This window comes from Conger conger, chromosome 13, assembly GCF_963514075.1.
Source record: "Conger conger chromosome 13, fConCon1.1, whole genome shotgun sequence".
NCBI lineage: Eukaryota > Metazoa > Chordata > Actinopteri > Anguilliformes > Congridae > Conger > Conger conger.
In genome coordinates, this window is record NC_083772.1 from 28,502,830 (window position 1) to 28,647,008 (window position 144,179).

General features: G+C 41.1%; 9 protein-coding genes across 9 annotated transcripts; all 9 read right to left on the bottom strand.

Moving 5' to 3' along the window:
• Nucleotides 1–3,297: 3,297 nt before the first annotated feature.
• On the bottom strand, nt 3,298–10,851 carry LOC133108061 (extracellular calcium-sensing receptor-like). The gene is made up of 6 exons (XM_061217476.1): nt 10,760–10,851; nt 10,275–10,566; nt 7,622–8,416; nt 4,815–5,042; nt 4,337–4,460; nt 3,298–4,211 (listed from the first exon to the last, which is right to left on the bottom strand). The coding sequence occupies exons 1-6, from the start codon at nt 10,825–10,827 to the stop codon at nt 3,298–3,300; spliced, it is 2,421 nt and encodes an 806-aa protein (XP_061073460.1). The 5' UTR covers nt 10,828–10,851.
• A 3,471-nt stretch (nt 10,852–14,322) lies between these two features.
• On the bottom strand, nt 14,323–23,552 carry LOC133108140 (extracellular calcium-sensing receptor-like). The gene is made up of 6 exons (XM_061217573.1): nt 23,335–23,552; nt 22,420–22,711; nt 21,170–21,964; nt 20,862–21,089; nt 16,490–16,613; nt 14,323–15,236 (listed from the first exon to the last, which is right to left on the bottom strand). The coding sequence occupies exons 1-6, from the start codon at nt 23,550–23,552 to the stop codon at nt 14,323–14,325; spliced, it is 2,571 nt and encodes an 856-aa protein (XP_061073557.1).
• Nucleotides 23,553–43,290: 19,738 nt separating this feature from the next.
• LOC133108141 (extracellular calcium-sensing receptor-like) lies at nt 43,291–52,374 on the bottom strand. The gene is made up of 6 exons (XM_061217574.1): nt 52,157–52,374; nt 51,462–51,753; nt 50,154–50,948; nt 49,828–50,055; nt 46,309–46,432; nt 43,291–44,204 (listed from the first exon to the last, which is right to left on the bottom strand). The coding sequence occupies exons 1-6, from the start codon at nt 52,372–52,374 to the stop codon at nt 43,291–43,293; spliced, it is 2,571 nt and encodes an 856-aa protein (XP_061073558.1).
• A 3,321-nt stretch (nt 52,375–55,695) lies between these two features.
• On the bottom strand, nt 55,696–64,513 carry LOC133108142 (extracellular calcium-sensing receptor-like). The gene is made up of 6 exons (XM_061217575.1): nt 64,296–64,513; nt 63,601–63,892; nt 62,362–63,156; nt 62,036–62,263; nt 58,294–58,417; nt 55,696–56,609 (listed from the first exon to the last, which is right to left on the bottom strand). Exons 1-6 carry the CDS (start codon nt 64,511–64,513, stop codon nt 55,696–55,698), a joined length of 2,571 nt encoding a protein of 856 aa, XP_061073559.1.
• Nucleotides 64,514–65,671: 1,158 nt separating this feature from the next.
• On the bottom strand, nt 65,672–76,416 carry LOC133108144 (extracellular calcium-sensing receptor-like). The gene is made up of 6 exons (XM_061217576.1): nt 76,211–76,416; nt 75,518–75,809; nt 74,253–75,047; nt 73,444–73,671; nt 69,416–69,539; nt 65,672–66,585 (listed from the first exon to the last, which is right to left on the bottom strand). Exons 1-6 carry the CDS (start codon nt 76,414–76,416, stop codon nt 65,672–65,674), a joined length of 2,559 nt encoding a protein of 852 aa, XP_061073560.1.
• Nucleotides 76,417–83,267: 6,851 nt separating this feature from the next.
• On the bottom strand, nt 83,268–91,355 carry LOC133108145 (extracellular calcium-sensing receptor-like). The gene is made up of 6 exons (XM_061217577.1): nt 91,138–91,355; nt 90,449–90,740; nt 89,280–90,074; nt 88,954–89,181; nt 87,316–87,439; nt 83,268–84,181 (listed from the first exon to the last, which is right to left on the bottom strand). Exons 1-6 carry the CDS (start codon nt 91,353–91,355, stop codon nt 83,268–83,270), a joined length of 2,571 nt encoding a protein of 856 aa, XP_061073561.1.
• A 7,710-nt stretch (nt 91,356–99,065) lies between these two features.
• On the bottom strand, nt 99,066–105,167 carry LOC133108146 (extracellular calcium-sensing receptor-like). Its single transcript, XM_061217578.1, has 6 exons — nt 104,962–105,167; nt 104,295–104,586; nt 103,055–103,849; nt 102,729–102,956; nt 101,667–101,790; nt 99,066–99,979 (listed from the first exon to the last, which is right to left on the bottom strand). Exons 1-6 carry the CDS (start codon nt 105,165–105,167, stop codon nt 99,066–99,068), a joined length of 2,559 nt encoding a protein of 852 aa, XP_061073562.1.
• Nucleotides 105,168–116,679: 11,512 nt separating this feature from the next.
• Nucleotides 116,680–124,980, bottom strand: LOC133108147 (extracellular calcium-sensing receptor-like). Its single transcript, XM_061217580.1, has 6 exons — nt 124,763–124,980; nt 124,103–124,394; nt 122,866–123,660; nt 122,541–122,768; nt 118,706–118,829; nt 116,680–117,593 (listed from the first exon to the last, which is right to left on the bottom strand). Exons 1-6 carry the CDS (start codon nt 124,978–124,980, stop codon nt 116,680–116,682), a joined length of 2,571 nt encoding a protein of 856 aa, XP_061073564.1.
• A 1,535-nt stretch (nt 124,981–126,515) lies between these two features.
• LOC133108148 (extracellular calcium-sensing receptor-like) lies at nt 126,516–135,454 on the bottom strand. The gene is made up of 6 exons (XM_061217581.1): nt 135,237–135,454; nt 134,539–134,830; nt 133,289–134,083; nt 132,963–133,190; nt 129,124–129,247; nt 126,516–127,429 (listed from the first exon to the last, which is right to left on the bottom strand). The coding sequence occupies exons 1-6, from the start codon at nt 135,452–135,454 to the stop codon at nt 126,516–126,518; spliced, it is 2,571 nt and encodes an 856-aa protein (XP_061073565.1).
• Nucleotides 135,455–144,179: the final 8,725 nt, after the last annotated feature.

Sequence of the window (144,179 nt, forward strand, 5' to 3'; positions counted from 1 at the left end):
CAGAGAACTAACACCATCAGCATACCCTCGCTAAAAGCCATCTTCAAATGCTCCAAATGCCTGAAGGATGTCTGCCACAACAAGTCCTATGCGGTCAGCTACTGGCTGCCCACAGAAGACGTGATGGGCAAAAGCTCCATTATAAAGACCAGCTAAAACACAGAGATGCAACATCAAGCCCAATGATCTTGAGCGGATGTCCGTGGACAGGCCATTGTGGAGCTCCATCAGCTCTCGTGGCATTACCATACTGGAATCCCAAAGGACAAGCCAACAGAAAGCCCTGTGGCAACGGAGACATCAATTTGATGTACCTCTTCAGACCTCAGATCCTGCTCTTACTTGCACTATCTGCACTAGGAGCTGTGGCTCATTTACTTTTCCACTTCAATAGCCAAGTGAGAAGTTAGTCAATAAACTGATCCTGTGGTAGATGCAGTTTAAACTTGCAGCAGGATAATGCGTTCTCTCTGTTTGCTCTCTCTTTCCCATGTAGGTAGGCCTAGCCTTGGGTCTGTGCCTTGTTGCACGTCTTAACCATAGTCGGAGCTGGTTCAGCAGTAGGGGTACAAAGATGGCGGCAAACAAATGTGCCTTTATAGCCGAAGAATATATGACAGCCTTTACAGGGAGTGTTATAGCAGTCCTTGCAGGAAGTGAGTACCCAGCCATTCCAACTGTGATCATGTGGGGCGGCCTGTAGTGTAGTGGTTAAGGTACATGACTGGGACCCGCAAGGTTGCCGGTTCGATCCCCGGTGTAGCCACAATAAGATCCACACAGCCTTTGGGCCCTTGAGCTAGGCCCTTAACCCTGCATTGCTCCAGGGGAGGATTGTCTAATCAACTGTACGTCACTCTGGATAAGAGTGTCTGCCAAATGCCATTAATGCAAAGTAATGTAATGTGACTGCAAAGTGAGTCTGTCCGGGTCACAGATGCTACAATACACTAATATCTGGTCCATTATTTGAAAGTCCAGCTATACCCTATGTCCCCTTTGAGATTACCTTCATCCCTTTGAGATTTCCTTTATTCCTTTTGAGATTCTCTTTGTTCCTTTTGAGACTCCCTTTGTCCCTTTTTCCACTTTGATACTCCTTTTGACTCTGTTTCAAAGCCTCTTTTAGCCACTATATTTTCAAGCTCTTTCTGAGACTTGCCATTTTGCCTTTTTATAATGTTCCAATACAATGTTTTGCAGTGTCTTTTGTTTTCGGTTTCATATTGAGACTATATGTATTCCATATGTATGGGGAAGCATCCCCCCTGGTCCTTTAACGTGGATCATCTGTGATGCCGGGCTGGGGGTGGCCACTGCTCACATGGTGAACAGACAGCAAAACTCAGTGAATGGGCCCGCTGGGGCAGGCTCTGGCAGCTCCCCTACGCTGGCGGGGCAGCAGATTCTGGCAGCTCTCCTGCTCCTTAAGCCACAATGAACACTGTGCTGTGGGTAGGTTTGTGTATCCCTCTGAAGATCCTTCTATACAGTGCTGTGCATAGTGCTCTAGCCACTCTGTACACAGCGCTCAACTGGGCGCTGTGTGTAGGTCTGCATGTCATTGAGAACATCCTATTTAACACAGGGCTCTGTGTAGGACTGTAAGCCACACAGCACTGGTCTGGTTTCCGCTCAGGGATGGAAGTTGTCTACCTGTTGTTCCACGCCTTGGATGTGTGCTCCTGGGATTACTAGAGGAGTGCAAGGCGGAGGGTTGCTTGGGTAACCTTAGTCGTGGGTCTGAAGCCCCCAGCTTTATTTCTGTTTCTTATTCTCGATCCCTTTTTCAGAGTAGCCTTGTGTCGGCAGTTCGCCGGGGGAACCTTTTCCTCATTTAGTTGCACTTTATTAAATACTGGTTACCTCACAGCCTGTGGGTAACTTTAAGATCCCCTTCACAGTCGCGCCTGGTCCTCCGAACCCACTACCTCACACTAGTCAGATTCTAATAGCAGGTATCGTGAATCATCATCCTAACTTGTGACATTAATTATGACTAGTCGTAATACATTTGTAGATATCTCATGCCTACCTTATATTAGAAGACGATTAGTCTAACACACTACCCCATCTAACAACATCGGGCCTCATGCAAAAAAATGTTTATATTATATTAACTTTCTCTTACTTTTTTGTATGATGTGTTCGTACGAGTTTGCCACATCAGTTTCAACAAACGCTTGTAACTTCAGAAAACTGACCAAACTGATCATGTGAGAACCACCCTTTCGTGAATGAATGTGCGTTCATGAAAATTGTGAATTAGAATAATTGATGGCCCAAAAATGCCATATAAGCCTAGGTGTAGCGCATTTCTAAGCATAAGAAAAATAAGTTCTGCAGAGATTGAAGATTGATAAACGAAAGCATGTATCAACAGTGAAATTAAGGGACCTGTAAAAGCCAAGAAATGGGAAAAAAATTAGCTGTTAATGTTAAAGTGACCTGAGGGTCGTACCACCATAAGATTGCAACCATGATTGCATCAGGAAGGGGACAAAAGAGTCACTGTCATGGATACAGATGACAGAAGCCATGCCATCATAGGAGATGCTAAAGCATAATCTTTCTCACCAACAGGAAGTGGTGAATTTCAATTTAATGAAAATATTTTGCATAGCTACAATTAATAGTTGATAAGTCACTTACCAATAAGCCACCCATCTCAATGAGCAAAAAATTTTGTTTGTAGAAATTATAAATACAAGAATATTGGTGAATGCGGCAAGTTCTCTTAAATCACTCGTAGGAGCGATTTAAGAACAAATATCTCTATAGCAGTGGACTTATGTCACTTAAGTTTTAAAGCAATAAATGCACACATTATAAAATTCTGTGAACTTTGTAATCATGCAAAATCACATAACATAAGACTCCAACAGGATATTTGTAAACTTCACACTGCTCTTCCTAGATCCAGGGAGATGGGGGGGGGGGGCTCAGAAAAAAACTATACTCATTCAAAAATTCTAAATCCTGCAGCTTGGTTATTTTACAAAAGTACACATTTTGGTCAAAAATCCATCCAATTATGCTCCCTAACCTGAGCAGATATTACAGGAAAAGATTCATGGCTGTCATCTTTGCCAGGGGTAGTTGTACAAAGCATTAAACAAAGGGTGCCAATAATAGTGAAACTTGTTTTTTGGGGGAAAATCTTTATTTGAAAAATGTAAGACCGATAACAGCATTGTTTTTTGGTTTACAGTATATTCTGTGTAAATCTATCATGGGCACCAATAATTCTGGACCCAACACAAATTTATTAAATTGAGGATAATATGGTGCATTCAATCACTGAGATTTCGTGTCTGTTTTACCCATTATATGTTTTCTCGTATTCTGCTCAGGTCTGCATAATATTATATAACATTTTGGAAGAAAGATACAGAACAGCAAGCCAAAACTAGATGCTAAAATTGCAAAGATCTCTACAGCTACAGTGAACTTTCCAGGTGAACTGACATAAGCTGGTATAAAGGTGATCCAGACTGCACAGAATATGAGCATGCTGAATGTGATGTACTTGGCTTCATTGAAATTGTCAGGCAGCTTGCGAGCCAGAAAAGCTAAAACAAAACACAGTATAGAGAGGAGCCCAATATAACCCAGTACAGCCCAGAACCCAACTGCTGATCCTACATCACATTCTAGAATAATTTTTTCTTTGAAGTACTTCATGTTTTTATTGGGGAAAGGAGGGGATATTGTTAACCAAAGCACACAAATAAGGACCTGTATGAGAGTGAAAGCAAGCACACTCAGTCTCTGCTGGGGAGGCCCAAACCACTTCATGACATTATTGCCTGGAATAGTAGCCTGGAAGGCCATTAACACCACTATTGTTTTCCCCAGAACACAAGAGATGCAGAGGACAAAAGTGATGCCAAACGCAGTGTGGCGCAGCATACAAGACCACTCAGAGGGCCGGCCGATGAAGGTAATAGAGCAAAGGAAACACAGTTCCAATGAAAAGAGCAGCAGGAAGCTCAGCTCTGAGTTGTTGGCTTTCACAATGGGAGTGTCCTTTTTTATGAAGAACAACGCAGCCACAAATGCAGTAAAACACACTCCAAAAATAGAACAGATTACAAGCACTATTCCCATAATTTCTTGAAAGGACAGAAATTCGACAGCCTTTAAAACACATTGGTCTCTTTTAGCATTAGACCAGTATTCGTCCAGACATTGACTGCAGTCATTAGAATCTGTAAGAAAACAATACCATTATTAGAACCCTCTTACATCTATGCCTGTACAACAGTCAGATGCAAAACAATACAAAATGCACAGCTTAGAAATGTTCTCGTTAGACTGGTTAAAGTTGAATTACCTGTCGTATTGCTAATTTCTCCCTCAGCACAGGGCACACAGTCATAGCAGCAGACTGGCCTTCCTCTCTGCACAGCCTTCCGAGTGCCTGGGGGACAGCTCTCACTGCACACTGACCTTGGTTTCTATGCAACATCTTTCAACTCTTAACTCAAAGCAGCCATGGACAATGTGATGTGTAAATACTTTTAAATAATTATTTGATATTTTCACACGGAAGTATGATAACTGAGAACTTTCCACAGTACAATCTTTTGTCATTGATGTGTGATTTTATTTTTCTCTGTTGTAGTGTCATTTATCTATACTGCTTGCACTTTACAGATAGATAAATGAATTGTGAAAAATGTATTCTGAAGTTTCTTCTGTTTTGTGAGTTGAATTCTCAGTTAAATGCTTTTTCTAAATCGCAAAAAGATTAATATAGGCATCTCTTCTGTTATCAGACCACATGTTTCATGTAGGGCATAAACACTTACCTCTTCCTGCCCACCTGCCCAAACCATACTAACAGGGCTCATCACAAACTGCTGACCAGGTGGTAAAGAAGCATCGTAGTAGCCAACCGCTCTGAACTCTACTGCACCATCAGGAGCCAGCTGCCAGTTCACCACCTCATATCTGGCTATTGGGTCTCCATTACTATCAAAAGAGACTTTCTCTCCAGTTCCCAAAGTGAAATTGACTTTTTTCAGAGCCTTAAGAACCTGTAGAAAAGCAAATTTCAGCCAAGAGACATTCTTGTTTGATTTTGTTCATGATGAAGGTTCTATTTCTATTCCACCATCAAGGATGTTGCATAGCCCTGGATTCTTTCTGTCCCATACATGCGCAGGTTCAGATCCCAAGTGATTTCCTGCAATAGCCACCACTGTTGAGCTTCTCCTACCATGATGAGGAGGTGCTGTCCACAGCAGCAACAGATTGAGGATGAAATTCACATCAAATACAGCATTCCAGGCGATGGCCGCCACATAAGTGATGGCAGGCATTTGGCTGCTATGCAGAATGCAGGTAGCTATGGGCCGGGCAAGTGCCCCCTATTTATCTGAATATTGCCTCCCTCATATATACCCCTGTTGAAGCATTGAGACTGTGCAAAACATTAGAATGAGAACACAATGCTAGTGTTAATGATAGTTCTGTTTCATGTTCTCAGTATTTACCAGCCCCACTAGCCCCACAGCAGGACACATTTGTAACTGTAAGATGTAGACATAGAGGATTCATGATTCCCTCGCATCCCACTCAAACTATGGAATTCATTCGCCCCATTTGTGGATAAACCAATTGAGGAAAGAAGATCAGAGACAGCTGAAAGTCCGAGACGTCAGAGTCTCTAATAAACCAGCGACCATAGTAACTGCATTCCTGGTGCTTGAGCTACCGATATCAAGGCCAATTTGAAAATTTCCCCATATTATCATTCACACCGGTACTAATGACATTCGATTGAGGCAATTGGTGGTCACGAAAAGTCATTATGCTTGTTAATAAAGAAAATGTTGTGGCAAGTAACATGGTTTGGTCCTCACCCAAGACAGTATAGTGATGGAATCTATAGAAGATTATTGTGCCTGAATTGCTGGTTATCTGACTGGTATACACAAAATTATGTGGGTTTTATTGATAACTGGCAAACGTTCTGGCAAAGGCCTGGTCTTTTAAAAAGGGATGGGGATCATCCATCTTGAGAGGGCACAGCTCTTTTATCTAGAAACATGGCCTGCAGTCTAAATTTTTTTCTTCTTCCAAATCATCCACATGAATCTCCTAGACCCTATACCAACAAAGTTATTGAAGGGGCTTCTGCCTGTTCTTTGTAAACCAATTGTTCACTGCCATGAGGTTATGTCCCCATATCTATTAAGACATCATGCCATTACTCAAGAAACCAAATTTGGATTCCACTGTCCGAGCCAATTATAGACCTCGTTCAAACCTCCCTTTTTTATCAAAGGTCCTGGAGGCATGTGTAATTCATCAACATTCTTCTTTACCCCAAGGATTGGTTTTGGGTCCTATGCTCTTTTCTTTTTACATGCTCCCTCTCAGAAATATCATAAGCAGACATGATATGATATATGTTAAATACCATTGTTATGCAGATGATACACAGGTTTATATATATTTTAAGACAGGGGAAGCAGTCCAGCTAGCCCAATTGGAGAGGTTAAAGCTTGGATGACCCAAAGTTTTCTTATTGAATTCAGATTAGACTTATATACTGATAATAGGTCCCAAATCACTTGGAGATAATTTCCTGCAGTTTCCTGCAAAATAGATGGTTTCTCTGTTTCTGCCAAGGCAGAAAAATAATAATAAATAATAATAAAAAACCTTGATGTGACTATTGATAATAATATCATCAGAGTGGCATTCTTCTACCTATGAAATGCATGGCCAGACAGCCTTCTCCATGCATTTCATCCTATTCCCTTGTTCCTGTGATATTGCAGTTTCTGGGGTGTTTACTGGAAGCTAACAGGTCTACCTTAAGAAGTGGGCAACCAGATGGTCTGACCACACACATTGGACTGTCGCTTCATGAGGGGGCCAACGACAGATCCCACATCATACATGCATTGGAACCATGCCTCAGGGGTCACGTTGTGGCCAAACCCATCCTTCTTCCCAAATGTTTCCTTTTCACATGAATCAGAGCATTGAGTTTGAGATGCAACTGTACCTGGTGCGTGCAGTAAAGGCGTAATTCAGGGGAACTGCCAGCCTTAGTAGGTCTGGCAACCTTTTTGTCTATCATGATGGTCACAGCAAGGGCAGAGCCCTGTTAGAGCAGAGGCTAACCAATGGATTATTGAGGTCATTGGACATGCCTATACCTAAGCAATTACAGACCATTCCAGTGTATCTAACTCCTGGGCTGCCTTGAATGGCAAGTCACTGAATGATATATGCACTGACATATACCTTATCTTCACTAGGTTTAACGCAGCCTCTGCAGTTATAAGGTGGATGTTTCTTTGTGACTTGGTATGAGTCATCCAGTGCTATGCAAAATAGATATAGAACAAAAGGTACTCATGTAAAGTTGGTTCTATGAATTCCGGATGACAGAATTCGGGAGGTCCCTGTTCCAGTCTGGCTAGAAGAATCCGTGGAACAAGTATGCGGATGACCCAGGTACTTACGTCATCCGCCTCACAGGTGACTGTTATTATAAGATCTGCTATGCACCGTCCTCTGACAGCCATCTGGAATTCATAGAACCTTTGTTACATGCGTAGCTACATTTATTAGCTATGTTAAGGGCTTATTGAGATACCTGCCATGGTTCTGTTTTCAGACTATTTGTGCAGCCTTGATGGGGTGTACATGCCAACAGGTCATGTAGAGAATGAGCAACAGCATATACTGCTTTGTAAACATTGTTGGAGATTCTCAGCTCTGATACGTCAGTGTAATCATTTTCCAGTTCACTCAAGTTCTCAGATCCAGTGCATGGGGCAATGTGAGGTTTGTCATCTCTATTTCTGAGATAACACTGAAAAGCAGCTTCCCAAAAGTCTGTTACAACAGTATTATTTGGGTACTGGGATGGGTGAAGTTTTAATATAAATTCTTTGAAGCCATTTATTTTGCCTTTGGTGACAGCAAAGCCAATAGATCCTTCCAGTACCCTGAAACTTGTTGGTGAGGCAAGATTGTTTGCTGTTATCCATCCTTCACTGCCAACCATTTGGAGACCAGTAACATTCTGAGAGGTCAGCTGCTCCAAAAACTTGCTCATTTCACCGCGACCAAGGAATGCTACAATTACCTTTGCAGTGCCTCTTCTGATAACATCTACAACCTTCTGTAATTTCTCTGGTTCTGCTAAGTGAAATTTTTCAGAATACTCAATGCAGATGCCTTCTTGTTGAGCAGCTTCTATAAATGTGGCCATCCCGTTGTTGCCATAGTCATTATCACTTCTCACAGCTCCAATCCAGGTCCAGCCAAAGTGCTTCACCATCTGAGCCAGTGCTCTGCACTGGTAATAGTCACTGGGAATGGTTCTGAAGAATGAGGGGAACTCTTTTCTGTTGCTCAGACATGCACATGTTGCAAAGTGACTGATCTGAAAAAATAGGGGTCAAATATATTAGAAAATAAATCACATGAAAATGTATGCATAATTATTATTTTTTCATTATTTGAGAGCACAACTTGTGTGTGTGTGTGTGTCTATACACTCAGTGAGCACTTTATTAGGAATTTATTAGACTTCTTTCTTAGACTTATTGGTCTCCTGCTGATGTAGCCTATCCACTCAATGTTGAGATGCTGTTCTGCATACTTCTGTTGTAATGTGTGGTTATTTGCAATACTGTCACCTTCCTGTCAGCATTGACCAGTCTGCCCCCTCTCCACCCACCTCTCTCATTAGCAAGGCATTTTTGCCAGCAGAACTGCTGTTCACTGGATGTCTTTTGCATGAGTATCCAGGAGTATCTCAGATATTCCAACCACCATGGCCATTGTCCCACTCTTTGGCATTACTGCCCCTTTACAAATGCCAAGCCCTGGGGCTACGGTGGCCTTGCTGCCCCGCCCACACCACCTTCACTGATTTTGCAGTTTTCACCTATCCATTTCCCGTAAAATGTGCTGAACAAAGTGATTCTATTGAGATTCTAATTCATTTGTATTGGTCAATCAACTGAAGTGCTGCATGTGTCACCAAATATCTGTGACAGAGCGTTACGCGACATTAGTAGTGACTGGGAGTGACCGAGTAACACTTTACATTACATTACATTACATTACATTTTTGGCTTTTGGCAAACGCTCTTATCCAGAGTGACGTACAGTTGTTTACACTAAGCAGGAGACAATCCAAAGCCCCTACTTTGACTTGCTGTTCCATTTATATTGTATTTCAAGTACATCTACTGTAGCTAATTCTACTGTATATAGTAGGGGTGAGCCGTTTCCGTATACAAGTAAGCCATTTAAATTATCCATTACTCGTACCCGGAAGTGGGCATGATCTAACCCGGAAGTGGTTACGAACCCTGTTTCATTTTTTTTAACCATGCCAAATATTTTACCTCTCTCACAAATGGATCTCTCTCTGTCTCACACACACACACACAATAGTTAATAATTAATTAGCTGTATGAAATAATGCATTACTAAGAAAAATAGTTATATTGTATATTAAACAGGCAATAATCCTTAATTAATTAATTAATTTTCCTATTTCAGTTCATTGAAAATCATGGGGTTTTTAAAAAATATATTTTTTAGGCCTTTTTCAGCTTTATTGGACAGTATAGTATAGAGAGACAGGAAGAATGGGAGCGAGAGAGAGGGGAAGACATGCGACAAATGTCAGACAGTCGGATTCGAACCGCCGACGTCGTGGCTCGCAATGAGCATGCAGGCAGTGCTCTACAGGCTGCGCCACCGAGACACCCAGAATCATGGGGTTTTTTTAATGCTAGGACGTCCTCAATTATTTGTTTTTTTAATGATCAAATAGAATTTATTTTGTTTTTTTACTTTTAGAATCAAGTATCGGCATGGGCTTGCAAGACAAGATATTCGATGAATTTCTGTATCATTCAATAATGCTAATAATTTATCTGAGATATAGCAAAGAGCCACTCAGCCATACATCAAATAAGATCAGAAATGAATATGGCTCTGTTCTGACCAATGTTGTCAAATTTGAGGAAGTAATACAATAATTGTTTTTATTCAAACCTAAGAAAAGAAAAATAAATATAATGATTTGTCATCATGAGAGAGAGAGAGAGAGAGAGAGAGAGAGAGAGAGAGGACATCATATACCATTACATTTACAAAATAGAAAGCCTCTGCTTAGGAGTGCCAAAATATTTGACATAACTCATTTCACTTGCAAATACAGTCAATTTGTGTGATGTACTCCCTGTTTTGGAGAACATACAAAGGAGTGATGGAACACTTACCACTGGAATCTGAAATAATCCAACAGTTGCTGCAATTGCAATGGCATTTGTCGAAATGGATGCCCCAATAATGGCCTGCACTACTTGTGGTGTGAAGCAAGATGTGTCAGACAGCGTTTCCTCATAACCGTTCATCAGAGCCATGGCTGCTTTTAGAGAGAATATTGGAGAGACACATGAATCATATATCTTGTATCCAAGAGATACACCTGGGAGAAGGTCGGTTTTGTTGTTTATTTCTTCAGTGGCAAAGATCATGGTCTGGGCAAACCGGAATTCTCTGAAATGGCCTCTAGAAATTACAGAATTTATTATTGCTTAACATGCTAACCATTCAGAAGCTTTGCATTTTACACATAAATCAATTGTTATTGTATAATATTAAATATGTTTGCCATCACCCTTCATTTAATTTGAATCCCATTAGAACATTATTTTGGAAGAACAACTAATCCAAAGAGCAGATAAATGATACGTAATCTCACCGTGAACACTTCAGTTGCTTTGGTTTGGTGTCAAATTTGATGCTTATTTTCCTGGGAATTTGGTGCATGGAAAAGAGCCCACCGATGTTGAGGTCTCCAAGTTGATAGAAGCTGGGCTTGGCTGCCCTCCCCAGTCTTCTGCATGGTGGTGTCTGTGCTGCCGCCCAGAGGACTGTCAGTGCCAGCAGAATGGTCTGCAGTGCCATCCCACTGCACATCTCAGATCCAGTACTGCTGTGTACCAGATTTAAATACAGCTGCTGGAATTAATCATTCGATCTGTGATTCTCAAAAGCATGAACAGGCGGAGCAAAGAAAGCAAGAAACTCGCTTCTGCATCATTCCAAGTGGGAATTACTCTTTTCAACAGCATAGGGTCTAAAAATATCTACTGGTCCAAAATAAAAACAAATCACTCTGAAACTCCTATCACATGCATAAACTTCATTGTGTTTCCCTTTGAAGCACACAAAAATTGTGTTTCTTTGGGAAAATGTGCAATGATTATTAAACTAAAACAGCATAAAAACATTACATCTTTCTTTGGAGAAAAATATAGAAATAAAATTTTGTCTTTTCTCATCGGACCAGTGCTGCATTAAATTGTTACATTTGTGTAGTCCCTAACCCAGTGCTTGCTATGAATTTTAATTGGATCGATTAGGATAGTGTTTTAAACCATAATTTCATGAAAATATGAAAGAATACAGAGCTCAGGTTTAGCCTCTAATTAAGCTTTAAACCCTGAACCTGTCATGAGTCCCTCATTATCATGTCATTTCAAAATCATAACTGCCCATTGAGATATAACAATACTCTCAAATTAATGGTGATATAGTGACATTGTGATTCTTTTATTTACAAATTATTTTTAAATAATTATGTTATTTACAAATGTGTGGAGATCTTTGCTACTTTCACAGATGGAAATGGAACATTGCAATATTGTTCTTTTGGCCAATCAGTGACATTGCCTGTTCACAAAATCAAGGACTATCCATTATTTTACCAGGTAAATGGCATTCACACATGATGGTGCCAGTAATTGTTGATTCAACAAGCAGCTATTAAATGCTCCAAAAGAGCTGTAAAAGCAAGTCAAGAAAATAGCCAAAACATAGGCTATAGATCCAGTCAAGGTATGATGTTGTTCATTCTGGCTTAATATACAGAGAGGTTCACTAATATTTATGAAGTTTGCATTGAAAAATAAATCATAACATATTATGCCATATATAAATGTGCATATACACCTGTGATAAACTATTGCATTAGCTGCCATGGCAGAGAGAATGTGTACTGCCTAGCAACAGTAGTAAATAGGGCCGGCGATCATTGTTTTGGTATGTGTGCTACATTTCTTTCTGATATATGTATTCAAACAGTGAGGTTTACATCCCTATCGGGTGATCTTTTTATACATAGCCCACCCTATTTTAGGGGACCAAAAGTAAGAGGACAGTTCGCTTCTCAGCTGTTCAGTCAGGTGTATTCAAGCGCTTCCTTAGTGCAGGTATCAGTATCTAGTCTTTTGATTGCCTTTGGAGTCTGTTATTGGAGGTGGCACGGATGGCGCAGTGGGTAGCACTGCTGCCTCACAGCAAGGAGGTCCTGGGTTCGAATCCCCGTCGGCCCGGGGCCTCTCTGTGCGGAGTTTGCATGTTCTCCCCGTGTCTGCGTGGGTTTCCTCCGGGTACTCCGGTTTCCTCCCACAGTCCAAAGACATGCAGGTTAGGCTGATTGGAGAGTCGAAATTGCCCGTAGGTATGAGTATGAGTGTGTGTGTGAGTGAATGGTGTGTGTGCCCTGCGATGGACTGGCGACCTGTCCAGGGTGTATTCCTGCCTTTCGCCCAATGTATGCTGGGATAGGCTCCAGCCCCCCTGTGACCCTGTTCAGGATAAGCGGGTTCAGATAATGGATGGATGGATGGTCTGTTATTGGTGTTTGAGGACCACAGTTGTCCTGTGCACAGTCAATGAAGCCACAATGAGGCTGAGAAAGAAAAAAAAGTCAGAGACAAACAATAGCTCCTCATGTTGACAAATGAAAATAACACACTCCAATGGGAATCAAAATCCTAGCATGAAGACATTCAGTGATCACTTTATTAGGTAGACCAATACACCAGCTTGTTAATGCAAATATTTAATCAGCAAATCATGTAGCAACTAAACACGTGAAAGTATGCAGACGTGGTCAAGAGGTTCAACTGTTTTTCAGGCCAAATATCAAAATTGGGACGAAATGTGATCTAAGTAACTTTGACCGTGGAATGATTGTTGGTGCCAGACAGGGTGGTTTGAATATCTCAGAAACTGCTGATCTCCTGGGATTTTCAGGCACAACAGTCTCTATGGTTTGCAGAGAATTTAGCGAAAAACAAAAGCATCCAGTTAGCAGCAGTTCTGTGGGCATAAACACGTTGTTAATGAGAGAGATCATAGGGCCAGACTGGTCAGGTGACAGGAAGGTGACCGTAATGAAAATAACCATTCATTACAACAGTGGTATGCAGAAGAGCATCTCTGAACACACAACATGTCAAACCTCTAAGTGGATTGGCTACAGCAGTAGAACATTTAATGTCTACAGAATAAGTCTAAGAAATAACTAATATTGTTCACTGAGTGGATAAAGATTTCTTATACCTGCACAAAGGAAAGGATTGAATACGCTTCACTAATCAGAAACGGCAAAGAAGCCAACTGTGCAATTACTTCTTGTTCCCTAAAATGAAGGGACTGTATATAAAAAGGGATGCAATTCCTACATAGATCACCTGATATGGTTTCAAATAGCTTCAAAGGCAGTCTGCACTTTAACTTCATATTCATTGTTTCATTTCAAAGCCAATGTGCTGGAGTATAGGGCCAAGGGATTAGAAATTGTACCACTGTCCAAATACTTCCATATATTGCAGTTGGAAGAATCAGCATTGTTTTGTATGCTTGATCCAGTAATGTGAAAGCTTTGTTTACCCTGAACTGAACATTTGTGTTTATGTTACCATGTTTTAAACCAGAAAAATGCTAGAGCAACTGTTTCGGAATGCTACATCTGGCTCTCATTCTCATTCATGACACATGAATGCTAAAGTACTGGAATATCCTTGTCTAAGGCTTCATGTGTAGAACCACACAGCCTGTCATGGCCTATACAAAAATAGTTTTTATTGTGAGATAGAAAGTAATTGTTTTATTTTTATTTTCTTTGCATTATCTTGCATATTGCTGAATAAAGCTCATCACTGGAGATGCAGGGCCCTGTTCACATATCACAATTAATATTTGTTAGATTTACATGCATATATGACCTGTTTGAACAGATATTCATCCAGTTTAAGAAATGTAAAATTATTTTAAGTTTAAGTTTATCAATATTCAGGACAATAACTTAATTAGTTGTTTGTCACAATAGAAAGAACCACTTCTGGCCCGAGTGGTAGTTCTTTCATTATATATCTTGTGAACCTTATGCAAGGTAAGACACATAATTATTCCACTTATGGCTCTGTGGTCCAGTCCCCTAAATAATTATCTTGGGACAAAATGGTGGGGAAATCACTGAGATTTCACATCTGTTTTACCCATTAAATGTTTTCTTGTATTTTGCTCAGGTCTGAATAATATTATCGAACATTTTGGAAGAAAGATACAGAATAGCAAGCCAAAACTAGATGCCAAAATTGCAAAGATCTCTACAGCTACAGTGAACTTTCCAGGCGAGCTGACATAAGCTGGTATAAAGGTGATCCAGACTGCACTGAATATGAGCATGCTGAATGTGATGTATTTGGCTTCGTTGAAGTTGTCAGGCAATTTACGAGCTAGGAAAGCTAAAACAAAACACAATATAGAGAGGAGCCCAATATAACCCAGTACAGCCCAGAACCCCACTGCTGATCCTACATCACATTCTAGAATTATCTTTTCTTTGTAGTGCTTCATGTTCTTGTAGGGGAAAGGAGGTGATCTGGTTAACCAAAGCACACAAATAAGGACCTGTATGAAAGTGAAAGCAAGCACACTCAGTCTCTGCTGGAGAGGCCCAAACCACTTCATGACATTACTGCCTGGAATTGTAGCCTGGAAGGCCATTAACACCACTATTGTTTTCCCCAGAACACAAGAGATGCAGAGGACAAAGGTGATCCCAAACACAGTGTGGCGCAGCATACAGGACCACTCAGAAGGCTGGCCAATGAAGGTAAGAGAACAAAGGAAACACAGTTTCAGTGAAAAGAGCAGCAGGAAGCTCAGCTCTGAGTTGTTGGCTTTCACAATGGGAGTGTCTTTCTTTATAAAGAACAGCACAGCTACAAATGCGGTTACACATGCTCCAAATATGGAAAATATAACAAGCACAGTCCCCATAATTTCTTGAAAAGACAGAAATTCAACACTCTTTAAAACACATTGATCCCTTTTAGCGTTTGACCAGTATTCTTCCAGGCACTGAATACAATCATTAGAATCTGAAAGAAAACAATGAAAACCATTAGCACCATCTTACAGCTATGCATATACAGTACACTGAGCAGATGCAAGACAATATACACTCACCGAGCACTTTATTAGGGTTTTTTTTGCCCTTATTTTCTACTGCTGTAGCCTATCAACTTAGAGTTATGATGCGTTGTTGTTCAGAGATGTAGTGTGTGGTTATTGCATTACTTCCTGTCGGCTTTGACCAGTATGGCCATTCTCCTCTGACATCGCTCATTAACAAGGCGTTTCTGTCTGAAGAACTTCTGCTCACTGGATTTTGTTTTGTTTTTTGCACCATTCTTGGTAAAGTGTGTGTGAAAATCCCAGGACATCAGCAGTTTCTGAACTACTCCAACCACCCTGTTTGCCACCAACAATCATTCCTTGGTCAAAGGCACTTAGATCACATTTCGTCCCAATTTTGATATTTGGCCTGAAAAACAGTTGAACCTCTTGACCACGTCTGCATACTTTCACGTGTTTAGTTGCTACATGATTTGCTGATTAAATATTTGCATTAACAAGCTGGTGTATTGGTCTACCTAATAAAGTGATCACTGAGTGTCTTCATGCTAGGATTTTGATTCCCATTGGAGTGTGTTATTTTCATTTGTCAACATGAGGAGCTATTGTTTGTCTCTGACTTTTTTTTCTTTCTCAGCCTCATTGTGGCTTCATTAACTGTGCACAGTCCAGAAATAATTGTATTTAAGATAGCCTACGCAGCCTGCATAGCCAGTCAAAAAGAAAGTGCTTAAATTGAATGAAAAGTCAAAAACAAAATGTCACACTCTAGCTAGCTTGCTCAACATGAGCAAATTCAAACAAAAATACTCCTATATTTTTCTATATATTTTTCCACACAGGCTCATAATATTTTGATCAGAATGACAAATGATGCATCTTATCTAGTTCTCATCCCACCTATGCCGCTATTATACAATAGGATTGTTAGTATTGTGAGTTGGCCTGCTCTACTTTACCCTGGTTGCTTGGACTCTGATCCTTTGCCTGGACTTGACTACGAAACTGCTTTAACCTGTTTGGCGGGCTTTGACCTGTATCTGTGGTACCCTGATTAAAGCCTGCCATTTACTACATCTCTGAGTCTATTTCAACACTGGACTATTAATTGTGTTCATATCTTTTTGCAGAAGTAGTAGTTAGCTCGGTCACCACTGTCTGCTAACCCCGGTAAGCAGTCATCAAGAAATCCAGGAATAGACTAGTGTTGACTTACCTGTAACATTGCTGATTTCTCCCTCAGCACAGGGCACACAGTCATAGCAGCAGACTGGCCTTCCTCTCTGCACAGCCTTCCGGGTGCCTGGAGGACAGCTCTCACTGCACACTGACCTGGGTTTCTGTGCAACATGGTTCAACTCTTTACTCTCAAAGCTCTAATGGACACTAATACTTTATAATTATTCACAATACTTTATGATATCATCAAATCAAATACCAGAAGCAGATTGTCACACAGAAGTATGATAATTCAATACTTCTCTCATACATGTGATTTTTTCCCCCTCTGTTTTATTTTTGTTTTATTAATGCCACTCATAATGTCTGGTAAATTAAGTGTGAAGTGTGAAAAATATATTTGAAGGAATTGGCTCATATTCAGTTTTTTATATATTGATGAGTCAGATTCACTATGTTCAGCTATTACTCTCAGCTTCGGCCTCTGTTATCTGGCCAGCACATGGCATGTTGGAAGCCAGTCCATTTAGGGCATGGTAAGCACAAAGTAAGGCACAAGGTTTAAAATGGCTGGACTTATAGCTTAATTTATAGGTTTGTCTCGGGTGTAATGATAAACTAATCAAAGTGCCCTTTAAAGTCAACTGCATTTTTCCCTCTTAGCGGACTGCTACTATAACAATGGGCTGTGAGCGGGCTAATTCTTTTAAGTTTATTTTTCTTCATTAGAATAAAAAACTAAAAACTAAAAAGTACGAGTTAAAAATAGGCTTGAAAACGGGGCCATTTGAATGAATCACACTTTTTAAATCATTTCCAAATTAAAAAACCATCCCCATGGCCTTCAGCTGTTTGGAAAAACATTTTTGGCAGCTGCGCTTGGTTTGTGCAATCTGAGGACCATGCCTACTGGTTAAGTTGGCGCATACTTGGTCAGGAATCAGTCCAGGAGTTAACCCCGTATGCTGGCTTTCATTGCTGTCATACTCTGTGATAAGATCCAATAATTCAATAATACGAGCAGAGATTCCATCCTACAATTACAGTGGCTATGTCAACAAATCCACACACAGGATTTGAGGATGGTGTGGAGCAAAAAGCTGACTAATCGTCTTTTCTCACGTTTCTATTGGATATTGTTACTGACGGGTGTTAACTTTGGCTATTTATTTGGGATGTGATATGGTTTGAGAGTGGTCACAAAAGTGAACCCATTTTATTTATTTATTTGTATTTTATTTTAACTGGACTCTTAATTACCCTAGGCTACTTCATACACATGCAAGTAATATTTTAGGTGACACTTGAAGTAATGTGTTGTATTGTGGTTCAGTTAGAGTACATATTGTATTTCAATGCTCCTATTGGTTGTTCATTATACATCCATTGGTTGTAGCAGCTGTCACATTGCAAGATTTGACATTGACAGTCTTTAGTCGGAGGCTATGGTTCACTAAATCGGCCGTCTGTGAGTATGTCACACTGAGAGATCCAAAATGGAAGATTTTGACTCACAACGAAAGATTTCTTGTTCCTGTTGATTTGGAAATTTTGTCTGCAACTGCACACTATTGCCAAAAAGTGCACAGTGTATACCCAACTTTAAGTATTGCCCCTTTTCTTGACACATGCTTGAAAATGACATAAAATGGTTGCTATTGTTGCAATGTGAAAAAAAGGAATGAAGGCAAATAACCCTCAGCCTATTTTATTTCAGTCAATTTTTTTATATGACAATCTTCTGAGAGTGAAGGACGAAGCCAGTTTTTTTTTTCATTTGCTCAATATATGGCAGTGAAAAATGATGGAGTTGCACCTCCTACCCTTGCTCTCGGGGGAGGCGCAGTTAGCTGCACGGAATATATCATGGAATAGTGCACTGGCTGATTACGCCACCCTCTGGGCTACCATCTGGGAACGGGAGGGACTTGTCAAAATTGTGACAGTAGCCAGGTCAATATTTTTGCTGGATACTCAGTATGACCAGCCTAATAAGTCCCTGGTTACTTTTTAATAGTTTCAATGGATTTTGACAATAGACATGTCAGACTTCAATCATGTTAACGCTCTCGAGCGTGCGTCTACGTTTAAGTAGCAAATAACCGTGTTGTATCCTTCTAACTTAATTTACATAGCAACTGAACTCTCAGATAACGCAAAATCACCGATAGCGGCCAAGAGAAATGAATGACGATTCAGAAAATGTATAACTTTTAAAGATTTAAAACAATCCTATGGTGGGACTTTTATGGACGGTGCAACAGAAATTTTCGGTGCCATTGAACAAAATCGAATGCTTTTATTTATATAGTTCAAATGACCAAGTGCCATTAAAAAGCAAATTGTATGGCTTTGTGCTATTTGCATATGCTAGCTAAATCATGCTATCCTCGGACAGGGTCCAGTAAAGGCTTAGAACACGCTAGCACTTAGTTATTGTAAGTTTGATCACCTCTACTGTGTAAAAAAGTGGACAAATTACGTTTTCTGTGAGAAATGTATTGGTGAACTCACGTGCACACACAGGGGTCTACATTCTAAAGCTCCACTTTGCCCTCCCTATTGTTTGTGGCAGTTGGTCAGCCCTTTGCCTATGGTCAGCAGCTCCTCCACTTTGCCCTCCCTATTGTTTGTGGAAGTTGGTCAGCCTTTTGCCTATGGTCAGCAGGTCCTCCACTTTGCCCTCCCTATTCTTTGTGGCAGTTGGTCAGCCCTTTGCCTATGGTCAGCAGCTCATCGACTCCTGCTGGCGCTGCAACCAGAATGTCGAACTCCTGAGCAGGTGGCACTGGAGCAGCTCATAATGGGGCTCCCACAAGGGACCTCCGACTGGCTCCGGTGCCACCAACCAACCTTCCTGAGCACGGCCATCCAGCTATTGGAGAGGACAAGGGGAGGAAGAATCATTGCGGACCAGTTACACTCCTCTCCCATTCTCCATTCCCCTCCTTCCTTACCTTTCCATTATATTATATTAATGGCATTTGGCAGCCTGAACAGTTGACTAAGCAGGAGACAATCTTCCCCTGGAGCAATGCAGGGCCTTGCTCAAGGGCCCAATGGCTGTGCTGGTCTTATTGTGGCTGAACCGGGGATCGAACCACCAGCCTTGCGGGTCCCAGTCATGTACCTTAACCACTACGCTACAGGCTGCCCCTACTTTCCACCTTCTCTCCACCTTCCCCATTTTAACCCCGCCCCATCCCCAGGCCCAATTGTCCTGGTGGCATGCCAAAATGGCTGCTGTTTTATCTACAAAAGGACTGACTCATCCCTGCCCCCTCTGTCCAATTACAGATTTCCCTGGTTTTGCAGTGAACCCTTAAGGGAAACTCATAAATGCTACATATGTCCCTGTCCATTTACCTAAAGGCCATCAGCCCTTGCCCTCGATCCCATTCGCGGCAGCAAAGGCTCTCCATCTCAGTAGGCATGGTTTCACAAATCCCTCACTGACACCAGTTTCTGTTCATGCTTCTCTGCTCTCTGTTAGCTTCGGCTCTCTCACCCTCTGCTGTCTGGCTCTCTCGCTCACGCAATTCTTCATCTGTAAATTCCGGTTCAAAAACGTAGGGTTGTATTTCTTCATCAACACAGAAATGCTCGTCCTCTAACTACGTCAGCGCTGTCGACCATATTGCTCAGGCTAGTCAAGTTAGGTTACGTGATATATGCTAATGTTACCGTATTTTTGTGGGAGTGTCATGTGATCGACTGTATGGGTGGCCACCTGTAAACCTCTCTGTGTTCAAGGGTGGAGTTTGAGCACCCATTACCTTCTGGGAAACAGTCTGGAGATTCAAGCCAAGTGACGTAACTGGATCTGTTTGCCCTAAGAAGTTTTGCCACATATTTAGGAAACAGCCACACTTAGGGTGATTTTAAAGTACAGGCTTGAACCACTGTAATTTATAGAGCTGTCAGCAACTTAAAAACATGGCAATTGGTTGGAACAAAAACCAGTATGCAGAGTTGTGCACCCCTGTTCCATATAAATGTCTGCTAATTTCTAGACATTTATGTAAATTCTCAGAGGAGTTTATTGAGCTAGCAGCAGAGTTCTGGCCAGGTTCTGCTGACCAACTGCTGAAAATTAGTCTCAGAAACTACATGAAAAATATTTTATTACTCGGAAAATCGATGAGTGAAGCACCTTTTTACACCTTGCCGCAAATATCGCATTTCACTTTTTTGATTTTGGTGAACAGTTTCGAGTGTGTTTCCCTATCCATGATTACAACATGTAGGCTTGAATGTATGAGTGTATGGGCAGGCGAGACACAAAGATTCAATAAGAGATCTGGAGCTTGTCAAACCCAGATTTGCTATATTGTCAAAACAGGCTATCACACCCCAGCCCTAGGTATCTGTGCTGTGATCATACCATCATTTAGCGCATAAAAACTTACCTCTTTTTGCCCACCTGCCCAAACCATACTAACAGGACTCATCACAAACTGCTGACCAGATGGTAAAGAAGCATCATAATAGCCAACCACTCGAAACTCTACTGCACCATCAGGAGAAAGCTGCCAGTTCACCACCTCATATCTGGCTATTGGGTCCCCATTATTGTCAAAGGAGACATGCTCCCCAGTTCCCAAAGTGAAATTGACCTTTTTCAGAGCCCTAAGTACCTGAAGAGAAAGAAAGATTTCAGCCAAGAGAACACATTTGTTGGCTTTGTTCATAATGAAGGTTTTATTGACTATGTTACCTGCCAGGGTTGTGGTTTCACACTGTTTGTGCAGCCCTCATGGGGTGTACAGGCCAGCAGGTCATGTAGAGAATGAGCAACAGCGTACACTGCTTTATAAACATTGCTGGAGATTCTCAGCTCTGACACATCAGTGTAATCATTTTCCAGTTCACTCAAGTTCTCAGATCCAGTGCATGGGGCAGTATGAGGCTTGTCGTCTCTATTTCTTAGATAGCACTGAAAAGCAGTTTCCCAAAAGTCAGTAACAACAGTATTATTTGGGTACTGGGATGGATGAAGTTTGAATATAAATTCTTTGAAGCCGTTTATTTTGCCTTTGGTGACAGCAAAGCCAAGAGATCCTCCCAGTATTCTGAAACTTGTAGGTGTCACAAAATTGCTTGCTGTTATCCAGCCTTCACTGCCAACCATTTGAAGGCCAGTAATATTCTGAAATGTCAGCTGCTCCAATAATTTCATCATTTCAACCTGACCAAGGAATGCTACAATTACTTTTGCAGTACCTCTTTTGATAACATCTACAACCTTCAGTAGTTTCTCGTCTTCTGTTATGTGAAATTTCTCAGAATACTCAATGCAGATGCCTTCTTGTTGAGCAGCTTCTATAAATGTGGCCATTCCATTGTTGCCGTAGTCATCATCATTTCTCACGGCTCCTATCCAGGTCCAGCCAAAGTGCTTCACCAGCTGAGCCAGTGCTCTGCTCTGGTAATAGTCACTGGGAATGGTTCTAAAGAATGAGGGAAACTCTTTTCTGTTGCTCAGACATGCACATGTTGAAAAGTGACTGATCTGGAAACAACACAATCAAGTAAAATATATAGCAATGAATGCATATACTATGATTCAATGTGTAGCATAGTCATGTTATATTACATGAGGCAAATATATCATGTCTTTGTGTTTGTGTGTGTGAGAGACAGAGAGGGATTTGAAATATAATGGGAAAAATAAACACCTAGCAAAATCATCAGTACATTTTAGGGACATTTCAGTTGTACTAAACCAAAGTGGAAATCTTTCCTAATTCTTTTCGGTTGGCATGATCAATTTATCTGAGCAAAGGGGACAACTATGTTCATTATAGTGTCATTGTAGACTTTTTTCATATTTTCACATTGTTCCTTACCATTACATTTTCACAACAGAATACTACTGCTTAGACTTCATGAACATATTTGACTAACATATTATCATTTCACTTGCCTGTTTGGGAGTATGTACAAATGAATAAAGGGAACTCTTACCACTGGAATCTGAAACAATCCAACAGTTGCTGCAATTGCAATGGCATTAGTTGATGTGGATGACCCAACAATGGCCTGCACTACTGCAGGTGTGGAACATGATGTGTCAGACAGTGTTTCCTCATAACCGTTCATCAGAGCCATGGCTGCTCTGAGAGAGAATATTGGAGAGACACAGGAATCATATATCTTATATCCAAGAGTTACCCCAGGGAGCAGGTCAGTTCTGTTATTTATTTCTTCAGTGGTGAAGATTATGGTCTGGGCCAACCGGAATTCTCTGAAATTGACTCTAGAAATGATAAATTATGTTGATTGTTGACATTACATTACAGGCATTTCGTAACAAAGTACATAACCATAACCAGGGACAAGTGCGATGAAAACTCAAGAGGGAAGTACATTTACATTTACATTTTAGTCATTTGGCAGACGCTTTTAATCCAAAGCAATTTACAAGTGCATAGGTTCTTCCACAAATTAAAGCAACACATCCATAATTATTTTTTGGGGGTAGCCAAAAGGGATAGGGATATCAGAAAGGGGGGGAGATCAGGTGGTAGGACTAAGGTACAGTTTGAAAAGGTGTTTTTTAAGTCTGGGTCAAAATAGGGGGAGGGATTCACCTGTCCTGACAGTGGTAGGCAGTATAGTGCTAGAAGTGGCCACATAGATCAAATCTGAACCCTGTAGATTCATCTGATGAGAAGTAGTTTTAAGGGTCATTTTAATACATGAGATACACAAACCTTGAATTAAAAAAGAACAGTGTAACTTGCTTTTAATAAGGCAGTTATATAAACCATATTTTTGCATACTCTGAACATTGAACATGAACATAAATCATAAACATGCATCTTACCTTCAAATAACAACCATTACAAACAGGTATTTAATGCTCAGTCTTCATCTTACCGTACACATTTCATTGGCTCAGGTGTCCTTGTATATTGGATGCTAAGTTTCCTGGTTTCAATGTGCAGCGCGAAGAGCCCACCGACGTTGATGTCTCCATGTTGATTGAAGATGGGCTTGGCTGCCCTCCCCAGTCTTCTACATGGTGGTGTCTGTGCTGCAGCCCAGAGGACTGTCAGTGCCAGAAGAATGGTCTGCAGTGCCATCCCACTGCACATCTCAGATCCAGCACTGCTGTGTACCAGGTTTAAATACAGTAATTTTAATTCTCAATCGATTTGTCATTCCCAAAGGCATGACGGAGTGGCAATGAGGCAATGGAGTATTCAGAGAGGCCACTATTTGTATTTGTATCTATATTTGTACTCAGAACATAAAAGTGGGCATAGCTTTGCAGGGAAAAACTTGGCAGATAATCCAGATTTTCTTTGTCCTTGCTCCTTTTGTTGCAATATTAAAGCACGGAAGTCATTATTATAAAATCACATATTATAATAAATATAAGAACAGACTGACATGATATGTGACATGCATAAGTAGATGATGAGTAGCTAACTATTTTACAGCACCCTGGCAAATGATATACAATTAAAAATAATTTGACTATTCATGTTGCAAAAGTATAGCCAAGTACTGAAAATTAACACAGTACAAGACGGGTAACAATGAAGCACTAACATCTCTCACTCAATTTGATTGCATTAAAAAGATTTTAAACAAATTGAGGCTGATCTCAAGAAACGGTCCCGGCTCTCTACAGGATCGGGTCTTCATTGTTAAAATGGACATTCTTCAACATATACATATTTTTACCATGATGATTCCCCACCAGATAAATATTGGACTTTAGTTCATACTCTCATGCGAATTTGAATTGGAAAGGTATAAGTCATCAAAAATTAAAATCGAATTTTAAATGATATTTTGTCTTTTATTTTACGCCCCAGTTCCAACTTGGACAGATTCTAATGCCTAGGTCTCCTATTGAAGAAAGTGTTATGGTAATTGTCTTAATTTATTCTAAATTTATTCTTAATTGATTGTGTATTAACATAAAGACAATCCCGTGATTAGTTTTAATCCTTATTACTATTAGACCACATTCTCATTAAGTGCTTACTAGGAGTCTTTCTCTGTCTCTCTCCCAGCAGACACACAGCCTTTGACCTTAATGTCTTTGCTTCTCCTAGAAGGGCGTAGCTAGCACATTCCGGTCTTGCAGCAAGGTCAACAAGGGGTAATCAGAAGACAAAATACTGATGAATGTTCTTTTTGTTTTGGTAAAGCCCCCCCTTTCTGGGAGAAAGTACTGAAAACTGTATATAAGTCTTACTTTGTCTGATCCAGTAAGCTCTCTCACTTTCTGTTATTTCTTTGCAAATAAATATGAAGGTTAAACTAAAGTATAGCTATCATTGTTTTACTGTGGATCTGTTTCATCAGACGATGCTCACCTGTGAAATGTTAAAAAGGGCATTTTTCCCTAACAATAAGCTGGTATTTCCCCACAGACATCAGTGTAATGTTCTGAGTTTGTTCTGTCTGTTTTTAGTGTTATTATTGTTCATTCTTGTTATTTATTCATCATCATGATGTTAGTAAATTCTGAATATACTGAGGAATGGGAAAATGACCTTTATCCCAGTGAAGAAGCAGATCAACCATTCTTAGTAAAAAGCAGGAAAGTTTATTATACAGTCAGGAAAATGTTCCGAAAAGCAATGTTTGGGGAGTTTATAGGGTTACATTTGCATACATTCAAATATGTCTACAAATCAAGTGTGACCTCTGATTGGTGGTAAGGAATTGTGCTTATCCCGAGTACTTCGGATTGGGCCATTCAAATCCCTAATGGTTGTGGGGCCTTGCCCCGCCCCCCCCTGGAGCCCAGTGGAAAATTGGGGGAACCTTGAAACTAATAGCGGCCATTATCATATGTGAAGTGGTCCAATACACAAATTTGTCTGTCTCCCCACAATGCTTATCTGGTTATTGTTCCCATTTCAGTTATTACATTCGTGATCACGTTATGTCTGTGTCTGAATCTTTACGAGCCCGAGTCACTCCCCTGTCTGCGTGCTTCAGTATTTGAATAGTTGTAAAGCACTATTCTTACTAACTACTACTAATCTAGATGTTGTACATTACTAATCCGATTAATACACTTACTGTCTGTCTAACTAACTAACAATGACTTTAATTGGGTAGTTTAGATGAATCATGTAACTAACTCACTAACGCAATCTCTTAGTTTTCTGCATGATTCTATAACTCTGCCTTCTTACGCTATCCCTGATTACTTGGTTAGTTTCAGTTTAGTGTTCATACCTGTCTCTTACTATCACTACGTCTTCAATCTATGCAAATGTCCACTCCCTGATCCGGAGCCATATGTTTTACATGTGTGTTATCATGCATCCAGTCTGTGTTTTCGTCTCCCCCGTTATTGTATTATTACCTATTATGTTTCCCACCTGTTGTCTATTTGTTTAGCCCACATTTCTCCCGAGCCCCGGCTAGATTGTCACCTTCCCTCATATATTTAAATCTCAGTCTCTGCTTTGTTCTTTGTCAGAAAGTTGATCTTTACCAGTGCCGAGTTATTGCCTGTTATTGAGATTCCTACCGACACCCCTTTGATTTGTTTTCGAGTTTGCCTTGCTCTCTGGTTTTGTTTGCCCATCTGTTTTCTTGGTTTTGATTATTTTGCCTTAGCCCTTTTGTACCTTCTATCACCTGGATTCTGACATTTTTACTTTTACTATTCGACCATTCTTTTGCTTTCTGTTTTTGGCATTGTCTTTGGATCTCTTGGCTTTGAAGTTGGACTATTAAACAACATTTTTGGATTATCCTTTGGTCTGCGCCTGGGTCCTCAGTGCCGTACATAATAATCCACTCAAATATTCCCCTATGACCAGCTAAATTGCTTTTCGAGCCAATAACAATTTGGGAAAAGCCAAAAGCCAAGTTTGGCCAGCTCTTGTGGAGTGGCATAATTGGCTCACTGATCCAGAGGGAGGGACTTGGCAGGGTTAGCTGATCACCGGACCAAAAGCACCTCGGGCATGAGATGAGACGGCTTCAAGAAGGCGTGTCGCTCTCCTTTGGGCTGCTGAAGGACTGGGTGTGAGCGGTGTATCTGACACTAACTCTAATTGGATTAGATGGGGTACAATTGGTTACCAAATTGGGAGGAAAATAAATAAATACAGAAACATACAAAGACCATTCGCAAAAGGTGTAATATACTGGACTGGATGACTTATCTTACACTAATAATGACGAGACCATTCTCTACATGACTGGTTGCTTTATTGCAAGGCTCGAGACTGAGGCATACAACACAACGCACTTCCGGGTATATAAACGGTGATCACTTATCCACCAGTAGAGGGTGCTAGTACTATACAATAGAATGATATAGCCATATAACATAAAGATAAACTATATTAGGCTCAATATACTACACTCCTCCCCCTTAAGCTAAACAGTTCACAATACTAAACACCTAATTACCATTTTCCATTTAAACAAAGAACAATTGACTCTATTTTATAGGTCATTTCCAAATTAGGTAAGTAACTAAAGAACTACTGGTATACGTGACCTAACTAACCCCTTTTCATGGAATTTCTACATAACAGTCTCAGGAACTCTTTTTCACTTTTTTTTTAAATTTTTTTTTCCGGGAACTCTTTTCACAGGAACTCTTTTCTCACCAACTACAAGTCCAGTCGTTTTGGAGGTGCACGCTCTCTAAAAGGATATCTGCGCACAGCTACCTCCTCAGCAGTAGTGGATGCTCTGTTAGCAGGTGAGTTTGCCTTGTTACAGTCCACTAGACCCGGTAAGAGTTTTTCAGGTGTTGCTGGTTTTTCCCTAACCCGCGTTCTTGGCAATGGTGTTGCTTCAGGTAGTGACTGGCTAGCACCTACTGCTCCAGGTGTGCCATTCACCCCCAAACCTGCATGATCCACTGCAAGGTAGGTGTCCTCCATCCGGTCATCCTGAACCTCCGGTGTCTCTGACCCAGATGGCCTGGTATACAGCAGATGATCAATGTGGACCGGACGTTGTCTCACTCCATCCAACACCAGGTAAGTGACTGGTCCTAGTCGCTTTACCACCGTTCCTTTTATTCACTTCTCCTGTCCTCCACGGAAGTTCCGGATCAGGACGGAGTCCCCCTCGGACAGATGTCGCAGTTTGGATGCGGCTTGGTCATGGTAGCCCTTTTGCTTTTGCTGTTTGTCTTCCACAACTCTAGCCAGATTTGGTTTCAGGAGGCTGAACCTGGTCCTTAACTGACGTTTGAGGAACAGCTCAGCTGGAGTGCATCCTGTAACACTGTGTGGTGTACTCCTGTACAGTAACAGGAAGTTTGCCAGCCTGTGCTGCAAGGTTACAGTGATGTTTTGGCTCTTCTCATCCAGCACCTGTTTCAACAGGGAAGTCTTCACTGTTTGAACTGCTCTCTCTGCGGCTCCGTTTGAGGCAGGGTGGTAGGCCGGCACCAAGGTCTGCTTTATGCCATTGCTTTTCAGAAACATCTTGTACTCCAGCGAAGTAAACTGTGGACCATTGTCGGAAACAATTTCCTCAGGGAGTCCGTAGGCAGCAAAGATGTTCCGCAGAACCTCAATTGTCTTGGTGGCAGTGGTCGTTGCCATGGGGATTACTTAAAGCCACTTTGAATGACTGTCTACGAACACTAGGAAGTGCTGTTGATATTTCTCTGCAAAGTCAATGTGTAGCCTCTGCCACACCCTAACTGGCCAATGCCAACAATGTAGTGGTGCCACCGATGGTAATTTCCTCACAGCCTGACAAGCATCACATTGCTGTACTGCACTTTCGATATCCCTGTCGAGTTTGGGCCACCACATGTAGCTCCTTGCTACAGACTTCATTTTGCAACTTCCTGGGTGCCCATGGTGCAATTTGTGCAGCAGTCTTTCCCGGTGTGTTGGTGGGATGATTACTCTCAGCCCCCACAGGATGCAGCCCTGTTCCACAGAGAGTTCAGTCCTACGGCTGAAGTAGGGCTTCAGTGCTTCATCATGTATATAACTCGGCCATCCATTCTGGGTTAGTTCTAACACTTTGCATAGGACAGGGTCTTTGAGAGTGCTCTGTGCAATATCTGTTGCATGCACGGGTAATTCATCCACCAGAGAGAAATAAAAGATGCTGTTCTCCTCAACTGTGTTATTCTTCTCCTTCCCCGGTAATCTAGACAACGCATCAGCGTTTGCGTTCTCCGCTGACGTTCTGTATTCAATGCTGTAGTCATAAGCCATCAAAGTTAGCGCCCACCTCTGCATCCGCAAGGCGGCTAATGTGGGAATTTCAGACTTCGGTCCCAGGATGGCTAGGAGGGGTTTGTGGTCAGTGATTAAACTGAACTTGCGGCCATACAGATATTTATGGAACTTTTTGACTCCAAATATTATGGCTAACGCCTCCTTCTCTACCTGACTATACTTGCTCTCTGCCTCTGTTAACGTGCGTGACGCAAAGGCTATGGGCTTCTCCTCCCCATCTCCCATTATGTGTGACATGACCGCCCCTATCCCATAAGGGGATGCGTCACATGCAAGTCTCAGCGGTTTCCGGGTGTCGTAATGTACCACTAGTGAGCTCTTCACTAACCGCTCCTTTGCAGACTGAAATGCAGCAGTGCACTCTTGTGTCCACTCCCAGGGAACTTCTTTCTTCAGAAGGTGGTGCAAAGGCTGCAGCAAGTTCGACAGGTCTTTTAAGAAACGGCCATAGTAATTTAGAAGCCCTAGAAATGACCGTAACTCTGTAACATTCATGGGCCTGGGCGCATTTTCTATGGCTGCTACCTTTGTCTCCGTGGGGTGGAGGCCTTTTCTATCTATTAGATGCCCTAGGTACTCCACTTTCTCCTTCATGAAGTCACATTTGGCTCCTTTGACTCTTACCCCGTAACTCTCCAGTCGACTCAGGACCTCCTCTAGGTTTCTCAGGTGCTCCTCTCTTGTTCTGCCTGTGACTAGGATGTCATCCAGGAAGCAGGTCACATGCTCCAAGCCTTGGAGGATCTGGTCCATCACATTCTGAAACATAGAGGGAGCACTGGATACCCCGTATGAGAGTCTATGATAGACATACAGTCCTCTGTGAGTATTTATTGGCAAATACTTCTCTGACTCCAGTTGTTGGTAGGCATGTGAGAGATCCAGTTTGGTAAAAAGCGTGCCTCCGGCCAGTGTTGCGAATAGATCTTCGGTATTCGGCAGAGGATATGTCTCCTCCTCCACACTCTGGTTAACTGTGACTTTATAGTCCCCACAGATACGGATTGACTTGTCTGCCTTGGGTACTACAACGATCGGGTTGACTGTGGTCTATTTTCGAGATGATGCCCGCATTTTCTAACCTATCTAGCTCTTTCTCCACGGCATCTTTGAGCGCGTATGGCACGGGCCTTGCCTTCCGGAAGACAGGTTTTGCATTCGGCTTCAGTGTGATGCGGGCCTTGAACTCTCGAATAGTGCCCGGTTCCTCAGCAAACACTGCTTTGTGTTGCTCCAACACAGCTTCTACATCTGATGCGATGCTGCCCCCTGCTGGGGTAAACGAGAATATGTTTGCCCAATCAAGTTTGAATGTCGCCAACCAATTTCTACCTAGGAGGGCTGGTCTGTCTCCTTTTACTATCACAAGGGGTAACTCTGCACTCTGTTCCCCATATTTGGCCTTTACAGTTACTTGGCCAACTAAAGGGATGCTTTCCCCCGAAAAGGTCGCCAGCCTCATTTTGCTTTTCTCAAGTGGCAAGTGAGAGAGGTTTTCCCTATACACTATCTCTGACACCAGGGATACAGCAGCTCCCGTGTCAAGATGCATGTCTACGGGTTTCCCAGCTAGGCTAACACTGACAATAATGTCCTTTTTCCCATCGCTGGTTGTGTTTATGGTGTACACACCAAACAGGTCCTCCTCATTTTCATCTACATTTCCACTGGGACTTATCCCTTCAGCCACATATTGAGTATGTCCCTGCCTAATCTTTGTTTTACACGCCCGTGCTATGTGTCCAACCTTTGAGCACTTTTCAGTTTTAAACTTACAGGCCTGAGCTGCATGGTCACCTCCGCATCGGTAACATAGCTGTTGCGTTTTCGTCACTGCTTTCTGTGGTCTCGAGTTGTCTGTGCCTGACCTGCTTTTCCAAGCACTCTTGCCTGACTTGGTTCTGTCTATTTTGTTCACAGTTGCAGCTCCTTTCATTTTGCTTGCAAACTCCAGTGTATTTTTCGATGCCATTTCCATTGACAGAGCCACGTCGCATGCCGTTGTAAAAGTAAGATCTCGTTCAGTCAACAACTTCCTCTGGATAGCCTCCACCCTCAAACCACTAACAAATCGGTCCCTCAGTGCTTCATTTAAATGGGCACCGAATTCACAGTGTGTGGAAAGTTGCTTTAATGCAACCATGTAATCCGACACCGTCTCATTTTCTAACTGGTTTCTTTTCTGGAATCGAAACCTTTCGGCTATAACTAGCGGTTTGGGTTTATAATGGCTGGCTAGTCTTTCACTTAGCACCTTGTACGTGAGGCTGCTAGGCTTCTCTGGCATGGTGAGATTCTTTAGCAGTCGATAGGCGTCTGCACCTATGACGGATAGGAATACGCTGACCTTTTTCTCTGCTGCTATATCGTTGCAAATCATTCATTGCTCCAGTCTCTCTAGGTATGACTCGAAGTCTTCCTGGCCTTCTTTATATTCAGAGATTTGTCCAATGCACGCCATGCTGTGCCGTTCGTTGCTGCTCAGTCCTGCATCAGCTTGGTTCGGTTAGCTTGCTAGCAGCTAGCTTGTAGTGCTCACTCTTCTAAAACACTTTTATTCACTAGCTCCGCAATATCTCTAACAGGGAATCCTTTTTTATCAATAAAAGGATCCCATCCTCGTCGCCACTGTAATATACTGGACTGGATGACTTATCTTACACTAATAATGACGAGACCGTTCTCTACATGACTGGTTGCTTTATTGCAAGGCTCGAGACTGAGGCATACAACACAACGCACTTCCGGGTATATAAACGGTGATCACTTATCCACCAGTAGAGGGTGCTAGTACTATACAATAGAATGATATAGCCATATAACATAAAGATAAAGTATATTAGGCTCAATATACTACAAAAGGTATTTAACCACTCCCCTTGACATGAAACCTATAGAATATTAACAGATTCCCATCCTTTCACATTTCCTCAATGGAGAACACAGGGAATTCATACCTTTATGAGTGAAATGGCCTCCGTACATTCCAGGAATTAAAATCACAATAGAACCTACCTGGTATGTCTGGCTATGAAAACAGAGCTTTCTACACATGCAGTACATGCCATGCTGGATAGGAGAAACAAAATAAGTGGTTTAATCTCAGCCCTTGACACGTAGAGCCTCTTACAAAACCCCCTTGCAATCCAATCTGATTTACTTGACTCCAATCAATTTGGGATAAGGATGTATCTATGAGTAATGATGAAATTCCCTGGGATACAATTTGGAGCAATCTTGCCTGTGCATCTTAAATTCCTGACCTTCAGCTCATACACTACAACTTTTACCAAGTTTTTTATGAAAACGGAAGGAAGGAAAATAAATAGAACGCATATTTTATTTTACAATGACAGGACTCCTAACAACACTAAATCAAATTACAATTAGCTGCTGTACAGTCATTCATGGACAACAAACTGACAATACAATATTGCTAAAATGTGTAATGTAAACTCAGCGTATTCCAAACACCAAGTTAGCTCACTATTTTCCAAGCAGTGAAACTTTCAAAAAATGACTTCCAGATCAGCTTTGGTCTTATTCCATCTGTTTTCATAAAAACTTGGTACATATGTGATCAATAAACCAGGCAGGTTTATATGGCTCAGCCTGTATAACAGATTGAATAGGTGTTCAGACCTCCGTGAGCTTACACGGTCTTCCGAACAAAGGCGTTGTGTACTTTGTTTGTCATTTTCTCTATAAATAACTTCAATTCACATGAATCAGAGTGTTGTAGTGTCTGGGATAGTCATTAAGCAGCCATAATCATCAACCACCTTCCTCAGAAGAAAAACTACCATTGTACAGACGTTAACTTCTGGTGGAAGCAGTCGCTTCCCCGTGTTCTGTTTGGAACAAGTTGTTATATAATTTGTATTTTCTTAGCATTATCTTGTATATTACTGAATAATGCTCATCACTAGAGATGCAGGGCCCTGTTCACATATCACAATATTTGTCAGATTTATATGCATATATGACCTGTTTGACTAGGTTTTAGTCATTCAGTATAAGAAATGTATGATGATTAAACCTATTTTAATTTAAATTGTATTTAGCACAGGAACTTTTCATATTATGCATGCAATATGAATATGTTTTTTGTCACAATAGAACAAACCACTTGCAGGCCCGAGTGGTAGTTAAAAATGAATGCTTGGTCAAGTTCTCAACATATTCCATTAAGTGAACACAGGTTTACAACCATAATTTATAATTTATTCCATTATATATCTTGTGAACCTTATGTAAGGTAAGACATATTATTATTCCACGTCTGGCTATGTGGTCCAGTCCCCTAAATAATTATCTTGGGGGAAAAATGGTGGGGCAATCACTGAGATTTCACATCTGTTTTACCCATTATATGTTTTCTTGTATTTTGCTCAGGTCTGAATAATATTCAGGTCTGAATAATATTTAAATTGAATAAAATTGAATTGAATACATGTGCTGGAACTCAGCCCAGTGAGCCACTCCTGGATGGCAAGCATGTTATTGTGTGGACAGACAGTTACTTTGCTGCCTGACAGGTCAGCCACTAAGAGGGAACCAGGTCAGCAGCAGCTTGTGGTAGCACAGCAGCTGCACACCTTCTTCATCTCTTGTGCTTCAGAGCCAAGCACTTCCTGGTGTGCTCAATCCGGTGGCAGACTTTCTGCCGCGCCAGACGCCTCCTCCGAGGAAATGGAAGGTCCACTCAGATGTGGTGGAACAAATCTGGTGCAGATTTGGTGAGGCCAATGTGGATTTGTTCGCCTCAGAGACAACAACACATTGGGGAGTTCTCCTTAGAGGAGCCATCCAGCCCGCTTGGTCAGGATGTTCTAGTGCATGCATTGCCAGACAGCCTTCTCTATGCATTTCATCCTATTCCCTTGTTCAGACCATCCTGAACTCTTGAGTGCCCTCCACCCGTTCATTGTATACAAATAGGTGTAAACTGTTTGTGGCCTGTTGTGAGGTCCAGAGCCCTGTTAATACCTGTGATATTGCAGTTTCTGGAGGCTTTACTGGAAGCTAACAGGTCTCTTAACAATAAGGTGTATGTGGTTGCTATTTTGGGATGTTGCGGCAAGTGGGCAACCAGATGGTGTGACCACACACACTGGTCTCTCACTTCATGAGGGGGCCAACGGCACAGAACCGTGTACATGCGTTGGAACCGTGCCTCAGGGGTCACGTTGTGGCCAAACCCATCCTTCTTCCCAAATGTCTCCTTTTCACATGAATCAGCACATTGAGTTTGGGATTTTCACCCCCAAAGCTCAGGCGGAGAAGGGGTTGGAATGCAACTTTACCCGGTGCATGCAATAAAGGCATAATTCGGGGCAACTGCCAGCCTTAGTAGGTCTGACAAAAGGTACTCATGTGAAGTTGGTTCCATGAATTCCGGATGACTGAATTCAGGAGTTCCCTGTTCCAGTGTTGCAAGAAGAATCCGTGGAACAAGTATGTGGATGACGCAGGTACTTATCAGGGCTGGCTTACATCATCCGCCTCACAGGTGACTGTTCTCAACCTGCACATCCATGAGACGGAAATAATCCAGTGCTATGCACCGTCCTCTGACAGCCATCTGGAATTCATAGAACCTTTGTTACATGCATAACTAAATTGATTAGCTATGTCAAGGGCTTATTGAAATACCTGTCAGGGTTCTGTTTTACCATTATTTGTGCAGCTTTGATGGGGTGTACATGCCAGCAGGTCATGCAGGAAGCAGGAATGAGCAACAGCATTTACCGCTTTGTAAACATTGTTGGAGATTTTCAGCTCTAATACGTCAGTGTAATCATTTTACAGTTTACTCAAGTTCTCAGATCCAGGGCATGGGGTAATGTGAGGTTTGTCATCTCTACCTCTGAGATAACACTGAAAAGCAGCTTCCCAAAAGTCTGTAACAACAGTATTATTTGGGTACTGGGATGGGTGAAGTTTTAATATAAATTATTTGAAGCCATTTATTTTGCCCTTGGTGACAGCAAAGCCAATAGATCCTTCCAGTACTCTGAAACTTGTAGGTGAGGCAAGATTGTTTGCTGTTAACCAGGATTTCTATCGTGTTTCATGTTTAGTTATTGTCTTAGTTATTTCATTGTCATGTCACGTATTATGTTAGTCTCGCCACATTTTTATGTTTTATTTCTTGTTACATTTCATTTTCATGGCATGTTATGTTTCATGTTTAGTTCTTGTCACAATGTATTTTGTAGCCTTGCCATATCACATTATATAGTTTATTCATGTCACAGTTCGCAAACTTATGTCACAATTTATGTTTGTTTCATGTTATGTTGTTCCGTTCATTGTTTAGCACACACTCTTTTGTGTCTTTCCGCAAACCTTGTGTTCATGCTCTCTCCCTTGCTGTCGCTCACGTTCCCTAATTGTTTCATTTTCCCGTGTCTACTTACTAGTCTACTAACGTTAGATCAGGATTGGGTAATACTAACATTCTAACCATGTGTTCATGTTTACCTTATGTTTCTCGTGCATGTAATTTACTCATTTACTAACGCTTGGTCAGGATAGGTTTATTACTAACGATTAATAATTATCTTGTTAACTTGTCAATCCTCCACACCTGATTTCCATTCGCATGCTGCTCTCAATTAATTGTTTGCACCTGTCTACACCTGCATATAAGCTTAGTTTCCATGTCTCGTTTTTGCGAAATTGTTGCCTCCTGTTTTTCAGTGCACTTTTGAGCGGTTTGTCAAGCAAACTACCCGTTAAGATCCAAGCCTGTTTATCAACCAAAGTAATTGACTTCTGCTTTGTTGACCACTGTCTGCCTGTACCACAAACTCTTGCCTGCTGTCTTTGTGCTTTTGCCCTGGAGAGCGGATTTTGGTCTTGACTCTTGCACCACCTTCAACCCCAAGCCTGCTTACTGTCCATCTGCACTACTGCCCTGCTGACAGCTTTCCTGGTTACTGGACTTATTGCATTCTGTACCCATTACGAGACTGCCCTCCCCCTCAGTACAGTACTTTGGTTTTGGCTGGTTTACACGTGTATGAACCTTGCTTGTTTTCAACTTCTCTCATTGGAAATTCCCTTAGTAAAACCCTGACAGGACTTAATCTCATCTCTGTTGTCTGAGTCGTGCATTTCGGGTCCAATGCCCATGCAGTCATCTCACCTTCACTGCCAACCATTTGGAGACCAGTAATATTCGTCAATTATTTGATCGGCTGCTCCAAATACTCCAAATTTCACCCCGACCAAGGAATGCTACAATTACCTTTGCAGTGCCTCTTCTGATAACATCTACAACCTTCTGTAATTTCTCTGGTTCTACTGAGTGAAATTTCTCAGAAAATTCAATGCCGATCCCTTCTTGTTGAACAGCTTCAATAAATGTGGCCATCCCGTTGTTGCCATAGTCATCATTTCACACTGCTCCAATCCAGGAGTGCAAGTGCTTCATCATCTGAGCCAGTGCTCTGCATAGTCACTGGGAACGGTTATGAAGAATGAGGGAAACCTTTTTCTGTTGCTCAGACATGCACATGTTGAAAAGTTACTTATCTGAAAAAATGCAAAGGGTAAAATATATTAGAATATAAATCACATGAAAATGTATGCATAATTATAATTTTGTTATTTGAGAGCACAACTTGTGTGTGCGTGATGTGGTGCCTCGGGGTGGATCCTGAGGTGCAGAGAGTGGGCACAGCTAGGAACCAACACAGGAGATAGCAGATGTCAGAAAAAAAAAATACTTCTTTTTATTTTTTCTGTGTTTTTTTTTTCCGGGGTATCGGTGATAGCGCCCCCCCTCAGGGCAAGGGTAGGGGAAAACTGGAAAAATCAAAGGGGCCGTTTAGGCAAAAAAATAAACGAAGGTTCTTCCCAGACCGGGGTATTTTCCAGGGCTTCCTCCCTCCTCCCCTCTTCGGCCGCGTCAGGGCTGGCGGGAAACACAAAGACAGGGGGTGAATAGGAAGGGAATTTATCTGGCTCACGTGACCGGCGTCCATTTTCAGGTCTTCGGTGTTGCCGTCCGTGAAGGTGGGGTCTTCCTCAGGTTCAGTATGGCCGGGCGTTGCAGGTCCTTCCTCTCTCTGCCTTCCACACTCTCACACGCTCAGGAATGGCACCAACTGAGACTGGCTGCAGCCTCGACCTCGCCTTAAATCCCATTCCCTGCTCATTAGGAAAAGAGGCTGCAGCTGAGTCAGTGATTTTCCACTCTGCTCACTCACGTGCGCTGGCCGGGGTCCTGGACCGCAGGTAGAGGGATCTCTCTCCAAGGTGCTGTTCTCCCCATCACCTCTCTAGGCAGATATACCCCTTCGCACACCTCTCCCAATGCGTGACGTCTGCGTGGTTGACCTGCACGGGCCCCTCCAGGGTTCTCCACCCACGTGGCACAACATGCAGGAGCAGGGGTGCCACAGTGTCTACACTCAGTGAGCACTTAATTAGGTATTTAGACTTATTGGTCTTCTGCTGCTGTAGCCTATTCACTTAACATTTTTGAGCCACTCCTTTGTTGCCTTGGCCGTATGTTATGGGTCATTGTCATGTTGGAAGACCCATCCACAACCCATTTGCAGTGCTCTCACTGAGGGAAGGAGGTTGTTGCCCAAAATTTCCTGGTACATGGCCCCATTCATCCTTCCCTCGATATGGTGAAGTCGTCCTTTCCCCTTAGCTGAGAAACACCCCCAAAGCATAAGGTTCCCACCACCAAATAGCCGTGGGGATGGTGTTCTTGGGGTTGTACTCAGCATTTCTCTTCCTCCAAACACGGCGAGTCGAGTTGATGCCAAATAGCTCTATTTTGGTCTCATCTGACCACATCACCTTCTCCCAAGCCTCCTCTGGATCATCCAGGTGTTCTTTGGCAAACTTCAGACGAGCCTGTACATGTGCCTTCTTCAGCAGAGGAACCTTGCGCACGCAGCACGATTTTAATCCTTCATGGTGTAGTGTGTTACTGATGGTTCTCTTCGTGACTGTGGTCCCAACTGCCTTCAGGTCATTAACAAGCTCCTCCTGTGTAGTACTGGGCTGATCCCTGACCTTTTTCAAGATCATTGATATCCCACGAGGCGAGATCTTGCGTGGAGACCCAGATCGAGGGAGATTGGCGGTGACTTTGTGTTTCATCCATTTACTAATAATTGCTCCAACAGTTGTTAACTTCTCACCAAGCTGCTTGCTTATTTTCTTGGAGCCCATCCCAGCCTTGTGCAGGTCTACAATTTTGTCCCTGATGACCTTAGACAGCTCCTTTGTCTTGCCCATGGTGGAAACATTGGAATCTGATTGATTGTGTGGACAGGTGTCTTTTACACAGCTACATAACGATGTAACGAGTTGACACAGGTGTTTTGGGTAATGAGTTGAGATTAGGAGTGCTTCTTAATGGAAAAGTAACTGGTCTGTGGGAGCCAGAATTATTGCTGATTGGTAGGGGATCAAATACTTATTTCATGCAAAAATACGAAAATAAATTTATAAAATTCATATGATGTTTTTATTGTGGATTATTTTGTGATATTCTGTCTCTCAATGTTAAAATGTACCTATGATTACAATTCTACACAGTTCCATTCTTTGTAAGTGGGCAAACCTACAAAATCAGCAAGGGATCAAATACTTATTGCTCCCACTGTAATTTAAAAAAAGGAAAAATATTACTGTAAGCCCTTGATCAGGGCTGTCTGAGATCAGAAGCAAGGAGCCAAACAAAGTCTGTGGCAAGTTCTCTCCAATGCTTGGAACAACCTCCCTGCTGATTGTCTTAGCCAATGCGGTCCTGCAGTTCTATATCTCAGAGAAGTGATGCAGTTTTAATGCCGAAGGGTGGTCATAAATAATACTGATTTGATTCAGTTCAGAACTATTCTGTCAAATTACTAAAGTTTAATGTAAAATGTATAATATTTTTATTTTATTTAATTATTTTTTAAATAATCTTATCTGTACAGAATGTTACACAGGTGCCTAACCTTTGCACAGTACTGTATGTATTTATACAGTGAGTTTTACCTCCCTACCGGGTGACCTTTTAATACATAGTCCCCCCTATTTTAGGGGACCAAATAATAGGACAGTTAGCTTCCTAAGTGCAGGGATAAGAAGTATCAGTATCTATTCTTTTGATTGCTTTTGGAGTCTGTTATTGGTGTTTGTCAACATTAGGACCACAGTTGTCCTGTGCACAGTCAATGAAGCCACAGTGAGGCTGAGAAGAAAAAAAAATAGTCAGAGGCAAACAATACGCTTAACAACTGTTTACAATATCATGAAGAAGAAAGAGAGCTCTGGTGAACTCAGGGCCTGATATGCTAAGGAAGTCCTCTGTAGTTGATGAGCTAAAGATTCTCACCATAATGAAGCAAAACACCTGTCCGACAGAGCAGAAACACTCTTCAGAATGCAGGTATGGATGTGTCAGTGACTTCTCTTCACAGAAGACTTGACAAGCTAAAGAGGGGTATAGAGGGTACGCTGCAAGATGCAAACGACTAGTTAGCTGCAAAAAGAAGATGATCACATTAAAGTACTTAAAACAGCCTGCAGAGTTCTGGAAAAAGGTCTTGTGTACAGATGAGACCAACATTGACTTGTATCAGAGTGATGGCAAGAGGAAAGTCTGGAGGCTAAAATGAACTACCCAAGAACAAAAGCACCCCATCTGTGTAACATGGTGTTGGGGGTGTAATAGTTTTGCGTGGATGGCCTCCACAGGTGCTAACGCACTTGCCTTTCTTGATTATGCTGCAGCAGCAGAATTACTTCTGTAGTGTACCAATGTATCTCCTCATGTTCAATGAAAAACTCATTGTACTGTGCTTCATCCCACAGCAAGGCAGTGATCCAAAACATACACCAGTGCTCTTTCTTCTTAAAGATGTTCCAAATGTTTGTTTCAGCAAGCCTATTGTTTATCTGTGCCTGTTTTTTCTTATTTCATCAACAAATCATGTGGCAGCGACTAAATGCGTGAAAGTATGCAGATGTGATCAAGAGGTTCAACTGTTTTTCAGACCAAATGTCAGAATGGGGTTGAAATGTGATCTAAGTGACTTTGACCGTGGAATGATTGTTGGTGCCAGACAGGGTGGTTTGAGTATCTCAGAAACTGCTGATCTCCTGGGATTTTCAGGCATAACAGTCTCTAGAGTTTGCAGAGAATTGAGTGAAAAACAAAAACATCCAGTGAGTTGCAGTGCTGTGGGCATAAACATGTTGTTAATGAGAGAGGTCAGAGGGCCAGACTGGTCAGGTGACAGGAAGGTGGCAGTAATGAAAATAACCATGCATTACAACAGTGGTATGCAGAAGGGCATCTCTGAAGACACAACATGTCAAACCTCTAAGTGGATTGGCTACAGCAGCAGAAGACTTAATGTCTACAGAATAAGTCTAAGAAATACCTATTATTGCTCACTGACTGTATAAAGATTTCTTATACCTGCACTAAGGAAGGGATTGAATATACTTCACTAATCTGAAACAGCAAAGAAACCAACTGTGCAATTACTTCTTGTTCCCTAAAATGAAGGGACTGTATAAAAAGGAATGTAATTCCAACACACATCACCTGATATGGTTTCAAATATCTTCAAAGACAGTCTGCACTTTAACTTCATATTAATTGTTTCATTTCAAATCCAATGTACTGGAGTACAGAGCCAAAGGATTAGAAATTGTACCACTGTCCAAATACTTCCATATATCGCAGTTGGAAGAAACAGCATAGCTTCTTGTGTGGAGCAGGTTGATTTGTATGCTTGATCCAGTAATGTGACAGCTTTGTTCCAGAATGCTGAATCTGGCTCTCATTCACATGACCCATGAATGCTAAAGTATTAGAATATTGCTGTATAAGGCTGCATGTGTAGAACCACACAGCCTGTACAATTCAAATAGTTTTTATTGTGATATAACAAGTCATTGTTTTATTTAGATTTTCTTTGCATTATCTTGCATATTGCTGAATAAAGCTCATCACTGGAGATTCAGGGCCCTGTTCACATATCACAATTAATATTTGTTGGATTTACATGCATATATGACCTGTTTGACCAGATATTCATCCAGTTTAAGAAATGTAAAATTAAACCTATTTTAAGTCAATCAATATTCAGTACAAGAACTAAATTAGTTGTTTGTCATATTAGAAAGAGTGCTTGGTCAAGTTCTCGAGATATCCCATCAAGTAAACACAGGTTTACAACCATAATCTCTTTCATTATATATCTTGTGAACCTTATGCAAGGTAAGACACTTTATTATTCCACTTATGGCTCTGTGGTCCTGTAAAACCCCATGCTAACCCAACAACGGAATTTAGCGAGGGCTGAAGGTATCAGCATGCTTGTCCTTCTGGTGTTGCTGAAAGAATATTAGTGGGGTTAAATATTAGTGATGGCTATGCAGAGAGTCTAGATCAGCCAATGAATAAACCATGCTCCAAAGAGAGTAGTACCACTCTGCCTTCGGCTCTTTACTGGTCCGGGCTTACCAAGAATCTCCACAATAGGGCCAATACATCCACCTTCGTTATCTGTCTCCATTTAAGATATCATTTAGAAATTTGGTTTTGAAACATACGCAAACCTCGGGAGTGATTACACTCGACTCTTACCTGGGCCACCATTACTCAATATATGCTCCCGGGATTAGCATTATTGCTGAATCTCAGTTCAGCGGAGAACTCAGAGGCTGAGGGTCTAGCCAAGACAATACATGCACTACATTTGACATGATAGTTGCAAGCCCAGGTCGCCGTGCATTTAGAGAGCTCCTTAGAGCTAACTTGACAGGAACCGGCATAGAAACGTCCATGGGTTCCCTTTGCATCAAATTACAAGAGCCATGCACCACCAATCCTTTTTTTTTTCTTTTTTCAGCTTTATTGGACAGTATAGTATAGAGAGACAGGAAGAATGGGAGCGAGAGAGGGAAAGACATGCGACAAATGTCAGACGGTCGGATTCGAACCGCTGACGTCGCGGCTTGCAATGAGCATGCGGTCAGTGCTCTACAGGCTGCGCCACCGAGACACCCCACCAATCCTTTTTATGGGTCGAACTTGGCTGCTTTTCCCAGCTTGGAAACACCACTAAAGTACCAAGCCACTGATCAGTTGGTCTTTGGTCAATATATTAGAGTCATGGAGATCACGCAAGTTACAAATAAAATAATTTATTCGCAGACAGGTAGGTTATTAGCTTTAGAATACCAATAGTCAATTACAAGATACACAAATTAAGAATAGAGATAAATAATCATACCTAGCCTGCTTTGGCTACACACAAACACAGAGTATACTCAGTGTGGGAAGTTGATCTTCCCCTATACATACTCAGGACATGCAGTGTGGGAAGTCGAATGCGATCTTCCTTATACTTACATTCACAAGACATGCAGTGTGGGAAGTCGATTGCGATCTTCCTACTACATACACACGTAGAATATGCTGTGCGGGAAGTCGAATGTGATCTTCCCAGATTGGTCTGTCTCCCTTGATTTTATGCCAAGTCATACGTTTGAAACCAGGCGGCAGTGCCATAAATTAACCTGGAGGGGTGGTCAAATCTGGAATTTAGACCCCCACCCTTCCTTGACTTTCCCGGATCACACCCATACCAAACAGATCATCCTTATGTTTTATTATGATGTAGTTGTCACGAAAAGTCCACCAGTAACCCAGGGGAGAACTGTAGGTTGTAATGACAGAAGTGTCCAAATGGGGGCACTGTGGGAGTGTCCTGAGCCTTTCCCATAGGAGGTGTCCAGGTGGGTCACGGACACATTCTTTTCCCTTGACCTGGCCCAAGGCTTATTGACCCCTCAACTAGAACACCCCCATAACATCCATACAGCCACAATCCATCTTCCCCTTATCTCAGTCTCTCTAGATGCGGACATTCTTGGGAGCCAATGGTCTGAATCCCCCAAAGGAAGTCTGAATCATAGAGTTTACTGGAGATATCTGGAAAGAGATGTATTTGAGAGTTTTCGTGACAACCGTATTATGCAATAAATGTGTTGTACCTCTCATGGTAATATACCTTTTGGATAAACCTGATTTGGGTGAATTAAAGGAAAGGAGACAAAACCCCAGATTGCTTGGTTTCTTCTCCTTATCTCCAAAATCCAGGCCTTTGTTCTTCACCTGAACAATGGGGCAACCATCTGGAATTTAGAGCCAAACCCCCATCAGGGAGTGAGACCTTGGTCAGGGGGCTAAAGCAAATGGCTTCTATAGAGACAGGTTTTCCACAGTTTCCCCTCGGCTACTGTTACGAAAACTAGACCATTACACCAGTCGCACTGAACCAATCAGAATAACACCAAACATTACTATATTCTGACCTGGGATTATCATGAAACATCTTTATGCCATGTTCAGTATGCCTGTGCTCAAAACCTGTAAGGAATGCGAGAGAAGGGGGGCTCCCCAGGGGGCACAGGAAGACTCCTCCAGGAACCACACTCCCACAGGCATGGGTGCCAAAAGGTGGGGGCAAACGATGTATGCTCCGAGGGGGGGGGGGGGGGGGGAGACCAGCGCATGACACCAAATGTTCATTATTCCTGGCTTACAGTCCAGTCCCCTAAAGAATTATCTTGGAACAAAATGGTGGGGCAATCACTGAGATTTCACATCTGTTTTACCCATTAAATGTTTTCTCGTATTCTGCTCAGGTCTGAATAATATTATTGAACATTTTGGAAGAAAGATACAGAATAGCAAGCCAAAACTAGATGCCAAAATTGCAAAGATCTCCACAGCTACAGTGAACTTTCCAGGCGAGCTGACATAAGCTGGTATAAAGGTGATCCAGACTGCACTGAATATGAGCATGCTGAATGTGATATATTTGGCTTCGTTGAAGTTGTCAGGCAATTTACGAGCCAGAAAAGCTAAAACAAAACACAATATAGAGAGGAGCCCAATATAACCCAGTACAGCCCAGAACCCCACTGCTGATCCTACATCACATTCCAGAATTATCTTTTCTTTGTAGTGCTTCATGTTCTTGTAGGGGAAAGGAGGGGATCGTGTTAACCAAAGCACACAAATAAGGACCTGTATGAAAGTGAAAGCAAGTACACTCAGTCTCTGCTGGAGAGGCCCAAACCACTTCATGACATTACTGCCTGGAATTGTAGCCTGGAAGGCCATTAACACCACTATTGTTTTCCCCAGAACACAAGAGATGCAGAGGACAAAGGTGATCCCAAACGCAGTGTGGCGCAGCATACATGACCACTCAGAGGGCTGGCCAATGAAGGTAAGAGAGCAAAGGAAACACAGTTTCAATGAAAAGAGCAGCAGGAAGCTCAGCTCTGAGTTGTTGGCTTTCACAATGGGAGTGTCTTTCTTTATAAAGAACAGCACGGCCACAAATGCAGTTACACATGCTCCAAATATGGAAAATATAACAAGCACAGTCCCCATAATTTCTTGAAAAGACAGAAATTCAACACTCTTTAAAACACATTGATCCCTTTTAGTATTCGACCAATATTCTTGCAGGCACTGAATACAATCATTAGAATCTGAAAGAAAACAATGAAAACCATGAGCACCCTCTTACAGCTATGCATGTAAAGTACAATGAGCAGATGCATTACATTACATTACACTAATGGCATTTGGCAGACGCTCGTATCCAGAGCGACGTACAACAAAGTGCAAAGTGCACACCCATACCCAAGGATAAGTGCACTGAGAGACCCCAGAGCAGTGTTTTTCAACCTTGGGGTCGCGACCCCACGTGGGGTCCCGCAGAATTCAAATGGCGTCGCCTGAAATGTGTAGTAATTGATTTAATTTTTTTTTTTTTCAAGCCTTGTAGCTTACCTAACTGTACATGCATTTCCTGATCAGGGAAAATAAAATGTCACTTTGTGCACTAATCTGGCTACTCTGTATTTGCAACACAGTATAACAAACATTATCAAAAACTAATTCTAGAAAAAAAAAGTCTCTGGGGTCGCCAGAAATTTGTGATGTCAAAATGGGGTTACGAGCCAAAAAAGGTTGGGAACCACTGCCCTAGAGGGAAGTACAATTAGAACTGCTACCTGCACAAGATAAGGGCCAGGGCCTTACAATGCTTACCTAGCCAAATAAAACATCCTGGTAAGATGCAAGACAATGTACACTCACTGAGTACTTTAATAACTATTTATTAGACTTAATTTTTAGACTTCTACTGCTGTAGCCTATCCACTTAGAGTTGTGATGCGTTGTTGATCAGAGATGCTCTTCCACTGTTGTAGTGTGTGTTTATTGCATTACTTTCTGTCAGCTTTGACCAGTCTGGCCATTCTCCACTGACGTTGCTCATTCACAAGGCATTTCTGTCTAAAGAACTGCGGCTCACTGGATTTTGTTTCGTTTTTTGCAACATTCTTGGCAAACCCTAGAGACTAGTGTGTGTGAAAATCCCAGGAGATCAGCAGTTCCTGAGCTACTCAAATCACCCTGTCTGCCACCAACAATTATTCCATGGTCAAAGTCAATTAAATCACATTCTGATCACATTTTTTCCCCATTCTGAAGGTTGATGTGAACATTAACTGAAGCTTGTGACCCGTATCTACATGCTTGTATGCATTGCACTGCTGCCACACAAAAGAAATAAGTTGGTGTAATAAAGTAAAAATGTTCGTAATAAAGTGCTTGGTGAGTGTTTATAAAGAGAAACTTAGAAATGGTCTCTGTTAATAGAATCATGTGACGTCATAAGACAGCTGGCAGTCAGCACCAGTGGTCGTAGGCCTACTTATAACTGGATATGTAATTTAGCTTAGCTAGCTAGTTGGCTCAGGCTGCCGAGTTATGAAGTGTTCTCAGTTCTCAGCTGTTTATTCTTCCTACGTATGTGTATATGATTCTTAAGCATTGTGCAGTATAAAAACATTTTTTGGTATATATCCCAGATTAATAAAATAGGCCATGAATGAAACCATTAAATACGTAACATTTACTACATTGGACAGCACTCACTTTAGACACCAATGCCTTCTGTTATGAATTGAGGTCTAATGTTAGTTACTAGTATTCGCAGACAAAGATCTACACAGCCATTACCAGCTAACACTTAGGAGCGTTCTGCTAACCGGAAATAATGTTAATATTTAAGGTGGCCTACGCAGCCTGCATAGCCTGTCAAAAAGAAAGTGCTTAAATTGAATGAAAAGTAAAAAATGCTCCTATACTTTTCTATATTATTAGCCTGTGAGCAAAAATATATTTTGATCAGAATGACAAATTATGCATTTTATCTAATTCTCATCCCAATTATGCCGCTATTTCTCATAAATAAAATTATGAACAACATACAATAGGATTATTATTATTGTGAGTTGACCTGCTCTACTTCACCCTGATTACTTGGACTGCTCTAACCTGTTTGCCGTGCTTTGACCTGTATCTGTGGTACTCTGATTAAAGCCTGCCGTTAACTACATCTCTGAGTCTGCAAGTGTTTCAACACTGAACGTTGAATTTGTGTTTATATCTTTGTGCAGAAGTTATAGTTAGCTAGCTCACCACCGTCTGCTAACCGCAATAAGCAGTCATCATTTGGTGATCAAGATGGCGATTTGGTCAAGTGATTGAAATCCAGGAATAGACTAGTTAGTGTTGACTTACCTGTAGCATTGCTGATTTCTCCCTCAGCACAGGGCACACAGTCATAGCAGCAGACTGGCCTTCCTCTCTGCACAGCCTTCCGGGTGCCTGGGGGACAGCTCTCACTGCACACTGATCTGGGTTTCTGTGTGCAAGACGTTTCAGCTCTTAACTCTCAAAGCTTTAATGGACAGTATGATTTGTAAAAAGGGTTGCCACCCGTCCTGGATTCTCTGGGACTGTCCCAGATTTTTGTTGTCTGTCCCGAGTCTCGAGTGCTCCATAGTATTGCTTAATGAAATGTAGACAGCGTATCCAGTGTTTGTTCCTAAATGTAATGTAACAAATGGTGCAGAGACCTTCACAAATTATACTCTTTATTTTTGTAATGAAGAGGAATTGGCACCAAGCGCAAGGTACTTGTGCAACACATTCCTTCAGGCTCACACACCTTCGACAGTGATTTACAGTCCATTTAGAGCATGGTAAGCACAAAGTAAGGCACAAATGGCTGGACTTATAGCTTAATGTATAGGTTTGTCGAGGGTGTAATGATACAATAATCAAAGTGTCATCTTTCATTCCCTTTAACGTCAACTGCATTTTTCCCTCGTAGCGGACTGCTAATATAACAGCGGGCTGTGAGGAAAAAGACCTGCCCCTGCGTCGATGAAAATTGTCTGAATTGCATCATGTGTTTTATTTTTAATAAGTTTATTTTTCTTCATTAGACTTCAGAAGAGTTCGCTTTATAACTGAACAGAAAACTATTCTAAAGTATGGGTTAAAAATATGCTTGAAAATGGTGCCATTTGAATGATTTTTTAAAAATTGTTTCCATATAAAAAAACCGTCATGCACAGTGAATCCCTGTGACCTTCAGCTATTTGGAAAAATATTTTTGGCAGCTGCACTCAGTTTGTGGGAAGGAAACTGCGCAATCTGAGGACCATGCCAAATAGTTAAGTAGGCACACACCTGGACAGCATTAGGAATCAGTCCAGGAGTAGGGTAACCCCTTATGCTGGCTTTCATTGCTGTGCGATAAGATCCAAGTATTCGATAATAAGAGCAGAGATTCCATCCTACGATTACAGTGGCTCCGTCAACTGACATCCACACATAGAATTTGAGGATGGTATGGAGCAAAAAGCTGTAGACTAATCGTGGCGTTTTTTTGCCTGAAAAAAGTCATCCAAAATACGGTTTGTTACTGACGGTGTCTCAACCCTGGCTATTTATTTAGGATGTGATATGGTTATTTATTTATTTGTATTTTAACTGTTCTCTTATTTACCCTAGACTACTTTATACACATGCAAGTAATATTTTAGTATCGAAGGTGACACTCACTTGAAATAACGTGTTGTATTGTGGTTCAGTTGGAGTACCTATTGTATTTCAGTGCTCCTATTAGTTGTTCAATAGACGTCTATTGTCTGTGGTCATAGCAGCTGTCACATTGCACAATTTATTTGACCCTGACAGTCTTTTGTAGGAGGCTAAGATTCACTAAATCGGCCATCTGTGAGTATGTCACACTGAGAGATCCACGGAAGACTTTGGCTCACAACGAAAGATTTCTTGTTCCTGTTGATTTGGAAATTTTGTCTGCAACTGCACATTGGTGCCTGAAATCGCACAATGTATACCCAGCTTTTAGTATTGCCCCTTTTCTTGACACAAGCTTGAAAATGTCATACTCAAAATCAAATAGTTGCTATTGTTGCACCATGAAAAAAAAGGGAATTAATGCAAATAACCCTCACCATCTTTTATTTCAGTAAAAAAAATTATACCACGATCTTGTGAGGGGGAAGGACGCTTTTGTAAAACTCAAATAAGTGGCAGTGAAAAATTAGGGAGGTGCACCTCCTACCCTTGCTCTCAGGGGAGGTGCAGTTAGCACAGAATATATCATTCAATAGTGCAATGTTTGATTAGACCATCCTCTGGGCTACCATCTGGGAACGGGAGGGACTGAAGCCAGAGGGCCAACTGGAACTTTTGTTTGTGGCAGGCCCTTTGCCTATGGTCAGCAGCTCATGAACTCCTGCTGACGCTGGCTGCAACCAGAATATCGAACTCTCGAGCAGGTGGCACTGGAGCAATTCCTAATGGGGCTCCCGCAAGGGACATCCGACTGGCTCTGGAGCCACCAACCAACCTTCCTGAGTGCGGCCATCCAGCTAGAGAAGAATCACTGTCTATCGGAGAGGACAAAGGGAGGAAGAATCATTGCAAACCAGTTACATTCCCCTCTCATTCCTCATCCCCTCCCTCCTTACCTTTCCACCTTCTCCCCATTTCCCCGTTTTAACCCCGCCCCATCCCCAGGCCCAATTGGATTGGTGACATGCCAAAATGACTGCTGTTTTATCGACCAAAGGACTGACTCATCCCTGCTCCAAGAGAAGTCCCGGATACTTCCGTCCAATTGCACATTTCCCTGGGTTTGCAGTGAACCCCGCCCTTCACAGGCTCTTCAGGACAGCTCACAAATGCTACATATGTCCCAGTCCATTTACCTAAAAGCCATCAGCTGTTGCCCTCAATCCCATTCCCGGCAGCAAAAGCTCTCTGTCTCGGTAGGTATGGTTACACAAATCCCACACTGACACCAATTTCTGTTCCCACTTCCCTGCTCTCTATTCGCTTTGGCTCCCTCGCCCTCCGCTGTCTGTCTCTCTCGCTCACACAATTCTTCCTAAATTCTGGTTCAAAATGGTTGTATTTCTTGTTCAAAATGGAAATGCTTGTCCTCTAACTTGGTGAAGTCAGAGCTGTACACCATATTGCTCTGGATGGGTGCCACCCGTAAACCATTCTCTGTGTTCAAGGGTGGAGTTTGAGCTCCCATTACCTTCTGGGAAACAAAGGTCGGAGATTCAAGCCAAGTGACATCACTGGATGTGTTTGCCCTTGAACGGCTGTACTAAGGGTGATTTTAAAAAGGCCTACATACAGAATATAAGCATTTAATCCAAATAATCTCAACTGCAACAAGCGTGACAGTGCTTGTTCCTTTAATGAAAAAGTTTTCAAACATCCGGCTACAGCTGCAGACTGTAATTAATAGAGCTGTCAGCAACTTAAAAACAAGGCAATTGGTTGGAACAAAAACCAGCAGTGCACCCCTGCTGGACTCTCGAGGACTGGAGTTGTGCATCCCTGCTACATATAAATGTCTGCTAATTTCTAGAAATGTATGTAAACCTCTGTAATGTAATAATATATTTTATTACTGTGAAAAGCGATGAGTTAAGCACCTTTTTACACCTTGCCGCAAATATCCCATTTCACTTTTTTGATTTTGGTGAAATGCTCAAACACTTTCGAGTGTGTTTGCCTATCCATGATTACAACATGTACGCTTGCATGTATGAGTGTAGGGGTAGGCGAGACACAAAGATTTGATAAGAGATCCGGAGCTTATCGAACCCAGATTTGCCTTATTGTCAAAACAGGCTATCAAACCCCAGCCCTAGGTATCTGTGCTGTGGTCATACAATCATTTTCATGTAGCGCATAAAAACTTACCTCTTTTTGCCCACCTGCCCAAACCATACTAACAGGACTCATCACAAACTGCTGACCAGATGGTAAAGAAGCATCATAATAGCCAACAACTCTGAACTCTATAGCACCATCAGGAGAAAGCTGCCAGTTCACCACCTCATATCTGGCTATTGGGTCCCCATTATTGTCAAAGGAGACATGCTCCCCACTTCCCAAAGTGAAATTGACCTTTTTCAGACCCATAAGTACCTGAAGAGAAACAAAGATTTCAGACAAGAGAACATATTTGTTGGCTTTGTTCATAATGAAGGTTTTATTGACTATGTAAGAACGGTTTATTGAGTTACCTGCCACGGTTCTGGTTTCACACTGTTTGTGCAGCCCTCATGGGGTGTACAGGCCAGCAGGTCATGTAGAGAATGAGCAACAGCGTACACTGCTTTATAAACATTGCTGGAGATTCTCAGCTGTGATACATCAGTGTATTGATTTTCCTGTTCAATCAAGCTCTCAGATCCAGTGCATGGGGCATTATGAGGCTTGTTGTCTCTATTTCTTAGATAACACTGAAAAGCAGTTTCCCAAAAGTCTGTAACAACAGTATTATTTGGGTACTGGGATGGGTGAAGTTTTAATATAAATTCTTTGAAGCCATTTATTTTGCCTTTAGTGACAGCAAAGCCAAGAGATCCTCCCAGTATTCTGAAACTCGTAGGTGTCACAAAAGTGCTTGCTGTTATCCAGCCTTCACTGCCAACCATTTGAAGGCCAGTAATATTCTGAAAGGTCAGCTGCTCCAAAAATTTGATCATCTCAACCTGACCAAGGAATGCTACAATTACCTTTGCAGTACCTCTTTTGATAACATCTACCACCTTCAGTAGTTTCTCTGTTTCTGTTATGTGAAATTTCTCAGAATACTCAATGCAGATGCCTTCTTGTTGAGCAGCTTCTATAAATGTGGCCATTCCATTGTTGCCATAGTCATCATCATTTCTCACAGCTCCTATCCAGGTCCAGCCAAAGTGCTTCACCAGCTGAGCCAGAGCTCTGCTCTGGTAATAGTCACTGGGAATTGTTCTGAAGAATGAGGGAAACTCTTTTCTGTTGCTCAGACATGCACATGTTGAAAAGTGACTGATCTGGAAACAACACAATCAAGTAAAATATATAGCAATGAATGCAAATACTATGTGTGGCATAGTTATTTTATATAGAGTGAGGCAATTATATCATGTGTTTGTGTGTGTGTGTGTGTGTGTGTGTGTGTGTGAGAAAGAGAGAGAGAGAGAGAGAGAGAGAGAGAGAGAGAGAGAGAGAGAGAGAGAGAGATGGAAGGCAATGGAAATATAATGGAAAAAAAGACCTTGCAAAATCATCAGGAGTATTCGAGACATTTCAGTTGTACTAAACCAAAGTGGAAATCTTTCATAATTATTTTTAGTTGGCATTATCAATTTATCTGAGCAGAGGGGACAACTATGTTCATTATAGTTTCATTGTAGACATTTTTCATATTTTCCATAGTCATTGATCCTTGCCATTACATTTTCAGTACAGACAACCATTGCTTAGTCTTCATGAACATATGTGACTAACATATTATAATTTCACTTGTTTGTGACTATGTACAAATGAATAAAGGGAACTCTTACCACTGGAATCTGAAATAATCCAACAGCTGCTGCAATTGCAATGGCATTAGTCGACGTGGATGTCCCAACAATGGCCTGCACTACTGCAGGTGTGGAGCATGATGTGTCAGACAGTGTTTCCTCATAACCATTCATCAGAGCCATGGCCGCTCTTAGAGAGAATATTGGAGAGAGACAGGAATCATAAATCTTATATCCAAGAGTTACCCCAGGGAGCAGGTCAGTTCTGTTATTTATTTCTTCAGTGGTGAAGATCATGGTCTGGGCCAACCGGAATTCTCTGAAATTGACTCTAGAAATGATAAATTATGTTGAGTGTTTACATTACATTACAGACATTTGACAACAAAGTACATAACCATAACCATGGACAAGTGCGCTGAAAACCCAAGAGGGCAGTACAGTTCCAAGCGCTAGAACTGGCCACATAGATAATATTTGAACCCTGTAGCTTAATCTGATGAGAAGTAATTTTAAGGGTCATTTTAATACATGCGATACACAAACCTTGAATTAAAAAAGAACAGTGTAACTTGCTTTCAAAAAGGCGGCTATATTTTTTCTTATATAGGAGGACATAACCTATATTTTTGCATACTTTGAACATTGGACATGAACATAAATCATAAACATGCATCTTACCTTCAAATAACAATCATTACAAACAGGTAGTAAATGCTTGGCCTCCATCTTACCGTACACATTTCATTGCCTCTGGTGTCCTTGTATATTGGATGCTAAGTTTCCTGGTTTCAATGTGCAGTCCAAAGAGCCCACCAATGTTGATGTCTCCATATTGATAGAAGATGGGCTTGGCTACTCTTCCCCGTATTCTACATGGTGGGGTCTGTGCTGCAGCCCAGAGGACTGTCAGTGCCAGCAGAATAGTCTGCAGTGCCATCCCACTGCACATCTCAGATCCAGCACTGCTGTGTACCAGGTTTAAATAGAGCCATTTTAATTCTCAATCGATTTGTCATTCCCAAAGGCATGACCGAGTCCCAGCAAAAGCAAGGTGGTGGAAATTATCTTGGCAATGAGGCAATGGAGTATTCAGAGAGGCCACTATTTGTATTTGTATCTGTATTTGTACTCAGACCATGAAAGTGGGCATAGCTTTGCAGGGAAAAAGGAAAAACTTGGCAGGCAATCCAGATTTTCTTTGTCATTGCTCCTTTTGTTGCATTATTAAAGCATTAAAGTCATTATAAGAAAATCACCTATTATAATAAATATATAAACAGACTTGCATTATATGTAACATGCATGAGTAGATGAGTAGCTAACTATTTTACAGCACCCTGGCAAATGATATACAGTACTGTGCAAAGGTTTTAGGCTGGTGTGAAAAAATGCATTAAGGTAACAATGCTTTAAAAAATAGAAATGTTACATTTATTTTTATCAATTAACAAAATGCAAAGTGAGTGAACAGAAGAAAAATCTAAATCAAATGAATATTTGATATGACCGCCCTTTGCCTTCAAACCAGCCTCAATTCTTCTAGGTACACCAGCACAAAGTCAGGGATTTTGTAGGCATATAGTCAGGTATGTGATTAACCAATTGGTTATACCAAAAAGGAGCTAATGATCATCAATTTAATGTGTAGGTTGAAACACAATCATGAACTGAAACAGAAACAAACTGGGTGAGGAACAGCCAAAATCTGCTTCCAAGGTGAGGTTGCTGAAGACAATTTAATGTCGGAAGTCATACACCATGGCAAGACTGAGCACAGCAACACGACACAAGGTAGTTATACTGCATCAGCAAGGTCCCTCCCAGGCAGAAATTTCAAGGCAGACAGGGGTTTCCAGATGTGCTGTCCAAGCTCTGTTGAATAAGCACAAAGAAACGGGCCGGGGAAACTTAGTGCAGCAGATGAAAGACACGTCATGCTTACTTCCCTTCACAATCAGAAGATGTCCAGCAGTGCCATCAGCTCAGAATTTGCAGAAACCAGATGTACCCATCTACTATGCAGATAAGCGGCCAAAAAGCCATACCTCTGACGTGGAAACAAGGCCAAGCGACTCAACGCTGCACAAAAACAGGAACTGGGGTGCAGAAAAATGAGCAACATCATCGAGTCTGTCTGGGATTACATGAAGAGACAGAAGAATTTGAGGTTGCCTATATCCACAGAAGAACTGTGGCTAGTTCTCCAAGATGTTTGGATCAACCTACCTGTCAAGTTCCTGCAAAAACTGTGTGCAATTATACCTAGAAGAATTGAAGCTGTTTTGAAGGCGAAGAGTGGTCACACCAAATATTGATTTGATCTAGATTTTTCTTCTGTTCATTCACTTCTTCTGTTCATACATTTTGTTAATTGCTAAAAAAATTTACTATTAAAATTTCTATTTTTTTCACACCTGCATAAAACTTTTGCACAATATTGTGCAATTCAAAATAATGTGACTATTCATGTTGCAAAAGTATAGCCAAGTACTGAAAATGAACATAGTACAAGACAGTTAACAACAAAGCACTAACATCTCTCACTCCATTTGATTGCATCAAAAAGATTTTAAACAAATGGAGGCTGATCTCAAGAAATGGTCCTATCTACCAAGCTCTCTACAGGCCAGGGTCTTCATTGTTAAAAAGGACATTCTTCAACATATACATATTTTCACCATGATGATTATGCTTCCCCCACCAGATCAATATTTTTGAATTGGAAAGGCATAAGTCATCAAAGATTTTACTCAAAACCATACAATGCTAAATGTCATCTGGAGGGCTGTCCCTCCCGAATTTTAAATGATATATTTAGATATATTATTTTACGTCCCACAGCTCCTATTGTCTTGGTCTCCGAGGCATTTCCCATTCTGATGTCTGGTGAATCCACACAGACATCAGGATGTAATCCACTCAAATATTCCTCTGTGACAAGCTAAATTGCTTTTCAAGCCAATAACAATTTGGGAAAAAGTAAAGAAACATACAAAGGCATACAAATGGCATTTAACCACCCGTCCTTTTGCAATTCCTCAATGGAAAATACAGGGAATTCATACCTTTCTTCAGTGAAATGACCTCCGTTACATTCCAGGAATTAAAATCACAATACAACCTACCTGGTATGTCTGGCAATGAAGACACGGCTTTCTACACATGCAATACATGCCATGCTGGATCGGAGAAACAAATACGGAGTTTAATCTCAGCCTTTACAGGATTTTTTCTTAGAGCCTCTTCCAAAAACCCCTTGCAATTTTTTTATGAAAATGGAAGGAAGAACGCGTCTGGATGGGCTTGTATGTACAAATGAAATGACAGGATGATTTCACAGGACTGCTAACAACACTAAATCAAATTACAATTAGCTGCTGTACAGTCATTCATAAACAACAATATTGCTAAAATGCGTAATGTAAACACAGCATATTGCAAACACCAAGTTAGCTCACTATGTTCCGAGCAGTGAAACTGACTTCCAGATTAGCTTTGGTCTCATTCCTTCTGTTTTCATAAAAACTTGGTACACATGTGATCAATAAACCAGGCAGGTTTATACGGCTCAGCCTTCATAAACGAGTGAATAGGTGTTCAGAACACCGTGAGCTTACATGATCTTCCGAACTCAGGTGTTGTGCAGTTTGTTTGTCTTTTTCTCTATAAAATGGTGCAATTCACATCGATCAGAGAGTTTAAGTGTCTGAGATAGTCAATAAGCAACCATAATCATAAACCACATTCCTACCATTGTATGGATGTTTACCTCTGGTGGAAGGGTCGCTTCCCTGTGTCCTGTTTGGAACAAGTCATTGTATAATTTTTATTTTCTTAGCATTATCTTGCATATTGCTCAATAAGCTCATCACTGGAGATGCAGGGCCCTGTTCCCATATCCCAATGAATATTTGTCAGATATATATGTTTGACCAGGTTTTATTCATTCAGTTTAAGAAATCTATGCTGACTAAAGCATTATTAAACAGTATTTAGGACAGGAACTTTTAATATTATGCATGAAATATGAATATATTTTTTGTTACAATAGAACGAACCACTTGCAGGCCCTAGTCTTAGTTAAAAATGAGTGTGAGGTCAAGTTCTCAAGATATTCCATGAAGCGAACACAGGTTTACAACCATAATTTATCATTTATTTCATTATATATCTTGTGAACCTTATGTAAGGTAAGACATATTATTATTCCACATCTGGCTCTGTGGTCCAGTCCCCTAAAGAATTCTCTTGGGAAAAAATGGTGGGGCAATCACTGAGATTTCACATCTGTTTTACCCATTAAATGTTTTCTTGTATTTTGCTCAGGTCTGAATAATATTATCGAACATTTTGGAAGAAAGATACAGAATAGCAAGCCAAAACTAGATGCTAAAATTGCAAAGATCTCCACAGCTACAGTGAACTTTCCAGGTGAGCTGACATAAGCTGGTATAAAGGTGATCCAGACTGCACTGAATATGAGCATGCTGAATGTGATGTATTTGGCTTCATTGAAGTTGTCAGGCAGCTTGCGAGCTAGAAAAGCTAAAACAAAACACAATATAGAGAGGAGTCCTATATAACCCAGGACAGCCCAGAACCCCACTGCTGATCCTACATCACATTCTAGAATGATCTTTTCTTTGTAGTGCTTCATGTTCTTGTAGGGGAAAGGAGGGGATCTTGTTAACCAAAGCACACAAATAAGGACCTGTATGAGAGTGAAAGCAAGCACACTCAGTCTCTGCTGCAGAGGCCCAAACCACTTCATGACACTACTGCCTGGAATTGTAGCCTGGAAGGCCATTAACACCACTATTGTTTTCCCCAAAACACAAGAGATGCAGAGGACAAAGGTGATCCCAAACGCAGTGTGGCGCAGCATACAGGACCACTCAGAGGGCTGGCCAATGAAGGTAAGAGAGCAAAGGAAACACAGTTTCAATGAAAAGAGCAGCAGGAAGCTCAGCTCTGAGTTGTTGGCTTTCACAATGGGAGTGTCTTTCTTTATAAAGAACAGCACGGCCACAAATGCAGTTACACATGCTCCAAATATGGAAAATATAACAAGCACAGTCCCCATAATTTCTTGAAAAGACAGAAATTCAACACTCTTTAAAACACATTGATCCCTTTTAGCATTTGACCAGTATTCTTCCAGGCACTGAATACAATCATTAGAATCTGAAAGAAAATAATGAAAACCATTAGCACCCTCTTACAGCTATGCATGAGCAGATGCAGTACAATGAGCAGATGCAGGACAATAGACACTCACCAAGCACTTTAAAAGCTATTTATTGGACTTATTTTTTAGACTTCTACTGCTGTAGAATATCCACTTAGAGTTATGATGCATTGTTGTTCAGAGATGCTCTTCTGCATACTACTGTAGTAGTGTGTGGTTATTGCATTACTTTCTGTCAGCTAGGATTGTATTTTTGCTAGTTTTTTACATTACATTACATTAATGGCATTTGGCAGACGCTCTTTGTTTGGCTATGTAAGCTGTTTGTTCCTCCAACATATGTGTATATCATTCTTTAGCACTGCACAGTATAAAACATGTTTTGGTATATATATATATATATATATATATCCCAGAATAATAAAATAGGCCATGAATTAAACCATTAAATACGTAACACTTACTACATTGAACAGCACTCACTTCAGACACCAATGCCTTCTGTTATGAATTGAGGTCTAATGTTAGCTACTACTATTAGCTGACAAAGATCTACAAAGCCATTGCCAACTAAGTCTTAGTAGAGTTCTGCTGACCGGCAATAATATTAATTGCTAGCATACGCAGCCTGCATACCCAGTCAGAAAGAAAGTGCTTTAATTGAATGAAAAGTCAAAAACAAAATGTAATGTTCAAGCTAGCTTGCTCAGCATAAGCAAATTCAAACAAAAATGCTCCTTCATTTTTCTATGTTATTAGCCTGTGTGAAAAAATATATTTTGATCAGAATTACAAATTATGCATCTTATCTCATTCTCATCCCACTTATGCCGCTATTTGATTATGAAAGACATACAATAGGATTGTTATTATCATGAGTTGGCCTGCTCTACTTTACCCTGGTTACTTGGACTCTGATCCTTTGCCTGGACTCGACTACGAAACTGCTTTAACCTGTTTGCCGTCCTTTGAACTCTATCTGTGGTATCCTGATTAAAGCATGCCGTTTACTACATTTCTGAGTCTGCAAGTGTTTCAACTCTGAAGGTTGAATTTGTGTTTATATTTTTGTGCAGAAGTAATAATTAGCTTGCTCACCACCATCTACTAACCCCAGTAAGCAGTCATCATTTTGTGAACAATATGGCAATTTGGTCAAGTGATTGAAATCCAAATCAAAAACAACATGTAAGGCTCAAGCTAGCTTGTTCAGCATAAGCAAATTCAAACAAAAATGCTCCTTCATTTTTCTATATTATTAGCCTGTGTGGAAAAATATATTTTGATCAGAATTAAAAATTATGCATCTTATCTCATTCTCATCCTACTTATGCCGCTATTTCTCAAAAATGAAATCATGAACGACATACAATAGGATGGTTATTATCGTGAGTTGGCCTGCTCTACTTTACCCTGGTTACTTGGACTGGACTCGACTACGAAACTGCTTTAACCTGTTTGGCGTCCTTTGACCTCTATCTGTGGTATCCCGATTAAAGCCTGCCGTTTACTACATTTCTGAGTCTGTCTGAATTTGTGTTTATATCTTTATGCAGAAGTAATAGTTAGCTTGCTCACCACCATCTACTAACCCCGGTAAGCAGTCATCATTTTGTGATCAATATGGCAATTTGGTCAAGTGATTGAAATCCAGGAATAGACTAGTTAGTGTTGACTTACCTGTAGCATTGCTGATTTCACCCTCAGCACAGGGCACGCAGTCATAGCAGCAGACAGGCCTTCCTCTCTGCACAGCCTTCCGGGTGCCTGGGGGACAGCTCTCACTGCACACTGACCTGGGTTTCTGTGTGCAAGATGTTTCAGCTCTTAACTCTCAAAGCTCTAATGGACAGTATGATATGTAAATAGGGTTGCCACCCATCCTGGATTCTCTGGGACTGTCCCGGATTTTTGTTGTCTGTCCTGGAAAAAATAATTAAACAAAATGTCCTGCAATCAAAGTATTTTCAAGTGCTGCATACATAGTATTGCTTAATGAAATGTAGACAGCGTATCCAGTGTTCCTTCCTAAATGTAATGTAACAAATGGTGCAGAGACCTTCACAATTTACACTTTATTTTTGTAATGAAGAGGAATTGGCACCAAGCGCAAGGTACTTGTGCAACACATTCCTTCAGGCTCACACACCCTCGAGAGTGATTTACAGTCCGGCTTACTCAGTTTGCCAGCTTCGTATGTGTCCATGATTCTTACAGGACTGAGGTGGCAACCCTATTTGTAAATACTTTATAATTATTCACAATAATTGATGATATCATCAAATCAAATACCAGAAGCAGATTGTCACACAGAAGTATGATAATTCAATTTCTCTCATACATGTAATTTTCTTTTCTGTTTCATTAATCTCTAGTACTGTGCAAAAAGCCAGTCCATTTAGAACATGGTAAGCACAAAGTAAGGCACAAATGGCTGGACTTATAGCTCAATGTATAGGTTTGTCTAGGGTGTAATTATAAAATAATCAAAGTGTCATCTTCCATTCCCTTTAATGTCAACTGCATTTTTCCCTCTTAGCAGACTGCTAATATAACAGCGGGCTGTGAGGAAAAAGACCTGCCCCTGCGTCGATGAAAATTGTCTGAATTGCATAATGTGTTTTAGCATTTTTTATTTTATTTATTTTTTTCTTCATTAGACTTCAGAAGAGTTCGCTTTATAACTGAACAAAAAACAATTCTAAAGTATGGGTTAAAAAATATGCTTGAAAATGGTGCCATTTGAATGAATTTTTAAAATTGTTTTCATATTAAAAAACCATCGTGCACAGTGAATCCTCTTGACCTTCAGCTATTTGGAAAAATATTTTTGGCAGCTGCACTCAGTTTGTGGGAAGGAAACTGCGCAATCTGAGGACCATGCCGAATAGTTAAGCAGACACACACCTGGACAGCATTAGGAATCAGTCCAGGAGTAGGGTAACCCCTTATGCTGGCTTTTATTGCTGTGCGATAAGATCCAAGTATTTGAAAATAAGAGCAGAGATTCCATCCTACGATTACAGTGGCTACGTCAACTGACATCCACACATAGAATTTGAGGATGGTATGGAGCAAAAAGCTGTAGACTAATCGTGGCGTTTTTTTGCCTGAAAAAAGTCATCCAAAATACGGTTTGTTACTGACGGTGTCTCAACCCTGGCTATTTATTTGGGATGCGATATGGTTTTTTATTTATTTATTTGTATTTTAACCGTTCTTTTATTTACCCTAGACTACTTTATACACATGCAAGTAATATTTTAGTATCGAAGGTGACACTCACTTGAAATAACGTGTTGTATTGTGGTTCAGTTAGCGTACTTATTGTATTTCAGTGCTCCTATTAGTTGTTCAGTAGACGTCCATTGTCTGTGGTCGTAGCAGCTGTCACATTGCACAATTTATTTGACCCTGACAGTCTTTTGTAGGAGGCTAAGATTCACTAAATCGGCCATCTGTGAGTGTCACACTGAGAGATCCACGGAAGACTTTGGCTCACAACGAAAGATTTCTTGTTCCTGTTGATTTGGAAATTTTGTCTGCAACTGCACATTGGTGCCAGAAATCGCACAATGTATACCCAGCTTTTAGTATTGCCCCTTTTCTTGACACAAGCTTGAAAATGTCATACTCAAAATCAAATAGTTGCTATTGTTGCACGATGAAAAAAAAGGAATTAATGCAAATAACCCTCACCATCTTTTATTTCAGTAAATTTGTTTCTATCACAATCTTTTGAGGGGGAAGGACGAAGCCTCTGTAAAACTCAAATAAATGGCAGTGAAAAATTAGGGAGGTGCACCTCCTACTCTTGCTCTCAGGGGAGGCGCAGTTAGCACAGAATATATCATTAAATAGTGCAATGGTTGATAACACCATCCTCTGGGCTACCATCTGGGAAATGGAGGGACTGAAGCCAGAGGGCCACCGGAACTTTTGTTTGTGGCAGGCCCTTTGCCTATGGTAAGCAGCTCATGAACTCCTGCTGACGCTGGCTGCAACCAGAATATCGAACTCTCGATTGGGACCTCCAACTGGCTCCGGAGCCACCAACCAACCTCCCTGAGTGTGGCCATCCAGCGAAGAGAAGAATCATTGCAGACCAGTTACATTCCCCTCTCATTCCTCATCCCCTCCCTCCTTACCTTTCCACCTTCTCCCCATTTCCCTGTTTTAACCCTGCCCCATCCCCAGGCCCAATTGGATTGGTGACATGCCAAAATGACTGCTGTTTTATCGACCAAAGGACTGACTCATCCCTGCCCCAAGAGGAATCCCAGATACCTCCGTCCAATTGCACATTTCCCTGGGTTTGCAGTGAACCCCGCCCTTCACAGCCTCTTCAGGACAGCTCACAAATGCTACATATGTCCCAGTCCATTTACCTAAAGGCTATCAGCTGTTGCCCTCAATCCCATTCCCGGCAGCAAAAGCTCTCTGTCTCGGTAGGCATGGTTTCACAAATCCCACACTGACACCAATTTTTGTTCCCACTTCCCTGCTCTCTGTTTGCTTCGGCTTCGGCTCCCTCGTCCTCCGCGGTCTGTCTCTCTCTCTCACACAATTCTTCCTCTGTAAATTCCGGTTCAAAACTCTAAGGTTGTATTTCTACTTCAAAATCGAAATGCTCGTCCTCTAACTTGGTGAAGTCAGAGCTATACACCATATTTCTCAGGCTAGTCAAGTTAGGTTACGTGATATTTGTATGCTAACGTTACCGTATTTTTGTGGGAGTGTCATGTGATGGACTGGATGGGTGGCCACCCGTAAACCAGTCTCTGTGTTCAAGGGTGGAGTTTGAGCACCCATTACCTTCTGGGAAACAAAGGTTAGAGATTCAAGCCAAGTGACATCACTGTATATGTTTGCCCTTAGAGGTTTTGCCCCATATTAAGGAAACGGCTACACTAAGGGTGATTTTTAAAAGGCCTACATATAGAATACTGAAACAAGCGTGACAGTGCTTGTTCCTTTTATGAGTTTTCAAACACCGGGCTACAGCTGCAGACTGTAATTAATAGCGCTGTCAGCAACTTAAAAACAAGGCAGTTGTGCACCCCTGCTACATATGAATGTCTGCTAATTTCTAGAAATGTATGTAAACATCTGTAATGTAATAATAAATTTTATTACTGTGAAAAGCGATGAGTGAAGCACCTTTTTACACCTTGCCGCAAATATCCCATTTCACTTTTTTGATTTTGGTGAAATGCTCAAACACTTTTGAATGTGTTTGCCTATCTATGATTACAACATGTAGGCTGCATGTGTGAGTGTAGGGGTAGGCGAGACACAAAGATTCAATAAGTGATCCGGAGCTTATCGAATCCAGATTTGCCAAAACAGGCTATCAAACCTCAGCCCTAGGTATCTGTGTTGTGGTCATACAATCATTTTCATGTAGCGCATAAAAACTTACCTCTTTTTGCCCACCTGCCCAAACCATACTAACAGGACTCATCACAAACTGCTGACCAGATGGTAAAGAAGCATCATAATAGCCAACCACTCTGAACTCTACAGCACCATCAGGAGAAAGCTGCCAGTTCACCACCTCATATCTGGCTATTGGGTCCCCATTATTGTCAAAGGAGACATGCTCCCCAGTTCCCAAAGTGAAATTGACCTTTTTCAGACCCATAAGTACCTGAAGAGAAACAAAGATTTCAGACAAGAGAACATATTTGTTGGCTTTGTTCATAATGAAGGTTTTATTGACTATGTAAGAACGGTTTATTGAGTTACCTGCCAGGGTTGTGGTTTCACACTGTTTGTGCAGCCCTCATGGGGTGTACAGGCTAGCAGGTCATGTAGAGAATGAGCAACAGCGTACACTGCTTTATAAACATTGCTGGAGATTCTCAGTTGTGATACATCAGTGTATTGATTTTCCAGTTCATTCAAGCTCTCAGATCCAGTGCATGGGGCATTATGAGGCTTGTTGTCTCTATTTCTTAGATAACACTGAAAAGCAGTTTCCCAAAAGTCTGTAACAACAGTATTATTTGGGTACTGGGATGGGTGAAGCTTTAATATAAATTCTTTGAAGCCATTTATTTTGCCTTTGGTGACAGCAAAGCCAAGAGATCCTCCCAGTATTCTGAAACTCGTAGGTGTCACCAAAGTGCTTGCTGTTATCCAGCCTTCACTGCCAACCATTTGAAGGCCAGTAATATTCTGAAAGGTCAGCTGCTCCAAAAATTTGATCATCTCAACCTGACTAAGGAATGCTACAATTACTTTTGCAGTACCTCTTTTGATAACATCTACCACCTTCAGTAGTTTCTCTGTTTCTGTTCTGTGAAATTTCTCAGAATACTCAATGCAGATGCCTTCTTGTTGAGCAGCTTCTATAAATGTGGCCATTCCATTGTTGCCATAGTCATCATCAATTCTTACGGCTCCTATCCAGGTCCAGCCAAAGTGCTTCACCAGCTGAGCCAGTGCTCTGCTCTGGTAATAGTCACTGGGAATGGTTCTGAAGAATGAGGGAAATTCTTTTCTGTTGCTCAGACATGCACATGTTGAAAAGTGACTGATCTGGAAACAACATAATCAAGTAAAATATATAGCAATGAATGCAAATACTATGTGTGGCATAGTTCTTTTATTTAGAGTGAGGCAAATATATCATGTCTTTGTGTTTTTTGTGTGAGATAGAGAGACAGAGACAGAGAGGGAATGGAAATATAATGGGGAAAAAAGACCTAGCAAAATCATCAGGAGTAGATTTTAGGGACATTTCAGTTGGACTAAACCAAGTGAAAATCTTTCATAATTCTTGGCATGATCAATTTATTTGAGCAAAGAGGAACTATATTATAGTGTCATTGTTGACTTTTTCATATTTTCACATTGTTCCTTACCATGAAATCTTCACAACAGAAAACCATTGCTCAGACTTCATGAACATATTTGACTAACATATTATCATTTCACTTATCTGTTTGGGAGTATGTACAAATTAATAAAGGGAACTCTTACCACTGGAATCTGAAATAATCCAACAGCTGCTGCAATTGCAATGGCATTAGTCGACATGGATGTCCCAACAATGGCCTGCACTACTGCTGGTGTGGAACATGATGTGTCAGACAATGTTTCCTCATAACCATTCATCAGAGCCATGGCCGCTCTTAGAGAGAATATTGGAGAGAAACAGGAATCATAAATCTTATATCCAAGAGTTACCCCAGGGAGCAGGTCAGTTCTGTTATTTATTTCTTCAGTGGTGAAGATCATGGTCTGGGCCAACCGGAATTCTCTGAAATTGATTCTAGAAATGATAAATTATGTTGATTGTTTACATTACATGACAGGCATTTGACAATAAAGTACATAACCATAACCAGGGACAAGTGCCCTGAAAACCCAAGAGGGAAGTACAGTTCCAAGTGCTAGAAGTGGCCACGTAGATAAAATTTTAACCCTGTATATTAATCTGATGAGAAGTAATTTTAACCGTCATTTTAATACATGCGATACACAAACCTTGAATTAAAAAAGAACAGTTTAACTTGCTTTAAAAAAGGTGACTATATATTTTTTTATATCGGAGGACATAACCCATATTTTTGCATACTCTGAACATTGACCATGAACATAAATCATAGACATGCATCTTACCTTCAAATAACAACCATTACAAACAGGTAATAAATGGTTGGCCTTCATCTTACCGTACACATTTTATTGCCTCTGGTGTCCTTGTATATTGGATGCTAAGTTTCCTGGTTTCAATGTGCAGTCCAAAGAGCCCACCAATGTTGATGTCTCCATATTGATAGAAGATGGGCTTGGCTACTCTTCCCCGTATTCTACATGGTGGGGTCTGTGCTGCAGCCCAGAGGACTGTCAGTGCCAGCAGAATAGTCTGCAGTGCCATCCCACTGCACATCTCAGATCCAGCACTGCTGTGTACCAGGTTTAAATAGAGCCATTTTAATTCTCAATCGATTTGTCATTCCCAAAGGCATGACCAAATCCCAGCATAAGCAAGGTGGTGGAAATTATCTTGGCAATGAGGCAATGGAGTATTCAGAGAGGCCACTATTTGTATTTGTATCTGTATTTGTACTCAGACCATGAAAGTGGGCATAGCTTTGCAGGGAAAAAGGAAAAACCTGGCAGGCAATCCAGATTTTCTTTGTCATTGCTCCTTTTGTTGCATTATTAAAGCAAAATTACAATTTGCTGCTGTATAGTCATTCATAAACAATAAACTGACAATGCAATATTGATAAAATGCGTAATGTAAACACAGCATTTTCCAAACACCAAGTTAGCTCACTATTTTCCGAGCAGTGAAACTGACTTCCTGATTAGCTTTGGTCTCATTCCTTCCGTTTTCATAAAAACTTGTGCACATGTGATCAATAAACCGGGCAGGTTTATACGGCTCAGCCTTCATAAACGAGTAAATCGGTGTTCAGACCACCGTGAGCTTACATGATCTTCCGAACTCAGGTGTTGTGTAGTTTGTTTGTCTTTTTCTCTATAAATAACGGTGCAATTCACATCGATCAGAGAGTTTAAGTGTCTGAGATAGTCAATAAGCAACCATAATCATAAACCACATTCCTGCCATTGTTCGGATGTTTACCTCTGGTGGAAGGGTCGCTTCCCTGTGTCCTGTTTGGAACAAGTCGTTGTATAATTTTTATTTTCTTAGCATGATCTTGCATATTGCTGAATAAGCTCATCACTGGAGATGCAGGGCCCTGTTCCCATATCCAAATTAATATTTGTCAGATTTATATGTTTGACCAGGTTTAATTCATTCAGTTTAAGAAATGTATGCTGATTAAACGGTATTTAGTACAGGAACTTTTAATATTATGCATGCAATTTGAATATATTTTTTCTCACAACAGAACAAACCACTTGCAGGCCATAGTCTTAGTTAAAAATGTATAATATCAATATATTCCATGAAGCAAACACAGGTTTACAACCATCATTTATCATTTATTCTTGTGAACCTTATGTAAGGTAAGACATATTATTATTCCACATCTGGCTCTGTGGTCCAGTCCCCTAAAAAATGGTGGGGCAATCACTGAGATTTCACATCTGTTTTACCCATTAAATGTTTTCTTGTATTTTGCTCAGGTCTGAATAATATTATCGAACATTTTGGAAGAAAGATACAGAATAGCAAGCCAAAACTAGATGCTAAAATTGCAAAGATCTCCACAGCTACAGTGAACTTTCCAGGTGAGCTGACATAAGCTGGTATAAAGGTGATCCAGACTGCACTGAATATGAGCATGCTGAATGTGATGTATTTGGCTTCATTGAAGTTGTCAGGCAGCTTGCGAGCTAGAAAAGCTAAAACAAAACACAATATAGAGAGGAGTCCTATATAACCCAGTACAGCCCAGAACCCCACTGCTGATCCTACATCACATTCTAGAATGATCTTTTCTTTGTAGTGCTTCATGTTCTTGTAGGGGAAAGGAGGGGATCTTGTTAACCAAAGCACACAAATAAGGACCTGTATGAGAGTGAAGGCAAGCACACTCAGTCTCTGCTGGAGAGGCCCAAACCACTTCATGACACTACTGCCTGGAATTGTAGCCTGGAAGGCCATTAACACCACTACTGTTTTCCCCAGAACACAAGAGATGCAGAGGACAAAGGTGATCCCAAACGCAGTGTGGCGCAGCATACAGGACCACTCCGAGGGCCGGCCGATGAAGGTAAGAGAGCAAAGGAAACACAGTTTCAATGAAAAGAGCAGCAGGAAGCTCAGCTCTGAGTTGTTGGCTTTCACAATGGGAGTGTCTTTCTTTATAAAGAACAGCACGGCCACAAATGCAGTTACACATGCTCCAAATATGGAAAATATAACAAGCACAGTCCCCATAATTTCTTGAAAAGACAGAAATTCAACACTCTTTAAAACACATTGATCCCTTTTAGCATTTGACCAATATTCTTCCAGGCACTGAATACAATCATTAGAATCTGAAAAAAACAATGAAAACCATGAGCACCCTCTTACAGCAATGCATGTACAGTACAATGAGCAGATGCAAGACAATGTACACTCACCGAGCACTTTAATAGCTATTTATTGGACTTATTTTTTAGACTTCTACTGCTGTAGCTATCCACTTAGAGTTATGATGTGTTGTTGTTCAGAGATGCTCTTCTGCATACCACTGTTGTAGTGTGTGGTTATTACTTACTTTCTGTCAGCTTTGACCAGTCTGGCCATTCTCCTCTGACGTCGCTCATGTCTGAAGAACTGCTGCTCACTGGATTTTGTTTTGCCAACATTCTTGGCAAACCCTAGAGACTAGTGTGTGTGAAAATCCCAGGAGATCAGCAGTTCCTGAGCTACTCAAACCACCCTGTCTGCCACCAACAATCATTCCCTGGTCAAAGTCACTTACCGTAAATCGTGGATTTTGTTTAGTTTTTTGTCACATTCTTGGCAAACCTTAGAGACTAGCAGTTACTGAGCTACTCATAGTCATAGTCACTTAGATCACATTCTGATCACATTTTTTCCCCATTCCAGGTTTATGTGAACATTAACTGAAGCTTGTGAACCGTATGCATTGCACTGCTGCCACATAAATTAATAAGTTGGTGTAATAAAGTAAAAATGTTCCTCATAAAGTGCTCGGTGAGTGTTTATAAAGAGAAGCTTTAAATGGTCTCTGTTAATAGATTTCATGTGACGTCATAAGGCAGCTGGCAGCCAGCACCAGTGGTCGTAGGCCTACTTATAACTTGATATGTAATTTAGCTTAGCTGGCTAGTTGGCTCAGGCTGCCAAGTTATGAAGTGTTCTCAGTTCTCAATCGTGTGCCATTACTTTTGGAATAACTTGTTCGCTAGGATGGTATTTTTGCTAGTTTTGTTTGGCAATGTAAGCTGTTTGTTCCTCCTACATATGTGTATATCATTCTTTAGCACTGCGAGTACAAAAACATTTTTTGGTATATATATATATATATATATATATATACAGTCATGCACAAAAGTATTGGCACCCCTGCTATTCTGTCAGATAATGCTCAGTTTCTCCTAGAAAATTGTTGCAATTACAAATGTTTTGGTTTTAATATCTTTATTTGTTTGGCTTGCAATGAAAAAACACAAAAAAGTGGCCTCATTTTGTTTTCTGTAAACATTGCGTTGATATCCTTTACCAAAAAGCTCTACTTTAGTCTCATCTCTCCACAATGGAGTTTGCCAAAACTTACCTGAGGAAGCCAAAAACCTTTTTGGAGAACGTCTTGTGGACAGATGAGACTAAAGTAGAGCTTTTTGGTAAAGGATATCAACGCAATGTTTACAGAAAACAAAATGAGGTTTTTAAAAAAAGAACACAGTCCCTACAGTCAAATATGGTGGAGGTTCCAGGATGTTTTGGGGTTGCTTTGCTGCCTCTGGCACTGGACTCCTTGACTGTGTGCATGGCATCATGAAATCTGAAGACTACCAAAGAATTTTGTAGCGCAATGTAGGGCCCAGTGTCAGAAAGCTGGGTCTCCGTCACAGGTCATGGGTCTTCCAGCAGGACAATGACCCAAAGCACACTTCAAAAAGCACTCAGAAATGGTTTGAGGAAAAGCGCTGGAGAGTTCTGAAGTGGCCAGCAATGAGTCCAGATCTGAATCCCCTAAAACATCTGTGGAGAGATCTCAAAAAAGCAGTTTGGAGAAGGCACCCTTCAAATCTGAGTGACCTGGAGCAAAAGAAGAGTGGTCCAAAATTCCAGTAGAGAGGTGTAGGAAGCTCATTGATGGTTACAGGAAGCGATTGTTTTCAGTTATTTTTTCTAAAGGTTGTGCTACCAAATATTAAGTTGAGGGTGCCAATACTTTTCTCCGGCCCTTTTTTGATTTAGGTGTAAAATTATATCTGATTTGGATTATTTTTTGTGTTTTTTCATTGCAAGCCAAACAAATAAAGATATTAAAACCAAAACATTTGTAATTGCAACAATTTTCTGGGAGAAACTGAGCATTATCTGACAGAATATATATCCCAGAATAATAAAATAGGCCATGAATTAAACCATTAAATACGTAACACTTACTACATTGAACAGCACTCACTTCAGACACCAGTGCGTTCTGTTATGAATTGAGGTCTAATGTTAGCTACTAGTATTAGCTGACAAAGATCTACAGAACCATTGCCAACTAAGTCTTAGTAGCATTCTGCTAACCGGAAATAATATTAATATTTAAGCTAGCATACGCAGCCTGCATATCCAGTCAGAAAGAAAGTGCTTTAATTGAATGAAAAGTCAAAAACAAAATGTAATGTTCAAGCTAGCTTGCTCAGCATAAGCAAATTCAAACAAAAATGCTCCTTCATTTTTCTATATTATTAGCCTGTGTGAAAAAATATATTTTGATCAGAATTACAAATTATGCATGTTATCTCATTCTCATCCCACTTATGCCGCTATTTGATTATGAACGACATACAATAGGATTGTTATTATCATGAGTTGGCCTGCTCTACTTTACCCTGGTTACTTGGACTCTGATCCTTTGCCTGGACTCGACTACGAAACTGCTTTAACTTGTTTGCCGTCCTTTGAACTCTATCTGTGGTATCCTGATTAAAGCATGCCGTTTACTACATTTCTGAGTCTGCAAGTGTTTCAACTCTGAAGGTTGAATTTGTGTTTATATTTTTGTGCAGAAGTAATAGTTAGCTTGCTCACCACCATCTACTAACCCCAGTAAGCAGTCATCATTTTGTGATCAATATGGCAATTTGGTCAAGTGATTGAAATCCAGGAATAGACTAGTTAGTGTTGACTTACCTGTAGCATTGCTGATTTCTCCCTCAGCACAAGGCACACAGTCATAGCAGCAGACTGGCCTTCCTCTCCGAACAGCCTTCCGGGTGCCTGGGGGACAGCTCTCACTGCACACTGACCTGGGTTTCTGTGTGCAAGATGTTTCAGCTCTTAACTCTCAAAGCTCTAATGGACAATATGATTTGTAAATACTTTATAATTATTCACAATACTTTATGATATCATCAAATCAAATACCAGAAGCAGATTATTCCATACTTCCCTCATACATCAGATTTTTTTCCTCTGTTTTATTAATCTATGTCACTCATACTGTCTGGTAAATGAAGAAGTGTGAAAAATATATTTGAAAGGATCGGTTCACATTCAGTTTCTTATATAATTATGAGTGAAATTCACTATGTTCAGCTATTACTCTCAGCTTTGACCTCTGTTTTCTGGCCAGCACATGGCATGTTGGAAGCCAGTCCATTTAGGGCATGGTAAGCGCAAAGTAAGGCACAAGGTTTAAAATGGCTGGACTTATAGCTTAATTTATAGGTTTGTCTAGGGTGTAATGATAAAATAACCAAAAGTGTCATCTTCCATTCCCTTTAAAGTCAACTGCATTTTTCCCTCTAAGCAGACTGCTAATATAACAGCGGGCTGTGAGGAAAAAGACCTGCCCCTGCGTGAGTCCATTAAAATTGTCTGAATTGCATAATGTTTTTTAGTATTGTTATTTTTTTAAGTTTATTTTTCTTCATTAGATTTTATTTGAGTTCTCTTTATAACTGAACAAAAAACAATTCTAAAGTATGGGTTAAAAATATGCTTGAAAATGGTGCCATTTGAATTAATTTTTAAAATTGTTTCCGTATTAAAAAACCGTCATGCACAGTGAATCCCCGTGACCTTCAGCTAATTGGAAAAATATTTTTGGCAGCTGCACTCGGTTTGTGGGAAGGAAACCGCGCAATCTGAGGACCATGCCGAATAGTTAAGTAGGCACACACCTGGACAGCATTAGGAATCAGTCTAGGAGTAGGGTAACCCCTTATGCTGGCTTTCATTGCTGTGCGATAAGATCCAAGTATTCAATAATAAGAGCAGAGATTCCATCCTACGATTACAGTGGCTACATCAACTGACATCCACACACAGAATTTGAGGATGGTGTGGAGCAAAAACCTGGAGACTAATTGTGATAAAAAGTAATCCAAAATACGTTTTCCTTTCTCGCTTTCCTATTGGATATTGTGACTGACGGGTGTCTCAATTTTGCCTATTTATTTGGGATGTGATATGGTTTGAGAGTGGTCGCAAAAGCGATTCAATTTTATTTATTTATTTGTATTTTATTTTAATTGTTGTCTTAATTAGACACTTGAAATAACGTGTTGTATTGTGGTTCAGTTAGAGTACGTATTGTATTTCAATGCTCCTATTGGTTGTTCATGAAACATACCATTGTCTGTGGTAGTAGCAGCTGTCACATTGCACGATTTCGTAGGAGGCTAAGATTCACTAAATCGCCCTTCTGTGAGTATGTCACACTGAGAGATCCAAGACGGAAGATTTTGGCTCACAACAAAAGATTTCTTTTTCCTGTTGATTTGGAAATTCTGCACACTGGTGCCAAAAATCGCACAGTGTATACCCAGCTTCATGTATTGCCCCTTTTCTTGACGCAAGCTTGAAAATGTCATACCCAAAATAAAATGGTTGCTATTGTTGCACCGTGAAAAAAAGGAATTAATGCAAATAACCCTCACCGTTGTTTATTTCAGTAAAAAAGATTATTGCACGATCTTGTGAGGGTGAAGGACGAAGCCTTTGTAAAACTCAAATAAATGGCAGTGAAAAATGATGGAGTTGCACCTCCTACCCTTGCTCTCGGGGGAGGCGCAGTTAGCTGCACGGAATATATCATGGAATAGTGCACTGGCTGATTACGCCACCCTCTGGGCAACCATCTGGGAACGGGAGGAACTGAAGTCAGAGGGCCACTAGAACTTTTGTTTGTGGCAGGCGGTCGACCCTATGCCTATGGTCAGCAACTCATCAACCCCTGTGGGTGCTGGCTGCGACCAGAATGTCGAACTCGAGCAGTTCCTAATTGGGCTCCCACAAGGGACCTCCGACTGGCCATCCAGCTAGTGGAGAATCACTGTCTATCGGAGAGGACAAAGGGAGGAAAAATCTTTGCTGGTCTCCTCCCCCCTTACCTTTCCACCTTCTCCCTACTTCCCCGTTTTATCCCCGCCCCATCCCCAGGCCAAATTTGGTTGGTGACATGCCAAAAAATAAAATAAAATAAAATAAAAAGGCTGCTGTTTTATCTACCAAAGGACTGACTCGTCCCTGCTCCAAGAGGAATCCCAGATACCTCCGTCCAATTGCAGATTTCCCTGGGTTTGCAGTGAACCCGGCCCTTCGCAGCCTCTTCAGGACAGCTCACAAATGCTACATATGTCCCTGCCCATTTACCTAAAGGCCATCAGCCCTTGCCCTCGATCCTATTCACGGCAGCAAAAGCTCTGTCTCGGTAGGCATGGTTTCACAATTCCCGCACTGACACCAATTTCCGTTCCCACGTCTCTGCTCTCTGTTCGCTTTGGCTCCCTCACCCTCCGCTGTCTGGCGCTCTCGCTCACACAATTCTTCCTCTGTAAATTCCGGTTCAAAACTCTTCGTCAAAATCGAAATGCGCGTCCTCTACCTCGGCGAAGTCAGAGCTGTCCACCATATTGCTCAGGCTAGTCAAGTTAGGTTACTTCATATTTCTATGTTAAGGGAACCGTATTTTTGTGGGAGTGTCATGCGATCGATTGGATGGGTGGCCACCCGTAAACCAGTCTCTGTGTTCAAGGGTGGAGTTTGAGTGCCCATTACCTTCTGGGAAACACAGGCCGGAGATTCAAGCCAAGTGACGTCACTCAATGTGTTTGTCCTTAGAGGTTTTGCCCCATACTTAGGAAACAGCTACACCAAGGGTGATTTTAAAAAGGCCTACATACAGAATGTAAGCATTTAATCCAAACACTCTCAACTGAAACGAGTGTCACACTGCTTGTTCCTTTAATGAAAAAAATTTTCAAACACCCATGTGAAAAAGGAATTGCCCTCTTAAAGTTAATAACTGGTTGCACCACATTTAATTCATGAATGTTTTATTTTAACAAATAATTTGATATCAGTCTTTCCATTCTTTTCAGTCATTCAGATTTGATTTTGAATCATTGGGCCTCATGCAAGAATCACTTGTGTGATTAGATTAGCTGAAATATATTCAAACGACTGATTTAAGAGAACCATTCACCAATTTTCTCTTTCTTTAGAGTTTTTCCTTCGGTAAGAACAACATTTACGAGTGGTCCCTTCCTGTCGCATGAGTCATGTAAACAAGAGCCTTGCAGTGAATTTCACCACAGCTACCTGGCACACTGAATGAAAAAATTTTCAACTGTATCTTAAGAATACAGAACAACCCCCGAGGACTGGAGTTGTGCACCCCTGCTATATATAAATGTCTGCTAATTTCTAGAAATTTATGGAAACTTCTCAGAGGAGTTTATTTAGTTAAGTTCTAGCCAGGTTCTGCTGACCAACTGCTGAAAATTAGTCTCACAAACTACAAGATCAAATAATATATTTTATTACTGTTAAAAGCGATATCGCATTTCACTTTTTTGATTTTGGTGAAATGCTCAAACACTTTTGAGTGTGTTTGCCTATCCATGATTACAACATGTAGGCTGCATGTATTGAGTGTAGACGTAAAGGCGTAGGGTGGCCCGTAGAGTTGTGGTTAAGGTGCATGACTGGGACACGCAAGGTCTGTGGTTTGATCCCCGGTGTTGCCACAATAACATCCGCACAGCCGTTGGGCCCTTGAGCAAGGCCCTTAACCCTGAATTGCTCCAGGGGAGGATTTTCTCCTGCTTAGTCTAATCAACTGTACATCGCTCTGGATAAGAGCGTCTGCAAAATGCCAATAATGATAATGATTAATGATGAATTATGATTAAATGTAGTTCATAAAAACTTACCTCTTTTTGCCCACCTGCCCAAATCATACTCACAGGACTCATCACAAACTGCTGACCAGATGGTAAAGAGGCATCATAATAGCCAACCACTCTGAACTCTACAGCACCTTCAGGAGAAAGCTGCCAGTTCACCACCTCATATCTGGCTATTGGGTCCCCATTATTGTCAAAGGAGACATGCTCCCCAGTTCCCAAAGTGAAATTGACCCTTTTCAGAGCCCTAAGTACCTGAAGAGAAACAAAGATTTCAGCCAAGAGAACATATTTGTTGGCTTTGTGAGACGGGTGCGTGGGGGTTGGACCCAAAATGCACGACTCAGAAACAATAGTTATATATAGACCCCTCAGGGCTTTATTCGGGACGAATCCCAGGAGCGTAGTCAAAACAAGCAAAGTCCATACACGTAGATCCAGCCAAACAAATAGTAAACAATTAGGGAGTGAATGACAGAAAGAGAGAGAGAGAAAAGGCGGAACGCAAGGTTTGCGGAAAGACATGTAAAAGTGTATGCATAAACAACGACCAGTTAACGTAACAATAAACATAAATCAAAACATAACGCAAAGCGAAACTAAGACGATAACCACTCAACATAACAAGGTAATATAATCGTACGAAACATAACTAGACATGACAAGAAAATAAATCGTAACGAAACATAACTAAACAACATGACGAACCTAGACTAACATAATACATGATAAGACACTACGTGACTAAGACAACATGAATAAACATAAAACATGGCAAGACAGACCTGAAACGTGACACGTGGTTTTATTGACTATGTAACGGTATATTGAGTTACCTGCCAGGGTTGTGGTTTCACACTGTTTGTGCAGCCCTCATGGGGTGTACAGGCCAGCAGGTCATGTAAAGAATGAGCAACGGCGTACACTGCTTTATAAACATTGCTGGAGATTCTCAGCGCTGACAGATCAGTGTATTGATTTTCCAGTTCATTCAAGCTCTCAGATCCAGTGCATGGGGCATTATGAGGCTTGTTGTCTCTATTTCTGAGATAACACTGAAAAGCAGCTTCCCAAAAATCTGTAACAACAGTATTATTTGGGTACTGGGATGGGTGAAGTTTTAATATAAATTCTTTGAAGCCATTTATTTTGCCTTTGGTGACAGCAAAGCCAAGAGATCCTCCCAGTATTCTGAAACTTGTAGATGTCAGAAAAGTGCTTGCTGTTATCCAGCCTTCACTGCCAACCATTTGAAGGCCAATAATATTCTGAATGGTCAGCTGCTCCAATAATTGGATCATCCCAACCTGACCAACGAACACTACAATTACTTTTGCAGTACCTCTTTTGATAACATCTACCACCTTCAGTAGTTTCTCGTGTTCTGTTATGTGAAATTTCTCTGAATACTCAATGCAGATGCCTTCTTGTTGAGCAGCTTCTGTAAATGTGGCCATTCCATTGTTGCCATAGTCATTATCAAGTCTCACAGCTCCTATCCAGGTCCAGCCAAAGTGCTTCACCAGCTGAGCCAGTGCTCTGCTCTGGTAATAGTCACTGGGAATGGTTCTGAAGAATGAGGGAAACTCATTTCTGTTGCTCAGACATGCACATGTTGAAAAGTGACTGATCTGGAAACAACACAATCAAGTAAAATATATAGCAGTGAATGCAAATACTATGTGTGGCATCGTTATTTTATATAGAGTGAGGCAAATATATCATGTGTTTGTGTGTGTGTGTGAGAGAGAGAGAGAGAGAGAGAGAGAGAGATGGAAGGCAATGGAATTATAATGGGGAAAAAAAACCTTGCAAAATCATCAGGAGTCTTCGGGACATTTCTGTTGTACTAAACCAAAGTGGAAATCTTTCATAATTATTTTTAGTTGGCATTATCAATTTATCTGAGCAGAGGGGACAACTATGTTCATTATAGTTTCATTGTAGACATTGTTCATATTTTCCATAGTCATTGATCCTTACCATTACATTTTCAGTACAGACAACCATTGCTTAGACTTCATGAACATATGTGACTAACATATTATAATTTCACTTACCTGTTTGTGAGTATGTACAAATTAATAAAGGGAACTCTTACCACTGGAATCTGAAATAATCCAACAGCTGCTGCAATTGCAATGGCATTAGTCGACGTGGATGTCCCAACAATGGCCTGCACTACTGCAGGTGTGGAGCATGATGTGTCAGACAGTGTTTCCTCATAACCATTCATCAGAGCCATGGCCGCTCTTAGAGAGAATATTGGAGAGAGACAGGAATCATATATCTTATATCCAAGAGTTACCCCAGGGAGCAGGTCAGTTCTGTTATTTATTTCTTCAGTGGTGAAGATCATGGTCTGGGCCAACCGGAATTCTCTGAAATTGACTCTAGAAATGATAAATTATGTTGAATGTTTACATTACATTACAGGCATTTGACAACAAAGTACATAACCATAACCAGGGACAAGTGCGCTGAAAACCCGAGAGGGAAGTACAGTTCCAAGCGCTAGAAGTGGCCACATAGATAATATGAACCCTGTAGATTAATCTGATGAGAAGTAATTTTAAGGGTCATTTTAATACATGCGATACACAAACCTTGAATTAAAAAAGAACAGTGTAACTTGCTTTCAAAAAGGCAGCTATATTTTTTCTTATATAGGAGGACATAACCTATATTTTTGCATACTTTGAGCATTGGACATGAACATAAATCATAAACATGCATCTTACCTTCAAATAACAATCATTACAAACAGGTAGTAAATGCTTGGCCTTCATCTTACCGTACACATTTCATTGCCTCTGGTGTCCTTGTATATTGGATGCTAAGTTTCCTGGTTTCAATGTGCAGTCCAAAGAGCCCACCGATGTTGATGTCTCCATATTGATAGAAGATGGGGTTGGCTGCCCTTCCCAGTATTCTGCATGGTGGTGTCTGTGCTGCAGCCCAGAGGACTGTCAGTGCCAGCAGAATGGTCTGCAGTGCCATCCCACTGCACGTCTCAGATCCAGCACTGCTGTGTACCAGGTTTAAATAGAGCCATTTTAATTCTCAATCGATTTGTCATTCCCAAAGGCATGACCGAGTCCCAGCATAAGCAAGGTGATGAAAATGATATTGGCAATGAGGCAATGGAGTATTCAGATAGGCCACTATTTAGGGCCCAAGCACCGTAGGGTGCGAAGGACACTATTGTTATTGGAAGGATTATTATTATTAGGGCCCAAGCACCGTAGGGTGCGAAGGACCCTATTGTTATTGGAAGGATTATTATTATTCTCCCTCTTCTATCAAATGGGCATACCATGCTTACCATGTGTAAAAAGTCTTGAAATTGTGCACACACATCAGATGTGGTGGCTCAGATCAGATGCTCAGACCTGGGCATGGCTGAGGGACTCCACAGCGCCCCCTATCTTATCCCCTATTCTTGTTTTGTGGGCATGGACTTCAACGTAAATGCACCTAATTTGGTAGGCATGTGGGTCTCCTCAAGACAAACACATTTCACATTTGCATCGATGAACATATGCAAACAGGAAGTCAGCCATTTTGGATTTTGTGTGTTTTTTCACATACACTTACCAAACTTTAAAATACTCCTCCTAGGGGGTTCATCGCATTCACACCAAATGCAGTGAGAATGGTCTCAGGATAGTCTCAGGATACTAAATTGCCAGGATGTTTTTGATATCTCAAACGGCATGGCCATGGCGAGGTGTACAATTTCATGTCTCGCCATGCCAACAGGAAGTGGCCGTAATTTCATTCTAGATCGTCTGATCTGGCTGATATTTTAGAACTACGTTCATTGTTGGGGTGTAATCACACCCATATACCAAGAACAGCTCAATGTTATAGCGCCACCATCTGGCAACAGGAAGTGGCCTTAATTTCACTCAACATCTTCCGATGTGGCTGAAAATTTTGAAATATGTTTATTATTGGAGTGTAATCAAGTCCATATACCAAAAACGTCTCAATGTCATAGCGCCACCTGCTGGCAACAGGAAGTGAGGCGTATATCATAGTTTTATGCATTCCAATAGCGGCACCAACATCTTCATTGATCAAAGTGGAATTCCTGTGCACATGTTGTACCCTTAAGTAGACAGGACTTTGTCTCTTCCATTTGGCAACTTTTATTTTTCTCAGTTCTTAGTTAAAGTTATTTTACACAGAGAAGACTGGAGCGAACATCAGTACACAACAACTTATGCTCAACGTGACTCCATTTTTCTCTAGCTCTACTGCGCTGATTGATGACATCACTGTCAATACTGAACTCTGACCTCTACTTAGTAACATTAATCAGAATCATATTTAGAATATTAGCAATGTAAAAACACAATGAAAACAGAATACACTCCATGCCCAAACAGATTAAATTTATCTCAGCCCATTTCAGCCCAAATGATCAATATGCAGATTCGCCAAATAATTCTAGGTCGCAACACCCTCCCCCACTAAAAGAAAATGTTACCCAACATTTTTTTTTTTACCATTCTCTAGCAATACTGAACAACATCCCAACAATAGAACATTTGGTGGAAGGTAAGTAAACAGGTAAGTATCACACACATCACACTTTACAGGGTGGTTAGGCCGTACTATCTTAAAAGTCCATTCTTTGTTTTTTCTCTTTGCAAAAAGTCTCTCATGGCCACAATACAAGACTAAGTGTCCATCATCCATTAGTATTGAAGGGTGAATAGTCCATCAAAGTATTGGTGGGCCCCCCAGATCTTCACACACGGGACAAGGAAAATACCATATACACCCACTACTGTGTGTTTCCACATTTTAAAGCCATGTATTCAGTAAGTCTATTCTGTAAGTGTACACTACTCATTTCTTTCTTTAGTGCATATGTACCACACCACTGACTTAACTCCAAAATACTAGCATAGTACCCCCATTTCTGTACTTATTATTTAAATAAATGTTCAGATAACCTGTTTCTATACTCTGAAATATGTGTCAGTTACCACATCATGAACTCTTAGAAAATTACAAATATTAAATTGTCTCTTTGTGTATTTCATATCTATTCATGATGAAAAGGATACATGAATGATGATCTTTTGGACAGGTCATAGCTGGTCATACGTGTAGACACGTCTGGGCTGTCGGACTCTCTTAGGTCTGTCCCTCCATGTTTCAGCATCACTCTGCTCATTTTCGGATTCAACAGCTGGAGCTTCAGGCTCTTCCTCCGCGCTATGTGTCTCCTCAGTATGTTCCTGTTCGGGGTTATCCTCAGGTACGATCGCCATCTCAGGCCTGTCTCTGGGTGTCTCATTCCTTGGACAGAACTCCTCTGCTTCCTCATTGAGGGGCGGATCAGCCTGTCTCACTGCTGTCCACAAGTGATACCCCTCTTCACTGGAACTGTCAGTATCTGACGGGTAGGTATTGTGCTTGTCCTTAGGTTGTTGTCTTGTTCTTGGTTTTGTTTTGTTTCCGTTGCTTTTCTGTTTCAGGTTAGGTTCATGGACCTCTGGCTCTTCAACCAGGTAGGGGCATGGAAGGAGCAGATTACGGTGTAGCACACGTCTTCTTCCTGTTCCTTGCAATGGCTCAACCATGTACACTGGACTATCAGGGCCTTTTCTTCTTGGATCATGTCTTCCTGGATCACTTCTCTGCATAGCCAGTATGTGACTGGTTCCTCTCTCCTCCTTTCCTGGGGAACATCAGGTCAACTGGTAAAGTCGGTTCACGGCCAAAGAGAAGAAAACATGGAGAAAATCCTGTCGCTTCATGCACAGTTGAATTGTATGCATGGATTACTTTGTTTAGGTGCTCTTTCCACCTTGACTTCTGAGACTCAAGCGTGCGCAACATACCCAGCAGCATTCTATTGAAGCACTCAGCAGGATTAGCTTGGGGATGATACGGGGATGTACAAGAATTACGAATACCACAGTAGTCTTGGAGCTTGCGGAAGAAACAACTACAAGCATGTATTCCTCACCTCCTTTACACTTGTCCAGAAGTACGTAGTCAATGGAAATCATCTCAAATGGTGCAGAAGTCTCAATGCTCTGTATAGCTGTTCTGGTTATTCTGTTAGGTTTCTTTCTCTTGATGCAACGACACACCTGGGTGACATAGTGTTCCATCTCCTGTCTCATCTTCGGCCAAAAGAAGCGTTCTCTTGCAAGAGCCACCATTCTGTCCGCACCTAAGTGTCCCATTTCCTTGTGTAGGTGTTTATATGCAACTGGCTTCAGTGACTCAGGAACAACAAGCTGTGTTCTCGTCGCAGTCTCTCTTCTGAGGATGCCATCACCATCTCTCCGCAGACGAGGCCACTCTCTGAGAAACTGTCGGACAGGTTAATTCTCTGTCAACTTGTCTTTATGTTTCAGGTGGGTATGTGTCTTTTTCAAGGCCAGAACTCTGCTTATGACCAGGTCGGCATTTTGGGCAGCTCTGAATTGAGGCTGAATTGGCTCTGAGATGTTGCACCCTTCTGGCAGCGAGTCTTCATTACAGCAGAGATCCAATTCACTTCTCCTGCTTCATCCCTCTTCCAGGCTTTCCCAATGCATTCAATGGCTTCCTGTTGGCATTCCTCTGTGCATTCTCGCATGACCTCTTCAATGGGCTTTGGTCTGCGTGACAAGAAGTCTGCATCTGTATTTGCTCTTCCAGGCCTGTATTTCACTGTGAACCTATAATCCGCCAACTCTGCCACCCAGCGGAGTCCAGCTGTGTTGAGTTTCGCTGACTCTGTGACATATGTCAGGGGATTATTGTCACTGTATACAGTAGGTGCATGAAACAGATAGTCTCGAAACCGCTCTGTTATGGCCCATTTCAGCGCCAGGAATTCTAATTTGCCCGAATGCAACCTGTAATTCCTTTCTGCTGCTGTCAAGGTCCTTAATCCATATGCTATCACTCTGAGAACACAGTCTTGACGCTGGTACAAAACTGCACCTAGGCCCTCTTCTGAGGCATCCACATGAAGCACAAAGGGTTTCTCCAGGTCGGGAAATGCCATCACTGGTGGGTTTGTCAGCTGATCTACAATTCTGTTCACTATCTCCTTGTGGACTGCAGTCCACTGAACTGGATGAGAAGGAGACAACTGAGCAGATTTACGGCTAACTCTTTTCTTTTGGCTTTGCTTCACCTCAGACTTGGGCTTTGCTAACAGTTCATAGAGGGGCTTGGCTGTCCTAGAGAAGTCTGGTATGTAGGATCTGTAACAACTGAGGAATCCCATCAGTTTCCTCATCTCTCGCATGGTGGTTTGTGTCTCATGCTTCAGTGCTTGAACTGCTTCTACTTCTTTGGGATTCATCTTGTATCCCTCTGCAGAGATTACCCGACCGACATAGCAGACCTCACTTTTGAAAAAGTCACATTTCTTTGGCCTCAGCTTTATGCCACACTCTCGCTGTCGCCTGAGCACCTGTCTCACATTTTCAATGTGATTGAAGCTGGAGCTAAATACAAGGACATCATCTAAATGTGGGACACATACTTCATCTCTGAGGTCTCCCAGATATCCCTCCATGTAGCGCTGGAAGCAGGCAGGTGCATTCGTAAGCCCAAATGGGATTCTCACCCATTCATACAGTCCCCATGGCGTAATATGAATGCGGTGCAGGGCCTGCTTTTCTCGCTCATGAATCCCTGGTGATAAGCCTTCCCTTGGTCTAGCACCATGAACCAGGAGTTGCCTCCCAGGTTTTCCAGAATCTCCTGTATCCTTGGAATTGGATGACGGTCAGGTATTGTTTTCCCTTTCAGTAGCCTGTAGTCTATACACAGCCGCAGACTGCCGTCTTTCTTGAACAGGTCAGGGATTTTGTAGGCATATAGTCAGGTGTGTGATTAACCAATTTTACCAAACAGGAGCTCATGATCATCATTTTAATGTGTAGGTTGAAACACATTAATTAACTGAAACAGAAACAGCTGTGTAGGAGGGTTAAAACTGGGCGAGTAACAGCCAAAATCTGCTTTCAAGGTGAGGTTGCTGAAGAGAGTTTAATGTCAGAAGTCATACACCATGGCAAGACTGAGCACAGCGACATGACAGAAGGTAGTTATACTGCATCAGCAAGGTCTCTCCCAGGCAGAAATTTCAAGGCAGACAGGGGTTTCCAGATATGCTGTCCAAGCTCTGTTGAATAAGCACAAAGAAACAAGGAAACTTGTAAAAGACACATCATGCTTACTTCCCTTTGCAATCGGAAGATGTCCAGCAGTGCCATCAGCTCAGAATTGGCAGAAACCAGTGGGGCCCAGGTATCCCCATCAACTGTGCAGAGAAGTCTGGTCAGAAGTGGTCTTCATGGAAGAATTGTGGCCAAAAAGCCATACCTCCGACGTGGAAACAAGGCCAAGCGACTCAACTATGCACAAAAACAGGAACTGGGGTGCAGAAAAATGGCAGCAACATCATCGAGTCTGTCTAGGATTACATGAAGAGACAGAAGCATTCGAGGCTGCCTAAATCCACAGAAGAACTGTGGCTAGTTCTCCAAGATGTTTGGAACAACCAACCTGCCGAGTTCCTTCAAAAACTGAGTGCAACTATACCTAGAAGAATTGATTCTGTTTTAAAGAGTGGTCACACCAAATATTGATTTGATATAGATTTTGCATCAAAAAGATTTTAAACAAATAGAAGCCGATCTCAAGAAATGGTCCCGTCTGCCAAGCTCTCTACAGGCCAGGACATTCTTCAACTTATACATATTTTCACCACGATGATTATGCTTCCCCCACCAGATTAAGTATTGGACCGAAGTTCATTCTCAAGGTCGAATTTGAATTGGAAAGGCATAACTAGAAACCATACAATGCTAAATGTTGTCTGGAGGGCTGTCCCTACCGAATTTTAAATGATATATTTGGTCTTTTATTTTACATCCCAGTTCCAACTTGGACAGATCCTAATGCCTAGGTCTCCTAATGAAGAAAGGCTGGCAAATCCTTGGGAAGGAAGAATGCATCTTATATTTTAAAATGACAGGATGATGTCCCAGGACTGCTAACAACACTAAATCAAATTACAATTAGCTGCACTACTGTCATTCATAAACAACAAACTGACAATGCAATATTGTGAAAATGTGTAATGTAAACTCAGCGTATTCCAAACACCAAGTTAGCTCTCTAAGTTCAGAGCAGTGAAACTTTCAAAAAATGACTACCAGATCAGCTTTAGGCTTATTCCTTCCATTTTCATAAAAACCATATGTGATCAATAAACCAGGCAGGAGTGTTTTAGTGTCTGAGATAGTCAATAAGCAACCATAATCATGAACTACATGCTACCATTGTACGGATGTTTACTTCTGGTGGAAGGGTCGCTTCCCTGTGTCCTGTTTGGAACAAGACGTTGTACAATTTTTATTTTCTTAGCATGATCTTGCATATTGCTGAATAAGCTCATCTCTGGAGATGCAGGGCCCTGTTCCCATATCCCAATTAATATTTGTCAGATTTATATGTATATATGACCTGTTTGACCAGGTTTTATTCATTCAGTTTCAGAAATACATGCTGATTAAACCTATTTCAATTATAACAGTATTTAGTACAGGAAGTTTTCATGTTATGCATGCAATAGGAATATGTTTTTGTCACAATAGAACAAACCACTTGCAGTCTCTAGTGGTAGTTAAAAATGAGTTTGAGGTGAAGTTCTCAAGATATTCCATTAAGCGAACACAGGTTTACAACCATAATTTATCATTTATTTCATTTTATATCTTGTGAACCTTATGTAAGGTAAGACATATTATTATTCCACATCTGGCTCTGTGGTCCAGTCCCCTAAAGAATTCTCTTGGGAAAAAATGGTTGGGCAATCACTGAGATTTCACATCTGTTTTACCCATTAAATGTTTTCTTGTGTTTTGCTCAGGTCTGAATAATATTATCGAACATTTTGGAAGAAAGATACAGAATAGCAAGCCAAAACTAGATGCTAAAATTGCAAAGATCTCCACAGCTACAGTGAACTTTCCAGGCGAGCTGACATAAGCTGGTATAAAGGTGATCCAGACTGCACTGAATATGAGCATGCTGAATGTGATATACTTGGCTTCGTTGAAGTTGTCCGGCAATTTACGAGCTAGAAAAGCTAAAACAAAACACAATATAGAGAGGAGTCCTATATAACCAAGCACAGCCCAGAACCCCAGTGCTGATCCTACATCACATTCTAGAATGATCTTTTCTTTGTAGTGCTTCATGTTCTTGTAGGGGAAAGGAGGGGATCTTGTTAACCAAAGCACACAAATAAGGACCTGTATGAGAGTGAAAGCAAGCACACTCAGTCTCTGCTGGAGAGGCCCAAACCACTTCATGATACTACTGCCTGGAATTGTAGCCTGGAAGGCCATTAATACCACTACTGTTTTCCCCAGAACACAAGAGATGCAGAGGACAAAGGTGATCCCAAACGCAGTGTGGCGCAGCATACAGGACCACTCAGAGGGCTGGCCAATGAAGGTAAGAGAGCAAAGGAAACACAGTTTCAATGAAAAGAGCAGCAGGAAGCTCAGCTCTGAGTTGTTGGCTTTCACAATGGGAGTGTCTTTCTTTATAAAGAACAGCACGGCCACAAATGCAGTTACACACGCTCCAAATATGGAAAATATGACAAGCACAGTCCCCATAATTTCTTGAAAAGACAGAAATTCAACACTCTTTAAAACACATTGATCCCTTTTAGCATTTGACCAATATTCTTCCAGGCACTGAATACAATCATTAGAATCTGAAAGAAAACAATGAAAACCATTAGCACCCTCTTACAGTTATACATGTACAGTACAATGAGCAGATGCAAGACAATGTACACTCACCGAGCACTTTAATAGCTATTTATTGGACTTATTTTTTGGACTTCTACTGCTGTAGCCTATCCACTTAGAGTTATGATGCGTTGTTATTCAGAGATGCTCTTCTGCATACCACTGTTGTAGTGTGTGGTTATTACTTACTTTCTGTCAGCTTTGACCAGTCTGGCCATTCTCCTCTGACGTCGCTCATGTCTGAAGAACTGCTGCTCACTGGATTTTGTTTTGCCAACATTCTTGGCAAACCCTAGAGACTAGTGTGTGTGAAAATCCCAGGAGATCAGCAGTTCCTGAGCTACTCAAACCACCCTGTCTGCCACCAACAATCATTCCATGGTCAAAGTCACTTACCGTAAATCCTCAAATTGTGTCCGGGGTCTTTTATTTACTTTATTTGGGGCAGGCTTGTATTCGAGGCAGGCTTGTATTCGAGGCAGGCCTTTATTTCTTATTAGGCTTCTGAGGTAGAATTTTATTCTTAGAAATAAAGTAAAAAGCTACACTTCAAGTGGGCCAACACTGTTCAACACTTCCTGTAACCTTTCAGAAATCAATTAGTGTAGGCTAATCAGGAACCACCGTTTGGTAAGTCATAGTGTCAGTCGTAACAGACTTAGTTTATTGCAAATATTCTCGAACACAATAAATCACATGCAAGTCCAGAATCCATAAAATAACAACTTGCCAGACACGCCTTCATGAACAATAACAAATGAGCGTAGATAACAGCAAGTTAAGGATCTTTTTTTCCTAAAGTGCGTTTTATTGTGAGACATGCGTTTCGTTTGGAGCAGCATAACGGTAGGCTATCAAAAGATTTTCGCTTTGGTTTGGGATTTTGTTTTTTAATTTTTTCCAGATTTTTCCCTTTTTCTCCCAATTTGGTAGCCAATTGTACCTCGTCTGATTCAATTGGAGGTAGTCGTATTAGATGTACCGCCCGTACCCCGTCCCTCGGCGGCCCGAATGAGAGCGACACGCCTTCTTCAAGCCGTCTCGTCTCGTGCCCGTTGCCGTGATTCCGAGGCGCCCGAGGTGCTTATTGTGCGGCGATCTAATAACCCTGCCAAGTCCCTCCCTCTGGAGCAGCGAGCCAATTATTGCTGCCCCACGTGAGCCGGCCAAACTTGGCTTTTGGCAGGACCGAGAATCGAACCCCGGTCCCCGGTGTGCAACTGCAGCAAACTGCAACCGCAAGTCTGCTGCGTCTTAGTGGTTTGGGATTTAATTTACTTGTTGGGACTGATGGGCACTGAAATCTGGGGGGTATTTTATGGTTCACTGTTAAGTTTTATGTAGTTGAAAGAGTGTCGGGATTTCCACCTGTCTGTTTATTGCGAGCCAAGGCAGCCGCTTTCATTCATTCATTGAATGTGCGCTGTGCTGTAAATACATGGAAACCTTATTGCGTACCCAAGTAGCCTAAATTGAGTTAATTTTTTATTTTGCCTGATTTACTTTTCATGAAATTCGTAGGCTGGAATGCCTCGCGGCAACAATTGTGTTTAAATGTATACTGCTTCAGCCTTTGGCAAGCTACTTAGAAGGGGGCGGCAAGCGATTGGTAGCTTGAGAGCAACGTGTTGGAGACCCATGGTGTAGGACAACAGTATTAAACCAACCAACAATATAAAATATTAAGAAGAGCTCTTTTATTTCATTGAGTTAAATCGAAACAATGTCTTCTAGTGCTCATGGACTGATAGCCCGACTGGTAGGCAATATTACCCCGGCTTGTATTTGGGGGCCAGCCTTTATTTGTCCGAATCGGCCACACCCCCGGCTATTATCCGAGGCCCGGCTTCAAATAGAATCCCGGACACAATTTGAGGATTTATTTCCCCATTCTGAAGGGTTATGTGAACATTACCTGAAGCTTGTGACCCGTATCTACATGCTTGTTTGTATTGCACTACAGCCACACAAATGAATAAGTTGGTATAATAAAGTAAAAATGTTCTTAATAAAGTGCTTGGTGAGTGTTTATAAAGAGAAACTTAGAAATGGCCTCTGTTAATAGATTTCATGTGACCTCATAAGGCAGCTGGCAGTCAGCACCAGTGGTTGTAGGCCTACTTTTAACTTGATATGTAATTTAGCTTAGCTAGCTAGTTGGCTCAGGCTGCCGAGTTATGAAGTGTTCTCCATCCATGCCATTACTTATGAAATAACTTGTTCGCTAGGATGGTATTTTTTCTAGTTTTGTTTGGCTATGTAAGCTGTTTGTTCTTCCTACGGACATGTATATCATTCTTTAGCATCGTGCAGTATAAAAACATTTTTTGGTATATATATATATATGTATATATATCACAGACTAAAAAAATAGGCCATGAATTAAACCATTAAATTCATTAGACAGCACTCACTTCAGACACCAATGCCTTCTGTTATTAGATTGAATCTAATGTTAGCTTCTACTATTAGCTGACAAAGATCTACAAAGCCATTGCCATCTAAGTCTTAGTAGCGTTCTGCTAACCGGAAATAATATTAATATTTAAGCTAGCCTACGCAGCCTGCATAGCCAGCCAGAAAGAAAGTGCCTCAAACAAAATTCTAACAAAAACGCTCCTGAATTTTTCTTTTTTATTAGGCTGTGTGGAAAAATATATTTTGATCAGAATGACAAATTATGCATCTTATCTCATTCTCATCCCACTTATGCCACTATTTGTCATGAATAAAATTATGAACAACATAAAATAGGATTGTTATTATTGTGAGTTGGCCTGCTCTACTTTACCCTGATTACTTGGACTCTGATCCTTTGCCTGGACTCGACTACGAAACTGCTTTAACCTGTTTGCGGTTCTTTGACCTCTATCTGTGGTATCCTGATTAAAGCCTACCATACTACATTTCTGAGTCTGCAAGTGTTTCAACACTGAAGGTTGAATTTGTTTTTATATCTTCGGGCAGAAGTAATAGTTAGCTTGCTCACCACCATCTGCTAACCCCGGTAAGCAGTCATCATTTGATCAAGATGATCAAGATGGCGATTTGGTCAAGTGATTGAAATCCAGGAATAGACTAGTTAGTGTTGACTTACCTGTAGCATTGCTGATTTCACCCTCAGCACAGGGCACACAGTCATAGCAGCAGACTGGCCTTCCTCTCTGCACAGCCTTCCGGGTGCCTGGGGGACAGCTCTCACTGCACACTGACCTGGGTTTCTGTGTGCAAGATGTTTCAACTCTTAACTCTCAAAGCTCTAATGGACAATATGATTTGTAAATACTTTATTCACAATACTTTATGATATCATCAAATCAAATACCAGAAGCAGATTGTCACACAGAAGTATGATTATTCAATACTTCCCTCATACATCTGATTTTTTTCTCTGTTTTATTCATCGATGTCACTCATACTGTCTGGTAAATGAAGAAGTGTGAAAAATATATTTGAAAGGATCGGCTCATATTCAGTTTCTTATATAATTATGAGTGAAATTCACTCTGTGCAGCTATTACTCTCAGCTTCGGCCTCTGTTATCTGGCCAGCACATGGCATGTTGGAAGCCAGTCCATTTAGGGCATGGTAAGCGCAAATTAAGGCACAAGGTTTAAAATTCCTGGACTTCTAGCTTAATTTATAGGATTGTCTAGGGTGTAATGATAAAATAATCAAAGTGTCATCTTCCATTCCCTTTAAAGTCAACTGCATTTTTCCCTCTAAACAGACTGCTAATATAACAGCGGGTTGTGAGGAAAAAGACCTGTCTGCTTCTGAGTCCATTAAAATTGTCTGAATTGCATAATGTGGTTTTGTATTTTTTTTTTTTAGTTTATTTTTCTTAATTAGACTTTATTAGAGTTCTCTTTATAACTGAACAAAAAACAATTCTAAAGTATTTGTTAAAAAGATGCCTGAAAATGGTGCCATTTGAATTAACTTTTTGAATCGTTTCCATATTAAAAAACCATCATGCACAGCGAATCCCCGTGACAGGTGTCTTTTTGCCCAGAAAAAGTAATCCAAAATACGTTTTCTTTTCTCGCTTTCCTATTGGATATTTTTACTGACGGGCGTCTCAAAAATCGCACAGTGTATACCCAGCTTTAAGTATTGCCTCTTTTCTTGACGCAAGCTTGAAAATGAAACTTCTCAGAGGAGTTTATTTAGCTAGCAGCTGAGTTCTAGCCAGGTTCCGCTGACCAACTGCTGAAAATTAGTCTCACAAACTAGATGATGTAATAATATATTTTATTACTGTGAAAAGCGATATCGCATTTCACTTTTTTGATTTTGGTGAAATACTCAAACACTTTTGAGTGTGTTTGCCTATCCATGATTACAACATGTAGGCTGCATGTGTGAGTGTAGGGCAAGATGTAAAGGCGTAGGGTGGCCTGTAGAATTGTGGTAAAGGTACATGACTGGGACACGCAAGGTCAGTGGTTTGATTCCCGGTGTTGCCACAATAAGATCCCGTCGGGCTTTTCAGCAAGGCCCTTAACCCTGCATTGCTCACGGGGAGGATTGTCTCCTGCTTTGTCTAATCAACTGTACGTCCTCTGGATAAGAGCGTCTGCCAAATGCCAATAATGATAATGATTAATGATTAATAATGATTAAGTAAAGATTCAATGAGAGATCCGGAGCTTAAGAGGCTATCAAAGCCCAGCCCTAGGTATCTGTGCTGTTATCAGACAATCATTTTTAAATGTAGTGTATAAGAACTTACCTCTTTTTGCCCACCTGACCAAACCATACTAACAGGACTCATCACAAACTGCTGACCAGATGGTAAAGAAGCATCATAATAGCCAACCACTCTGAACTCTACTGCACCATCAGGAGAAAGCTGCCAGTTCACCACCTCATATCTGGCTATTGGGTCCCCATTATTGTCAAAGGAGACATGCTCCCCAGTTCCCAAAGTGAAATTGACATTTTTCAGAGCCCTAAGTACCTGAAGAGAAACAAAGATTTCAGCCAAGAGAACATATTTGTTGGCTTTGTTCATAATGAAGGTTTTATTGACGATGTAAAGACGGTTTATTGAGTTACCTGCCAGGGTTCTGGTTTCACACTGTTTCTGCAGCCCTCATGGGGTGTACAGGCCAGCAGGTCATGTAGAGAATGAGCAACAGCGTACACTGCTTTATAAACATTGCTGGAGATTCTCAGCTCTGATACATCAGTGTATTGATTTTCCAGTTCATTCAAGCTCTCAGATCCATTACATGGGGCATTCTGAGGTTTGTTGTCTCTATTTCTTAGATAACACTGAAAAGCAGTTTCCCAAAAGTCTGTAACAACAGTATTATTTGGGTACTGGGATGGGTGAAGTTTCAATAGAAATTCTTTGAAGCCATTTATTTTGCCTTTGGTGACAGCAAAGCCAAGAGATCCTCCCAGTATTCTGAAACTCGGAGATGTCAGAAAAGTGCTCGCTGTTATCCAGCCTTCACTGCCAACCATTTGAAGGCCAGTGATATTCTGAAAGGTGAGCTGCTCCAATAATTTGATCATCCCAATCTGACCAACAAATGCTACAATTACTTTTGCAGTACCTCTTTTGATAACATCTACAACCTTCAGTAGTTTCTTGTGTTCTGTTACGTAAAACTTCTCAGAATATTCAATGCAGATGCCTTCTTGTTGAGCAGCTTCTATAAATGTGGCCATTCCATTGTTGCCATAGTCATTGTCAATTCTCACGGCTCCTATCCAGGTCCAGCCGAAGTGCTTCACCAGCTGAGCCAGTGCTCTGCTCTGGTAATAGTCACTGGGAATGGTTCTGAAGAATGAGGGAAACTCTTTTCTGTTGCTCAGACATGCACATGTTGAAAAGTGACTGATCTGGAAACAACACAATCAAGTAAAATATATAGCAATGAATGCAAATGCTATGTGTGGCATAGGAATTTTATATAGAGTGAGGCAAATATATCATGTCTTTGTGTTTGTGTGTGAGAGACAGAGACAGAGAGGGAATGGAAAAAAATACCAAGCAAAATCATCAGGACTATTCAGGACATTGCAGTTGTACTAAACCAAAGTGGAAATCTATGTTCATTATAGTCTCATTGTAGACATTTTTCATATTTTCCATAGTCATTGATCCTTACCATGACATTTTCACAACAGAAAACCATTGCTTAGACTTATTGAACATATTATCATTTCACTTACCTGTTTGGGAGTATATACAAATGAATAAAGGGAACTCTTACCAGTGGAATCTGAAATAATCCAACAGCTGCTCCAATTGCAATGGCATTAGTCGACGTGGATGTCCCAACAATGGCCTGCACTACTGCAGGTGTGGAACATGATGTGTCAGACAGTGTTTCCTCATAACCATTCATCAGAGCCATGGCCGCTCTTAGAGAGTATATTGGAGAAACACAGGAATCATAAATCTTATATCCAAGAGATACCCCAGGGAGCAGGTCAGTTCTGTTATTTATTTCTTCAGTGGTGAAGATCATGGTCTGGGCCAACCGGAATTCTCTGAAATTGACTCTAGAAATGATAAATCATGTTGATTGTTTCCATTACATTACAGACATTTGACAACAAAGTACATAACCATAACCAGGGACAAGTGCGCTGAAAACCCTAGAGGGAAGTACAGTTCCAAGTGCTAGAAGTGACCACATAGATAAAATGTGAACCCTGTAGATGAATCCATTGAGAAGTCATTTAAAGTGTCATTTTAATTCATGAGATACACAAACCTTGAATTAAAAAAGAACAGTTTAACTTACAAGGTGGCTATATTTTTTCTTATATAGGAGGACAATACCCATATTTTTTTAATACTCGTAACATTGAACATGACCATAAATCATGAACACGCATCTTACCTTCAAATAACAATCATTACAAACAGGTAATAAATGCTTGGCCTTCATCTTACCGTACACATTTCATTGGCTCTGGTGTCCTTGTATATTGGATGCTAAGTCTCCTGGTTTCAATGTGCAGTCCAAAGAGCCCACCGATGTTGATGTCTCCATATTGATAGAAGATGGGCTTGGCTACCCTTCCCAGTATTCTACATGGTGGGGTCTGTGCTGCAGCCCAGAGGACTGTCAGTGCCAGCAGAATGGTCTGCAGTGCCATCCCACTGCACATCTCAGATCCAGCACTGCTGTGTACCAGGTTTAAATAGAGCCATTTTAATTCTCAATCGATTTGTCATTCCCAAAGGCATGACCGAGTCCCAGCATAAGCCAGGTGGTGGAAATTATATTGGCAATGAGGCAATGGAGTATTCAGAGAGGCCACTATTTGCATTTGTATCTGTATTTGTACTCAGACCATGATCGTGGGCATAGCTTTGCAGGGAAAAAGGAAAAACTTGGCAGGCAATCCAGATTTTCTTTGTCATTGCTCCTTTTGTTGCATTATTAAAGCATTAAAGTCATTATTAGAAAATCACCTATGATAATAAATATATAAACAGACTTACATTATATGTAACATGCATAAGTAGATGATGACTATTCTAACTATTTTATAGCACCATGACAAATGATACACAGTACTGTGTAACAGTTTTAGTCTGGTGTGAAAAAATGCTTTCAAAAATAGAAAAAAGTAAGTAAAAAATAGAAATGTTTATAGTTCATTTTTGTCAGTAACATCATGCAAAGTGAATGAACAGAAGAAAAATCTAAATCAAATGAATATTTGATATGACCACCCTTTGCCTTCAAACCAGCATCAATTATTCTAGGTTCACCTGCACAAAGTCAGGGATTTTGTAGGCATATAGTCAGGTGTGTGATGAACCAATTATACCAAACAGGAGCAAATGATCATGAATTTAATTTATAGGTTGAAACACAATCATTAACTGAAACAGAAACAGGAGAGGAGAAAAACTGGGAGAGGCCAAAATCTGCGGAGGGTTGCTGAAGACAGTTTACTGTCAGAAGTCATACACCATGTCAAGACTTAGCACAGCCACACGACACAAGGTAGTTATACTGCATCAGCAAGGTCTCTCCTAGGCAGAAATTTCAAGGCAGACAGGTGTTTCCAGATGTGCTGTCCAAGCTCCGTTGAATAAGCACAAAGAAACAAGCTAAGGAAACTTCGTGCAGCAGATGAAAGACACATCACGCTTACTTCCCTTTGCAATCAGAAGATGTCCAGCAGTGCCATCAGCTCATAATTGGCAGAAACCAGGTGTACCCATCTACTATGCAGATAAGTCTGGTCAGATGTGGTCTTCGTGGAAGAATTGCGGCCAAAAAGCCATACCTCTGACATGGAAACAAGGCCAAGCGACAGAACTATGCACAAAAACAGGAACTGGGGTGCAGAAAAATGGCAGCAACATCATTTTATTTTTATTTTTATTTGACCTTTATTTATACAGGGAAGTCCCTTGAGAGCAAGCTCTCATTTTCAAGGGTGCCCTGTTTACAAAAAACATATATAAAAGATACAGGTTGCAACAGACAAGATAAGAGCAGACAAAAAACAAGTTATAAAAAAACAGATAATAAGTGATAAGACACTAAAAATCAGGTAAAACACGAGCAGTTCTCAATCATGGTACGCACGAGGAGCACTCTAAAAGAGTCTAGCGAAACAAAATGATCCAATTTTAGAGTGTCCTGGAGCCTATTCCACTTGTCCGGAGCATAGTGAGAAAAAGCAGACTTTCCATATTCCGTCCTCACGCGCGGAATGAGCAATCTGATGTGTGACTGCGAGCGTGTTCGGCAACTCATAGAGTTGTGAATGAGGAGCGAGGATAAATACGATGGGAGTTTACCAATTAGAGCTTTATAGATGAATAGAAGCGAATGTAGCTCTCTTCGTGCAGTTAGGGACGACCAACCCAATTTTTCGTACAAAACACATCGGTGAGTAAGAAAACCATCACCCGTTACAAAGCGCAGGGCACTATGATACACAGCATCAAGCAGCTTCAAAATGGCAGGAGAAGCATGCATATACACAATATCACCATAATCAAAAACAGACATAATTTTGGACTGAACAATGGATTTCCTGGTTTGAAGAGAAAAACAGGATTTATTCCTGTAAAGAAAGCCAATTTTAACCCTCAGCTTCTTTATAAGATGTTCAATATGTGTGCGAAAAGAGAGCTTGGTATCCAGCCAAATACCCAGATATTTAAATGAGTCGACACAATCAATTAGTTCTCCCTGCAGAGAGTGGAGAGAAAGGCTATTGTTAACAATTGACGATCGAGAGAAAAACATCCATTTAGTTTTGTTTGAGTTTAAGACTAATTTGAGATCATGCAGAGATCGTTGGAATGTGTCGAAGGCTGACTGCAGGCTTGCAGCTGCCTGAGCTGGGGTGGGACCAAAGCAATAAATTATTGTATCGTCCGCATAATAATGGACATTAGTGTGTACAGAAGGGAAAAGAATATTATTTATATAAAGAGTGAATAAAATTGGACCAGTAATGGACCCTTGTGGGACACCCTTAACAACAGATAAAGAGCTGGATCTAAGATTGCCAGCAACAACTGACTGCTTTCTCCCAGACAAGTAGTTAGAGAACCAACTAAGAGAAAGGTCATCCAGGCCAATGGAAGCTAACATACTTAACAAAATACCATGATCAACAGTGTCGAAGGCCTTAGACAGGTCGACAAAGAGGGCAGCACAATGTTGGCGTTTATCAAGACCATTCACAATATCATTAATGACGAGGGAAGTGGCAGTAACAGTGCTATGACCGGGTCTGAATCCTGATTGGTGTGAGTGTAGGATATTGTATGCGTCTAAAAAAGCCCGCAGCTGTTCAATTGCCAGGGTTTCTAAAACCTTAGCTAGGCAGCACAGTCTAGAGATGGGACGATAATTGTTTAGGTCACTGGTGTCACCCCCTTTAAGCAGGGGCACGACCTGCGCGGACTTCCAGACCGTTGGGATTTCACCGGAGATAAAAGTTAGATTAAAAATGTGAGCAAGCGGGGAGGCGACCAGGTGAGCACTGAGACGCAAAAGATAAGGGGCTATGTCATCCTCACCCTTAGACTTTTTAATATTCAGATGGGAGAGTGCCATGAAAACTTCATAGTCACTAACCGGTCTAAAAGAGAATCTATTAGGGGGGGACCGAAAGGTTTTCGGCCAATGACGGGTCATGGACGTGTCCCGGCGAGACCGTATTGGCTGATAGCCTATCAAATAGAAGGCCAGAAGCTACAAAATGTTGGTTAAATGCGTTGCACATTATTGATTTGTCTGAAATTACATCATTCTCATAGCTAATTTGAGGTGGGAGAGTAGAGGTGGATCCAGATTTAAGTGATTTTACAGTTTTCCAAAAACTGGCTGAGTTTCCTTGGGCATTTGCAAATGAAGATAAAAAGAAATCAGATTTGGCTTTCCTGACTATACTAGTACTTTTATTCCGCATTTTCCTGAAATGTAACCAGTCTGTCGGATTACCAGTAGATCTGGCAGTAGTCCAGGCGGAGTCTCTGAGTTGAAGGGTTTCGATGACTTCCTCAGAGATCCAGGGACTAGAGCGATTTTTTACTCTGAGATTTTTATAAGAAGCATGCTTATTAGTGATGGAATTAAAAATATGGGAGAAGTGGTCAGAAGCTAACTCGGGATCAGGGATTAAGCATAATTTATCTAAATCAGAGTGGGATAAATCATGTAGGAAGCCTTGTTCTATAAAATCTTTAAAATTATGCTTTGTGATGAGGTGACCATTGGATTTATTAGCTTTGACTAATCTAACACAAGCTATAGGGCAGTGGTCGCTAATGCCTGGTGCAAACACCCCGCACTGAGGATATTTAAATGGCCTATTAGTTAATATAATATCAATTAGGGTGGATCTAGATGGAGATTTGGCATTTGGTCTTGTGGGGTGTAAAATAAGTTGAGATAGATCTAAATCTAAACAGAGCTGTTTAAGACTAGTAGAGCTATCAGAGAGCCAGTCCATGTTTAAATCGCCCAGCACCACCAATTCGGAAGAGGCATACATAGATAACACCTTCCCCAACTCATCTAATGCTGATGTTGGCGCAGAGGGTGGGCGATAAACACCAGCAACCACAATATGGACGTCACCACCCAAACAAACATCTAAAACTAAACACTCAAAACATTTCGGAACGGTGGAGGACACAGGGACCCGTACGGCTAGGTGTTCCCTGACAAATATAGCCACTCCGCCTCCTTTAGCTCTCCTATCAGATCTAAACAAATTAAAACCGGCAATAGAAACATCCGAGTTGGAAATTTTCCCAGACAACCAAGATTCGGTAATAACAAGTATGTCGGGGGCGGCATCGACAATCATACAGTTAATGAAATCCAACTTGGGCAGCAAACTCCTCGAATTTAGATGCAGAAGCTTCAAACCATTTATGGCCCGCAGATCCTGCAGTGACCCCAAATCATTAGATCCCAAAGTAGCAGAAGGAGCAGAGCCGGGCAACGCAATACCAGTAGAAACAACCACCAGGTTTCGCTGCACAGCCCTGCTTGGCCTGGAAGCACGACGAGGAAGACGAACTGGGAGGGGGCTGATAGTGGGGATGACACACAAAGCCGTGGTATCCTTACCGGACCATTCAGGAAGCCAGCTGATGCTCCGCAACTCAGTTGCTGTACTCGAGGCAAACGTTGTTGACAAAAGTCCGCTGCCGCTCCGAAGCCCAACTGGGCCGTAGGGAAGCGCAGGCCGCCCTGCTACGGATCCGGGCTGAAGACGAGCCACCACCACAGCAGGAGCGAAATCCTCCCGGGATGAACCAACGCCAGGATAGGCCGACAGTCCGGCGATCACCTCAACAGTCCCGCCGCAGCATACCGGAAGATACTGCAAATCAGCCAGCAGACCTCCACCGAAGCAGACCAGAGGAGCCAGCAACCCAGACACCAGGCCAATCGCCGCCAGTGCGGGACCGCCACGGCCCGCCGAAGAAAGCAGCGCAGGTGGAGGAAAGTCCAAGCTAGCTGCTGGGCTAGCTGGGCTAGCTGGGCCAGGGTTTAGCTCAACGTCACCGGCCAAGAGGAGTAGCAGCGTCAGCCAGATGAATCCAACAGAAGAGCTCGACGTAGGGACCCCATCCTTACTAGCTGATGATGGGGCTCTGGCACGGCCAATATCCAGGAACCCGGAGAACAGCAGATATTGGCTACCTGCAGTCGGGAAGTAGATTCCCTCCCCATCGTCAGGCAAGAAGTGACAGCGTGACGAGCAAGCGATCAGGCAAAAGATTAAAACAATGACAATCACGCATCTTTGTGGAAAAGTTAAAATAGGAGGCAATCCGCAATTGAAACGCTGAAAAGTAGGGCGATTAAGACGTTTAAAACGTTTAAAAGTTTGACTCGCTTGAGCAGTGGACGCTGCGGTCGCCATCTTGATTACCCACAACATGAGGAGATAATGCTCAGCGGTAAGGAAGTGGGAATCAATGAGGAGGAGGATGCTCAGCAGTACGGCAACAGGAGCCAAGTCTGTCTGGGATTACATGAAGGTTGCCTAAATCCACAGAAGAACTGTGGCTAGTTCTCCAAGATGTTTGGATCAACCTACCTGCCGAGTTCCTTCAAAAACTGTGTGCAAGTATACCTAGAAGAATTGATGCTGTTTTGAAGGCGTAGAGTGGTCACACCAAATATTGATTTGATATAGATTTTTATTCTGTTCATTCACTGCTTCTGTTCATGCATTTTGTTAATTGATAAAAATAAACTTAATATTTATATTTTTGAAAGCATTCTTATTTTACTGCATTTCTTTCATACCTGCCTAAAACTTTTGCACAGTACTGTACAATTCAAAATAATTTGACTATTCATGTTGCAAAAATATAGCCAAGTACTGAAAATTAACACAGTACAAGACAGTCAACAATAAAGCACTAACATCTCTCACTCCATTTGATTGCATCAAAAAGATTTTAAACAAATAGAGGCTGATCTCAACAAATGGTCCCGTCTGCCAAGCTCTCTACAGGATCGGGTCTTCATTGTTAAAAAAGACATTCTTCAACATATACATATTTTCACCATGATGATTCTGCTTCCCCCACTAGACAAATATTGGACCAAAGTTCATACTCTGTTGAATTTGAATTGGAAAGGCATAAGTCATCAAAAATTTAACTAGAAACCATACAATGCTAAATGTCATCTGGAGGGCTGTCCCTCCTGAATTTTAAATGATATATTTTGTCTTTTATTTTACATCCCAGTTCCAACTTGGACAGCTCCTAATGCCTAGGTCCCCTAGGCATTTCCCATCCTGATGTCTGGTAAATCCCCACAGACATCAGGATGTAATCTACTCAAATATTCCTCTGTAACAAGCTAAATTGCTTTTCGAGCCAATAAAAATTTGGGAAAAAGTAAAGAAACATGCAAAGACCATTCGCAAATGGCATAACCACTCCCATTTTTCATAACTATAGAATATTCACAGATTCCCGTCCTTTTGCATTTCCTCAGTGGAGAATTAATATCTTTGTTCAGTGAAATGGCCTCCGTACATTCCAGGAATTAAAATCACAATACAACCTACCTGGTATGTCTGGCAATGAAAACTGGGCTTCCTATACATGCAATACATGCCATGCTGGATCAGGGAAACAAATAATAATTAATCTAAGCCCTTTACTGGATTTCTCCTTAGAGGCTCTTACAAAAACCCCTTGCAATCCTAACATTTTGGGATAAGGATGTATCTGAGTAATGATGAAATTCCCGAGGATACAATTTGGAGCAATCTTGCGTGTGTATCCTGACCTTCAGCTCATACACTACAACTTCTACCAAGTTTTTTATGAAAATGGAATTTTAAAATGAAAGGATGATTTCACAGGGCTGCTAACAACACTAAATCAATTTACAATTAGCTGCTGTATAGTCATTCATGAACAACAAACTGACAATGCAATATTGCTAAAATGCGTAATGTAAACACAGCATATTCCAAACACCAAGTTAGCTCACTATGTTCTGAGCAGTGAAACTTTCAAAAAATGACTTCCATATCGGCTTTGGTCTCATTCCTATATTTTTCATAAAAACTTGGTACATATGCAATCAATAAACCGGGCAGGTTTATACGGCTCAGCCTTCATAACAGAGTGAATAGGTGTTCAGACCACTGGAGCTTACATGGTCTTCCGAACACAGTTTGTCTTCGTTTGTCTTTTTCTCTATAAATAACGGTGCAATTCACATCAATCAGAGTGTTTTAGTGTCTGAGACAGTCAATAAGCAGCCACAATCATAAACCACATTCCTACCATTGTACGGATGTTTACTTCTGGTGGAAAGGTCACATCCCTGTAGGGATGTTTACTTCTGGTGGAAGGGTCGCTTCCCTGTGTCCTGTTCGGAACAAGTTGTTGTATAATTTTTATTTTCTGAGCATTATCTTTCATATTGCTGAATAAGCTCATCACTGTAGATGCAGGGCCCTGTTCCCATATCCCAATTAATATTTGTCAGATTAATATGTTTGACCAGGTTTTATTCATTCAGTTTAAGAAATGTATGCTGATTAAACCTATTTCAATTTTAACAGTATTTAGGACAGGAACGTTTCATATTGTGCATGCAATAAGAATATGTTTTTTGTCACAATAGAACAAACCACTTGCAGGCCCTAGTGGTAGTTAAAAATGAGTGCGAGGTGAAGTTCTCAAGATATTCCATGAAGCGAACACAGGTTTACAACCATAATTTATCATTTATTTCATTTTATATCTTGTGAACCTTATGTAAGGTAAGACATACTATTATTCCACATCTGGCTCTGTGGTCCAGTCCCCTAAAGAATTCTCTTGGGAAAAAAATGGTTGGACAATCACTGAGATTTCACATCTGTTTTACCCATTAAATGTTTTCTTGTATTTTGCTCAGGTCTGAATAATATTATCGAACATTTTGGAAGAAAGATACAGAATAGCAAGCCAAAACTAGATGCTAAAATTGCAAAGATCTCCACAGCTACAGTGAACTTTCCAGGTGAGCTGACATAAGCTGGTATAAAGGTGATCCAGACTGCACTGAATATGAGCATGCTGAATGTGATGTATTTGGCTTCGTTGAAGTTGTCAGGCAATTTACGAGCTAGAAAAGCTAAAACAAAACACAATATAGAGAGGAGTCCTATATAACCCAGTACAGCCCAGAACCCCACTGCTGATCCCACATCACATTCTAGAATGATCTTTTCTTTGTAGTGCTTCATGTTCTTGTTGGGGAAAGGAGGGGATCTTGTTAACCAAAGCACACAAATAAGGACCTGTATGAGAGTGAAAGCAAGCACACTCAGTCTCTGCTGCAGAGGCCCAAACCACTTCATGACACTACTGCCTGGAATTGTAGCCTGGAAGGCCATTAACACCACTATTGTTTTCCCCAGAACACAAGAGATGCAGAGGACAAAGGTGATCCCAAACGCAGTGTGGCGCAGCATACAGGACCACTCAGAGGGCTGGCCAATGAAGGTAAGAGAGCAAAGGAAACACAGTTTCAATGAAAAGAGCAGCAGGAAGCTCAGCTCTGAGTTGTTGGCTTTCACAATGGGAGTGTCTTTCTTTATAAAGAACAGCACGGCCACAAATGCAGTTGCACATGCTCCAAATATGGAAAATATAACAAGCACAGTCCCCATAATTTCTTGAAAAGACAGAAATTCAACACTCTTTAAAACACATTGATCCCTTTTAGCATTTGACCAATATTCTTCCAGGCACTGAATACAATCATTAGAATCTGAAAGAAAACAATGAAAACCATGAGCACCCTCTTATCGCTATGCATGTACAGTACAAGACAATGCAAGACAATGTACACTCACCAAGCAGTTTAATAGCTATTTATTCGACTTATTTTTTAGTCTTCTACTGCTGTAGCCTATCCACTTAGAGTTATGATTCGTTGTTATTCAGAGATGCTCTTCTGCAAACCACTGTTGTAGTGTGTGGTTATTACATTACTTTCTGTCTGCTTTGACCATCTGGCCATTCACCTCTGACGTTGCTCATTAACAAGGCATTTCTGTCTGAAGAACTGCTGCTCACTGGATTTTGTTTTGTTTTTTGCCACTTTCTTGGCAAACCCTAGAGACTAGTGTGCGTGAAATCCCAGGAGATCAGCAGTTCCTGACCTACTCAAACCACCCTGTCTGCCACCAACAATCATTCCATGGTCAAAGTCACTTAGATCACACTCTGATCACATTTTTTCCCCATTCTGAAAGTTGATGTGACCATTAACTGAAGCTTGTGACCTGTATCTACATGCTTGTATGCATTGCACTACTGCCACACAAATGAATAAGTTGGTGTAATAAAGTAAAAATGTTCCTCATAAAGTGCTTGGTGAGTGTTTATAAAGAGAAACATAGAAATGGTCTCTGTTAATAGATTTCATGTGACGTCATAAGGCAGCTCCAGTGGTCGTAGGCTTACTTATAACTTGATATGTAATTGAGCTTAGCTAGCTAGTTGGCTTAGGCTGCCGAGTTATGAAGTGTTCTTAGTTCTCAATCATGTGCCATTACTTTTGTATTAACTTGTTCGCTAGAATGGTATTTTTTCTAGTTTTGGTTGGCTATGTAAGCTGTTTGTTCTTCCTACGTACGAGTATGTCATTCTTTAGCATTGTGCAGTATAAAAACATCTTTTGGTATGTATATATATCTCAGAATAATCAAATACGCCATGAATTAAACCATTAAATACGTAATACTTTCTACATTGGACAGCACTCACTTCAGACACCAATGCCTTCTGTTATGAATTGAGGTCTAATGTTAGCTACTACTATTAGCTGACAAAGATCTACAAAGCCATTGCCAACTAAATCTTAGTAGCGTTCTGCTAACCGGAAATAATATTAATATTTAAGCTAGCCTACGCAGCCTGCATAGCCAGCCAGAAAGAAAGTGCATTAATTGAATGAAAAGTCAAAAACTAAATGAAATGCTCGAGCTAGCTTGCTCAGCATAAGCAAATTCAAAGAAAAATGCTCCTATATTATTAGGCTGTGTGGAAAAATATATTTTGATCAGAATGACAAATTATGCATGTTATCTCATTCTCATCCCACTTATGCCACTATTTGTCATGAATACAATTTTGAACAACATACAATAGGATTGTTATTATTGTGAGTTGGCCTGCTCTACTTTACCCTGGTTACTTGGACTCTGATCCTTTGCCTGGACTCGACTACGAAACTGCTTTAACCTGTTTGCCGTCCTTTGACCTCTATCTGTGGTATCCTGATTAAAGCCTGCCGTTTACTACATTTCTGAGTCTGCAAGTGTTTCAACACTGTACGTTGAACTCGTGTTTATATCTTGCAAACCCCGGTAAGCAGTCATCATTTTGTGATCAATATGGCGATTTGGTCAAGTGATTGAATTCCAGGAATAGACGAGTTAGCGTTGACTTACCTGTAGCATTGCTGATTTCTCCCTCAGCACAGGGCACACAGTCATAGCAGCAGACTGGCCTTCCTCTCTGAACAGCCTTCCGGGTGCCTGGGGGACAGCTCTCACTGCACACTGACCTGGGTTTCTGTGTGCAAGATGTTTCAACTCTTAACTCTCAAAGCTCTAATGGACAATATGATTTGTAAATACTTTATCATTATTCACAATACTTTATGATATCATCAAATCAAATACCAGAAGCAGATTGTCACACAGAAGTATGATTATTCAATACTTCCCTCATACATCTGATTTTTTTTCTCTGTTTTATTAATCTATGTCACTCATACTGTCTGGTAAATGAAGAAGTGTGAAAAATATATTTGAAAGGATCGGCTCATATTCAGTTTCTTATATAATTATGAGTGAAATTCACTCTGTGCAGCTATTACTCTCAGCTTCGGCCTCTGTTATCTGGCCAGCACATGACATGTTGGAAGCCAGTACATTTAGGGCAGCTTACCCAGCCCTAAGTATTGCCTCTTTTCTTGACGCAAGCTTGAAAATTAAACTTCTCAGAGGAGTTTATTTAGCTAGCAGCTGAGTTCTTGCCAGGTTCCGCTGACCAACTGCTGAAAATTAGTCTCACAAACTAGATGATGTAATAATATATTTTATAACTGTGAAAAGCGATATCGCATTCCACTTTTTTGATCTTGGTGAAATGCTCAAACACTTTCGAGTGTTTGCCTATCCATGATCACAACATGCAGGCTGCATGTGTGAGTGTAGGGCAAGACGTAAAGGCATAAGGTGGCCTGTAGAGTTGTGGTTCAGGTACATGACTGGGGCACGCAATGTCGGTGGTTTGATCCCCGGTGTTCCCAGAATAAGATCCGCACAACCGTTGCTCTGGATAAGAGCGTCTGCCAAATGCCAATAATGATAATGATTAATGATTAACAATGATTAAAGTAAAGATTCAATGAGAGATCCGGAGCTTAAGAGGCTATCAAAGCCCAGCCCTAGGTATCTGTGCTGTTATCAAACAATCATTTTTAAATGTAGTGCATAAGAACTTACCTCTTTTTGCCCACCTGACCAAACCATACTAACAGGACTCATCACAAACTGCTGACCAGATGGTAAAGAAGCATCATAATAGCCAACCACTCTGAACTCTACAGCACCATCAGCAGAAAGCTGCCAGTTCACCACCTCATATCTGGCTATTGGGTCCCCATTATTGTCAAAGGAGACACGCTCCCCAGTTCCCAAAGTGAAATTGACATTTTTCAGAGCCCTAAGTACCTGAAGAGAAACAAAGATTTCAGCCAAGAGAACATATTTGTTGGCTTTGTTCATAATGAAGGTTTTATTGACGATGTAAAAACGGTTTATTGAGTTACCTGCCAGGGTTCTGGTTTCACACTGTTTGTGCAGCCCTCATGGGGTGTACAGGCCAGCAGGTCATGTAGAGAATGAGCAACAGCGTACACTGCTTTATAAACATTGCTGGAGATTCTCAGCTCTGATACATCAGTGTATTGGTTTTCCAGTTCATTCAAGCTCTCAGATCCATTACATGGGGCATTCTGAGGTTTGTTGTCTCTATTTCTTAGATAACACTGAAAAGCAGTTTCCCAAAAGTCTGTAACAACAGTATTATTTGGGTACTGGGATGGGTGAAGTTTCAATATAAATTCTTTGAAGCCATTTATTTTGCCTTTGGTGACAGCAAAGCCAAGAGATCCTCCCAGTATTCTGAAACTTGTAGGTGTCAGAAAAGTGCTTGCTGTTATCCAGCCTTCACTGCCAACCATTTGAAGGCCAGTAATATTCTGAAAGGTCAGCTGCTCCAATAATTTGATCATCCCAACCTGACCAACGAATGCTACAATTACTTTTGCAGTACCTCTTTTGATAACATCTACCACCTTCAGTAGTTTCTTGTGTGCTCTTACATAAATCTTCTCAGAATATTCAATGCAGATGCCTTCTTGTTGAGCAGCTTCTATAAATGTGGCCATTCCATAGTCCCCATAGTCATTAGCACTTCTCACTGCTCCTATCCAGGTCCAGCCAAAGTGCTTCACCAGCTGAGCCAGTGCTCTGCTCTGGTAATAGTCACTGGGAATGGTTCTAAAGAATGAGGGAAACTCTTTTATGTTGCTCAGACATGCACATGTTGAAAAGTGACTGATCTGGAAACACAATTAAGTAAAATATATAGCAAAGAATGCAAATACTATGGCATAGTTATTTTATATAGAGTGAGGTAAATATATCATGTCTTTGTGTTTGTGTGTGAGAGAGAGAGACAGAAAGGGAATGGACATATAATGGGAAAAAATACCTCACAAAATCATCAGGAGTGTTCAGAACATTTCAGTTGTACTAAACCAAAGTGAAAATCTTTCATAATTCTTTTCGGTTGGCATTATCAATTTATCTGAGCAAAGGGGACAACTATGTTCATTATAGTCTCATTGTTGACATTTTTCATATTTTTCATAGCCATTGATCCTTACCATTACATTTTCACAACAGAAAACCATTGCTTAGATTTCATGAACATATTTCACAAACATATTATCATTTCACTTACCTGTTTGGGAGTATGTACAAATGAATAAAGGGAACTCTTACCAGTGGAATCTGAAATAATCCAACAGCTGCTGCAATTGCAATGGCATTAGTCGACGTGGATGTCCCAACAATGGCTTGCACTACTGCAGGTGTGGAGCATGATGTGTCAGACAGTGTTTCCTCATAACCATTCATCAGAGCCATGACCGCTCTTACAGAGAATATTGGAGAGAGACAGGAATCATATATCTTATATCCAAGAGTTACCCCAGGGAGCAGGTCAGTTCTGTTATTTATTTCTGCAGTGGTGAAGATCATGGTCTGGGCCAACCGGAATTCTCTGAAATTGACTCTAGAAATGATAAATTGTGTTGATTGTTTACATTACATTACAGGCATTTGACAATAAAGTACATCACTATAACCAGGGACAAGTGTGCTGAAAACCCCAGAGGCCACATAGATACAATCTGAACCCTGTAGATTAATCCGTTAAGAATTTACTTTAAGTGTAATTTTAATACACGAGATACACAAACCTTGAATTAAAAAAGAACAGTTTAACTTGGTTTAAAAAAGGTGGTGATAGTTTTTCTTAAATAGGAGGACATAACCCATATTTTTGCATACTCTGAACATTGAACATGAACATAAATCACAAACATGCATCTTACCTTCAAATAACAATCATTACAAACAGGTAGTAAATGCTTGGCCTTCATCTTACCGTACACATTTCATTGGCTCTGGTGTCCTTGTATATTGGATGCTAAGTTTCCTGGTTTCAATGTGCACTGCGAAGAGCCCACCAATGTTGATTTCTCCATGTTGATAGAAGATGGGTTTGGCTGCCCTTCCCAGTATTTTACATGGTGGGGTCTGTGCTGCAGCCCAGAGGACTGTCAGTGCCAGCAGAATGGTCTGCAGTGCCATCCCACTGCACGTCTCACGTCTCAGCACTGTTGTGTACCAGGTTTAAATAGAGCCATTTTAATTCTCAATCGATTTGTCATTCCCAAAGGCATGACCGAGTCCCAGCATAAGCAAGGTGGTGGAAATTATATTGGCAATGAGGCAATGGAGTATTCAGAGAGGCCACTATTTGTATTTGTATCTGTATTTGTACTCAGACCATGAAAGTGAGCATAGCTTTGCAGGGAAAAAGGAAAAACTTGGCAGACAATCCAGATTTTCTTCTTTCTGTCATTTCTCCTTTTGTTGCATTATTAAAGCATTAAAGTCATTATAAGAAAATCACCTTATAATAAATATATAAACAGACTTACATTATATGTAACATGCATGAGTAGATGATGAGCAGCTATTTTACAGCAGCCTGGCAAATGATATACAGTACTGTGCAAAAGTTTTAGGCTGGCGTGAAAAGATGCTTTCAAGTAAGAATACTTTAGAAATGTTAATAGTTTATTTTTGTCAATTAACATCATGCAAAGTGAATGAACAGAAGCCCGTATCTCTGCTTGCCTGAGGGACATCCAGAGCTGGATGGACAACCACCATCTAAAGCTCAACCCAGGCAAGACTGAAATGATATTCATCCCTACTAATACCTCTCCCCATCTGGATCTCTCCATTTCCCTCGGGGATACCACACTCACGCCGTCACCCAGTGCAAGGAACCTCGGCGTGGTGATGGACAGCAGACTGTCCCTTTCCGAGAACATTGCGGCGGTGACCGGGTCTTGCAGGTTCTTCCTATACAACATACGGAGAATCCGCCCCTTTCTCTCCCCCTACTCAACCCAGCTCCTGGTCCAAGCGATGGTTCTGTCCCGCCTGGACTACTGCAATTCCCTCTTGGCTGGCCTCCCAGCATCCGCCATCAGACCCCTCCAACTTATCCAGAATGCAGCAGCTCGTCTGGTCTTCAACCTTCCCAAATACTCGCACGTCACCCCCCTGCTTACTACCCTCCACTGGCTGCCTGTCATGGCTCGCATCAAATTCAAAACATTGGTGCTAGCCTTCCAAGCAGTTAAGGGGTCTTCCCCAGCTTATCTACAAAAAATCATCAGACCCTACACCCCTGCCAGACCTCTTCGTTCAGCCTCCACAAGCCGCTTGGCACCTCCCCCTCTCCGAACCTCCACCTCACGCTCACGACTGCTGTCTGTTCTGGCTCCACGGTGGTGGAACGAACTCCCCGTTGAGGTCAGAACTGTAGAATCTCTCCCCACCTTCAAACGCAAGCTGAAGACACACCTCTTCAAGCAGCACCTCTCCCCATCCCTCCCTACCTCCCTGTGAACCTTAATTGTTGTCTCTGTGACTTGCTTTGTGTATCGGTATTTTTTAGTTGGCTAGGTAAGCAGTGTTTTGATAGTTAACTTTGGTCACTTTTGCTCTGTTTGTTTGTTTCTTGTTTAAAAAAATAAAATAAAATAAAAATAAAATAAAAAATAATTGGCCCTCGTCCTTATCTTTGTTGTACAGGTAGCAGTTCAAATTGTACTTCCCTCTAGGGTCTTTCAGCGAACTTATCCCTGGTTATGGATATGCACTTTGTTGTACGTCGCTCTGGATAAGAGCGTCTGCCAAATGCCAATAATGTAATGTAATGTAAAAGAAAAATCTAAATCAAATGACTATTTGATATGACCGCCCTCTGCCTTCAAACCAGCATCAATTCTTCTTGGTACACCTGCACAAAGTCAGGGATTTTGTAGGCATATAGTCAGGTGTGTGATTAACCAATTATACCAAACAGGAGCTAATGATCATCAGTTTAATGTGTAGGTTTAAACACAATTAATTCATTCATTATCCTAACCCGCTTATCCTGAACAGGGTCGCAGGGGGGCTGGAGCCTATCCCAGCATACATTGGGCGAAAGACAGGAATACACCCTGGACAGGTCGCCAGTCCATCGCAGGGCACACACACCATTCACTCACACACTCATACCTATGGGCAATTTAGACTCACCAATCAGCCTAACCTGCATGTTTTTGGACTGTGGGAGGAAACCGGAGTACCCGGAGGAAACCCACACAGACACGGGGAGAACATGCAAACTCCGCACAGAGAGGCCCCTGCCGATGGGGATTTGAACCCAGGACCTCCTTGCTGTGAGGCGGCAGTGCTAGCCACTGCACCATCCGTGCCGCCTTGAAACACAATCATTAACTGAAACAGAAACAAACTGGGAGAGGAACAGCCAAAATCTGCTTCCAAGGTGAGGTTGCTGAAGACAGTTTACTGTCAGAAGTCATACACCATGTCAAGACTTAGCATAGCAACACGACACAAGGTAGTTATACTGCATCAGCAAGGTCTCTCCCAGGCAGAAATTTCAAGGCAGACAGGAGTTTCCAGATGTGCTGTCCAAGCTCTGTTGAATACGCACAAAGAAACGGGCCAAAGAAACTTTGTGCAGCAGATGAAAGACACATCATGCTTACTTCCCTCTGCAGTCGGAAGATGTCCAACAGTGCCATCAGCTCAGAAATGGCAGAAACCGGGTGTACCCAACTACTATGCAGATAAGTCTGGTCAGAAGTGGTCTTCATGGAAGAATTATGGCCAAAAAGCCATACCTCTGACGTGGAAACAAGGCCAAGAGACTGAATTTGGGATAAGGATGTATCTGAGTAATGATGAATTCCCTAGGATACAATTTGGAGCAATCATGCGTGTGTACCTTGAATTGTTGACCTTCAGCTCATACACTACAACTTTAAACAAGTTTTTTATGAAAACGGAAGGAAGAACACGTCTTTTATTTTAAAATGACAGGATGCTAACAACACTAAATCAAATTACAATTAGCTGCTGTACAGTCATTCATGAACAACAAACTGACAATGCAATATTGGTAAAATGCGTAATGTAAACACAGCATGTTCCAAACACCAAGTTAGCTCACTATGTTCCGAGCAGTAAAACTTTCAAAATATGACTTCCAGTTCAGCTTTGGTCTCATTCCTTCCGTTTTCATAAAAACATATGCAATCAATAAACCGGGCAGGTTTATATGGCTCAGCCTTCATAACAGAGTGAATAGGTGTTCAGACCAGTGGAGCTTACATGGTCTTCCAAACTCAGGGGTTGTGTTGTTCGTTTGTCTTTTTCTCTATAAATAACGGTGCAATTCACATCAATCAGAGTGTTTTAGTGTCTGAAAAAAAAGCAACCATAATCATAAACCACATTCCTACCATTGTACAGATGTTTACTTCTGGTGGAAGGGTCACTTTCCTGTGTCCTGTTCGGAACAAGTTGTTGTATAATTTTTCTTTTCTTCGCATTATCTTGCATATTGCTGAATAAGCTCATCACTGGAGATGCAGGGCCCTGTTCCCATATCCCAATTAATATTTGTCAGATTTATATGAATATATGTGAGACGGGTGCGTCAGACAACTCAGACAACAGAGATGTAATAAAGTCCCGTGAGGGCTTTATTCAGGGAATGTCCAGTGAGCTTAGTCGAAAAACAAGCAAAGTTCATACACGTGAAATCCAGCCAAAACCAAAGTACAGTACTGAGGGAGAAGGCAGTCTCAAAATCGGTAAACCACGCAAGAAGTCCAGTAACCAGGAAAGCTGTCAGCGGGGCAGTAGTGCAGACAGATGGCAGGCAGGCTCGGGGTCGATGATGGCGCAAGAGTCAAGACCGATGTCCGCTCCGCAGGGCAGAAGCACAAAGACAGTAGGCAAAGTTCATGGTACAGGCAGAAGTCAATAACCATGGTCAATAAACAGGCTTGGATCTTAACGGGTAGACAATAGCTTGACAAACCACTTAAACATGCACTGAAGAACAGGAGGCAACAATTTTGCAAAGACATGACATGAAACTGAGCTTATATGCAGGTGTAGACAGGTGCAGACAATTAGCTTGAGAGCAGCATGAGAATGGAAATCAGGTGTGGAGGATTGGCAAGTTAATGAGATTAAAATAACATGAACACATGGTTATAAAGTTAGTAGATTAGTACGAAGACAAGGGAAATTTAAACAATTAGGGAAGCGTGAGTGACAGAAAGGGAGAGAGAAAAAGCATGAATGCAAGGTTTGCAGAAAGATACAAAAAAGTGTATGCTAATCAATGAACAGAACAACATAACATGACGCAAACATAAATCGTGACAACAAGTTTGCAAAACAGTGACATGAATAAACTGTATAATGTGACATGATAAGACTAGAAAATACATTGTAAGAACTAAACATGAAACATAACATGACATGACAATGGAACGTAACAAGAAATAAAACATAAGAACGTGGTGAGACTAGACTAACATAATACGTGACATGATAATAACGTAACTAAGACAATAACTAAACATAAAACATGTCAGGGTGGTCACGATGGAAATCTGAAATCAATGACTTGTCCAGAATAAGACTGGGAGCGACCCAGGGCCATAACCCTCCCAGTCAACCAGGTATTGCACACCCCGGCCCCTCTTGCGAGTTTCTTCACAGTAAAAGCAGGGTGGTTATCAATGATGCGGGGGGGAGGGGTGGGGGATCGTGGGGACATAGGGCGTGAGAGGATATAGGCTTAATACATGAAACATGGAACGTGGGGTGAATCTTAAGTGAAGCAGGGAGTGAGAGTTTAACAGATGATGGGTTGACAATGCTAAGGATCTTAAAGGGACCAATGAAACGTGGTTGCAGTTTGTGGGAGGTGGCTTGGAGGGGAATGTCCTTAGTGGACAGCCAGACGGAGTCACCTGGGGCCTCATTTATAAACGTTGCGTAGGCACAAAAGAATGCGTACGCCACTTTCTAAGCAAACTTTGGCATTTATAAAAAACGAACTTGACGGGAAAATGTGCGGTTCTCCACGGAAACTCTGACCCATGCGTACGCATGAGAAACTGTGCCTTTAATGCTCGTGACGTAAGCCCAGGAAAATGGGAAGTGAAACAGGATGTAAAAAGGTATAAAGATTTGCCAGGAGTTGTGGCTGGGTATGGCTGCTGTAAGGACATGCGTCGTCCCTGATATACTTATTAAAGTGTTGTATTGTTGAATCTCGCTATACGGGTTCTCTACCTTCCTAAGTGCAACACAACATTTGGCAACGAGAGAAGTCGAAAATGATATACGACAGATACCACTGTGTAAAATAAATCGAAATTGATTGTTGTTGATTGTACTCTTAAAGGGTTCTGATTTTCTGCATGTTTACACTAGGACTCAGAACTATACTGTCCTCTCAGGTCCTCTTTGCACTTGTTCTTGTGTTTAATTTGCACTTTGTTGTACGTCGCTCTGGATAAGAGCGTCTGCTAAATGCCATGCAATGTAATGGAATGTAATGAAATATTACCTCTCACGTATCATATACGAAGAATTAATTTGCAAAAACGGATAAAAGCCTCTCTTACAACGAATAAACAAACAGCTGTTTGATTGATGCTCCCTGGAGTGCCCAAAAAATATGATTTAGGATGATAAATATAAACGGAGATGTTCTTGTAAAATAATCCCTCAAATATGTAGACGAATTGTTAAACAATACTTAATGTTATTAAATGTATTCTCATAAATAATATGGTGAACAGTCGGACAAATTGCGCTGCACTGATGCCGTTTACAATGGGTCAGTCGGGCAGATACGAGCATAGTTTCATATATTGTTATCATATTCATAGATTATGTTTTATAATGTGTTTATTGTTATAAATTTTTGTTCGTTTTATCTCTTCATTTTGTAACTGTGTTTTCAATGGTGCTAGACAAATAACGTGTATTATTATTATTATTATTATTATCATCGTCATCATCACATTCGTTGTGCAGAACTGTTCGTCATTTACAATCAATCAGGATAATTCCCACACCTGTAGCTTTTCAGAGGCAATCAAATGGCTGAAATCCCTTTTCTTGGCCTTCTTTTCAGCGTTTGCCATTGTCGTCTTCGTGAAATGCATATTCATTAGGGGTGTTTCACTGCCTATTTATAGGCAACTGTGGGCGGGACATGAAGCTGGCAAAGTTGCGCCACACTTAGAGTTGATTGTGATTTATAAAGGAAAACTGGCGTGCGACGTGTGTATGCACTGTTTTATAAATCAGAATATTTTTTTGCGTACGCACGTCCTAGGTTTCATGCTTACGCTACCTTTTGACGTGAATCCTAAGCAGTTTTATAAATGAGGCCCCTGGTTTGTAGGCTGGGGCTAGTGTGCGGTGGCAATCAGCGAAGCACCGATTACGGTCTGCCGTGTGTAAAAGCGCGGCCTTGGCGTCCCTCCAACTCTTGGCACATCATTTCATGTGGGTGGCGAGGGAGGGAACAGCAATCTCGGCTTTTTGGTCGGGAAACAATGGAGGTTGGTAGCCTAGAGAGATCTTGCAGGGAGACTTTCCGGTGGCAGCACAGGGCAGGGTGTTGTGCACGTATTCAACCCAGGTGAGCATCTTGCTCCATGAGGCCGGATTCTTGGCAGAAACACAATGTAAAGCGGCTCCCAAATCCTGGTTGACCCCGGTTGAATTTTTTGTTTTCCCATTCAACTGGGGGTAGTAGCCAGATGAGTGGCTAGCCGTGGCACCGAGGGCCAGGCAGAAAGCTTTCCACACTTGTGAAATGAATAGTGGGCCACGGTCGGATACAATGTCTGAGAGGATTCCATGGATGCGGAACACTACCTTGACTAGTACGTCCGCAGTCTCTTGTGCAGTGGGTAATCCAGGTAGAGGGGTGAAGTGGGCCGCCTTACTGAACCGGTCCACCACGGTGAGGATGGTGGTGTTAGGAGGGGGAAGTTCGGTAACAAAGTCCACCCCAATGTGGCTCCAGGGTCGGCTGGGCACAGGCAGAGGTTGGAGCAGACCAGCAGGGGCTTGGTGGGAGACCTTGCTTCTGGTGCAGGTGGTGCACGCATTGATGAAGTGCATGGTGTCGGTGCTCCACCGGAACTTCCGCATAAGCACCACCAATGTGCGGGTAAAGCCGGGATGGCAAATGATGGAATGAGCCCATTGAAGCACCTGTGTCCGAGCAGCTGAGGGGACGTAGAGGAGTGTTTCGGGGTTGGACCTGGGATCGGGCTCCTGTCGCAGAGTCCTCTGGATCACCGGCTCAATCTTCCAAGTTACTGAAGCGACGGGGCAGGAACCCGGGAGGATGTTCTCAGGTGCCTCACGCTTGGGACAGGTGTTAAATTGTTGGGACAGGGCATCTTGCTTAACGTTCTTGGAACCTGGGCGCTAGGTGAGTGCGAAGTTGAATCTTCCAAAGAAATGTCCATCTTGCTTGGCGTGAGTTGAGTCTTTTCGCTGTTTGGAGGTACGCCAAGTTCTTGTGGTCTGTCCAGATGACAAAAGGTTTCTCGGATCCCTCCAGCCGATGCCTCCACTCCTCTAGTGCCAGTTTGACAGCGTTCTTGGTTCCCCACATCATAATTTCTCTCTGCTGGTGATAGTGGAGTTTTTTGGAGAAGAAAGCGCATGGGTGTAACTGGTTGTCGGAGGCAGAGACTTGCGACAGCACGGCTCCCACCCCAGTGTCGGACGCATCCGTCTCCACGACAAACTGGTGGGTGGACCAGGATGGGAACGAAGGAGAATAGTGTTGAGAAATACCCCCTCTGCTTCGGGACCCCAATGGAATGGCATGGCAGTGGATGTAAGCTTGGTGAGGGGGGAGACAACCTGGCTATAGGGCCTGATGAATCTTCTGTAAAAGTTGGCGAATCCCAAAAAGGGATTGGAGGTGTTTTCAATAATGATCATGATTAATGACGAATAATGATGAAAGTAAAGATTCAGTAAGAGATCTGGAGCTTATACAATCCAGATTTGTCTTAATGGCAAAACAGGCTATGAAACCAAGCCCTAGGTATCTGTGCTGTTATCAGACCATAATTTTCAAGTAGTGCATAAAAACTTACCTCTTTTTGCCCACCTGCCCAAACCATACTAACAGGACTCATCACAAACTGCTGACCAGAGGGTAAAGAAGCATCATAATAGCCAACCACTCTGAACTCTACAGCACCACCAGGAGAAAGCTGCCAGTTCACCACCTCATATCTGGCAATTGGGTCCCCAGTATTGTCAAAGGAGACATGTTCCCCAGTTCCCAAAGTGAAGTTGACCTTAAATAAATACCTGAGGAGAAACAAAGATTTCAGACAAGAGAACATATTTGTTGGCTTTGTTCATAATGAAGGTTTTATTGACTATTTTATTGACTACTTACCTGCCATGGTTCTGGTTTCACACTGTTTGTGCAGCCCTCATGGGGTGTACAGGCCAGCAGGTCATGTAGAGAATGAGCAACAGCGTACACTGCTTTATAAACATTGCTGGAGATTCTCAGCTGTGATACATCAGTGTATTGATTTTCCAGTTCATTCAAGCTCTCAGATCCAGTGCATGGGGCATTATGAGGCTTATCGTCTCTATTTCTTAGATAACACTGAAAAGCAGCTTCCCAAAAGTCTGTAACAACAGTACTGTTTGGATACTGGGATGGGTGAAGTTTTAATATAAATTCTTTGAAGCCATTTATTTTGCCTTTGGTGACAGCAAAGCCAAGAGATCCTCCCAGTATTCTGAAAAGCGTAGGTGTCACAAAAGTGCTTGCTGTTATCCAACCTTCACTGCCAACCATTTGAAGGCCAGTAATATTCTGAAAGGTCAGCTGCTCCAATAATTGGATCAACCCAACCTGACCAACGAATGCTACAATTACTTTTGCAGTACCTCTTTTGATAACATCTACCACCTTCAGTAGTTTCTCATGTTCTGTGATGGGAAATTTCTCTGAATACTCAATGCAGATGCCTTCTTGTTGAGCGGCTTCTATAAATGTGGCCATTCCGTAGTTGCCATAGTCTTCATCATTTCTCACAGCTCCTATCCAGGTCCAGCTGAAGTGCTTCACCAGCTGAGCCAGTGCTCTGCTCTGGTAATAGTCACTGGGAATGGTTCTAAAGAATGACAGAAACTCATTTCTGTTGCTCAGACATGCACATGTTGAAAAGTGACTGATCTGGAAACAACACAATCAAGTAAAATATATAGCAAAGAATGCAAATACTATGGGTGGCATAGTTCTTTTATATAGAGTGAGACAAATATATCATGTCTTTGTGTTTGTGACATAACCCATATTTTTGAGTACTCTGAATATTGAACATGAACATAAGTCACGAACATGTCTTCAAATAACAAGCATTACAAACAGATAATAAATTCTCGGCCTTCATCTTACCATACACATTTCATTGGCTCTGGTGTCCTTGTATATTGGATGCTAAGTTTCCTGGTTTCCATGTACAGTGAGAAGAGCCCACCGATGTTGATGTCTCCATGTTGATAGAAGATGGGTTTGGCTGCCCTACCCAGTATTCTGCATGGTGGGGTCTGTGCTGCAGCCCAGAGGACTGTCAGTGCCAGCAGAATGGTCTGCAGTGCCATCCCACTGCACATCTCAGATCCAGCACTGCTGTGTACCAGGTTTAAATAGAGCCATTTTAATCCTCAATCGATTTGTCATTCCAAAAGGCATGACCGAGTCCCAGCATAAGCAAGGTGGTGGAAATGATATTGGCAATGAGGCAATGGAGAGGCCACTATTTGTATTTGTATCTGTATTTGTACTCAGACCATGAAAGTGGGCATAGCTTTGCAGGGAAAAAAAAACTTGGCAGGCAATCCAGATTTTCTTCGTTCTGCCATTGCTCCTTTTGTTGCATTATTAAAGCATTAAAGTTATTATAAGAAAATCACCTATTATAATAAATACATGTAACATGCATGAGTAGATGATGAGTACCTAACTATTTTACAGCACCCTGGCAAATTATATACAGAACTGGCTGGTATGAAAAAATGCTGTAAAATAAAAATGCTTTCAAAAATAGAAATGTTAATAGTTTATTTTTTATCAACTTACAAAACGCAAAGTGAGTGAACAGAAGAAAAATCTAAATCAAATTAATATTTGGTATGACCACCCTTTGCCTTCAAACCAGCATCTTCTAGGTACACTTGAACAAAGTCAGGGATTTTGTAGGCATATAGTCAGGTGTGTGATTTACCAATTATACCAACCAGGAGCTAATGATCATCATTTTAATGTGTAGGTTGAAACACATGCATTAACTGAAACAGAAACAGCTGTGTAGGAACAGCCAAAATCTGCTTTCAAGGTGAGGTTGCTGAAGACAGTTTAATGTCAGAAGTCATACACCATGGCAAGACTGAGCACAGCAACACGACACAAGGTAGTTATATTGCATCCGCAAGGTCTCTCCAAGGCAGAAATTTCAAGGCAGACAAGGGTTTCCAAATGTGCTGTCCAAGCTCTGTTGAATAAGCACAAAGAAACGGACCAAGGAAACTTAGTGCTTTGTGCGACCCAACTGTGCACAAAAACAGGAACTGGGGTGCAGAAAAATGGCAGCAACATCATCAAGTCTGTCTAGGATTACATGAAGAGACAGAAGCTTTTGAGGTTGCCTAAATCCACAGAAGAACTGTGGTTAGTCCTCCAAGATGTTTGGATCAACCTACCTGCCGAGTTCCTTCAAAAACTGTGTGCAACTATACCTTGGAGAATTGATGTTTTGAAGGCAAAGAGTGGTCACACCAAATATTGATTTGATTTAGATTTTTCTTCTGTTCATTCACTTCTTCTGTTCATGAAGTTTGTTAATTGATAAAAAATAAACTATTAACATTTCTACTTTTGAAAGCATTCTTATTTTACAGCTTTTTTTCACACCTGCCTAAAACCTTTGCACAGTACTGTACAATTCTAAATAATTTGACTATTCATCAAAAGTATAGCCAAGAACTGAAAATGAACACAGTACAAGATCTTTAACAATATAGCACTAACATGTCTCACTCCATTTGATTGCACCAAAAAGATTTTAAACAAATAGGCTGATCTCAATAAATGGTCCCGTCTGCCAAGCTCTCTACAGGCCAGGGTCTTCATTGTTAAAAATTCTTCAACATATACATATTTTCACCACGATGATTATGATAGAATTTTTCTTTTGTTAACATTATCTTGTATATTGCTGAATAATCCAGGGCCCTGTTCCCATATCCCAATTAATATTTGTTTGATTCATATGCATATAAGACCTGTTTGACCAGGTTTTATTCATTCAGTTTAAGAAATGAATGCTGATTAAACCTATTTAAATTTTAACAGTATTTAGTACAGGAACTTTTCATATTATGCATGCAATATGAATAGATTTTTTGTCACAATAGAACAAACCACTTGCAGGCCCTAGTGGTAGTTAAAAATGAGTGTGAGGTGAAGTTTTCAAGATATTCCATTCAGCGAACACAAGTTTACAACCATAATTTATCATTTATTTCATTACATATCATGTTAACCTTATGTAAGGTAAGACATATTATTATTCCACATCTGGCTCTGTGGTCCAGTCCCCTAAAGAATTCTCTTGGGAAAATCACTGAGGGGTAATCACTGAGATTTCACATCTGTTTTACCCATTAAATGTTTTCTTGTATTTTGTTCAGGTCTCAATAATATTATCAAACATTTTGGAAGAAAGATACAGAATAGCAAGCCGAAACTAGATGCTAAAATTGCAAAGATCTCCACAGCTACAGTGAACTTTCCTGGCGAGCTGACATAAGCTGGTATAAAGGTGATCCAGACTGCACTGAATATGAGCATGCTGAATGTGATGTATTTGGCTTCATTGAAGTTGTCAGGCAGCGTGCGAGCTAGAAAAGCTAAAAAAAAACACAATATAGAGAGGAGTCCTATATAACCCAGTACAGCCCAGAACCCCACTGCTGATCCTACATCACATTCTAGAATTATCTTTTCTTTGTAGTGCTTCATGTTCTTGTAGGGGAAGGGAGGGGCTATTGTTAACCAAAGCACACAAATAAGGACCTGTATGAGAGTGAAAGCAAGAACACTCAGTCTCTGCTGGAGAGGCCCAAACCACTTCATGACATTACTGCCTGGAATTGTAGCCTGGAAGGCCATCAACACCACTATTGTTTTCCCCAGAACACAAGAGATGCAGAGGACAAAGGTGATCCCAAATGCTGTGTGGCGCAGCATACAGGACCACTCAGAGGGCTGGCCAATGAAGGTAAGAGAGCAAAGGAAACACAGTTTCAACGAAAAGAGCAGCAGGAAGCTCAGCTCTGAGTTGTTGGCTTTCACAATGGGAGTGTCTTTCTTTATAAAGAACAGCATGGCCACAAATGCAGTGACACACGCTCCAAATATGGAAAATATAACAAGCACAATCCCCATAATTTCTTGAAAAGACAGAAATTCAACACTCTTTAAAACACATTGATCCCTTTTAACATTCGACCAGTATTCTTCCAGGCACTGAATACAATCATTAGAATCTGAAAGAAAACAATGAAAACCATTAGCATTCTATTAATGGATTTCATGTGACGCCATAAGACAGCTGGCAGTCAGCACCAGTATATAACCAGTATATACCACTTTTAACTTGATATTTAATTTAGATTAACTAGCTAGTTGGCTCAGTCTGCCTTGTTATGTAGTGTTCTCAGTTCTCAATAGTGTGCCATTACATTTGTACATTTGTAATGTAGTTGTTCGCTGGTATGGTTTTTTTTCTAGAAAGCTGTTTATTCTTCCTACATACGTGTATATCATTATTTAGCTTTGTGCAGTATGAAAACAGTTTTTGATATATCCATTCTCAGATTAATCAAATTGGCCATGAATTAAACCATTAAATACATAACATTTACTACATTGGACAGCACTCACTTCAGACACCAATGCCTTCTGTTATGAACTGAGGTCTAATGTTAGCTACTACTACTAGCTGACTAAGATCGACAAAGTTATTGCCAGTCTTAGTAGCGTTCTGCTAACCGGAAATAATATTAATATGTAAGCTTGTCTTGGCAGCCTGCATCGCCAGTCAAAAATAAAGTGTTTCAATTGAATGAAAAGTCAAAAACAAAATGTCACGCTCTAGCTAGCTTGCTCAACATAAGTAAATTCCTATGTTTACTTATGAACATATTCCTATATGTTACTGTATTTTTCTATATTATTAGCCTGTGTGGAAAAATATATTCTGATCAGAATGACAAATTATGCATTTTATCTAATTCTCATCCCATTTATGCCGCAATTTCTCATGAATGAAATTATGAACGACATCCAATAGGATTGTTATTATTGTGAGTTGGCCTGCTCTTCTTTACCCCGGTTGCTTGGACCCTGTTTTTCCTGCTTTGACCTCTATCTGTGGTGTCCTGATTTTACTACTACTACTGCCGTTCACTACATTTCTGAGTCTGCAAGCGTTTCAACACTTAACATTGAATTTGTGTTTATATCTTTGTGCAGAAGTAATTGTGAGGTAGCTCACCATCTTCTGATAACCCCGGTAAGCAGTCATCATTTTGCGATCAAAATGGTGATTTGGTCAAGTGATTGAAATCCAGGAATAGACAAGTAAGTGTTGACTTACCTGTAGCATTGCTGATTTCTCCCTCAGCACAGGGCACACAGTCATAGCAGCAGACTGGCCTTCCTCTCTGAACAGCCTTCCGGGTGCCTGGAGGACAGCTCTCACTGCACACTGACCTGGGTTTCTGTGCAACATGGTTCAACTCTTACCTCTCAAAGCTCTAATGAACAATATGATTTTTAAATACTTTATAATTATTCACAATAGTTTATGATCTACAAATCAAATACCAGAAGCAGATTGTCACACAGAAGTATGATAATTCAGTACCTCATACATCTGATTTTTTTTCTATTTTATTAATAGGAAAATAAATTAATTCATAATTTTATCTGGTAAAGAAGAAGTACGAAAAATATATTTGAAGGGATTGGCTCATATTCAGTTTCTTATATATTTATTCACTATAGATTAACTGCTATTACTCTCAGCTTCAACCTCTGTTATCTGGCCAGCACATGGCTTGTTGGAAGCCAGTCCATTTAGGGCATGGAAGGCGCAAAGTAAGGCACAAGGTTTGAAAGGGCTGGACTTATAGCTGAATTTATAGGTTTGTCTAGGGTGTAACGAGAAACCAGACTTTAAAGGGAATCTTCCATTCAGCGGAATGGAAGATTGGAAGGAAATTTTCCATTCCCTTTAAAGTCAACTGCATTTTTGCCTCTTAGCGGACAGCTAATATAACAAAAAAAAAGTTTTAATAGTTTCCAAATTAGAAAATCATTAAGCACAGTAAACCCCCGTGGCCTGTGGCAGCTGTGCTCGGTTTGTGGGAAGGAAACCGCACGATCTGAGGACCATGCCTACACAGGATTTGAGGATGGTGTGGAGTTTTTTTGCCCGGAAAAAGTAATCCAAAATACGTTTTCTTTTCTCGCTTTCCTATTGGATATTGTTTCTGCTGGGTGTCTCAACTTTGGCTATTTATTTGGGATGTGATATGGTTTGAGAGTGGTCGCAAAAGCAATCCCATTTTATTTATTTATTTGTATTTTATTTTCACAGTGCTCTTAATTACCCTAGGCTACTTTATATACGTGCAAGTAATATTTTAGTATCATAGCTGACACTTGAAATAACAACGTGTTGTATCAGGCTTCAGTTAGATTACATATTGTATTTTGATGCTCCTATTGGTTGTTCATTTGATGTCCATTGTCTGTGGATGTAGCAGCTGTCACATTGCACGATTTATCTGACACTGACAGTCTTTCGTCGCTGGCTAAGATTCACTAAATCGGCTGTCTGTGAGTATGTCACACTGAGAGATCCAAGACGGAAGATTTTGGCTCACAACAAAATATGTATTGTTCATGTTGATTTGGAAAATTTGCCTGCAGACCGGTGCCAAAAATCGCAGAGTTTGTACCCAGCTTTAAGTATTGCCCCTTTTCTTGACACAAGCTTGAAAATGACAATCCCAAAATAAAATGGTTGCTATTGTTGCACCGTGAAAAAAAGGAATGAATGCAAATAACCCTCACTGCCTTTTATTTCAGAAACATTTTTTCTATCACAATCTTGTGAGGGTGAAGGACGAACCCTGTTTTTTTTTATTTTATTTGCTGGCTCTCTTTGTAAAACTCAAATAAATGGCAGTGAAAAAACAAGGGAGTTGCACCTCCTACCCTTTGCTTTCGGGGGAGGCACAGTTAGCTGCACAGACTATATCATGGACTAGTGTACTGGCTGATTACGCCACCCTCTGGGCTACCATCTAGGAACGGGAGAGACGGAAGCCAGAGCTTTCATTTGTGGCAGTCAGTCGGCCCTTTGCCGATGGTAAGCAACTCATCGACTCTTGCTGGCGCTGGCGCTGACTGCAACCAGAATGTCGAACTCCCTGGCAGGTGGCACTGGAGCAGTTCATGATGGTGCTCCCGCAAGGGACCTCCGACTGGATCCGGAGCCACCAACCAACCTCCCTGAGTGCGGCCATCCAGCTAGTGGAGAATCACTGTCTATCGGAGAGGACAAAGGTCAGGAAGAATCACTGCTGATCTCTTCCCCCCTTACCTTGCCACCTTCTCCCTACTTCCCCGTTTTAACCCCACCCCATCCCCAGGCCCAATTGGGTTGGTGACATGCCAAAATGGCTGCTGTTTTATCTACCAAAGGACTGACTCGTCCCTGCCCCAAGAGGAATCCCAGATACCTCCATCCAATTGCAGATTTCCCTGGGTTTGCAGTGAACCCGCCCTTTCTCAGCCTCTTCAGGACAGCTCACAAATGCTACATATGTCCCTGCCCATTTACCTAAAGGCCATCAGCCCTTGCCCTCGATCCTATTCTCGGCAGCAAAAGCTCTGTATTGGTAGGCATGGTTTCACAATTCCCGCACTGACACCCATTTCTGTTCCCACTTCTCTGCTCTCTGTTCGCTTTGGCTCCCTCGCCCTCCGCTGTCTGGCGCTCTTGCTCACACAATTCTTCCTCTGTAAATTCCGGTTCAAAACTCTAGGGTTGTATTACTTCGTCAAAATTGAAATGCACGTCCTCTCCCTCGGCGAAGTCAGAGCTGTCCACCATATTGCTCAGGCTAGTCAAGTTAGGTTACGTCATATTTGTATGTTAAGGTTACCGTATTTTTGTGGGAGTGTCATGCGATCGACTAGATGGGTGGCCACCTGTAAACCAGTCTCTGTTCAAAGGTGGAGTTTGAGCGCCCATTACCTTCTGGGAAACACAGGCCGGAGATTCAAGCCAAGTGACGTCACTGGATGTGTTTTCCCTAAGAAGTTTTGCCCCATATTTAGGAAACGGCTACACTAAGGGTGATTTTAAAAAGGCCTACATACAGAATGTAAGCATTTAATCCAAATAATCTCAACTAAAACAAGTGTGACAGTGCTGCTTTAATGAAAAAAGTTTTCAAACACCCATGTGAAAAATAAATTAATAACTGGTTGCACCACATTTAGCAGCAATAACAAACCAAACCAAGCACTTGCTTTAATTTGATATCAGTCTCTCCATTATTTTCTGTCATTCAGATTTGATGGTCCTCATGCAAGAACCACTCGTGTGGTCAGATTAGTTCTTAAATAGCTGAAATATATTAAAACGACTGATTTAAGAGAACCATTCACCAATTTTCTCTTTATTTAGAGTTCTTCCTTAGGTAGGAACAACATTTATGAGTGGTCCCAACCAGTCTCATTAGTCATGTAAACAAGAGCCTTGCAGCACAGCTGCCTGGCACACCGAACTCAGACAAAACTTTCTTTTAACTCAATCAAATCTTATTGGACCCGTATGAGTACCGGCTACAGCTGCAGACTGCAAGTGTATTCTAATGATTTTACTTTGCTCAAGTACAGGCTTGAACCACGGGAGTTTATAGAGCTGTCAGCAACTTAAAAACAAGGTAATTGGTTGGAACAAAAACCAGTATGCAGACCAGCCCTCGAGGACTGGATTTTTTTGGGGGGTTTTTTACCCTTTTTTTTTTTTTAGCTAGCATCAGAGTTCTAGAAAGGTTCTGCTTACCAACTGCTGAAAAACTCATAAACTACATGATGTAATAATAAATTGTATGAATGTGAAAAGCGATGAGTGAAGCACCTTTTTACACCTTGCCACAAATATCGCATTTAACTTTTTTGATTTTGGTGAAATGCTCAAACACTATCGAGTGTGTTTGCCTATCCATGATTACAAACATGTAGGCTGCATGTGTGAGCGTAGAGGTAGGCGAGACATAAAGATTCAATGAGAGATTCGGAGCTTATTGAACCCAGGTTTGCCTTATTGTCAAAACAGGATATCAAAGCCCAGCCCTCGGTATCTGTTGTGTTATCAGACCATAATTTTCATATAGTACATAAAAACTTACCTCTTTTTGCCCACCTGCCCAAACCATACTAACAGGACTCATCACAAACTGCTGACCAGAGGGTAGAGAAGCATCATAATAGCCAACCACTCTGAACTCTACAGCACCGTCAGGAGAAAGCTGCCAGTTCACCACCTCATATCTGGCTATTGGGTCCCCATTATTGTCAAAGGAGACAGGCTCCCCAGTTCCCAAAGTGAAATTGACCTTTTTCAGAGCCCTAAGTACCTGAAGAGAAACAAAGATTTCAGACAAGAGAACATAATGTTGGCTTTGTTCATAATGAAGGTTTTATTGACTATGTAAAAATGGTTTATTGAGTTACCTGCCAGGGTTGTGGTTTCACACTGTTTGTACAGCCCTCATGGGGTGTACAGGCCAGCAGGTCGTGTAGAGAATGAGCAACAGCATACACTGCTTTATAAACATTGCTGGAAATTCTCAGCTCTGACACATCAGTGTAATCATTTTCCAGTTCACTCAAGTTCTCAGATCCAGTGCAGGGGGCAGTATGAGGCTTGTCGTCTCCATTTCTTAGATAACACTGAAAAGCAGCTTCCCAAAAGTCTGTAACAACAGTATTGTTTGGGTACTGGGATGGGTGAAGTTTTAATATAAATTCTTTGAAGCCATTTATTTTGCCTTTGGTGACAGCAAAGCCAAGAGATCCTCCCAGTATTCTGAAACTCGTAGGTGTCACAAAAGTGCTTGCTGTTATCCAGCCTTCACTGCCAACCATTTGAAGGCCAGTAATATTCTGAAAGGTCAGCTGCTCCAATAATTTGATCATTTCACCTTGAGCAAGGAATGCTACAATTACCTTTGCAGTACCTCTTTTGATAACATCTACCACCTTCAGTAGTTTCTCGTGTTCTTTTATGTGAAATTTCTCTGAATACTCAATGCAGATGCCTTCTTGTTGAGCAGCTTCTATAAATGTGGCCATTCCGTTGTTGCCATAGTCATCATCATTTCTCACAGCTCCTATCCAGGTCCAGCCAAAGTGCTTCACCAGCTGAGCCAGTGCTCTGCTCTGGTAATAGTCACTGGGAATGGTTCTGAAGAATGATGGAAACTCTTTTCTGTTGCTCAGACATGCACATGTTGAAAAGTGACTGATCTGGAAACAACACAGTCAAGTAAAATATATAGCAATTAATGCATATACTATGATTGCATGTGTAGTTATATATAATGAGGCAAATATATCATGTCTTTGTGTTTGTGTGTGAGAGAGAGGGAATGGAAATATAGTTATGAAAAAAACACATCATCAGGAGTACATTTTAGGGACATTTCACTTTTACTAAACCGACGAGGAAATCTTTCATAATTATTTTCGGTTGGCATGATCAATTTATCTGTGCAAAGAGGAAAACTATATTAATTATAGTGTCATTGTAGACTTTAAAAATATATATTTTCCATGGTCATTGTTCCTTCTCATTACATTTTCACAACAGAAAACCATTGCTTAGACTTCATGAACATATGTGACGAACATATTATCATTTCACTTACCTGTTTGTGACTATGTACAAATGAATAAAGGGAACTCTTACCACTGGAATCTGAAATAATCCTACAGCTGCTGCAATTGCAATGGCATTAGTCGACGTGGATGTCCCAACAATGGCCGGCACTACTGCAGGTGTGGAGCATGATGTGTCAGACAGTGTTTCCTCATAACCATTCATCAGAGCCATGGCCGCTCTTAGAGAGAATAGTGGAGAGACACAGGAATCATATATTTTATATCCAAGAGTTACCCCAGGGAGCAGGTCAGTTCTGTTATTTATTTCTTCAGTGGTGAAGATCATGGTCAGGGCCAACCGGAATTCTCTGAAATTGACTCTAGAAATGATAAATCATGTTGATTGTTTACATTACATTACAGACATTTGACAACAAAGTACATAACCATAACCAGGGACAAGTACGCTGAAAACCCTAGAGGGAAGTACAGTTCCAAGTGTTAGAATAAAATTTAAACCCTGTACATTAATCTGATGAGAACTAATTTTAAGGGTCATTTTAATACAAGCGATACACAAACCTTGAATTAAAAAAGAACATTGTAACTTGCTTTCAATAAGGTGGCTATATAACCCATATTTTTGCATACTCTGAACATTGAACATTAACATAAATCATAAACATGCATCTTCCCTTAAAATAACAACCATTACAAACAGGTATTAAATGCTCAGTCTTCATCTTACCGTACACATTTCATTGGCTCTGGTGTCCTTGTATATTGGATGCTAAGTTGCCTGGTTTCAATGTGCAGTGCGAAGAGGCCACCGATGTTGATGTCTCCATGTTGATAGAAGATGGGTTTGGCTGCCCTTCCCAGTATTTTGCATGGTGGGGTCTGTGCTGCAGCCCAGAGGACTGTCAGTGCCAGCAGAATGGTCTGCAGTGCCATCCCACTGCACATCTCAGATCCAGCACTGCTGTGTACCAGGTTTAAATAGAGCCATTTTAATTCTCAATCGATTTGTCATTCCCAAAGGCATGACCGAGTACCAGTACAAGCAAGGTGTTGGAAATTATATTGGCAATGAGGCAATGGAGTATTCAGAGAGGCCACTATTTGGATTTGTATCTGTATCTGTACTCAGAACATGAAAGTGGGTATATCTTTGCAGGGAAAAAAGGAACAGTTTGGCAGACAATCCAAAAGGAGCAATGACAATTTTGGATTGTAAATGGTTGGCATTTATATAGTGCATTTATCCAAAGAGCTGTACAACTGATGCTTCTCATTCCCCCATTCATACACACACTCACACACCAACGGTGATTGGCTGCTATGCAAGGTGCCGACCAGCTCGTTAGGAGCATTTGGGGGTTGGGTGTCTTGCTCAGGGACACTTCAACACAGCCCGGGCGGGGGATCGAACCGGCAACCTTCCGACTGCCAGAAGACTGCTCTCACCGCCTGAGCCATGTCGCCCCCATGTCGATTGTCTGCCAAACTTTTGTTGCATTATTAAAGCATTATTTTAAAATCACATATTATAATAAATATATAAACAGACTTAAATGATATGTAAATAGATGATGAGTAGCTCACTATTTTATAGCACCCTGGCAAATAATTTGACTATTCATATAGCCAAGTACTGAAAATGAACATAGTACAAGACGGTTAACAATAAAGCACTAACATCTCTCACTCCATTTGATTGCATCAAAAAGATTTTAAACAAATTGAGGCTGATCTCAAGAAATGGTCCCGTCTGCGAAGCTCTCTACAGGCCAGGGTCTTCATTGTTAAAATGGACATTAAAATGGTTTCCGAACACAGGCGTTGTGTAGTTTGTTTGTCATTTCTCGTTTTCTCTTTAAATAATGGTGTAATTCACATCAATCAGAGTGTTTTAGTGTCTGAGATCGTCAAGAAGCAACCATAATCATAAATCACATTCCTCAGGAGAAAAACTACTATTGTACGGATGTTAACTTCTGGTGGAAGCGGTCGCTTCCCCGTGTTCTGTGCGGTCGTGGTATAATTTTTATTTTCTTAGCCTTATCTTGCATATTGCTGAATAAGCTCATCACTTGAGAGGCAGGGCCCTGTTCACATATCACAATTAATATTTGTCAGATTTATATGCATATATGACCTGTTTGACCAGGTTTTATTCATCCAGTTTAAGAAATGTGTGCTGATTAGACCTATTTTAATATGAACAGTATTTAGTACAGGAACCTTTCATGAAGGCAATATGAATGTTTTTTGTCACAATGGAACAAACCACTTGCAGGCCGTCGTGGTAGTTAAAAATGAGTGTGAGGTGAAATTCTCAAGATATTCCATTAAGCGAATACAGGTTTACAACCATCACTCATCATTTATTTCATTATATATTGTGTGAACCTTATGTAAGGTAAGACATGTTATTATTCCAGATCTGGCTCTGTGGTCCAGTCCCCTAAAGAATTATGTTGGGGAAATCAGAGGGGCAATCACTGAGATTTCACATCTGTTTTACCCATTATATGTTTTCTTGTATTTTGTTCAGGTCTGAATAATATTATCGAACATTTTGGAAGAAAGATACAGAATAGCAAGCCAAAACTAGATGCTAAAATTGCAAAGATCTCCACAGCAACAGTGAACTTTCCTGGCGAGCTGACATAAGCTGGTATAAAGGTGATCCAGACTGCACTGAATATGAGCATGCTGAATGTGATGTATTTGGCTTCATTGAAGTTGTCAGGCAGCTTGCGAGCTAGAAAAGCTAAAACAAAACACAATATAGAGAGGAGTCCTATATAACCCAGTACAGCCCAGAACCCCACTGCTGATCCTACATCACATTCTAGAATTATCTTTTCTTTGTAGTGCTTCATGTTCTTGTAGGGGAAGGGAGGGGCTATTGTTAACCAAAGCACACAAATAAGGACCTGTATGAGAGTGAAAGCAAGCACACTCAGTCTCTGCTGGAGAGGCCCAAACCACTTCATGACATTACTGCCTGGAATTGTAGCCTGGAAGGCCATTAACACCACTATTGTTTTCCCCAGAACACAAGAGATGCAGAGGACAAAGGTGATCCCAAACGCTGTGTGGCGCAGCGTACATGACCATTCAGAAGGCTGGCCAATGAAGGTAAGAGAGCAAAGAAAACACAGTTTCAAAGAAAAGAGCAGCAGGAAGCTCAGCTCTGAGTTGTTGGCTTTCACAATGGGAGTGTCTTTCTTTATAAAGAATAGCCCGGCCACAAATGCAGTTACACACACTCCAAATATGGAAAATATAACAAGCACAATCCCCATAATTTCTTGAAAAGACAGAAATTCAACAGTCTTTAAAACACATTGATCCCTGTTAGCATTAGACCAGTATTCTTCCAGGCACTGAATACAATCAATAGAATCTGAAAGAAAATAATGAAAACCATTAGGACCCTATTACGGCTATGCATGTACAATATAATGAGCAGATGCAATACAACAGGGGATACCGGGGAACAACCAAACACTTCGATGCTTTCGCCGAATAAAAAATATATATACACACATTATTGCAAATATTATTTTTCCAGAAGATTTATTCATGATAAATGTAAAGATACAATGTTCTACGACATTTACATATTGTATACGACATTGAGTCAACGGTATGAATTCATTACACCGATCTTAAGTCAAAAATAGGGGTCAATATGTAACAAATTGGCATCTTTTTCTCTTAAAAATGTGAGAGTAGGGGGCAGCATATTCCTATTTTGCCCAGAGTGCTGGATTGTCTCCCCCCGGCCCTGCGTGAGCATGCTCTGTTCTGTACTTCTGTCACTTTGAAGAGGACTGTTTTGTCACCTGTGGGCTTTTTAGGTGATGTAGGTAATGATATATTCAAAAAAATAATGTTAGATTTGATCATTTTACACAATGTAGTGACACAGGTAATTTCCTTCTCAGAAACCACAAATTAAAAGGTGACTGCGCAACACGAACACACAATACAAGCTGGTTGTCAAGTGAATTACTGTACGATGACCACTCAAGGATGAACCAGTTATCCACTATTTTTTAAATTTTATTTCAGTTTCACTCCATCTGAGTCCCGAAGTCGCACGACAGGGTAATTTAGCTGCATTCATTTAAATACAGACTGGTAAAATGTAAGTATTAGTGTTATTAGATCTTAGCGCTGCATTTGATAATAAAATTGGGTAAATTAAACTCAGAAAGAAAATGGTTTAGCTAATGGCATCTATCGATATTGTCCAATATTTAACATACAATTTAACATTTGCAAAACTAGCTAGCGATTCTGTCGCTATTAGTTCAAGTGGAAGCCACTGAATTACAGGCATTGTTGAGTGAGAAGTACCTTGGCTTATCATAGTTCCTCTGTACTTGCACTGTGACAGATAAATGTTTGTTCAGTAACTATAGGGGTCAAACTACTGTATGGCCATTTACTTTGTAGGCTATTTATCAATTTTACGCATTCCACCACTCAGTGTCATATATTCAGTCACATTTTGACCGACAAAGAGTTCACTCGTGACTAATAAAACAGCGGCTATATATATGTTCGGTCTCAAATCATGTAAAATCACGCATTGATTCTTATTCTTCTATGTATTTTGGGTATAACTGGGTTGGAAATGTGACTGTAACTCCCTTTAGTTTGGTAGAACTATAGCCTATGGGGAAATTGACAGTTACAGTGGACTGGACGGCAACTTCAGGCTGTGCCCGTCTCTCCAGGTTTCTATATCTCTATGGTCTAGCTCCTAGCTCCTTCCCTGTTCCTATCCCCATTGGACTGACTCCCTGGTTTCAAGCCTCTGTCCAAACCCTGCTCCAGCCCTCCGACCTCCCTGCTGTATTGCCCTGTTCGCCGTGCTTTGACTGAGTGGTTCCGATCGTTTCCATGTGACACTGAATGTCAAATTTATGTTTTGTAAGTAGTAGTAATAAGTAATGTAATAGTTAGCTAGCTCACCGCCGTCTGCTGTCAACCCAGGTAAGAAGTCATCGTTTGGTAATCAATATGGTGAACACAAGAGTTTGGTCACGTGATTGAAATCCAGGAATGGAGTAGTTAGTGTTGAGTTACCTGTAGCATTGCTGATTTCACCCTCAGCACAGGGCACACAGTCATAGCAGCAGACTGGCCTTCCTCTCTGCACAGCCTTCCGGGTGCCTGGGGGACAGCTCTCACTGCACACTGACCTGGGTTTCTGTGCAACATGGTTCAAATCTTAAGTCAAAGCTCTACTAATGGACAATGTGATTTGCAAGTACTCTATAATAATTATTCACAATACTTTATATATCATCAAATCAAGAAGCACATTATTGACACACAGATGATAATGCAATACTTGCCACAACAAAGTCTGCCCTCATACATTTGGGATTTTGTTCTGTTTTATTTTTATGTATGCCACTCGTATTTTCTGGTAAATGAAGCAGTGTGAAAAACATATTTTAAGGGATAGGCTCATATTCAGTTTCTTATATATTTGTGAGTTAGATTCACTACATTCAGATATTACTCTCAGCTTCGGCCTCTGTTTTCTGGCCAGCACATGGCATGTTGCAAACCAGTTCATTTAGGGCGTGGTAAGCGTAAGGCACAAGGTTTAAAATGGCTGGACCTATGGCTTTAGGTTTGTCTTGGGTGTTGTGATAAACCAACCAAAGTGTCATCTCCCTTTAAAGTTTATTTTTCATCATTGGGGTTCTCTTATTAACTGAACAAAAAAGTTAGGAAAGTTCGGAAATCTGCTCATTGCTTTAAACAAATGATAAGAGCTAAGAATAGGGTTAAAAACATGCTTGAAAATGGTGCCCAATTAATCCCATTTTTAAAATAGTTTTAAAAACAGTCATGTACAGTGTATCCCCGTGACCTTAGGCTATTTGAAAAAACATGGCAATGTATTTGTGGCAGCTGGGCTTGGTTTGTGGGAACAAAGCAGCTCAATCTCAGGACCATGCCTACTGGTTAATGCCACCTGACCATGCCACCTGGACGGCATTAGGAATCAGTCCATCCCTCTTTTACGATTGTTACATGCCCCACTGTGCGATGTGCAGTTACAGAGGCTATGTCATCGGTCATCCACATACAAATTTGAGGATGGTGTTGAGCAAAAAGTTGTAGATCAATCGTGGCAGTTTTTTCCCCGGAAAAAGTCACGCTTTCTTTTCTTGCTTTCCTTTTGGATATTAGCGACATTGTTACTGATAGGTGTCAACTATTACTATACTGATATGTTCAACTATTTATTTGGGATGTGACACGCTTTGAGAAAGGTAACAGAAGCAATCCCATTTTGACAGTGCACTTCACTAGCCTAGGCTACTTTATCCACATGCAAGTAATATTTCAGTATCGATGGTGACACTTGAAATAACAATGTTGTATTGTGGTTAGAATGCTATGTGACAGTATATTATGTATGATATTTTGATGCTCCGATTGGTTCTTCATGAGACGTCCATAGTCTGTGGTCGAAGCAGCTGTCACATTGCACAATTTATTTGTTTTTAGTCTTCCGTTGGAGGCTTTGATTCAGTAAATCAGTCATCTGTGAGTATGTCAAACTGAGAGATCTAAGACGGAAGTTTTTGGCTCACAAGAAAAGATTTATTGTTCCTGTTGATTTAGAAATTTTGTCTGCAACTGCAGAATCATGGCAGAAATCACAGTGTATACCCAGCTTTAAGTATCGCCCCTTTTCTTGACACAATCTTGAAAATGAGATACCCAAAATAAAATGGTTCTATTGTTGAACGTTGTTTTTTTTGAAAGATATTTTTTAGGCCTTTTTCAGCTTTATTGGACAGTATATAGTATAGAGAGACAGGAAGAATGGGAGCGAGAGAGAGGGGAAGACATGCGACAAATGTCGGACGGTCGGATTCGAACCGCCGACGTCGCGGCTCGCAATGAGCATGCGGTCAGTGCTCTACAGGCTGCGCCACCGAGACACCCCTATTGTTGAACGCTTTTGACTACAAGTATAATCCTGGTCTCCTCTGAAAGCTAGACCTGTAGAATTACTCAGAATATTAGTGAAAAAGTTACAGAAGATGAAACACAGTAAAAGTATGAGTCTTTTTCTCATTGAGAAGATTTTCTGTGTTTGAGTGGATACAGATTATTGTGGCTTTGGCTGGTGCACTTAGAAATACACTGGAGCCACACCCACAACACTGGACAAATTTGATGACAATATCACCAAGAATGAGCACTGTGCATTGTTCATTCATTCATTATCCTAACCCGATTATCCTGAAGAGGGTCGCAGGGGGGGAAGCCTATCCCAGCATACATTGGGTGAAAGGCAGGAATACACCCTGGACAGGTCGCCAGTCCATCACAGGGCACACACACCATTCACTCACACACTCATACCTACGGGCAATTTAGACTCTCCAATCAACCTAACCTGCATGTCTTTGGACTGTGGGAGGAAACCAGAGTACCCGGAGGAAACCCACACAGACACGGGAAGAACATGCAAACTCCGCACAAGCTGACGGGGATTAGAACCCAGGACCTCCTTGCTGTGAGGAAGCAGTGCTACCCACTGCACCATCCGTGCCGCCAGAGACAAATCTCATACCTGTAATTATTAAAGGAGATACAATCCAGGTGTTGTTGGACTTGCTCCTGTACCCTTGTGCACCAACGCCTGGTTCCACCAGAGGCTATAGATTGGCTCACGGAGGTGGGGATTCGGTGTGTGCATGGGGATGTACATTATCATCAAACTGCAGGAGCCTGAGGACCCTCCTATCCTCTCTCGATTGACTGACTTCACGCTCGAACAGTCTCGGGATGAGACGCTAAGAAAACGCTAAGAAAATTTGTGCTTCCCTGATGCTGATTAAATGGTGACACGAACATTATACTGAGTCGGAAATACATAATTTGGCCAACACAACAGCTTAACCAAGTTGCGTTAATAAAGCAACAGTGAACTGCGGTGGGATCAGCTCCAGTGCTGGTAAACTGACCTTTCCAAACTACTTTTCAAATGTCTGCTGAAATTTGATGTGGTGTGCTCCTACATTTTTTATTTTAATGCTGCACATTTTGCTTGTTGCAATAATGATGTTTGACTGGATGAGCCTTAATTCTTTAAACCCAAAGGCCACAACATGCGGAACTGTAACGTTAGCTATGCTGCAAGAAATATAGTGTAAGGTGTTGCTATGTTTGAAACTGAAAGGTGCGTGTTGTGGCGCATAAAACTACATTTGGGTGTGTCTTAACCACGGATTATATTTCATATAAATAATGCAAAAATAATAATTTGTTGTGACATTGTTCACTTTGTCATTTTCATAATGGCATTTAGCAAAATTATTGTTTACGATTCTGAGTCGCTGATTCGAGTCCCCATCTCTGTTTGTAGTATTAGCAAATGGAAATGTGATACTAGCTGACAGCAGTTCATGATATATCTAGCTACCTGTAGCTTTCATATCAGAGCCGGATGGTAGCTAAAGTTAGCTACTTAGCTACCATTTGGCTGTGATACCTGAATGCTAGGTATGAAAAAGTATTTGCTAGAGTTGTCATGTAGCTTTATGCTAATTGCTAGAAACTAATATAAACTTCTCAGAGCTGTTTATTTAGCTAGCCACTAAACTGACTGCTCTGCTGACCAACTGCTGAGAATGGTGTTTCACTGTCTCGCAAACTACATAATGTATGTGAATATCGTTTATTGCAAGTTTTAACACCTTGCCACATATCACATTTTACTTTTTTGATTTTGGTGAAATGCTCCCACTTTCAAGTGTGTTTGCCTATCCATGATTACAACATGTAGGCTGCATGTGTGAGTATAGGGGATTCAATAAGATTAAATAAGATTCAGCCCTATGTGCTGTCATCAGACCATAATTTTCATCATGTAGTTCATAAAAACTTACCTCTTTTTGCCCACCTGCCCAAAGCATACTAACAGGACTCATCACAAACTGCTGACCAGATGGTAAGGAAGCGTCATAATAGCCAACCACTCTGAACTCTACAGCACCGTCAGGAGAAAGCTGCCAGTTCACCACCTCATATCTGGCTATTGGGTCCCCATTATCGTCAAAGGAGACATGCTCCCCAGTTCCCAAAGTGAAATTGACCTTTTTCAGAGCCCTAAGTACCTGAAGAGAAACAAAGATATCAGCCAAGAGAACATATTTGTTGGCTTTGTTCATTATGAAAGTTTTATGGACTATGTAAGAATGGTTTATTGAGTTACCTGCCAGGGTTCTGGTTTCACACTGTTTGTGCAGCCTTGATGGGCTGTACATGCCAGCAGGTCATGAAGAGAATGAGCAACAGCGTACACTGCCTTATAAACATTGCTGGGGATTCTTAGCTCTGACACATCAGTGTAATCATTTTCCAGTTCATTCAAGCTCTCAGATCCAGTGCATGGGGCATTATGAGGCTTGTCGTATCTATTTCTTAGATAACACTGAAAAGCAGCTTCCCAAAAGTCTCTAACAGCAGAATTGTTTGGGTAATGTGATGGGTGAAGTTTGAATATAAATTCTTTGAAGCCATTTATTTCCCCTCTGGTGACAGCAAAGCCAAGAGATCCTCCCAGCATTCTGAAACTCGTAGGTGTCACAAAAGTGTTTGCTGTTATCCAGCCTTCACTGCCAACCATTTGAAGGCCAGTAATATTCTGAAAGGTCAGCTGCTCCAATAATTTGGTCATTTCACCTTGACCAAGGAATGCTACAATTACCTTTGCAGTACCTCTTCTCATAACATCAACAACCTTCTGTAACTTCTCTTGTTCAGTCCTGTGAAATTTCTCAGAATACTCAATGCAGATCCCTTCCTGTTGAGCAGTTTCTATAAATGTAGCCATTCCGTTGTTGCCATAGTCACTGTCACTCCTCACGGCTCCTATCCAGGTCCAGCCAAAGTGCTTCACCAGCTGAGCCAGTGCTCTGCTCTGGTAATAGTCACTGGGAATGGTTCTGAAGAATGAGGGAAACTCTTTTCTGTTGCTCAGACATGCACATGTTGAAAAGTGACTGATCTGAAAAACAGTAAAGTAAAAGATATAACTATGAATGCAAATACTGTGATTCAGTGTCTAGCATCATCATTTTCCATATCATGAGGCAAATATATCATTTGTGTGTGTGAGAGAGAGGGGGAATGGAAATATAATGGAAAAAAAAACGCAAGCAAAATTATCAGGAGTACATTTTAGGGACATATCAGTTGTACTACACCAAAGTGGAAATCTTTTATAATTCTGTTTTGTGGTTGGCATGATCAATTTATCTGAGCAGAGGGGACAACTATGTTTATTCTAGGCTTTGGACTTATATAGATAGTCATTGACTTATTTCATAGTCATTGATCCTTACCATTACATTTTCACAACAGAAAACCATTGCTTAGATTTCATGAACATATTTCACGAACATATTATCATTTCACTTACCTGTTTGGGAGTATGTACAAATGAATAAAGGGAACTCTTACCAGTGGAATCTGAAATAATCCAACAGTTGCTGCAATTGCAATGCCATTTGTCGACGTGGCTGCCCCAACAATGGCTTGCACTACTGCAGGTGTGGAGCATGATGTGTCAGAGAGTGTTTCCTCATAACCGTTCATCAGAGCCATGGCCGCTCTTAGAGAGAATATTGTAGAGACGCAGGAATCATATATCTTATATCCAAGAGTTACCCCAGGGAGCAGGTCAGTTCTGTTGTTTATTTCTTCAATGGCGAAGATCATGGTCTGGGCCACTTGGAATCCTCTGAAATGGACTCTAGAAATGATTCATTATGTTGATTGTTTCCATTTAATTAACAAAGTGCATAACCATATCCAGTGCGCCTAAAACCCAAGAGGGAAGTAGTTCCAAGTGCTAGAAGTGGTCATATAGATAAAGATTTTAACCCTGTAGATTCATCTGATCATTTCAATCTGATCACACAAAAGTGATTTTAAGGGTAATTTTTATACGTCAGATACACAAACCTTGAATATAAAAAGAATAGTTTAAAAGTTAAAAAATGCGGCTATATATTTTCTCAATTGGACAATATAGGAGGACATAGCCCATATTTTTGCAAATACTGAACATTGAACATGAATATAAATAATAAACATGCATCTTTCCTTCAAATAACAACCATTACAAACAGGCATTAAATGATCTGTCTTCAACTTACCGTAAACATTTAATTGGCTCTGGTGTCCTTGTATATTGGATGGCCATTTTCCTTGTTTCAGTGTGCAGGGAGAAGATCCCACCAATGTTTATGTCTCCATGTTGATAGAAGCTGGGCTTGGTTGCCCTCCCCAGTCTTCTGCATGGTGGTGTCTGTGCTGCAGCCCAGAGGACTGTCAGTGCCAGAAGAATGGTCTGCAGTGCCATCCCACTGCACATCTCAGATCCAGCACTGGAGTGTACCAGGTTTAAATATAACGTCTTCTTTTTTTTTACATCAATCTGCGACTTTCAAGGCATGACCAGGAAAATCGCATTGAGGCGGAGCAAATTGTAACAAAAGCAAGTGCAGCAGAAAAAGTAATTATATTTCCAAGAGACACTGTGATCATTTTCAAGTCTTTTCTGCTTAGTTATCTCACATGGGGAGAAGTATATTTTTGTATTTCAACACTACTGTGGTGTGCAAAAATTTGGGCACCCCTGGTCAAAAACAGTTGACAATGAATATCTAAGGCTTCTTTCTGGCAACTGTGCCATCTACGTCTTTTTTGTTTAAAGTATGTTGTATAGTTGTCCTGTGAATTGCTTCACCAGTGTCTGCTACTATTTTTTGCAGCTCTTTTGCAATAATGTGCTGAGTTCATCTGAGCATTTCCCACCAGGTCTTTGGCCATTCTATCTGAGATTTTTCTTGGTCTTCCCTTGACTTCAACTGTTTCACTTATGATTCATTTTCTAACAATGTTTCTGACAGTGGAAATTGGTAGTTTGTGTGTTTGCTTGTTTGATAGCATGGCTGCTATCATTAGTTCAGATATACACTATGTACTTGTGTAATTTGGCAGTGATTACTTTCTGTTTTTTTTTACAGAGCATTAATTAATACAGAGTGAAGACATAATTGGTACATTCTAAGTACATATAGCAACAAAATACTTAATTGATTTCTAGAAATTAGTCACACTTTAAGTCCTGTGTTCCTCTGAAAATATTCTATTTGGTTGTTGATTCAAAGAGAATATTTGATTGAATCCTCAGCAGCCTGCTCAGTGGTACATGCTATTTGAAGTAGACCAGCATAGTTACAGTACCCGTAGCAGGTATTAATGTATTGTGTGTTGGAAGCCTTGTCAGTGCATAGGTCAAGATAATGTTATCGGTGCTTCTGTGAATTTCCTGTCTTTTTCAGCTTTTGCCAACCATTATGACATTATCTCTCACCTTAAACATGGTTTTTGGGTTGAATTAAATTAAGCAAATGTAAAAAATTGTCCTGGTATTAATTTTCATTCCTCTGATGAAACAGTAATGGTAAAATAGCAAATCTGAACAGATTACATCTACCTAAATAACATTTAAATATTTAAGATATTAACCAGTGTAATGTATGACATAGAACAAAAACATGAAAGCTAATGAAACCTTTTTATGTACTTTATATATACCCTATTGACAAATCATAGAGATCCGTATATTATTATATCACTGCAAAATATAGCAAAATAATAACTTTGCACGATAATGTACATTTGTGATGCCATAGCAAAATGTTGTGCCACCAAATTTTGGGAATGCACAATGAAAAATTGAGTAGATAAAATGTTTATTCATTAGGTTGCCGATTTGTCTTAATAGTCTTATGAATTTTAAACATCAGTACTGATCCTTTTATAAGGCACAGTATCAAAGTGACATATTCGCCTGGTATCTTTTGTGGAAAATGATATTATCCTGCAGTTGAACTTTCCAGAGCGAAATCTGACGTTAATGTGAAACAGCAAGGGTTATTATGAGTGTGCTCCAGAATGATTGGCCCCCTTGATGAATAAACACAAAAAGTGCTGTAAACTAAAACATAACATAATGGAACAGGCCATTCAGCCCAACAATGCTCATTTTTTCTTCCCTGTAAGTATACCTACTGCTTAGTTTGCCTAAAAGTATCTAACACCGTATGAAGCTTGGTCTTGAAAACCCTCAGTGTCTCTGCCTCCACTTCTTCTTCTGTCAAGCTATTCCACACAGTGAGCACTCGCTGTGTGAAAAAATACTTCCTAATATCGTTGCCTTTGTCCTTATCCTTTGGATTTTTTGCATTCATTCAGTATGTAACAGCGCAATTTTCAATCACTATGGTGACAGAATACAGAATAAAATACAGTATTTGTAAATGGTTGGCATTTATATAGCGCCTTTATCCACAGTGCTGTACAATTGATGCTTCTCATTCACCCATTCATACACACAATCACACACCGACGGTGACTGGCTGCCATGCAAGGTGGCGACCAACTCGTCAGGAGCATTTAGGGGTTAGGTGTCTTGCTCAGGGACACTTTGACACAGCCCGGGCGGGGGATCAAACCAGCAACCCTCCGACTGCCAGACGACTGCTCTTACTGCCTGAGCCATTCGTGTATGTTTAACATTTTGCCTCAACCCCCCTGATCAAATCTCGCTGCCTGGGGAGGCCTGTCTCTTAATTCCAAATGGTTATTAATGCCAGATGGTTCATTGTGGACCCATTTTAATGGTCAAGATCAAAGACCTGATTTTGGATTTAAGGAGACCAAACCAAGCAATCAGGGAGGATGCAATCAGACTCCCACACTCACTGTGCACGTAACTTCTATGTATAGGGTGTCTTTGGTTTCTTTTGAAATACTTTTATTTCTATTTAATTTGTTATTGAATGTGATTAAGTAAGTAACCTGCTGTGGTATATCTTACAATCCTATAGAGGTCGCTATGTTATGTTAATGAGCTGGGTAATACTACTGTAAGAGTGGAATGAGAAAAGAAGAAGCTAAGTAAAGAACAGTTCAACACTACGTGTGCTTCGTGCTTATACTTTCACTATAAAATACACCATATTGGCGATGAGGATGGCTTTACTCAGCCTTACTCCTCCTCCATCATTCCTACAAACACCTGGTGAACCTACGATTACTTTTGACGCCTGGGTGAGAAGTTTTAATACGTACTTGACGACGCTGTCTGACAAAGAGTTGGCGGACAAAAGAAAACGCGCCCTACTAGTCCATTGCATTGGTGTGGAAGCACAAAGAATTTTCTTTACTCTTGCAACGGGGATCACATACGACAAGGCATGCAAAACATTGAAGTCGTTTTTTCGTCCCTAAAGTAAAAGTTGTGTCCAAAAGGAACAAGTTTCGTCTACGTAGCCGAAACGTTGGTGAGTCCATTTAGCATTATGTTGCTGCCCTACGTGAGCTCGCGTTGACATGTGAGTTTGGAACTGTTGCAGATGACAGGATACGAGACCAGTTAGTTGAGAAGACAAACAGTTCTAGGATACGCAAACGCTTGCTTTTAGAAAGTGAACTAACATTACAAAAAGCTATAACGCTGGCGAGCCACATTGAGACTGTGCTGGCTAATGCACAAGCGATGGCAAAGACAGGTGATGCAGTGGTTGGGGCCATGCAGGGCACTACTTTTCGTGGCGGAGGAAGACGTAAGCCCTCGCACTTTCGGCTCATAGTCACGTTCAACGCCCAAGCCGACTGAGTCTTCAAATCCCTCCGCAGGTAAGAAGTGCTACCGCTGTGGTTCATCCAGTCATCTTGCAAACAGTCCTACATGCCCTGCAAAGTCTGTTACATGCGACATGGGGGGCGACATGGCTCAGGCAGTAAGAGCAGTCATCTGGCAGTCGGAGGGTTGCCGGTTCGATCCCCCGCCCGGGCTGTGTTGAAGTGTCCCTGAGCAAGACACCTAACCCCCAAATGCTCCTGACGAGCTGGTCGGGGCCTTGCATGGCAGCCAATCGCCGTTGGTGTGTGAGTGTGTGTATGAATGGGTGAATGGAGAAGCATCAATTGTACAGCGCTTTGGATAAAGGCGCTATATAAATGCCTGCCATTTACCATTTACATGCAACAAAAATGGACATTTTTCCAAAGTTTGCAGAAGCATGCCTGCGTCCATGGTGAAGCAAGTTTCTGATGTGACAGTTTTAAGCATTGCCGATGGAACAGATATGCAGACAAATAAACTGTGGTGCAGTGTGTCACTTCAAGCTGCAGCTGGCACTACTGTTAAGGCAAAATTACTTATCGATACAGGATCTGCTGTTTCAATTACACCTCAGTGCTTCTTCGAGAAAAATGTCAAAGACATTACGTTAACAAACCCTACTGTGCGCCTTATGACATATATAACAACACCGATACCTGTACTGGGCTGTCTTAATGTGAATGTGACTTGCAATTCTAAATCTGCCTATGCTACCTTCTACGTCGTGCCAGTGGGAACATCAATTTTAGGCATGGACCTTGTTACTGTCTTGCACATCGACATTACAAATGACTGCATTTGCAGTTCCACTCCACCGTTGATACCTGTGCAACATACAGCTGCTGTTCCTGAACCTGGAGAGGTCAAGAACTTTGTACACAGAGTCAAGATTTGTCCTGAGATCACTCCCGTCCAGCAAAAGCTACGCCGTTTGCCATTTTCCGTCCGTGATGATGTCTCTGCAGAGCTCCTGCGTTTGGAAAAGGAAGGCATTATCGAGAAAACTGAAGCATCACCCCGGGTATCACCGATACTAGCTATCAGGAAGAAAAGTGGACAGCTGAGGCTATGTGTCGATCTGAGAGAGCCAAATAAAGCGGTAGTCATTGATAGCCACCCCTTGCCTCACATTGAGGAAGTGTTCCATGAACTGAGGGGTGCACAGATGTTCTCTACCATAGACTTACAGAATGCATACCATCAAATGCCGTGGCATTTTGAGAGTAGGGACCTCACTGCCTTTATCACACATGACGGGCTATTCCGCTTCACTAAAGTACCCTACGGATTGGCATCCGCTCCAAGTTCATTCCAGAGAATGATGTCTCAAATACTGGCTGGACTGAAAGGCGTCCAATGCTACCTGGACGATATAATTATATATGGAGAGACCCCAGAGTTACATGAGCAACACCTCAAAGCACCTCTCCATGTTTGCCCAATCTGCCAAATCCACAGTTGTGTTCTGCGTTTACTGGGGACTGGGCGGTGAGAACTTGACGTTCTGTCAAAATCTAATTGTGTTCTGAAACTACCTTATTTTAATAAATAACTACAGAGGAGTAACTTAAGAACAGGGAAGCGCTGTCATGCCTCCGAAAAAAGAAGAGTTGAAAAGCGGAGATGAGGATTATGTGTCTCTAACCCAGGTGCGTGAAATGATGGAACAACAGAAAATGTTTTACAGAGAGTTGCTTGAGCAACAGGAGCGAGGCTACAAGAACTTTTTAACAATCATAACGGAGACAAACAATAAGAGACTTGATGAATTCGCCAAGGAAATCAGTGGACTGCGTGAAAGCCTTCATTACACACAAAGAGACGTGGACGAGTTACATGCCAATGAAAATAAATCTTCCTCGAAACTTTTAAAGATTGACTCAGAGGTTACGGTCGTTGCCGATAACATCCGCTCATTCCTGCCGAAGTTAGACGACCTGGAGGGCCAGTCTAGACGAAACAACATAGTAATTGACGGGATCCAAGAGTCTAGCAATGAGAACTGGGCTGAGTCGGAGGCTAAGGTGCGTAAACTCCTTGCCGACAAGCTCAATATCACGGAGATTGAGCTGGAGAGAGTGCATCGGACTGGAAGATCAACAGGAGAGAGAGCGAGGCCAATCGTTGCAAAATTCTTCAGATTCAAGGACAAAGCGAGGGTCATGGAAAGAGCGAAGGATTTAAAAGGATCTAAAGTGTACATCAATGAGGATTATTCAGATGCTGTTCGTCAAAAACGCAGAGAGCTCATACCGAAGATGAAGGCCGCAAGAGAGCGAGGGGAAATAGCATTTCTGCGCTATGACAAGCTTATAATCCATCCTGCCTCCCAACGCCTAAGGACTGACAGCCGGCAAGGACTGGAAAGAAGAGAAGACCAAACCAGGCCTGAGGGTTCGTAAGTCAAACACATTACACACTGGTCTGTGTGCCTGTGCTAATGTTGACTCTAAATCATGAACTTGATGCCTTTAAAATTTGCAAACAAGGGCTTAGTGATTGCAAATGTGAATATATGTAGTGTCAGGAACAAGACACATGAGCTGAATAACCTTGTACAGGCTAATACCATTCATATACTGGCATTGTCTGAAACTCATTTAGATTCCTCGATTCAAGACTCAGCGGTATCACTAGAAGGTTACTCTCTATTTAGGAAGGATAGAAACAAACATGGTGGGGGAGTGGCTATTTATATACAAAGTCATCTTCCTGCAAAATTGGGTAGTGAATTTATGTCTAATGATGTTGAAGCACTATGGGTTCAAGTACATTTACCTCACTTGAAACCAATACTGTTGGGCTGCTGCTATAGACCCCCTGGAGCAAATGCTCAGTATTTGAACGATTTATGTGACATGATTGACAGAGTTGCCGACATAAAGAGCAAAATTTTTTTGCTGGGTGATATGAATATAGACTGGCTAGCTGATAATTGTTCTATGAAGAAAAAGTTGTCATCATTAATTGGAGCTTGCAAATTGTCACAAATTGTTTCCTTGCCAACAAGAGTGCTGACTAATTTTGTTGGACATACTTCTTCGACATGTATTGATCATATTTACACAAATGTCCCTGAGAAATTCTCAAAGCCAGTCTCGGTACCAGTAGGGTTCAGTGACCACAACATGGTTGCAACTATAAGAAAATCGAAAATTCCAAAAGCTAGTGCCAAAATTATGTATAAAAGGTCTTATAAAAGATTAATTAATGACCATTTTATAAGGGATGTTAGGAATGCGGAGTGGATTGGTGTGTACGATGCTGATGACCCAGAGGTTTCTTTGAATGTTTTCATGAATGTTTTTATGGAAATTGTGAATAGACATGCCCCCATGAAGAAGTTCACTGTTAAATCTAGATCAGCCCCATGGATAGATGAAGAGATGAAGAACTTAATGAAGCAGAGGGATGATGCTAAAATAGTGTCAGCAAAATCTAGTTTATTAGAAGACAGACAAAATTACTGTAAATTCAGAAATCAGGTGACGAAAATGAATAGAAGTAAGAAGAAGGAATACTATAAGCAAAGAATAAGTGATGTCAAACATGACGGAAAAAAAACTTTGGAAAACTCTGAATGAAATCATGGGTAGGAAGAAAAATGGGTGTGCTTCTTTCATAGAGGCAGATGGCATGTTTCTAACGAAGCCACTGGACATTGCCAACTACTTAAATAACTTTTTTGTCTCTAAGGTTGACAAGTTGAGGCAGACAATGTCCTGCACTGATCCCAATGTGTTCAGATTGATAAGTAATGAAATAATGAATGGTAGAAACTGTACATTTGAATTCAAATGTGTTGAAGTGAGAGAGGTTAGGAGGTTGTTGGAATCCCTTCCTGATTATGGCTCAGCAGGCACTGACAACCTTGATAGCAAGATGCTAAAGCTAGCTGCTGATCATATTTCAGAACCTATATGTCATATATTGAATAGATGTTTGCTATCTGGGGTGTGTCCTAGGATGTGGAAAGAGGGTAAAATTATACCTTTGCTTAAGGATGCTAAATTAACATTCAGTGGAGCTAACAGCAGACCTATAAGTATTCTACCGGTGCTCAGCAAAGTAATGGAAAGGATTCTTTATGTTCAGAGTCAAGACTATTTTTCCTCTAATGGGCTAACTACTAAATACCAACATGCATACAGACAGGGCCATTCCACCAGCACTGCGCTTACACAAATGACAGATGATTGGCAAAAAGAAATTGATAACTCAAAGATAGTGGCTGCAGTTATGTTAGACTTTAGTGCTGCATTTGATGTCATTGACCATGAGGTTTTAATTGGAAAGCTCAGATGTTATGGCTTCACACAACCGGCTATCACCTTGATTGAGAGTTATCTTTCCGCTAGAACACAAAGGGTATACTACAATGGTAGCTTATCCAATAGTAGCAGCCTAGTGTGTGGTGTGCCACAAGGAAGTTGTCTTGGACCACTTCTCTTTCCTATTTTTACAAATGATTTGCCTTCTGCTATAAATAATGCTTGCATTACGATGTATGCTGATGATTCTACAATGTACTATGCCGCAACTACATGCAGTGAACTCAATCAAGTTTTATCAAAGGAGTTGGATATAGTGTATGCTTGGATTAGGTTGAATAAGCTGGTTCTAAATATATCCAAGACCAAGAGTATTGTGTTTGGTTCGAGGCACAAACTTGCATCAAAGCCAAAATTGGATCTACATGTATCTAGTGAACCCATAGAACAAGTGGAGAATGCAAAATTACTTGGTTTAATCCTGGATAACCATTTGTCATGGTCAGAGCATATTAATAGAATTGTTAAAAAAATGGGTGCAGGAATTTATTCTACAAGACAATGTGTACCTTACGTACCATCCTATATCTTGGAACAAGTCTCAAAGTCGTTAATTTTATGCCATCTGGATTACTGTTCAGTTGTATGGGCCTCAGCTTCAAAAAGAGAGCTATCAAAATTACAAGTTGCTCAGAACAGGGCTGCTAGGCTTGTTCTGGGCTGCTCTGTTAGAACAAGCATTGATAAGATGCACTCTAGCCTATTGTGGCTCAATGTTGAAAAGAGGCTGGCCTCAAGTGTAGTTACATTCTTGAGGAATACAATCTGTACACATAAGCCTGAGTTCTTGAAAGAACAATTCGTTTTTTGTATAGATGTTCATAGCCACAACACAAGAAATGCTGGCAACGGTCATCTTCTGCAGGCCAATCCAAAAACCAACTTCCTAAAAAGAACAGTTCTTTACAGAGCCATTACAATTTGGAATCACTTGCCCCTAGCAGTCCGCCAGGCGAAGAACAAGATAGCCTTTAAACAGAAACTCAAAAGGCACCTGTTGTATTGATGACAGGGTGTTTATGTTGGTTTAGGTTGTTTTATTTGTTGGGAGATCTTTTGCTTTATAGTGT

Coding starts and splice junctions, on each gene's coding strand:
- LOC133108061 (XM_061217476.1), bottom strand. CDS start 10,827: ATGCACCAAATTCCCAGGAAAATAAGCATCAAATTTGACACCAAACCA. Junction 10,567..10,759: donor AAGCAACTGAAGTGTTCACG/GTGAGATTACGT, acceptor TGTAATTTCTAG/AGGCCATTTCAGAGAATTCC. Junction 8,417..10,274: donor GATTATTTCAGATTCCAGTG/GTAAGTGTTCCA, acceptor CTATTTTTTCAG/ATCAGTCACTTTGCAACATG.
- LOC133108140 (XM_061217573.1), bottom strand. CDS start 23,552: ATGTGCAGTGGGATGGCACTGCAGACCATTCTTCTGGCACTGACAGTC. Junction 21,965..22,419: donor GATTGTTTCAGATTCCAGTG/GTAAGAGTTCCC, acceptor TGTTGTTTCCAG/ATCAGTCACTTTTCAACATG. Junction 15,237..16,489: donor AGAAATCAGCAATGTTACAG/GTAAGTCAACAC, acceptor GTTTTCTTTCAG/ATTCTAATGATTGTATTCAG.
- LOC133108141 (XM_061217574.1), bottom strand. CDS start 52,374: ATGTGCAGTGGGATGGCACTGCAGACTATTCTGCTGGCACTGACAGTC. Junction 51,754..52,156: donor GAGGCAATGAAATGTGTACG/GTAAGATGGAGG, acceptor TATCATTTCTAG/AGTCAATTTCAGAGAATTCC. Junction 50,056..50,153: donor TGAAACCAGAACCGTGGCAG/GTAACTCAATAA, acceptor GTTTCTCTTCAG/GTACTTATGGGTCTGAAAAA.
- LOC133108142 (XM_061217575.1), bottom strand. CDS start 64,513: ATGTGCAGTGGGATGGCACTGCAGACTATTCTGCTGGCACTGACAGTC. Junction 63,893..64,295: donor GAGGCAATAAAATGTGTACG/GTAAGATGAAGG, acceptor TATCATTTCTAG/AATCAATTTCAGAGAATTCC. Junction 56,610..58,293: donor TGAAATCAGCAATGCTACAG/GTAAGTCAACAC, acceptor ATTTTCTTTCAG/ATTCTAATGATTGTATTCAG.
- LOC133108144 (XM_061217576.1), bottom strand. CDS start 76,416: ATGGCACTGCAGACCATTCTGCTGGCACTGACAGTCCTCTGGGCTGCA. Junction 75,048..75,517: donor GATTATTTCAGATTCCAGTG/GTAAGAGTTCCC, acceptor TGTTGTTTCCAG/ATCAGTCACTTTTCAACATG. Junction 66,586..69,415: donor AGAAATCAGCAATGCTACAG/GTAAGTCAACAC, acceptor TGTTTTTTTCAG/ATTCTAATGATTGTATTCAG.
- LOC133108145 (XM_061217577.1), bottom strand. CDS start 91,355: ATGTGCAGTGGGATGGCACTGCAGACCATTCTGCTGGCACTGACAGTC. Junction 89,182..89,279: donor TGAAACCAGAACCCTGGCAG/GTAACTCAATAA, acceptor GTTTCTCTTCAG/GTACTTAGGGCTCTGAAAAA. Junction 84,182..87,315: donor TGAAATCAGCAATGCTACAG/GTAAGTCAACAC, acceptor GTTTTCTTTCAG/ATTCTAATGATTGTATTCAG.
- LOC133108146 (XM_061217578.1), bottom strand. CDS start 105,167: ATGGCACTGCAGACCATTCTGCTGGCACTGACAGTCCTCTGGGCTGCA. Junction 102,957..103,054: donor TGAAACCAGAACCCTGGCAG/GTAACTCAATAA, acceptor GTTTCTCTTCAG/GTACTTAGGGCTCTGAAAAA. Junction 99,980..101,666: donor AGAAATCAGCAATGCTACAG/GTAAGTCAACGC, acceptor GTTTTCTTTCAG/ATTCTAATGATTGTATTCAG.
- LOC133108147 (XM_061217580.1), bottom strand. CDS start 124,980: ATGTGCAGTGGGATGGCACTGCAGACCATTCTGCTGGCACTGACAGTC. Junction 124,395..124,762: donor GAGCCAATGAAATGTGTACG/GTAAGATGAAGA, acceptor TATCATTTCTAG/AGTCAATTTCAGAGAATTCC. Junction 122,769..122,865: donor TGAAACCACAACCCTGGCAG/GTAACTCAATAA, acceptor GTTTCTCTTCAG/GTACTTAGGGCTCTGAAAAA.
- LOC133108148 (XM_061217581.1), bottom strand. CDS start 135,454: ATGTGCAGTGGGATGGCACTGCAGACCATTCTTCTGGCACTGACAGTC. Junction 134,831..135,236: donor GAGCCAATTAAATGTTTACG/GTAAGTTGAAGA, acceptor AATCATTTCTAG/AGTCCATTTCAGAGGATTCC. Junction 129,248..132,962: donor GGGCAGGTGGGCAAAAAGAG/GTAAGTTTTTAT, acceptor CATGTTGCACAG/AAACCCAGGTCAGTGTGCAG.